At 46.2% G+C, this 123,880-nt stretch overlaps 5 protein-coding genes and 2 non-coding genes across 7 annotated transcripts; 4 read left to right on the top strand and 3 right to left on the bottom strand.

Annotated features, from left to right (window-relative positions):
- Positions 1 to 18,757: 18,757 nt before the first annotated feature.
- LOC121009072 lies at positions 18,758 to 18,887 on the bottom strand. Its single transcript, XR_005780683.1, has one exon. It is a non-coding gene; the product is annotated as a small nucleolar RNA ACA64 (small nucleolar RNA).
- A 3,456-nt stretch (positions 18,888 to 22,343) lies between these two features.
- On the top strand, positions 22,344 to 27,411 carry RPS2 (ribosomal protein S2). The gene is made up of 7 exons (XM_040439726.1): positions 22,344 to 22,503; positions 24,323 to 24,412; positions 24,905 to 25,012; positions 25,096 to 25,269; positions 25,633 to 25,792; positions 27,117 to 27,208; positions 27,288 to 27,411. The coding sequence occupies exons 1-7, from the start codon at positions 22,369 to 22,371 to the stop codon at positions 27,369 to 27,371; spliced, it is 843 nt and encodes a 280-aa protein (XP_040295660.1). The 5' UTR covers positions 22,344 to 22,368; the 3' UTR covers positions 27,372 to 27,411.
- On the top strand, positions 25,408 to 25,543 carry LOC121009094. The gene has a single exon (XR_005780689.1). It is a non-coding gene; the product is annotated as a small nucleolar RNA SNORA64/SNORA10 family (small nucleolar RNA).
- Positions 27,412 to 32,236: 4,825 nt separating the features above from the next.
- NDUFB10 (NADH:ubiquinone oxidoreductase subunit B10) lies at positions 32,237 to 37,628 on the bottom strand. Its single transcript, XM_040441171.1, has 4 exons — positions 37,439 to 37,628; positions 36,578 to 36,716; positions 34,685 to 34,824; positions 32,237 to 32,413 (listed from the first exon to the last, which is right to left on the bottom strand). The coding sequence occupies exons 1-4, from the start codon at positions 37,584 to 37,586 to the stop codon at positions 32,322 to 32,324; spliced, it is 519 nt and encodes a 172-aa protein (XP_040297105.1). The 5' UTR covers positions 37,587 to 37,628; the 3' UTR covers positions 32,237 to 32,321.
- Positions 37,629 to 39,891: 2,263 nt separating this feature from the next.
- On the top strand, positions 39,892 to 46,544 carry RPL3L (ribosomal protein L3 like). The gene is made up of 10 exons (XM_040441252.1): positions 39,892 to 40,034; positions 42,219 to 42,411; positions 43,278 to 43,446; positions 43,513 to 43,648; positions 43,909 to 44,095; positions 44,296 to 44,456; positions 45,117 to 45,218; positions 45,561 to 45,656; positions 46,012 to 46,131; positions 46,413 to 46,544. Exons 1-10 carry the CDS (start codon positions 40,032 to 40,034, stop codon positions 46,467 to 46,469), a joined length of 1,224 nt encoding a protein of 407 aa, XP_040297186.1. The 5' UTR covers positions 39,892 to 40,031; the 3' UTR covers positions 46,470 to 46,544.
- A 436-nt stretch (positions 46,545 to 46,980) lies between these two features.
- LOC121008128 (testis-expressed protein 2-like) lies at positions 46,981 to 64,830 on the bottom strand. Its single transcript, XM_040440484.1, has 12 exons — positions 64,706 to 64,830; positions 63,212 to 64,536; positions 60,903 to 61,103; positions 60,172 to 60,481; positions 59,849 to 60,090; positions 59,557 to 59,703; positions 59,280 to 59,379; positions 57,381 to 57,513; positions 50,409 to 50,549; positions 49,504 to 49,716; positions 48,574 to 48,694; positions 46,981 to 47,795 (listed from the first exon to the last, which is right to left on the bottom strand). The coding sequence occupies exons 2-12, from the start codon at positions 64,511 to 64,513 to the stop codon at positions 47,685 to 47,687; spliced, it is 3,021 nt and encodes a 1,006-aa protein (XP_040296418.1). The 5' UTR covers positions 64,514 to 64,536; positions 64,706 to 64,830; the 3' UTR covers positions 46,981 to 47,684.
- Positions 64,831 to 94,856: 30,026 nt separating this feature from the next.
- On the top strand, positions 94,857 to 107,010 carry MSRB1 (methionine sulfoxide reductase B1). The gene is made up of 4 exons (XM_040440106.1): positions 94,857 to 95,013; positions 100,359 to 100,501; positions 100,714 to 100,828; positions 106,809 to 107,010. The coding sequence occupies exons 1-4, from the start codon at positions 94,959 to 94,961 to the stop codon at positions 106,838 to 106,840; spliced, it is 345 nt and encodes a 114-aa protein (XP_040296040.1). The 5' UTR covers positions 94,857 to 94,958; the 3' UTR covers positions 106,841 to 107,010.
- The last annotated feature ends 16,870 nt before the right edge of the window (positions 107,011 to 123,880 follow it).

The raw sequence follows: 123,880 nt of genomic DNA, 5'->3' as shown, positions 1-123,880 counted from the left end.
TTTGCTATGGTATCCCCGATACCAGACTTCGGTGGTCAGCTTGGATTAAGTCTATCTGGCGCCAGGAGAATGAACTTGTCAGATACAACACAAACACGGGTCTGTTCAAATTCACTCTAATTTTATTGTCCTTCAGTTCAGCCTTTTATAAGGCAGAGAGTATAATTTACATAGTAACATCATTAACCAATCATGTGTGGACACATATAGGGTAATAAACATTAAGCCGGAATGACCTTATAAGGCATGACTGTTTTCACTAGGGATTCAGGAATTTCAGGAAACTGTCCAAGGACAGAGAAAGATTCCTAAATTCCAGTGGGGGAACTTGAAACAGTGCATGAACAAGATGCTATCACAATACATATTGTTAGAACAGACAAAATAGAGTCACATATATCCCTTCAATCCCCTCTTAGAACCTTATAGATTTTATACTAGCCAGTCCCACCACCCTTGGTCCACGTCTTGTTTTATATGTTTAATCATCTCTTCTAGTTGGCCTATTTTATCTTTTATTCCACGGGAGTGATCTGATAAATTAAAACACATCCCTGCGAACGCTGAGCATCCTACACCATGTTGAAGCAATAGATAGTCAATAGTTGCCCTATTCTGCAAGATAGCCTTTTTATATGATTGTATATCCAGCAGTATGTCTTACAGAATTGCACTAGTGACATTTATCTGTTTTACCATGAAACAGGCAAGTTTTGATATTGTCCGGTGGTTATATATGGCCAACCCTGGTACCCCTACCATAGATACCCCTAAACTCATATTCTTCTCTAGAGAGGAGATTCACATTATAGTCACAATTTTCTGGTAGCTGTAGAGAAGTGTCTCTCGTGTGTCGCGTCCGTATTGTATGTACGTGTAACTAGTATTTCCACAGGCCAATACCCATCCTGCTGGTAGAGGTACATTTTTGTCTAGGGATGGTACTGTTTTTGTAATGTTATATTGCACATTCTTTCCTGATACTATCTTTTTACAGCTATTTAGGTTTCTGTTGCAAATATTTGGCTTAGCCTTGTTCTGCAATTTTGCTTGTTTGCAGGGAGGCAATAGTTTCTTATCGCAGGCGAACTTGTAACATATTTCTGCTGCTGTAACGAGACCTGTAATTATTTTTATCATGTAACTTTGCAGAGTCTTATATGTAGAACAGTTCTAACAAGCATAATAAGGATTTACATGTCCATATTTAACATCATCATTTTGTAGATCAGTGTCATTCCATTGGGAACGTAGGAGCCCCGTCCATACAGCTACTGGGGTGAGGACTGCTACCAGACAGGTCTCCAAAATGTTAGATGTGGATAAAGTGGTTCAGAGACAGAAATCAGTTAAGTTCAGAGTTTTGGCCAGGTATAGCCATAAGTTCTCCTTAGTCTTCCACAGATTGTCTTCCCCCCTGCATTCAGTCTTCAGGTGTGTCTGTCTGTTCCACAACTGTGGGAGGGTGAATAGAAGACATAGAATCGCAATCATCAATACCCTGCATCTCAGCAATCTCAAGGAGTTTTCTGACTGCATCATCCTGCTGGGGGTCAAGGCTGTCTGCCTCCGTTAGTACCCCTTCTGTGTCTTCCTCAAGGTCAAGGCTTTCTGCCTCCGTTAGTACCCCTTCTGTGTCTTCTTCAAGGTCAAGGCTTTCTGCCTCCGTTAGTACCCCTTCTGTGTCTTCTTCAAGGTCAAGGCTGTCTGCCTCCGTTAGTACCCCTTCTGTGTCTTCTTCAAGGTCAAGGCTTTCTGCCTCCGTTAGTACCCCTTCTGTGTCTTCTTCAAGGTCAAGGCTTTCTGCCTCCGTTAGTATCCCTTCTGTGTCTTCTTCAAGGTCAAGGCTGTCTGCCTCCGTTAGTACCCCTTCTGTGTCTTCTTCAAGGTCAAGGCTGTCTGCCTCCGTTAGTACCCCATCTGTGTCTTCTTCAAGGTCAAGGCTTTCTGCCTCAGTTAGTACCCCATCTGTGTCTTCAAGGTCAAGGCTGTCTGCCTCCGTTAGTACCTCTCTTTTCTTTACCAGATAAATTCTTTTGGCGTGGATCCACGTGGGTGACTGTTCAGTGAGGACTGCTGTTCTGGTGATCGCGACTACCTCGGTGGGTGGTCTGTAGGTGAAGCTTCCTGGTTCCCTTCCTTTCTTTAAGATCTTGACCATCACCTGATCGCCTACCCGGAATGGGTGGGTTGGTTCCTGTGAAAGAGAAAGAGACTTACAAGCAACTTTTTCTTTAGTTTTACTGAGGACCTTGATTAGATTAGTAACATACTCATCTCTGATCAGGTCCAAGTCCCCTTCCTGCACTACCACCCGTGAAAGTGTGCAATGAAGATAGATGCACTATGCTGAGGTATGCACAGCTTCCCCTCTTTGCAGACCAATCCAGACTGGATTTTTCTGCAAAATTGGATAGCACCAATCCTTTTCCTCTGTTTCAGTTGCATACCTTTGTAGGTCTGTTAGCATGTGTGTCAAATCAGGTGAGGGTGGGTGTAGGACTGCCATTTCCCAATTGTCATGATTCGTTCTGTTTGGGTTTCTCTTGGCTGTGTCTTTTGCTACACTATCTACAAGTGAATTCCCTCTTCTCTGACAAATCATACCATGGTCCCACACTACTCCATGTGCGTACCTACTATCCGTATAGATGGTGACAGGTCTGTCAGCATGTAGAATACATGCTCTAGTGAGTGCAATGAGCTCAGCTGCCTGCTGTGTTAAGTGTGGATGACCTTGAGTAGGCCTACAACATCATGTGTAGTGTGCAAGAAGGTTAAATGTCCCAGGGTGAAAGTGGTTGCCAATTCTACCATCATTGCATAGGCTGTAAGGGAACGCAGACATGCTGGCATCCCCTGAACAGAGGTGGGCATAACCTTTGAGAAAAAGGCAACTTGCCTCCGTGTTCTTGTGTCAGTACCCCCGCCATGGTTTTACAATTGTGGCATGCAAACATGTGGCAGGGCATATTATAGTCAGGGAGGCCCAGCCCTGGACTCGACATGAGTGAACATTTCAGATAATCAAATGCATTGTACATTTCAGAAGACCATTTAAATCAGATCTGGATTTTCTTCGAGTGGCTTGCCTCAAAACATTGTCATAATAGGAGCAATCAGGAATCCATTGTCTACAGTAGTTTATCATACCAAGGAAAGATAACATTTCTTCCTTGGTGTGCGGGGTGACCAGGCCCACAATAGACTGGACTCTGTGCTAATTCTCCTTTCACCTTTTGTGAGGACAAAGCCCAAGTATTCAACCTGCATTTTACACCATTGCATTTTCTTAAGTGCCACTTTGTAACCACATCCTGACAACCATTGTAACAGTGATAAATCATCCTGAATGCTGGCCTCCGCTGACATGCTACACAGTAACAAATCATCGACATATTGCAACAGCACAGAACCTTTGGGGGGAGAGGTACCATGGTTTCTCGCTCATATCATTGGGGGACACAGGACCGTGGGTATAGCTTGCTGCTGCCACTAGGAGGCGACACTAGGCTGAAAGCTGTTAGCTCCTCCCCTGCAGGCTATACCCCCTCCAGCCTGGAGAGAGCATATCAGTTTTTAGCTTAGTGTCGTAGGAGGCAGACCTCCCTGCTTTGCAGGGTGGCGTTTTTATTTTTTCTTCTGATTTTATTATTTTTATCTTTAATTCACAGACTACTGGAAGGGGGCACAGGGTCGCCTGCGTCCCTGTATCCCCGGGAGGCTGGCCGGTGTATCTAAGTCACCGCCTTGCCTCCCCCAAGAAGGCAAAGTGGACCAGGGCAGCCTCGCTCCCCTGCTTACCCCTAGCAAGAGGGCCACCCTCTCTTCAGCCCTTCTCTGCCCGGACCCCTGTCGCATGGTGCCAGCGGTCATAGGGTGGCCCTGCTGGTGTTGCATCATAGGGTGAAGAACACGGATGAAGACAGGTAAGTAATCTGCTTCATCCCCCTAGCTGCAGGAGAACTCCTCCATCTTCCACCCCCCCCCCGCCCGCCCGCCCGTCCGTCAGCCCGATCTCTGGCCTTACTGCTCTCGTCGCACGGCCGCTCTGCAGCATATCGGGTCTATTTATTAGAGGCGGCGGCATAGCACACATTACCTTTTAGCCGCAGCGGTTCCAGTACCGCTGTGGTCAGGGCCGGACATGGGGATCATAGGCGTTCTGACCTGACTTCAGCATAGGCTGCCGTTCCCGGGCTTGAAGGGGGCGTGGCTTGCCGTCCCCGGGCTGGAAGGGGGCGTGGCTTGCCGGTCCCGAGCTGGAAGGGGGCGTGGCTTATTCTCCTGCCCTCATTCAGCTTCCTGATTCTTCCTCTGCACTGCGTGGGTAGGATACAGGACCTGGGACCTCCATACTGGTAGGCAATCGATACCCCCATCCAGCAGGAGATTTGACCATGTCTGACCCCGCCACTGACCCCCACCAGGCACCCTGTAGGACCACTTACTATGCCTGCTCCTTATGTTCGGAGAAATTCCCTCGTGGTCAGTCACTATCACTGTGCTCTGCATGTCAGAAACCTGCACAGAGCCATCCCCCTAGGGCACAACAGCCCACAGAAGCCCTGGAGCGGCCTGTCCAGGGGGAACCAGACTGGGCAAGGTCCCTGTCACGGGCAGTGGAAGACCTCTCAAAAATCTCCCATTCCACCCTTTCATTGCTGGGTCGTTTGGTAGAGAAATCACCACCGGCGCAACCCGCACAGTCGCATAGCGCACAAACCAGAGGTAGACTTCCTAGTAAGCGCCCCAGAGCAGGCACCCATTCCTCCTCTGACGCCTCAGCATCCCCCCCTGCTCCTGGATCCTATTCACAGGCGTCCTCCCTTTTAGGCGACGCACTGTCAGAAGGAGAGCTTGGGGATTCGGATGCAGATATGGATCCGAAACACTCTTCTCAGATTGCATCCATGGTGGATAGCCTGATATCGGCAATAAGGGACACCTTCCAGGTTCAGGAGGACCTTCCCTCCACTAGCCAACAAGGGGTGTCATTTCTGCGTACAAAGCAGAACCCCAAATCGTTCCCATTACACGACGATTTTTCTATCGTTGTCACGAAGGCTTGGGACCAGCCAGGTTTGCGTTTCATTATTCCGAAACGCCTAGACCTACTCTACCCTTTTCCACGCGAGTCCGTGGACAAATGGTCCTCCCCACCGAAGGTGGACCCACCGGTTGCTCGCTTGGCAAAATTCACTACCATCCCGGTGGCAGATGGCTCGTCCCTCCAGGATCCAGTGGACCGCCGCATAGAGTCACTCTCTAAGTCAGACCTGGGCAAACTACGGCCCGCGGGCCGTATACGGCCCGGCGGACCTTTTAATCCGGCCCCCGGGCGGAGCCAGAGGCGTGCCAAGCAACGATACCCCTCCTCCGCGAATGAAGAGGACTTCCGACTCGGCGTGCTGCGTGTGGCATGGCGCGGTGGCAGGGAGGCAGCGTCAGCGGCAGTACTGTCTAGGTAAGACACAGCAGGGGGGGGGTGCCTCGTGCGAGCCGTACCCGGGACCCGGCCGGCCGCAATTATTCCCTTCTCTGTAACAGCGCAGCGCCCGCGGCTCTCATAGTATCGGCTGTGACTGTCTGACACTGACAGTCACAGAGCCGACAAGCATGAAGCTGCGGCCGCCTCCCCCTGTGCTGTGTGTAGTCAGTGTGACTAACACATGGCTGATCATCTCTGAGCATTACGTTTCTAAAGGCAAGGGGGGGGGGGGGGGGGGGGGGGGGTACTATTGTAAGGGGGGGGGGGGTGTTCTGGATTCACAGGGGGACAATGGCTGGATTCACAGGGGGACAATGGCTGGATTCACAGGGGGACAATGGCTGGATTCACAGGGGGACAATGGCTGGATTCACAGGGGGACAATGGCTGGATTCACAGGGGGACAATGGCTGGATTCACAGGGGGACAATGGCTGGATTCACAGGGGGACAATGGCTGCTCTTGGCCGCAGAGTTTTGCAGGCCGCAGTGTAGTGTCTTACCGGAGGGAGTTGGTTTTGTTCTGGGCCAGTGGTTGTTTCCCGCCCCGGGGACTGCTTTAGGACGTCCCACGGTCCTGTGTCCCCCACTGATATGAGCGAGAAAACGAGATTTTTGTGAACTCACCTGTAAAATCTCTTTCTCGCTTTATTCATTGGGGGACACAGCACCCACCCATTTTTTCTTTTATTATGAGGCCAGTGGGTCCGAGTTGCCGTTTGGGGCTGGTGTCCGGTTTGGTTTTTTTGTTGGGCAGTGGTCCTTACTGGTTGTGTTTTTGTTTCGGTACTGTTTCTCCTACTGCTGAAGCACAAACTGATATGCTCTCTCCAGGCTGGAGGGGGTATAGCCTGCAGGGGAGGAGCTAACAGCTTTCAGCCTAGTGTCGCCTCCTAGTGGCAGCAGCAAGCTATACCCACGGTCCTGTGTCCCCCAATGAATAAAGCGAGAAAGAGATTTTACAGGTGAGTTCACAAAAATCTCGTTTTTAACGTGGCTTGGAGGACTATGCTGTACACTACAGGTGTATCAGCATATCCGTGGGGCAGTCTGCACCAGGTTAGTTGACATCCCTCAAAGGAAAAAGCAAAAAGTAGTCTGGTTGCCTTATCAACTGGGATAGAGAAGAAAGCATTCTTCAGATCTATCACACTGAAATAGAAAGTCTGCAGGAATTGCAGAAAGTAGTAAGGTGACAGCTGGGACAATGATATTATTTATTGCCCTTAAATCCTGTACAAAGCGGGAAGTACCATCTGCCTTTGTCACTGGATTCACGGGCGTGCTGTAGGGTGAAATCACCTCTTCCAGGATTCCCTTTTGTAGGAATTCTTCTATCATTGGCCTAAGTCCATCAAGTTTCTCTTTTGACAGCAGGTATTGTTTCTGATATACAGGTGTACTGCCTTTGATGGTTGCTTTGTATGGTGTGCAGTCAATGAATCCTGTGTCATAGGCCCATCCTTATGGGCAAAGGGGGACTATGTCCTCTAATTCTGAGTGATCTTTTAAGTTTGTAAGGATTAAAGGCACGGGGGTTACTATGGGCAGACCACCAGAGTGTACACTGATGCCATTATTTGACGGTGATTTGCAACTCTAACTTAATGAGCAAGTCTCTTCCCAAAAGGCTCACAGGACATTCAGGTATGATGCTAAAAGCATGATCTGTAATGTATTCCCTATCAATGGTTTCTACTGGTAAGGAATCTGTTCTGTATGTTCTTGTCAATACCCCATTTATTCCCATAGAGGGCTCAGACTTTCTTAAAGGTCCTTTGTACATTGAACTGTTTAACACACTAGAAGTTGCACCGCTATCTACCATGAATCCTACTCTCCTTCCTCCCACTCTGTCATCTGAGTCCACCCCTTTCAGTCGGACGCTGTGGTCCTCCTTCTGTCCGTCAGTAGTGTCCCAGCTATCCATAAGAACAGAGCTCTGATGTTAAGCACAACACTTAACATGTAACACGCAACTTCAAACATTGAAACAAACAGATCTGACAATACAGACAAACACACAAAGGGCCCATAAAAACTTTTCATTGACTTAAATTTATAAAAAAAAAGTACAGCTTGATCAACACTGTTCACACAAATAAAAACCAAAAAACTTCCAAGAAAAATAAAATTCTCAATGCACATATTTATATGAAAACAAATATAGTACTCCATACACATTTTCATGTACTCATTTTCACAAACAGCTCATAACCACGCCCTGCATACACAGCTCTGCTAAAAACATCCATCAGTCTTCACACATTTTCGACTCAACTACAACTCAAAGCCACACCCCTTCACATTCCACTTAATCATTTATGTCTTCCAACCCAGCCACACAGTTTTCTTTGTTTCATTCCAAAACTTGCAGCACAGACAAACACAGCTTTCCTGGAAACAGATAGTCTATGTCGCTGTTGTGCTGTGTTTTACAATGTCTTCTGGTCTTCACTCTGATTAATCAACTCTTAGAAGACAATATACTGTATTTTTCACCCCATAAGACGCACTTTCCCCCCAAAAAATGGTGGGGAAATGCCCCTGCGTCTTATGGGGGCAAATGCTGACAGTTTAACATCGCAGGATGCAATGTGCGAGGGACTGGGAGGAGGAGCTAGGGGCCGGCAATAGCGGCAGGGCGGTGCAGTCAATGTACTATAGCCCCGCCACTCCAGTGCTGCACAAATATAAAATGTCTTATTCAATTAAAAGTGAGTACACATGCCCCCCAACTCCTAATAGTACTGAACAGCTTCTGTACAATGCCGGCAGGGCGGGCGGCAGCGTAACTCCCTGATGTCACGTGCCTGTGCCGCCTACTTTATGAATGAAGCAGGCGGCACAGGCAAGTGACGTCAGTGAGTGACGCGCCGGCTGCCTGGTACAGAAGCTATTAGGATGTACGGTACTATTAGGAGTTGGGGGGCATGTGTAATCACTTAATTGAATAAGACATTTTATATTTGTATACTGGGGCGGCGGGGGGGGGGGGGGGGGGATCTGTGGATGGCACTGTTATGGGCTGGGGGGGTCTGTGGACACTGTTACAGGGGGGGGGGGGATCTGTGGATGACGGACACTGTTACGGGGGGGGGGGGGGGGGTCTGTGGATAACTGATCCCCCCCCATAACAGTGTCCTTCACAGATCCCCAGTAATAGTGCCATCCACAGACCACCATTAGTTCCAAACCCACCAAAAGCACACCTTTTGGTTAATTTATTTTTTCTTATTTTCCTCCCCAAAAACCTAGGTGCGTCTTATAGGGTGAAAAATATGGTACATGTTATAATCATACAGTAATTTTGTTAAACCCAAATCTTATATGCCAGGTGGTCTTAGGGTACTTTCACACTAGTGTTTTTCTTTTCCGGCGCTGAGTTCCGTCCTAGGGGCACAAATCCAGAAAAGAACTGATCAGTTGTAATCCTAATGCATTCTGAATGGAGAGTAATCCATTCAGGATGCATCAGGATGTCTTCAGTTCAGTCTTTGACTGATCAGGCTTTTCAGAAAACCGTAGCATGTTGTATTTTTACCTCCGGCCAAAAATCCTGAACACTTGGACTGAACGCCGGATTCGGCCTTTTTCCCATTGACTTGCATTAACGCCGGATCTGGCGCCGTGTGTTCCGTCAAACCGAATCCGGCTTTTGCATGTTAAACCCAAAAAAGGTGAAAAAAAAAAAGTTAGTCCATAAATGTTTGGTAGCCTGATTGTTGTCAGCATTATACAAGTTATGTCTGTATATGTCATTTTTTATGTAAGATCTGTACAACAATGTATTTACACTGTAAACTCAATAAAAAAAGATCTGATAAAAAAAATTCCATAGATGGCAGATCCATTTTTTCCAATGCATTTTTTTTATTTTGATCAAATTCCTGATGAGGATTCAAATGTAATCAGTTTTCACACGTTTTTCCGGATCTGGCGGGCAGTTCCGGTGTTGGAATTGAACGCCGGATTCAAACAATGCTAGTGTGAAAGTAGCCTTAGTTAGTGTTGCATATATAATAATTTGTTAAAAGCTGGATTCTCACATTACACTGCTTGGGAAAGAAAATTATTGAACAATTCTTTGTCTTCTATAATGTTATTTCACATATAACATCACTTACTCTGCATGATTCCCTCCCCCTTTTTTTATTTGCCTGCTTCTCTTATCTCCTTATCTCAGGAATGTTTCTCTGTTAATGCAGGGGAAGTGAATCTCTGGCTCACACTAGGTACAGTACTTATCCATTAACTGACCATCTTTTACTGCTCTAATCTCTAATGCTAGTGCTAGGATCTTCCCCATTTAAACACACATCATTAGGGTAACAAAACTTAACCAGTTCATTTCTGAACATTTAACACAAGCGCCTTTCTGATTGCAGACACTGGGGCACTTTCTTGCTAGTGCCATCAACTAACATCCTGACACTGCTGTTTTCCCACTCATTAGAACCCCCCCTAAACATCACAGGAGTTCTGATGTCCAGTCTGTAAGCTCTAACTTCAGATTCTTACAGATTTTCATCCCTGTTGCCAGCCAGGCGACCTGCTGTCCGGGGCCACACTTTCTCTGATAACATTCTTTTTCACATTTTGACTTTCAATTCTCCATTAATATCACATCCTGCCAAATTGTCTACCCATGGGTTAACTAGGAAGTAATTTGAGACTACACTGTGGAACACAAACTTTACATGTTTCTCCCGTCTCAGGTTTGGGGTAATCTGTTTTTGACCCTTGTCCTCCCATGTTGATATTCTTGGTTCAAAGAATAAGCGAGACAATCACTGTCAGGACTGGCTGTACTGAACCGTAAAGGTTCCGACAAATCCTGTCAACTGATCAGCAGATTCGTATCTTGATGTCTCTATACTCTTCGGACCCCTATCGACTATTGCCGTTTTGGACCGCCACTTGCGTTCACGTTCTCCGGGTCAACGGATTTCTCCTAGCCGAAGTGGGGCATCTAGCGATCCTCCACAGCACAATTTTACACATTAACAGTGGGTAACCCAAAAATACATCAATTTGACAACAGTGGGATGTGACCATACGCTTACCACCCGGTCTTGTAACCTTCTGTTCCCTGAACAGTATATCTTTAAGTGCACTTATATCCATCTGTGGTGATGTGGACTCCCAGAGTCCCTTATAATCACCTTAGGCTCCCTGAGCCTTGTCTCTTGTGTCCCTGACACAGCAACCTCCCGTAATCTTAGATGGTTCAACTTACTTGGGTCGAGACGTGGCCAGTGCCCTTGGATCAGACGGAGGACAAAATCAATGTCTCTCACCGGACCCGAGGATGACCCTCTCGATCCTGGACACGAGCCCCCAGATCTGTAAGGAAATATGACCCTTTGCTATGGTATCCCCGATACCGGACTTCGGTGGTCAGCTTGGATTAAGTCTATCTGGCGCCAGGAGAATTAACTTGTCAGATACAACACAAACACGGGTCTGTTCAAATTCACTCTAATTTTATTGTCCTTCAGTTCAGCCTTTTATAAAAGGCAGAGAGTATAATTTACATAGTAACATCATTAACCAATCATGTGTGGACACATATAGGGTAATAAACATTAAGCCGGAATAACCTTATAAAGGCATGACTGTTTTCACTAGGGATTCAGGAATTTCAGGAAACTGTCCAAGGACAGAGAAAGATTCCTAAATTCCAGTGGGGGAACTTGAAACAGTGCATGAACAAGATGCCATCAATACATATTGTTAGAACAGACAAAATGGAGTCACATATATCCCTTGCGCTCACCTTTTCTTCTCCGGACAAGCCTTTTTCCAGATGCCCCAAACAATCGGAAAGAAGCTTCATTGGAGAATATGACTTTGCCCCAGTCCTCAGCAGTCCATTCACCATACTTTCTGCAGAAGATCTATCCCTGATGTTTTTTTTGGAGAGAAGTGGCTTTTTTGCTGCCCTTCCTGACACCAGGACATCTTCCAAAAGTCTTCGCCTCACTGTGCGTGCAGATGCGCTCACACCTGCCTGCTGCCATTCCTGAGCAAGCTCTGCACTGGTGACACTCCGACCCTGCAGCGGCTGAATACTCTTTAGGAGACTATCCTGGTGCTTGCTGGACTTTCTTGGACGCCCTGAAGCCTTCTTAACAAGAATTGAACCTCTTTCCTTGAAGTTCTTGATGATCCTATAAATTGTTGATTGAGGTGCAATCTTAGTAGCCACAATATCCTTTCCTGTGAAGCCATTTTTATGCAACGCAATAATTGCTGCACGTGTTTCTTTGCAGGTCACCATGGTTAACAATTATTTCAAGCATCACCCTCCCTTTAACATGTCAAGTCTGCCATTTTAACCCAATCAGCCTGACATAATGATCTCCAGCCTTGTGCTCCTCAACATTCTCACCTAAGTTAAGACGATTACTGAAAGGATCTCAGCAGGTCCTTTAATGACAGCAATGAAATGCAGTGGAAAGTTTTTTTGGGATTAAGTTAATTTTCATGGAAAAGAAGGACTATGCAATTCATCTGATCACTCTTAATAACATTCTGGAGTATATGCAAATTGCTATTATAAAAACTGAAGCAGCAAACTTTTCCAATATTTATGTAATTCTCAAAACTTTTGGCCACGACTGTAGATGGGCGATCAGTGCTCATTCTTCAAGGTCATCCTTCACACATATAAAACCGGTCCTGACAAGAGTCCTAAAATAAGAGAAAACAAGGGTTGGTTAAAATGTTCTGAGTAGACTTGACCTCCTTGACACAAGCACCAACACTTAGGCTTCTGAAAAATAGTCGGTGGTTGATCCTTGAAGGACCCACGTTTGGTCTGTGTGTCCGTTTTTGCCCTTCATGGTCATCTGTATTCCTTGGACACTTCTAGAGCACATTCTATCAATGATCCATGAAAACCACAGACCAAATAGATGGCATCCAGGTTGTGCTTGGTTTCACAGACCCAAAAACCATTGCACGTGAAGGACAAAAGTAGAGCAAACTTCTGCCGTGTCACCACAGATCCATGGTCAGCCAATACACATGTCAAAGTCAATGAGTACCGTGCTGTCCATGGAGACCACGTCCGTGATTCACCGACGTATGAAAGAGGCCTTACACATCAAGAAACCCAAAAACGAAATCCTGTAGGGATACACACAAAATATAAAACTTTGAGTAATTACATACAGATAATTACAAAGACATGATAAAAGAGTATTACACTCACCGGTAATCCGGTTTCCTGGAAGTCTCCATGACACCAAGTCCTGAGATTGACTTCCTTCTGATTGGACAGGAAAAACACAGAGAGGTTAAAACCCCCACCCCCTCCTCACATCACCAGTGTATTTTAACGAAGAACCCCAGGATGAAAGGATAATAGCTAATAGCAGAAAAAAAGGGTGGGATATATGTGGTGTCATGGAGACTTCCAGGAAACCGGATTACCGGTGAGTGTAATACTCTTTTCCCCAGTCGTCTCCATGACACCAAGTCCTGAGACAATATCAAAGATACAATTAGGGGGGGACAACTGCCGACAGGACCTTACGTCCAAATCTTAGGTCGTCATTAGCAGCTACATCTAGTCTGTAGTGCTTAGTGAAAGTATGAACTCTTTTCCATGTTGCTGCCCTGCAAATCTGTTGTAAGGAGGCTGAGGCTTTTTCCGCCCAGGAGGCAGCCATGCCTCTCGTAGAATGTGCTTTTAGGGAAGCAGGGACGTCTTTTCCCTGAGCTTTATATGCTTCGGAGATTGCCATCTTAATCCATCTGGAGATGGAACTTTTTGCCGCTTTCTTCCCTTTGTTAGGACCTGAAAATTGGACAAACAGATTTTTGTCTTTTCTCCAAAGGCTGGTAGCTTCCAGGTACTTTAAGACCGCTCTCCGGACATCTAATGTGTGGTAAGTGATTTCTTGATCGTTTTTCGGATCGTCACAGAACGAGGGGAGAACAATGTCCTGAGACCTATGGAAGGTCGAGACTACCTTGGGGAGGAAAGTCGGATCTAATTTGAAAATTAATTTGTCCTCAAATATTGCAAGGAATGGTTCTTGGATGGACAAGGCCTGCAGCTCACAGACCCTTCTGGCTGAGGTTATTGCCACCAGAAAAATCGTTTTAATGGTAAGCCATCTGATGTGGATAGAGTCCAGAGGTTCGAATGGATCGGAGGTTAGACCCCCTAGTACTGTATTAAGGTTCCATGGTGGCACCATGTTTCTAATTGTAGGTCTGATCCTATCTGCCGCCTTAAGGAATCTGGATATCCAGGGATGTTCCGTTAGCTTGGTATTATATAGTGCTCCTAAAGCCGATACCTGGACCCTAAGGGTATTGGGGGATAGACCTAAATCTAGCCCTTCTTGAAGAAAATCCAGGATTAGTGAGATGTTGGCTCTAAACTGGTTGAAGGAGGTCCCAGACCAATCAGCAAATTTCTTCCATATTTTTTGGTACTTGTCGTTGGTACTCTGTTTCCTGCTAAGGAGTAAGGTGTTCACTACTTTTTTTGATAGACCAAAGTTTAATAAGTTGGATTCTTCAGAATCCAGGCTGTTAACTTTAGTATTTTCAGGTCTGGGTGAGAAATAGGTCCCTGACTTAGAAGGTCCGGCCTTTGAGGTAGAAGGAGAGGAGCTTCCACGCTGAGGGCTTTCAAGAGGGAGAACCAACTTCTCTTGGGCCAGAAGGGGGTTATCAGGATTAGTGTACACTTTTCTTTTAGGAACTTCTGTAACACTCTGGGGATAAGCGGAAATGGGGGGAAGGCGTAGACTAAGTTTGTTGTCCAACTCTGGTTGAGGGCGTCTACTGCCCGAGGATGATCCCTGGGGTTGAGGGAGAAGAACTGGTTTAGCTGATGATTTCTCCTGGATGCAAACAGGTCTATCGTCGGCCTGCCCCATTTCTTCGTGATTAAATGGAAGGCTTCTGGGGCTAACATCCATTCCCCTGGGTCTAGTCTGTGCCGGCTTAGGTAATCGGCCTGAATGTTTAAAACTCCCTTCAAATGAACCGCTGAAAGAGATTGAATGTTGCCTTCTGCCCAGGAAAAGATTTTGTTTGCCAGGTTCTGTAGCGGGCGATGCCTTGTGCCTCCCTGGTGTTGGATAAAGGCCACGGCTGTAGCGTTGTCCGAGTAGACTAGGACGTGACGACCCTTTGCCAGCTGACTTGTGTGTTTCAGTGCTTCCCACACTGCCCTCAGCTCCTTGAAATTTGAGGATTGCTGGCTCACGTAATTCCCCCATGTTCCCTGGTAGGAGTTCCCCTGGACGACCGCTCCCCACCCGTGGAGGCTGGCATCTGTTGTGATGACTAGAGGGAGATCTTGTGCCCAGAAAATCCCGTTTTCTAGGTTCGAATTGCTGAGCCACCAAGTTAGTGATTTTTTGGTCTCTGCATCTAAGAATATTTTCCTCTCTAGGGTTAATTGCGATCTGTTCCATTTGTCTAAGATGAATTTCTGGAGTGGTCTTAGATGGAACTGTGCCCAGGCAACTGCTGGAATGCAAGCGGACAGACTCCCTAGTACCTTCATGGCCTGTCTTATTGAACAGAATTTCTCCTTCTTGAACTTCCTCAAAGCTGTCTGAAGTTTTACTATCTTTTGAGGTGGTAGAAAGGATCTTTGGGAGACTGTGTCTAGAGTAATGCCCAGAAAAACTTTCCGTTTGGATGGGATTAAATCCGATTTTTTCCAATTGATGAGCCAACCTAGGCTCTGTAGATGATCCAGGACTAACCCGAGATGGATTCCCATGGTCTCTATGTTGTCCGCCACTACCAGTAGGTCGTCCAGATAGGGGATCACACAAATTGCCTTTTCTCTCAAGGTTGTCAAGGCTTCCGCCATTATTTTGGTAAAAACCCTTGGGGCAGAAGAGATCCCGAAGGGGAGACACCTGAACTGGAAATGCTGAATGTTTCCCTCCAATTCTATTGCGAACCTTAGGAATTCCCTTGATGACCTGTGAATTGGGACGTGATAATAGGCGTCGCTTAAATCTATTGTGGCCATCACTGCATCCTTTTTTAAGAGTTTCACTGCTGACTTCAGGGTCTCCATTTTGAATTTTTGATATCTTACGTATTTGTTTAGATGTTTCAGATTTATAATTACCCTGGATTTCCCGTTTGGTTTCTTTATAATGAAGAGGCGGGAATAGAATCCCAGTCCTGTCTGATTTTTCGGGACGGGCTCTATGGCGTCCAAGGTTAATAGGTTTTTTATGTCGTTTTTTAAGGTCGCAGTTTGAGATGGGGGAAGGGTAGTGATCACATATTTCTGTGGAGGGGAAGAGAGAAGATCTATCAGATAACCCTCTTGTATAATACTTAAGATCCACCGGCTGTTTGTTACATGCTCCCAAGATCTTAGAAAGGAGCCGAGTCTTCCCCCCACTGGTATGGCGTCATTGTTTGTTGTTGGATGAGGAGGCTTCGGCCCGATTTGGGTTGAAGAGGAAGCTTCTCCCCCTGCCTCCCTTCGCATAGCTCCACCTCCCAGTCTTCCCTTTATCTTTTTTATTTTCGGGTTGAAAAAATCGGTCACGAAAGGGCTGCCTTTTTTGTTTATATCTTTCCTCTGGAAACCCTCTTTTTTTATTTGTCGCGTTGTCTAGGATTTTATCTAGATCTTCTCCGAAAACGTACTGACCGTGGAAGGGGAGTGCGATTAATTTATTTTTAGATGTGATATCTCCTGACCACGCTTTAAGCCATAGTGCCCTTCTCGCTGTATTTGAGAGAACAGCTGTACGGGCGGACAGTTTAACTGATTCAGCAGCTGCGTCTGCTAGAAAGGAGGTTGCCATCTTTAATAGAGGCAAGCTCTCTAGAATTTGATCCCGTGGTGTCTTATTGACCAGATGTATCTCTAGCTGGTCTAGCCAAAGGTTCAGTGTTCTGGCCACACATGTGGAGGCAACGCCCGGTTTGAGAAGGGCCGCCGTAGTCTCCCAGGTCTTTCGCAAGAGACTTTCCGCTTTCCTGTCTAGAGGATCTTTCAATTGTGCTGAGTCTTCAAACGGTAGGGCCGTATGTTTTGCTACCTTGGCCACTGGCGCGTCTACTTTGGGAATGGTCTCCCAATCCGTACAGTCCTCTTGGCTAAAGGGGTAGCGCCTCTTAATTCCTCTTGGGATAAAGGATCCTTTATCCGGTTTTTCCCATTCAGACCTAATTAATTTTTGGACACTATCAGGGACTGGAAAAACGGCCTTCTTCCTTTCACCTAGACCCCCAAAAATTTCTTGCTGGGTAGACCTAGGGGTTTTAGGCATCTCCATCTGAATGGTGGCCCTGATGGCCCTGATAAGTTCATCAATATCTTCAGGATTGAACAGGAAGCGCTTATATTCGCCCTCTTCATCTGAAGATGCCGGGTGTTTTTGGACAGATTCGGAGTCTGAGACCGCAAGCCCCTCAGAGTCGGAATCCAGGATAAGTGATTTAACACTACGGGCGTCCTGAGTGGGGGGAACTTTGGGAGGAGTAGGTTCTCTGGTAGTTAAGGCTAGCTGAACCTCTTCTTTTACCACTTTTCTAATGTCTTCAATTAGACTAGAAGACTCAGACTTGATGACACTGGCAGTACATTCTTTACACAGGGGCTTGGATCCAGTGTTAGACAATCTTTTGCAGCAAATACCACATTTTCTAGTTTTTTTGGCTGCAGAAGCCGAATCCTTTTCTCCCTGAAATGGTAAGGGAGGAAAGGATGAGCAGACTGAACCCACCATACAAGGCATGTACCTGAGAACAGGTTACTCACTGTCCCAGGGTTTGATGCAGGCTCGGTTCCAGAGCCCGGCGTGAGGGGGGTGCTCATCTTGACTCCCGACCGCTTCAGAGATGCTTCACCAAAATATGTGAGCCGCGCTATGCAGGGCGCCGTTACACAGGTCCTGAGCGTTTTTATAGTGTCTCCATGTGCTTCTCATGCTGCAGGACCTGTGGCGCATGTTGATGACGTCAGCGCGCTTAGCTCCGCCCCCGGCGTCTGACGTCATCCGCCTGCCGGCCGGAAGGGACACATCACAGTGCCGATCCGCCGTGTTCCTCCTTCCCTCTGCATCAAGCCCTCCGGGACCGCCGCAGAGGGAATCTTCGCAGGGGCACTACCTATGTGCCCGAGCCCAGGCCTAACCAAACGGAGGAGGGAGAGCTGCACTGCAGATCCGACCTCGGCCCAGATGAAAAAAAAAAACTCCAGGTGAGCCCAAACGAGCTCCGTGCACCTCTCCTGCTTCCTATCCTGATGGGACAGGAAAAACACTGGTGATGTGAGGAGGGGGTGGGGGTTTTAACCTCTCTGTGTTTTTCCTGTCCAATCAGAAGGAAGTCAATCTCAGGACTTGGTGTCATGGAGACGACTGGGGAAAAAAAACAATAATCAAAATGTTAACGCAGCAATACAGGCGGTGTTGCAAATGGTAGCTCACAAGCTGACCGGCGTGGTATAAGATCCCAAAATCCAAAGTCAGCTAGGCACAAAGGCTGAGAACAGCAGTGCCAGAAAATGTATGTGTTTATGTACCAGAAATGCCCTGGGACCCCATCTGATGTTCCTGGGTGCCATGTGTAAAGAGCCGTCCACACAAGGCCTCAACAGGCTACCAATAGTGGGCATACAAAACAGCCAACTCAAGGAAAAAAACAGAATATACCTGGGCAATGGAACAGGAGAGGGATCCAACCTCCTGTAAGCTGTGAGCACACCCCGACGTACGTTTCGCCCCTTGAGAAAGCGGAACGTACGTCGGGGTGTGCTCACAGCTGACCGGAGGTTGGATCCCTCTCCTGTTCCATTGCCCAGGTATTTTCTGTTTTTCCTTGAGTTGGCTGTTTTGTATGCCCACTATTGGTAGCCTGTTGAGGCCTTGTGTTGACGGCTCTTTACACATGGCACCCAGGAACATCCGATAGGGTCCCAGGGCATTTCTGGTACATAAACACATACTTTGTCTGGCACTGCTGTTCTCAGCCTTTGTGCCTAGCTGACTTTGGATTTTGGGATCTTATACCACGCCGGTCAGCTTGTGAGCTACCATTTGCAACACCGCCTGTATTGCTGCTTTACCATTTTGATTGTTTTTTATCATGTGTCTTTGTAATTATCTGTATGTAATTACTCAATAAAGTTTCATATTTTGTGTATGTATGTGTATCCCTACAGGATTTCGTTTTTGGGTTTCTATATGATGACATACATCTTACCAACTGGTGGTTGGTTAAATAGGTTGTATTTGTACTTACACATCAAGCAACATGTCGGAACACGGGTCTCATTACACACATACACAGTTAATGGGTAATGAGCTAAATGCTCCTGTTCATGTAGGCACAGAGATCTTACTAAAGGCTACTGAAGAGGCCAAAAGTAATTTTCAGTTTGTGCCAAAGTGGAAGATACCCCAGAGTTGAGACTGGCGCAATTGTGATATATATAACACACACTGGCATGCCCAGGCTATGGTATTATACTATATGGAGAAAAGTCCTGGGCCACACGCCTTACACTCCTGAAGTTTCTTCCCTCCTAGATACTGTACCATCACCTGTACATGATTCTAGGAACCACCACAACACAGTGGAGACCACAGTGACAGAGTGGGGTTGCTTGATTGCCGAGGCATCTAGTGCTTAAAATAACTAACACTCTGCTGACTCCACAGCTGCAGAGTCCAAACCCTGTGCACCAGGAGGTTCATGGCATGGCTGTATGCAAGCCGTCCATCACCAACCACAAGGCCAAGCGTCAGAGTGGTGTAAAGCCACCACAACTGGACTCTGGAACAGTGGACCCATCTTCCAGATAGCCCAGTCTGGGTTTGGTAAATGCCAGGAGAACATTACCTGCATGACAGCAGTGTGCAACCAAGTCTAGTGGAGGAGGATAATGCTATGGGGTGGCGTTTCAGAGATTGACCTCATCCTTTAGTTCCAGTGATGGAAAATTTTAATGCTTCAGCAGACCGAGATCTTTTGTACTCTTGCATGCTTCCAGCATTGTGGGATCAGTCTGGGGAAGGCCATTTTCTGTCCCAATGCACAAAGCAAGGTCCATAAAGGATTGGTTGGGTGTAGCAGAAGTGGACCTCAAGCCCAGGTAATGGAAGAGAGGACCCGGCTCACAATCGCCATCACCAGTGTCTGACTTCACCCACCATCAGGCCTCCAGTATAGAGAGCCGTGGGTAAGGGACACCCACCATCAGGCCTCCAGTATAGAGAGCCGTGGGTAAGGGACACCCACCATCAGGCCTCCAGTATAGAGAGCCGTGGGTAAGGGACACCCACCATCAGGCCTCCAGTATAGAGAGCCGTGGGTAAGGGACACCCACCATCAGGCCTCCAGTATAGAGAGCCGTGGGTAAGGGACACCCACCATCAGGCCTCCAGTATAGAGAGCCGTGGGTAAGGGACACCCACCATCAGGCCTCCAGTATAGAGAGCCGTGGGTAAGGGACACCCACCATCAGGCCTCCAGTATAGAGAGCCGTGGGTAAGGGACACCCACCATCAGGCCTCCAGTATAGAGAGCCGTGGGTAAGGGACACCCACCATCAGGCCTCCAGTATAGAGAGCCGTGGGTAAGGGACACCCACCATCAGGCCTCCAGTATAGAGAGCCGTGGGTAAGGGACACCCACCATCAGGCCTCCAGTATACAGAGCCGTGGGTAATGGACACCCACCATCAGACCTCCAGTATAGAGAACCGTGGGTAATGGACACCCACCATCATGCCTCCAGTATAGAGAACCGTGGGTAATGGACACCCACCATCATGCCTCCAGTATAGAGAACCGTGGGTAAGGGACACCCACCATCATGCCTCCAGTATAGAGAACCGTGGGTAAGGGACACCCACCATCAGACCTCCAGTATAGAGAACCGTGGGTAAGGGACACCCACCATCATGCCTCCAGTATAGAGAACCGTGGGTAAGGGACACCCACCATCAGGCCTCCAGTATAGAGAGCCGTGGGTAAGGGACACCCACCATCAGGCCTCCAGTATAGAGAGCCGTGGGTAAGGGACACCCACCATCAGGCCTCCAGTATACAGAGCCATGGGTAATGGACACCCACCATCAGACCTCCAGTATAGAGAACCGTGGGTAATGGACACCCACCATCATGCCTCCAGTATAGAGAACCGTGGGTAAGGGACACCCACCATCAGACCTCCAGTATAGAGAACCGTGGGTAAGGGACACCCACCATCATGCCTCCAGTATAGAGAACCGTGGGTAAGGGACACCCACCATCAGACCTCCAGTATAGAGAGCCGTGGGTAAGGGACACCCACCATCAGGCCTCCAGTATAGAGAGCCGTGGGTAAGGGACACCCACCATCAGACCTCCAGTATAGAGAGCCGTGGGTAAGGGACACCCACCATCAGACCTCCAGTATAGAGAGCCGTGGGTAAGGGACACCCACCATCAGGCCTCCAGTATAGAGAACCGTGGGTAAGGGACACCCACCATCATGCCTCCAGTATAGAGAACCGTGGGTAAGGGACACCCACCATCAGGCCTCCAGTATAGAGAGCCGTGGGTAAGGGACACCCACCATCAGACCTCCAGTATAGAGAGCCGTGGGTAAGGGACACCCACCATCAGACCTCCAGTATAGAGAACTGCTCAGGTCTTTCAAAAAACAACACCACATAACCCGACTTAAAATGTCTAACACCATAACCCACCAGAGACTCAACACACCCTATTCTAGCAAGAAAGAAAACACCGCTTACTGAGCCTCCCCAGGCTAACAATAACCCCCATCATCCCTCGGCCGACTACTCACCATCATCCATGCAGCGTGGTCAACAAAGAGGCCCTCCCCGACCGAGGCGTCTCCATTTATACCCATCCTTTATAAGGGCACGGCCCTGTGACCAGCATGACGTCATCAGCAGGCGAGAATCAGCTCTTTGCGCACGCTCGTTTCAGCTCTCGCGAGATTTGGTGGGTATAAAAGTATTCTTCCGCCGGCTTCCGGCCTTCTAGTCTATACTAATCACGTAAGTGACGGAGGCCGGCGGGAGAGAGGCCGGGAGGCAATCCGCCGACATCGGGGGCGTCCAGCTCTTGTGCCCGCTACTGACGGGGTTACATGAGCTGGCGGGAGCGGGGGGCTGTTACCATGGTGATATTGGTTTTGGGGGGATATGGAGGATTCGGGTAGATATTGGTGCGGCCTGGTCCGTCCTGTCACCGGGCAGGATGGCGGCTTGTTACCTACTTATCGCTTCTGCAGGGTTAGTCTTCATCCTCCTGGACCCCCTCAGTCCTAGAGCTCGTCCGTAGCCGGGTCCTTTTGTCCGTTGTTTTCAATATTTATTTATTTTTACTTTACATAACAAATGGCATTTCTAATATGCTGTTCGATCCCTCATCAAGATCTCTGCTTGCTGTCAGTAAATGGGAACATTTTAGTTTGCCCCTAGAGGCCGCAAAGGACAAATACCCCTCACAGCTGAGGGTTTGTTACAGTAGTCTTCCCAGTAGACCGTCCTGTGAGCTACATTACCTTAGTAGGTGTCTCCTGTGCTGTTGGTTTGCAACAGTGTGTCAGCGCTGTCTGTAGACAGGGTTTAACTGTCGTAAATGCTCCGCTGAGGGTTTCTAAGGGTTACAGGCACATTCACTGACAGCAAGCAGATCTTAAACTGTGGAAAGAATGTGAAGTGGGGCTCATCAGTATCGGGGCCCCTGTTGTCAGTGCTAGTACTACTTCTTTCAGTCCCTTTTGCCTGTTGGGGGTTATCCTTGCGTCAGGAAGGCACGTTCCCTGCTCCTCTGTGTATAATATGACCGTCCTGTAACTCTTCTCCTCCAAGTATCTAACTGTATTTTTTTCTCCTTACAGCAAATGGCGGACGACGCCGGTGCTAACAGGGGAGGTTTCCGCGGAGGCTTCGGCAGTGGGGGCCGGGGCCGTGGTCGTGGAAGAGGCAGGGGCCGCGGAAGAGGACGCGGGGCCCGCGGAAAAGCTGATGACAAAGAAGTGAGTGAATCCCCAGCCGTAAAGTCATGGCTAATTGCAAGAGCGACATCCCTTTGATTTGTAGTGTCTGACCTCTGGAACCCCAAATCCTGATGAAGTGGCAAACTGTTCCGCCCCCTCCCCACGTCAGTCTACCATATAGAAATGCCCCGTCCTTCCTGTCTGCGGCCAGAAAACTCGCGCAGGCGCAGTACCGCCAGCGGCCTGCGCGATCATCAACCTCCTGAGGGCAACAGCGCTCAGGTCACATCACTGGGCTCGGCGCATGCCCAGTGAGACTTTTGAGGCTGTTGCCCTCAGGAGGTTGATGATCGCGCTGGCGGTACTGCGCCTGCGTGAGTTTTCTGGCCGCAGACAGGAAGAAGGACGGGGCACTTCTATAAGGTAGACTATGACGTGCGGAGGGGGCGGAACTGTTTGCCGGGGCTGTGGGAGGTTATTTGATCAGGAGGCGTTCTTGGGCACTGCAGGGGGGCGTCACTGGGCTCCGGAAAGTGAAAAAAACGCCCCTCTGGGCACCTTGGGCCCTAATTAGCATAACAGAAAAAGCGCTTTTATATCAAAACTACAAAACGAAATAAAGTAAAAAGACGACTGCTGGAAATAAGGTACTTTAGTCAACATAGCGATGGTGACAGCTTAAAATGGTAAAAGCAGGTGACAGAATCCCTTTAACCCTTTCGCTACCAGCGCCGTACAAGCATGACGCCTGCTCGCGCCTGCAGCGGGCAGCATGGCCGGCAAGTCTCTGCTGTTTCAAATAGCAGAGACCTGCGGCTAATTACTGCAACCGCCAATGATGCTGATCGCGGTAATTAAATGCTTTAGATGCCGTGATCAAGGGAGCACGCGCTTCCGGACTTCCTACCTATGCCCCCTGTGTCCAATCTGGGAATAGGTAGTTGCGCTGAATGCTGGTAGCTTTACTGAGAAAGCTAGCAGTTTTCAAACTGCAATTCTTATTTTGGCCACCAGATGGCAGGCCAGTATTAGATGTGAGCAAAATAAGCTAGTAATAAATTCCGGATAAACCAAAAGTTAGAAAATGTAATATGCTCATATTGAGGCACATAATAATCACCAAAAAAAGGTACAAAATATATGTTTAAATCACCCCCCTTTCCGTATAATTAAAAAATAAATACCTAAATAACAATAAATATAAACATCATGGGTATCACCACGACCGAAAATGCCCATACTATTAAAATATATATATAAAAAAATCCAATACGGCTAATGCGCTTAACGGAAAAAGGGTAAAAATGGCCAGTTTTCAATTTTTTCATTGCTTCTCTTACACAAAAAGTTATAAAATGTGATCAAAAAGTCACGTATACTCCAAAATGGTATCAATTAAAAATACAGCTCAGAAGACAGAAGTATAAAGTTATGGGGGTCTGAATATGGTGATATAAAAAAAAATTCTCAAAGTTTAAATTTATTTTTACACTGTTTAGACATAAATAACGTATACATATGGGGTATTGTTGTAATCGTACGGACGCAGAAAATTAAGGGCATGGGTCAGTTTTGCCGTAAACAAAACGCTTTGGGAACAAAACCCATAAAACGGTGGATGGTTTGTGTTTTTTTTCCAATTTCACCCCATTTGGATTTTTTTTTACCGCTTCCCACAACATTTTATGCCATAATTAATGGTGGCATTAGAAAGTACAACTTGTCCCGCAAAGACTAAGCCCTCATACAGCTATGTGACCGGAAAAATAAAAAGTTATGGGAAGAAAAATGAAAACGCAAAAATGAAAAAACCTTTGGTATCCAAAGGGTTAAGTATTAAATTTACACTTTATTGCAGTGGATTCCAGTCACCAAACTTGGCCGCCTGGTCAAAGACATGAAGATCAAGTCCTTGGAGGAAATCTATCTGTTCTCCCTGCCAATCAAAGTAAGTGGTCGACCGTTTTGGGCTAAGGCTACGCCATGTCAGAAGTGCCCAGTTAGGAGATTCTTCTAGTCTTTGTTAAAGGGGTTGTCTCGCCTCAGACATTGATGGCATGTCCCTAGGATATGCCATCAATGTCAGATGGGTGCAGGTCCCACCTCTGCAATCTGCACCTATCTCCAGAACAGGCCCCTAAAGTGAACGAGAGCACGCCGCCCCTGCATTAATTTCTCTGGGAGTTCTGATATTTCAGGCAGTCCCATAGAATTTAATGGAGCAGTGCGCACTCCATGCATTTCTATAGGATTTCTGAAAGTAGTAGTATTTTAGGGACTCGTAGAAGTGAATGGAGAGTACGCTGCACATGCGCAGTGCTCTCGTTCACTTTTGGGGTGTGGGTGGAGCCACCAATGCGTGAGGCGACCCAACCCCTTTAATACCCTTGCTTCCTTGCTGTAGGCGCCTTTCCAAAGTTAACCCTTCATGTCTTTTTAGGAGTCTGAGATCATTGACTTCTTCCTGGGGACTTCTCTGAAGGATGAGGTCCTGAAGATCATGCCTGTACAGAAGCAGACACGTGCCGGTCAGCGCACAAGGTTCAAGGTGGGTTCCCGTTGCCAGCGTCCCGTGCCCTGAACGCTCCCTTCAGACAGGAGTCTCACATCACTGCTCTGATTTATTTCTAGGCTTTTGTGGCTATTGGAGACTTCAATGGCCATGTTGGTCTTGGTGTGAAATGCTCCAAAGAAGTCGCCACTGCTATCCGCGGTGCCATCATCCTGGCCAAGCTGTCCATTGTACCCGTACGTAGAGGCTACTGGGGTAACAAGATCGGCAAACCCCACACAGTGCCCTGCAAGGTGAGACGTCCTGGCTGCCTTAACTATAGAGGGATCCCTACAGGGCTCATGTGGATTAGAAGGGAAGCAGTGGGTCTTTACATCCGCAGTCCTGTAACCTTAAAGGGGATCTTCAGTTTACTACTACAGCCTTGCCCAGTTCTCTCAGCTCTGCTCAATCACATGTGTATGTGGTGTGGTTGGCATTTTTATGAGAGGCATAGCAATGGGCCCCATATGCACGGCGGGCTGACTTCATGCTGGTCTTCCTGTTCCTGTTTGAGGCTCAACATTTTCACGGTCCATGTCCTTTGCTGTAGGATCTTCAGCTTGTGATGGTGGCACGGGGCAGCTTGGCTCATATTACATGGTTGTGTCTTTCAGGTGACCGGACGTTGCGGCTCTGTACTCGTGCGTCTCATCCCTGCACCCAGAGGTACTGGCATTGTGTCTGCTCCGGTCCCTAAGAAGCTGCTGATGATGGCTGGTATTGATGACTGCTACACCTCCGCCAGGGGCTGCACTGCTACCCTGGGTAACTTTGGTAAGTGGACATCTAAGGTCTGGAATGATTGGTTGCTTCCTCTAGAAACGTTGAGTATCAGTCATGGACTATACTGGAAAAGAGCCGACAGATCCATGACTGAACATTAAACTATTTCACATGAGACAATGAATCGAAAAAACTTGCATGCTGGATCTGTCTTATGAAGACTGATGGTGGCAGATGGACCATATTAGCCTATAATGGGTGCATTGGATTTGTCATGGTCTGTCACTTTGAGGAAAAATGGTGCAGGATGCGATACTATTCCCATCAGATGACTATTTCCAACTTGGGGTACTTTCACACTAGCGTTATTCTTTTCCGGCATTGAGTTCCGTCCTAGGGGCTCAATACCGGAAAAGAACTGATCAGTTTTATCCTAATACATACTGAATGGAGAGCGATCCGTTCAGGATGCATCAGGATGTCTTCAGTTCAGTCTTTTTGACTTTTCAGGACGGAGATAATACTGCAACATGCTATGGTTTTATCTGTCCAAAATTCTGGAATGCCGAATCCAGCATTTTTTTCATTGAAATGCATTAATACCGGATACAGCACTGAGTGTTCCGACAAAACTGATCCGGCATTGCAGTCTGCTCATGCTCAGACCGCAAAAAAAGTGAAAAAATAAATGCCGGATCTTTTTTACCAGATGACACCGGAGAGACGGATCCGGCATTTCAATGCAATTGTCATACGGATCAGGATCCTGATCGTCTGACAAATGCCATCAGTTTGCATGCGTTTTGACGGATCCGGCAGGCAGTTTCGGCGATGGAATCCTCTGCCGCAAGTCTGAAAGTACCCTAAGGCTCCTAACGGACGGGACCTTTTAATGAAAATGTGAGCAGAACACATGGAAGACCCAAGTCCACCAGAGCTGCTGCTCATCAGCTCTGTTCCCAAGAGGTCCTGTAAAGGAGGTGAACACCCTCTGGTGTCCATATGCAGTTGTCCAAGATTGCAAAATGTTTTTTTTTTTTTACAAGAGCAGTGCCACTCACAGGTTGTGTATGGTATTGCAGCTTAACGCCATTTATTTCAGTTGTGACTGCACTACCAAACAACCCATTGTGCCAATCTTGAACAATCCCTTTAAAAGCCACCTAGGTCCTATTCTCTCAGCTCTACCCAGTGGCACCTGTTTGTGGTCTGACTGTTGTTACAAGAGAGAAAAAGAAACTGAGCTCCATTTGCACGGCATAGCGGCTTTCATCATGGCCGCTGTGTTCCTGTATGAAGCTCTATAGGTGTTGTCTGTATGATGCTGGAGGCTGCCGTGTGGTGCCTGGACATGACTGGTTTGTGTTCTCTGCAGCTAAGGCCACTTTTGATGCCATCTCCAAGACCTACAGCTACCTGACTCCTGACCTGTGGAAGGAAACCATCTTCACCAAGTCTCCATACCAGGTAACTAACTTTCTATTTGACTACTAGGACTGCACCGCCTGTCTGTATGGACTGACCTATAACTGTTCTCCTCCTGCAGGAGTACACGGACCATCTGGCCAAGACCCACACCCGAGTGTCTGTGCAGAGGACCCAGGCCGCAGCAGTTCCTGCCACCTCCTAAATCTGTTCAATGACCAAAATAAAGTTCATGATTGAGTAAAGCCTCGTTTCCTTTCCCTCACGTGTAACATGGGAATAGAGTATAGCAGACGTATCGCTGAGGCAGAATGCGGTATAAATCCTTGTGTATATTTAGGGGATGGTAGCGCAGGTGGTCTACAATCTGGGATAATAGATCTCAGCAGCAGGGGGGCTGTAATAGCATGTACAGCAGTAGAGCTGAAGTGCAATGCTGGGAGGCGGTGCGACCAATGACCACTGCAGCCAATCAACTCAATGGCGTCGGTGCGACTTGCAAGTTTCCTTGACCCTAGAATTTTGCAGTCGTCCAGCAGTGCTGCTGCATACGAGCAGAGGTGTAGAGCGGACAACTCTGTCCTTGCTGTAACATTAAACAGCTCTGTGCCGTGTGAATAACGCCCTGAGGCAGCATTTTGGAGGAGCGTATTGTCACGTGCCAGTGTTTGGGTGAGTGTCCTGTGTTACCATCCTTGATGCCCAAATTGCTGTTAGACTCGATTTGAGGCTATGATGGACACTAAAACATGGGCCCTGACATGACCGCACAGTGCAGTCGTGTGGAGCTTGAGGCGGCTGTTCTGCATTTCAGTACCACATGGCGGTACAGGACACAGTGGGCTCTGCTGTTCAGCGGGTCTGTGTAGTTAATGGCCACGCAGTATTAAAGGATAACTCTCACATTTAGACCCCAATTTCAATTTTCATATATGTAGTTACTAATAAGATATTCCAGAATCGGTTACTATTAGACTGACTTACCCCATATTTAATAAGATTCAGCCCTTAGCAACCAGTCGGCATAAAACTGCACTTTCACTATTCAGTTAAGATGGCCGCCACTGCCCTCTCCCTGAGGCTAATCCCGCCTGCCCTTACTAGCCAGTAACAATAGCCCCCAAAAGTGTCAGTAACCAGAGCCCCCCCCCTAAAGGGTTAATCTCCTGCAGCACAGAGGGGTCCTCTTACCACATGTTGCTTTCATTTATACACTGAGCAGACGGCAGATCTCCCTTCCCTGCTCTGCATTGTCCAAGTCTGCTGAGTGAGGGAGCGTCTGCCAAGCGCACGGACAGGGAGAAGTGCACACAGCCCAGGCACTGTTATCAGCTGCTGGGGAGGACCTGGCTGTCAGTAATCTGACGTTGGTTGCACGCAGCGGATAGACGGACCATGCCTAGCAACCCTATTCTAAGCACAGGTAAAAGTAGGCAGTAGAGGGAACTAAACTGTTGAATTAAGGGATAAATTGAATACACAGTGAAAAGTTGAAATAGGGCCACCAAGGAGATATTAATCACCACAATCCAATACTCCAAAAAAAATAAATAAAAAATATGACAGTTATACTTTAAAGGTGCTGTGGGCAATAAGCAATACAGATCCACTGAACAGTGCAGCCTTCCATGAGTTTAGATTGGTATGATCATGCCGTGTGGTTGTACCCTTATTCTGACCACTATAATGCAGCAGCGGTTGGCACTGGTGTCTTGGGGGACAATAGCTGCATGGAGTTTGTTCTCCCCATGTTTGTTTCCTCTGGGTACTTGGGTTTTCTCTCATACTCCAAAAATATACAAATAGGCTACCTATGAAATTGACCCTAGTGTGTGTTGAGTGACTATATGGCAGCCACTGAATTCCCAGGCTCTATCCGCCATCTCACTCAAGTAATAGCCAAGCACTGTACGGTGCAGGGGAAGTTGTACCCTGCCAGTGTGCATGCATGTCTGTTACCCCATATTTGTAAACTGGGGGGGGGGGGGGGTTCTAGTAGACAGACCCCCACCAGTCAGGTGACACGTTCTTATGGGAGGACAATGCCTTTAAAGAGGACCTCTCACTAGTTTAAAAACTAACTACACTGCTCAAAAAAATAAAGGGAACACTTAAACAACACAATGTAACTCCAAGTCAATCACACTTCTGTGAAATCAAACTGTCCACTTAGGAAGCAACACTGAGTGACAATCAATTTCACATGCTGTTGTGCAAATGGGATAGACAACAGGTGGAAATTATAGGCAATTAGCAAGACACCCCCAATAAAGGAGTGGTTCTGCAGGTGGTAACCACAGACCACTTCTCAGTTCCTATGCTTCCTGGCTGATGTTTTGGTCACTTTTGAATGCTGGCGGTGCTTTCACTCTAGTGGTAGCATGAGACGGAGTCTACAACCCACACAAGTGGCTCAGGTAGTGCAGCTTATCCAGGATGGCACATCAATGTGAGCTGTGGCAAGAAGGTTTGCTGTGTCTGTCAGCGTAGGTTCCAGAGCATGGAGGCGCTACCAGGAGACAGGCCAGTACATCAGGAGACGTGGAGGAGGCCTTAGGAGGGCAACAAACCAGCAGCAGGACCGCTACCTCCGCCTTTGTGCAAGGAGGAGCACTGCCAGAGCCCTGCAAAATGACCTCCAGCAGGCCACAAATGTGCATGTGTCTGCTCAAACGGTCAGAAACAGACTCCATGAGGGTGATATGAGGGCCCGACATCCACAGGTGGGGGTTGTGCTTACAGCCCAACACCGTGCAGGACGTTTGGCATTTGCCAGAGAACACCAAGATTGGCAAATTCGCCACTGGCGCCCTGTGCTCTTCACAGATGAAAGCAGGTTCACACTGAGCACATGTGACAGACTTGACAGAGTCTGGAGACGCCGTGGAGAACGTTCTGCTGCCTGCAACATCCTCCAGCATGACAGGTTTGGCATTGGGTCAGTAATGGTGTGGGGTGGCATTTCTTTGGAGGGCCGCACAGCCCTCCATGTGCTCGCCAGAGGTAGCCTGACTGCCATTAGGTACCGAGATGAGATCCTCAGACCCCTTGTGAGACCATATGCTGGTGCGGTTGTCCCTGGGTTCCTCCTAATGCAAGACAATGCTAGACCTCATGTGGCTGGAGTGTGTCAGCAGTTCCTGCAAGACTAAGGCATTGATGCTATGGACTGGCCCGCCCGTTCCCCAGACCTGAATCCAATTGAGCACATCTGGGACATCATGTCTCGCTCTATCCACCAACAGACTGTCCAGGAGTTGGCAGATGCTTTAGTCCAGGTCTGGGAGGAGATCCCTCAGGAGACCGTCCGCCACCTCATCAGGAGCATGCACAGGCGTTGTAGGGAGGTCATACAGGCACGTGGAGGCCACACACACTACTGAGCCTCATTTTGACTTGTTTTAAGGACATTACATCAAAGTTGGATCAGCCTGTAGTGTGTTTTTCCCACTTTCATTTTGAGTGTGACTCCAAATCCAGACCTCCATGGGTTGAAAAATTTGATTTCCAATTTTTAATTTGTGGGTGATTTTGTTGTCAGCACATTCAACTATGTAAAGAACAAAGTATTTCAGAAGAATATTTAATTAATTCAGATCTAGGATGTGTTATTTTTGTGTTCCCTTTATTTTTTTTGAGCAGTGTATATCAGTGGGCAGAGCGGCGCCCAGGGGTCCCCCTGCACTTACTAGTATGTCTGGGCGCCGCTCCGTTCGCCAGGTATAGGCTCCGGTGTCTGCAGCTCCCTCTGTTGTACTGGGCAGAGTTTTTGTATTAGGGTTGTCCCTTGCTGCAGCGCTGGCCAATCGTAGCGCACAGCTCATAGCCTGGGACTCCCAGACATACTAGTAAGTGCAGGGGGACCCCTGGGTGCCGCTCTGCCCACTGATATAGTTAGTTTTTAAACTAGTGAAAGGTCCTCTTTAAAGAAGATGCCAAGATGTGGCTGTTCATACGCTGAGCTAAGAACACCTGTAAAAATGGGGCCTGAGTGGTATTTATATTAGGGAGTAAGCTCTACCCCTATGTCGCAGTGATGCCAGACACAACCCATGGGAGTGCTGCTGCTTCAGAAGGCTGACCTTTCTACATTGTAGGGCAGTGGTGGCGAACCTATAGCACAGGTGCCAGAGGCGGCACCCGCACCCTGGTGTACACAATACGCCTTAGGCCCCTTTCACACGGGTGCAATGTGTGACGTGAACGCATACTGCCATGAACATGAAGGGGAGCAGTTCCCAATAAAGGGATATTCATCGGACATGCTGCCTCCATCATCGCTTATTGGACTGTGTATTCAGGAGCCTTTGTGGATCTAGGGCTCCAGGTGGGCTGCTGCATTCCGGACGACCGTAAGATCCGGCGAGTGCTACTCTCCATTGAGGTGTTTTACGAAGGGGAGCCGCACTGCAGTAACCAGTTCTGTCCACTACCCAGTGGATGGCGCTGTGAGGTACCAAAGCTGCAGCGGGGCAATTACTGACATGACCTCTCCACATTAACTGCACCAGGCAGACATGATCACGTTTACAGAAAGTGCAGAGTGTGTAGCAGTTGCAGAGCCTCCAGGTGTAACGGCAACGCCCCCATTGCTCCTAGAGGCTCATTTGCATATACTAAAACCTCATTTTTCTCAGCAATGCGGGCACATATGAACATGGGACCAACACAGATGCCTTCAGCTGCCAAGCGCACATGTAAAAGGTCAGCCAGTGTCATAGGTACAAAACTGCTGACAGATGCCCTTTAAGGCCTGATGCACACAACCATGTCTGTATTGTGGTCCACACTTTTCCTCACTACAAATGACTATTCTTGTCACCATATGGGCAAGAAAAGGACATGTTCTATAATTTGCGGACAGCACACGGATGAGTTTTTTTTTTTGCTGACCCATAGAAATACATGGGTCCATGTGCAATCTGCAAAAAAATGCAGATCAGATACAAAATACAGTCGTGTGTTTGAGGCCTAAACCTGAAACACCCGAGATGCTCAATAAGTCGGCAGGACTCTAGTCTAGTCTCTACTTGTCATGTGGTGTCTGAAAGCACCAGATCTGATCACAGACACCAGAGAACTGATCTCCAGATCTTTATTTTCATTCTTCAGTTTTAATTGTTCCATTGTGAAACACAAAATGTACAGGAGTTATTTATTCCGCCGCTGCCTTCCTCTCCTCCATCATCCTCTCTTTCTGCTTCATCATGCATTTCCTGGCCCCGCCGTAAAATCCAAGGTCTTCATCTGAAAAGGAAGATTAAAATATTAGGGAAGTGGTCCACAGGCATCAGACAACAGCATGTGGTGTCCGCAGAGTACAGTCGCCATTTACAGCAGCCTGTATTGTGGAAGGACAGAGCTGATCGCAAACAGGCTACCATAAACAGCACTAGTATTAATTCAAGGATACATTTGAATAGGAAATGACTGCATTTTTTTTTATTATAGAACCCATGTGTTATCTGAGGCTTTATTCTCATCCAGAGCTGAATTCACAGTTCTGCTGACACCTATACTCAGATCTCTGTACGTTCCATTGTTAGTGTCTAGTAAAATGCAATCTGCAGAACAGGCTTTACATCAGACCTGGTGCAGTAATCTAATCTAGGGAAAACAATTCCCAAATACACAGCGGCAGCAAGCAGAACACCACAGGAGCTCAGCAAAGTACCTAGTAGTCTAGGGCAGTGAACAGATAGTTTATAAAGTCCTTGGTGGTCTAGGATAGCTGGTAAAAGCCCTGTTGGTCAAGAGAAGTGAAGGGATAGTTGGCAAAGTCACTGGTTGCCTAGAGCAGCGAATGAATTATTTGTTAAAGTCCTTGATGGTCCATAACAGGGAAAGCATAACTGGAGAAGGCCCTGGTGGTCTAAGGGAATGAACAGATAACTGGAGAAGGCCCTGGTGGTCTAAGGGAATGAACAGATAACTGGAGAAGGCCCTGGTGGTCTAGGGCAGTGAAGGGGTATACTTGTTACTCAACTTTCCAGGCGCCTATATGTCCTGCTGTAACAAGCGAGTTCAGCCTGTGACTTCTTCCCCTGCACTAATCATACATTGCAGGGAAGGAGACACAGAGGACGATACGACTGTGTTTTGGCAATTGCATGGTTCTCATGACTCCGTGTCAGTAAATTCATCTGCTGACTACTGGACAGGGATAAGCATAAGGAGGGGGGGGGGGGGGGGGGGGGGGGGGGGGGGGATTTTTTTTAAAGATGCAGACAAAGAATTAATTCACCGTCTCGCGCGACTTCGGCGGAAACTAATTTTGCTTCGACGGAGGAGGCCATACATTGTAATGCTGTACGGAGACAGGTACAGAGTTAAAACAAAGTGTTTGAACGAATAGACTTCAGATCTATGATCCGAAGCTCAATTCACGCCAGCCTATTGACCTATGCTCAGGATAGGTCGTCGTTATCAGCTCAGCGGGGGTCTGATTCTGATCAGCTGTTTGAAGAGAAAGAAGCACTAGTAGGAGAGCTGCCTTCTCCTCACTGTTTTACCTGCGCAGCGCAATTACAACTATAGCGTTCCCATTCACTTCTATGGGACGGCTCCGTCTGTTTAAGGGAATGGGGACGGCTTAGGTGTAACTACACTGCTCGCCGCTGCGATGTCCACAGCAAGCAGGTAAACAGAGAAGAGACTGCTGCACTCGTACAAAACTCAATACAAGCAGCTCAATACAGAGCGCAATTCCCAACGAAGCTCCACCCCCTGGCCATTTGCAGGAGTAGAGCCTGGCAGAATAAAAGTTCACATTCACACTAACCCTGATAATAAAAGATAAGCAAAAGGTAGTTTGTACCACCCTACCCAGTGCAGTCAGCAGTTCAGCATGGTGAACGCTGCTGTCAGACTCTCTTTAAAGGGAGTCTGTCACCAACCTGACCGGTTTTAAGCCGATCACATAGTTCAGTGGGACACAAAGACATGACACAGATGTTACCTTGTTTAGTTTTTCAGATCATCCAAATCGCCCAAAAAGTTGTTTTTATGATATGCTAATGAGCCGTCACAAGTGCCCAGGGGCGGAGAGTAAGCTCAGGCCAGCCCTGTGGCTCTGTGACATCATATATCCCTATAGGCCGTTCGCGCATCGCTGCCGGGCCCGGAAATGCGCAGTGTTCTGCCCACAGTGGGAAGAGGCACAGAGATATGTAGTGCGATGCACGAACGGCCTATAGGGAAATATGATGTCAGAGCCACAGGGCTGGCCTGAGCTTACTGAGGGGCGGAGTTAGGCGGGGGAACTTGGGCACTTTCAGCAAACTCTCCGCCCCTGGGCACTTGTGACGGCTCATTAGCATATGATAAAAATTTGAATGATCTGAAAAACGAAACAAAGGTACCATATGTGTCATGTCTTTGTGTCCCACTGAACTATGTGATCGGTTTAAAACCGGTCAGGTTGGTGACAGACTCCCTTTAAAGTGGACATCATAACACACAGTGGTCTGTGTAGACGTGGACATCAGACTAACATCACCGTGGAGAGCAGAGCCTTACATCTGGCTTTATAAGCCTTGCAGACTTCGGCGTACTGTTCGAGCAGCGGCGCGCAGTTCTGGTCGGCGCTCTCTCCTTCTCTTGACCTGCAGGCTGTCACGCGTTCCCGCATGATCTTCACAATCTCCTGATCCACGAGGCTGCAAGACAGAAAGGGAAGAAAGGCAGTAAAAGATTGTGGGAAATTTTATACAATCTGCAGCTCCTTTCATTCTCTCGGACCCCCTGATGATGTCATCTCCTGCCGCGCTCTGATGACCTATCAGAAGACAGTCTGCTGTAGCCGGTTCAGACCTGATGCTGCATCGCCTATGGTTGACTGCAATTTAGGTGGGAGAGGCAGCTAATAGTTACCGTCACTATTAACCCTTGAGTGCCAGAATAGTATGAAGCTTTGATGTCTGCAGGACGAGTTGTACATTTTACAATTTAAAGGGATGATAAATATGAGGTCAGTGGGAGAACAACTCCCAGCATCCCAGCTGATCAACAGCTTGAGGAAGTCATGGCCTCCTTGTAGCTTACCAAGCCTAGCGCCACACATTGTTTGGCGGCTGTGCTTGGTATTACGGCTCAGCCCCTAGGTCACGTGACTGATGAACACGGCATTACATGGCCTAGGAAGAGGCCTAAGTGCTCACAAAGTGTTGCTGCCTCTTCGTACAGCTGGTCTGACTCCCAGGACCCCCACCGAAAACCCCTTTAATTTATTACAAAACATATATATATATATATATATACACACACATATATATATATATATATATATATATATATAATTTTATTAATAATAATAATTTATGGGGTGAAAAAAATATATAAACACATGTGATTGTTTGTACAATACACTGCAATACTTCCGTACTGCAGTGTATGGGGAATTTACTTCCATCCTATTATATCCTTGCAAGGTGGTGAAATTGGAGTCTTAACATGACCCCAGGCTTCTATGACAACTGCTTAAAACCCAGTGACTACGTCTCTGATCCTTCTGTACCACTGCTGGGGGAGAGTCGGGGGTTCCCCATACACATTGGATTGTCAGCTATTGTGGAGTCGAAAATGGCGGAATCGGAGGACAATAGATTAATGCTGGGGTCTGACTCTTGGATTCACCACTGATCAGCTGTTTGAAGTCGGCCATGGCCTCCCGATAGTTTGCACTGCTCAGCGCGCAGGAACGCTGCACACTTACAAGCAATGTCCCACTCCGCAGCGACTAATACTTTAAATGGCCGATCAGCAGAGCGCGCGCTTTTCCTGACATTCCCCGCATGCTGGAACTGGCCCGGGAAGGATGGACCAGCGAGGACCCAGTAAGCATCCCAAACAGGAGCCGCGGGGGATCGGAGAGGGCGAGTACTGCTTCTTTAGGCACGGTGCTAAAAACGTTTTCCCTTCTGGACAAGCCCTTTAATATCAGGCAGGAAAAATAAAAAATAAATTTACAGTAATTCGGAAATGGATCTATTTAAAGGGGTTCTCTGAACTACAGATATTGATGACTTGTCCTCCAGATCGGTGCAGGTCAGGCACCCTACGGATAGGCCGTTTTGTGGCTGCCGTGGCACCGGATACTATACAGTGTACAGAGCGGAAGCAGAAGGCTCCATATACCGTATGGCGGTTGTGCGGGGTTCTGCAGCTCAGTTCCCATGCGGTACACCTGCACAGTGGACGAGCCTTCTGTTTTTTGCATGGTCAGCTTCCGGTGGTGTGACTGTCAGTGGGATCTGACATGGATAGGTCATGGACATCTGTAGTCCGGAGTACCTCCTTAATAACGTATGCAGTTTGCATTGTGAGATCTGCAGAGTGCTCCTCTTTACGTGTCCGTCTGTCTGTGTGCATGCTGGGCCAGTGTGACTACCTTCTGGAAGGACTGGTACTCACTAGTCCCTTTTGAATTGCTTGTTGGCCTCGTAGTGGCAGACGTAGTCGTCCTCCAGGCACTGGGACAGGTCGGGGACTCGTCTGAACTCTCGGTGATAGTAGTGAATCCTTCTCGGCGCTCGCTGACTTTCCACCCAATCTGTAATAGAGATGATAGACAGTACTGAGCGCCCCCTAAAGCAAAGGCTCTGCTATTACAGGGGCTCTGGCTACTAGGGGGTCAACGGGCGGCAATTAGGACAAATCCTGCACCTGTTGTGTCATATGGAACTGGACCCCCCACCAATTCCCAAAATTAAAGGGCTGCCATCATCCCCACCCCTTTGACCAAGCTTCACCCTCTTCGTGCAATTTAAGGGGGCGCCGTCTACCTTTATCAAGCCGTTACACAACTTTCTGATATACTTTGCACACCCTACCTCTGCTTGCTGTGAGAAAGTCAATCTTGCCATCCAGAAACTAAAAACCTGCACAGATGTAATACTGCTGAGGGTTTGCTACAGTTGCATGCAGCGGCAGGAGTCCTCTGTGAGCGACAGTGCTCAGCTTTGCCTGTACCGATACACTGTAACAAACCGGACAAGAAACAGAGTTGTGCAGACGATACATTGAGCTCACACAGGATTGTCTGGACTAGATGCAATGGTAACAAACCCTCAGCTGTGGGAAGTATTAGGTCTGCATGAATTTTCAGCCTCAGGAGGTCAACAATGCTCCTTATTCACTGACAGAAAACAGAGATATTGAAAAGGAAGTTGTAGAACCCCCAAGCCCTTCTAGTGGGAGGCCACATAAACCACTGGTTTGTAGGACTACAGGTCCCAGCATTAGATTGTAGGGTCATTCCCGGACTCTGCTCACCGTGGAAGGCTGTGACCGGCTTATCTATGGCATAGCTGAACAGGCCGGCCAGCAGAGGTACCGGGTCCGGAAGTGTGGACTGTCGGTTCGGTACCGGGGTCTGCCGCGGAGGCTCCGGGTACACATCTCTATCCACGGGCTCCGGCATCTCTCAGGTCACCCCGACCCCTGTCACAAGGACTATGGCGGACGCAGGACCCCACAGCTGCCGGCCACTGCGCTACAAGACAATGTCGGCGTCAATTTAATCTATTTTTATATCTTTTTTTTAAAGTACCTAATGAGGTAATTCTCCCATTTCATTATAATGAAATAATGTGACTGTGACAGAACAGGCGCTGTAGGACAGCTATTTAGGTCACGTGGTACCTTTTAACCAATCGCAGCTTGGTTTGCGTTTCAGGCCTCGATTTCATTTCCCCCCCCCCCCCTCGTGTTTCGTTCTATATGGTTGTGTCATTTATTTACCGGCAGGGGGAGCTTTAGATCTGTAAAATGTACTGCAGCCCATTAGATATTGGGTTAAATTATCTTCTCAAATCCGTACATTAAATTTAGTCCAGCAGAGTTTTGTCACTGCATCGACAAAAAGCCTCATAGCAACCAATCAGAATTCAGCTTTTATTTTACAAATGGCATTTGGAAAATGAAAGCAGCATTCTCATTGGTTGCTATGGGTAACTAGTTCACTACTGTGCACTAGTTTTGCCAAATCCTCCCCAAAATTATTTTGCTGGTTACCCCAGCCTGTCCAATAAACCACAGTGTTAAAAATAACAAATTCTGTACACTCTTGTCTTTTCTGGATAAATTGAGCAGGAAGTGCTGATGGTGGGTGACTACTCTGGTCTTGAACATCCCGTGTAGCCAGCCACTGGCAGCAGCACCTGTTGCTAGGCAACTATTTTGAAAGTGATCCAGCTTTGCCTAGTAAAGGTGGCATTTTTATAATAACCTAATCTTTAGGGTCACATGACGTGCGCAATTTTAACAGTGGTTCTCTCCCCATAGAGGTGAAAATAATTTTTATTTTTCTTGTCTGTCGATGTCAGATGCAATGAGGACTAGCAAAACTACAGCATCACACAAGACAGAAAGGCCCTGTTCACACCTGAATTTTGGTGCTGATTCCGTACCCAAAAGCCCTCGGAGTCCACCGCCCATTGTTCTTAAAGGGATGCTGCTGTTTGCGCGGCCGGTGGTTTAATGCCAAGACTGCGCCATGAAAGGACGTGTCCTTCCATTCAGTGCGGCTAAACCGTGAGCGGGTCCACAGCATTCACGCTGAAAGACTGCGGCAGAAATTGCCGTGGTTTCTGGCCTTGCCCCGTCTTACAGAAAAGGTGTTGCTTTGGGTTACTGTTTGACCCTGTCAGCGTGGCGATACCGCCTAGTCGGATTGTTATGTGACTATTGCGATAACATGGCAGCGCTGCTGTAATATTATAAGGCCTAGCACTAGGCCTAGCTTCTTATGCCATCCTATAAGGATATGTGATTTACCATGTACGATGCCAGCGAGGGATAGATAAGTGTATGTGCACTACTGAGACCATGACGGTGGATGATGTCAATGGGCAGCCTGTGACGGTTTACTGGGAAGATTTATTGTGTAAGTTACAGCTGTGTCCTCCTGATTCTTTCCACCATCCGAGTGGAGCCATGTATACCACTCAGGGCCAAAAAATCCTCTTTTTTTTTTTATCGTAAGAGGTCTGACTACACCTCTCACAACCTACTTGCCTTCCCCAGGGAATAAAAATCCTGGAGCATCTATTCTGATGACTCTATGTTGTGCCATTCCTCTATTATCCCTACTAGAAATGTATAAATGAATTACCGGCAGTTTGCAGTCAAGATCCATCTTGGTTCTACCAGTTAGATGGGGTGTCCGTGCACAGTCTGACATTATCCAATCAATGCCGCAAGTGCACCCCCCCCCCCCCCAACTGGTAACACCCAGCTGGACCTTTATTGCAGACTGCTGGGAATTCAATACTTTTCTTGAAGGGATAATAGAGGAATGGCACAACATAAAGTCATAAGACTAGATGCTCCAGAATTGTTATTTCATGGGGAATCCAAGTGGTTACTAAAACAGACATGTCTGGAGAGGGGACGGGTCCTCTTTAAGAAGTAATTTCACCCCACTCCTCCCCAAACAAGTAGGATGTGGGATGTATGGTGGCATGGATTTTTTCCACACCTTCTGATACACCAGCTTGTTGTCTACGCCACAAGGGACTTTCATATTATTCATGTAGAGAAGAAAGCCAATGCCCTCATTCGCTCATAATAGAGCAGGTGATAGAATGACAGCGGACCTCACAATAACAAGCTCTGTGCAAATGGTGCCACCTTTCTAGGTTAACGTTCCCCTGGGAACTGACTACTCTGACAACCGACCTTCCCTCCCGTAGGACATTCCTGATTAATAGCAAGGGTTCCCAGCATACCCCTTGCCTCTGAAATGAATATAGAAGCTTATGAAGCCTGAAGCTAAATTTGTACCTCCAACTTCTTAAGTATCACGGTTGGATCAGCACTTGGCAAAGGTCTCCTTCCTCCAGCAGCCAGCTCCAGGACAAGTCCTATGGTCTGTATGTCTCTTAACAAAGCTCGGCAATTTAATATTAACCTCCTCATAGATGTAGCAGAGTGAAGTGGGGTTAACCCCTCCAAGTGGGAAAGATTATGTTATGGTCTTGGACCATGGGGTTTGACTGGTAAATAGTCATTTTCTTCTAATTTGTAAGATTTCCCTTCTTCAGTATCCATGAAGGGCCACCTAGCGGGTGATATATGAAAGAGGAGATACCATACACTTATCTACAAAGTGCTCGCTAGGTATTCAGGGGATTGGGTTGCATGACTGTATTTTTAGGAATTGAGGACCTTATATATATATAATCCGCAGTAATGTGAATCATTTGTGCCTCTTTACAATTGAAAGATTGTGTTTCTAGCAGCCATTGTGAAGGACGTCCACCTAGAACCTTCCATTTAAGATTGGTGTTTTTATAAACTTTTTGAAACTTAGCTTTTTTTATTAAGGGGGTGTTAACCAGTTCCACTGAGGCCCCTTTTGGGCAACATTGGGGAGTCTGTTCGTGACTCCTGAGAAGGCAGTAGAGCACCAAAGTGTATATGGAAATGTTTGGAAAAGTTTGGAAAGTCCACCATGTTGTAAGAAATTGACTTCCATTCAATTGACTTGCCTCATACACTCCTGAAATAAACAAGTGATTATCACTTTAGGAATCCTTAAAGGGAATGTATCACGAGAAAAAACATATTACTACAGGGGTAGATTTTCTTGTATATACAGTATGATGTTCTTAAATGCAAAACACATCAAGTGCCCCCTCAGTAGTCAACCATAGGTCATTCCAACTCTTCCAAGTTGTCCTCGCCAGTAACCTTCACTTCCCACCCATAACCAAAGACTTCAGGTATTTTGTATTTGAATGCTAAAAAATACAGGTAGTTGAGGGGTTTCAAGATAAAGTTACGTTTGGGAAAATTCAGTGCCATGGGATGGAAAGAGAAAATGTGATGGGAGGGTGGAGAAAAGAAAGTCAAGAGAGCGAATAATAAGTGAGGAGGGATATGAAGGAAAGAACAGAGGAAATAGAGGCAAGAAGTAAGAAAAGGGGGAAGATGGAGGAGATAAGATATATGAGAGAAGAGGGGATGGGGAGGAAAGAATAGAAGGGAAGAAGAGAATGGGGTAAACGATAGAGAAGTGGAGAGGAAGAGGGATGAGAAGGAAACATGAGAGTTGAGGGAAGGTAGGGAAAAGAAGAGGACTGGGAGAGGAGAGGAGAGGCGTAGAAGATGGGAAGGTGAGATTAGAGGGAAGAGGAGGTGAGGAGTTTAAAGAAGTAGACAGGAAGAAGAGTAGAGTGAAGCTTACAGGAGAGGAGGCTGAATGGGGGGGGGGGGTGAATGATTGGAAGGAAAGAGTAGCGAGTAAAGGAGAGGAGGGAAAAAAGAGGGGAACTTAGAGGAGAAGAGAGTGATGGAAAGGAGATGAGATGAAAAGGGAATGAAGGGGAAGTGGGGTAGAAATGGAGGACAAGGCAGTTAAGAAAGGATGGAAGGGCAGTAGAGGTAAAGGTAAAAAAAAAAGGGAAGGGGGTAGATAGAAGAGAGAAAAAGAAGGGGAGGAATGGGGAGATGCATGACACACAGGGGGAAAATAACGTTGGGGAGCTCTAGGGTTGTTAATGGCCAAGACTCCACCACCTTATAATATATGATATCCCATGTTCTAGTCACAGTTAATGTGAGAATATCTTTCTGGAGTTTACACGCTCTTGCACCGTGTATGTGCAGTCAGTAGATATCATCTGATATATTTACAGAATGTTCACCTCACAGGGACAGATGGATCATTTTACCCCGCTGCACGTCCACATAGCAGCTACGAGTGTTTATAAGGAGGTTCTTCTTGTTCTACAATCAAATAGTCTGTTATAACTTTCCTATAGAATCGATCCCTGAAGCCAAACAGTCTCTTTTTCATTAATCTGAATGTGAAGTTGTTCCCATTGCTGGCGGAAAAGAAATATGAGCCTGTATAATAGAATAACAGTTTCACCAAAAATTCTGGGATTATCTATTTCTGAGGATCCCGATTGCAGCAGAAAGTCTTAATCGGGTTATTTTACTGAAATTGTGCTGTACAATCTAGTATCAGTAGCCTTTACATTTTCTTCAAAAAACGTTATCTGCATTAATAACAAATGGTCTAAGCTCTTTTATAATTCCCGTGCAGTCTCATCGTAAGTTCTCAGCTCCCCGTCATGGACATCTTGGGTTCTTACCCCATAAGCGGAGCAAACGTCACCGGGGTAAAGTGAAGACTTGGCCAAAAGATGACCCTAGCAAACCTGTTCACCTTACAGCCTTCCTCGGCTACAAGGCTGGGATGACCCACACTCTGCGGGAGATCCACCGACCGGGACTTAGTATGTTAACAATACACGTGACACAAAATTATGCTACATCACTCAACATCCTCCTTTGACTATAAGTCCTCTCCTAGAGAAGAGCTTTATCCAAAAGTAGACTTAACGGTATTCTAAAGTAGAATAGGTCTTATCTAAAATAGGACTGAGCTTTATCCAACAGTAGAGAAGATCCTTATCTAAAAGTAGGGAAGAGCCTTGTCCTAAAGTAAGACTAAGCTTGATCCCAGAATCTTATTCAAAAGTAGGACTGAACTTTGTTCTAGAGTAGAAAAGAGCGTTATCCTAAAGCAAGAATGGGCTGTATACCAGAATGTGGAAGAGCTTTATTCTAATGTAGGACTAAGCTTTATCCTAGATTTGAGAAGAGCCTAGTAGAAAAGATCCTTACCTAAAAGTAAGACTGGACTTTATCCTAGAGCAGGGAAGTGACTAATCTAAGTGTAAGACTGAATGTAAACTAAATTAGGGAACAGTCTTGTCTTAATATGACTGAGCTTTATTCCAGGGCCTTATCCTAAAGCAAGACTGAGCTTTATCCTAGAATAGAGAAGAGCCTTATCCAAAAGTAAGACTGAGCTGCATCATAGAGAAGGGAAAAGCCTTATCTTAAAGTAAGACTGAGCTGTATCGTAGAGAAGAGCTTTTTCCTAAGACTGACTATATCGTAGAGAAGGGAAGACCTTATCCTAAAGTAAGACTGAGCTTTATCTCAGAGTAGAAAAGAGCCTCATCCACAACTAGGACTGAGCTTTTTCCTGCAGAAGAAAAGAGAGCATGGCCATTTCTCAACACTAAAGCAAATGATTTCCGATGCTTCAATAAGTAAATACATAATTGAATTACTTCATGTTTTATTAATTTAGAGGTTTCTAAGCGTGAAGAAGTAGAAGCAGTAACGATCATAGAAACCCCTCCACTGATCATGGTGGGGATAGTGGGATATGTGGAGACTCCTCGAGGCTTGAGAGGTTTGAAGACCATATTTGCTGAGCACATCAGCGATGAATGCAAGAGACGCTTCTATAGGAATTGGTAGGTGTGCCAAGGGTGGAAATGTTTGCCAAGCTGGACTCTTTTACGATAATTAATGTTCTTTAGGTATAAGAGCAAGAAGAAGGCCTTTACAAAGTATTGCAAGAAATGGCAGGATGAACAAGGCAAGAAACAGCTTGAAAAAGACTTTGCTGCCATGAAGAAATACTGCAAGGTTATCCGGGTTATAGTGCATACTCAGGTAAGGAAAAGTCATGGGTGAAAAAGAGTAGTCTCTGTCCTAATTCATAACTCCAGTTTTTGGTCAAGCAAGTGGAGTAGTGAGAAGGAGAACCTTTCCAATGGGATCATAGTGAGCACACGGCTAATTGTTAGAGATGAAGATGCTACCTCCTTCTGCTCCACCTACTTGACCAAAACCATGAAGAGTATCCAAGACTCGTGATTCGATTCAATTTTAATATTTTGACCCTTAAAAGTCATTGACCTTCTTTTCTGCAGATGAAACTCCTGCCCTTACGGCAAAAGAAGGCACACGTCATGGAGATCCAGCTTAATGGTGGGACCATCTCTGAAAAGGTAGACTGGGCCCATGAAAAACTGGAAAAGCAAATCCCAGTGAGCACCGTCTTTGGCCAGGATGAGATGATCGATGTAATCGGTGTAACCAAGGGAAAGGGAATGAAAGGTGATGGAACATGGTCTATCGGTCAACTACCCCAAAAAGCATACCCTCTTTCTAGGTCTGGTTATTAAACCACTAAAGGAAGGTTAATGGTCAATTTTTGATACCAAGAGACAGAGGAACATACACATCAAGAACATTTTACTGAGGTAATATAGATGATGAGGATAGCAGAGCAATATTTGCTATTCATTTTGTATTAGGTGTAACTTCACGTTGGCACACCAAGAAGTTACCTCGCAAAACACACAAGGGTTTACGTAAGATAGCCTGCATTGGAGCCTGGCACCCTGCTCGTGTTTCCTACACCATAGGCCGAGCTGGACAGAAGGGCTACCACCATCGTACAGAGATCAACAAGAAGGTACATGAAGTATTTTTGGATGCAAAAACAGATGATTATTGATCTGTATTTTGGAGGATGGATATGTGTAGTAAAAAATACATCTAGTGCATGAGCAGGTCAGAACAGCAAAGCCCATTTAGAGGTGGCCATGCACATATGATTTTGGCAGGACCGGCTGACTATCTAATGTCTTTGGGGGTCTCCAAAAATAGCAAAAGAAATGGGGCATGTAGAATTTCAACAGCTTATTCCCCTTTCCCCATCATAAGCACAAGAATGTTTGGCACAGCATATGGGGAGTCAGAAGGCATATGGTGGAGTGTTTGGCCAACATCTAAAGTGTATGGTCACTCTGAGACTGGATGCCAGGCAGAGGGCAGGAGTTTAAAAAAAGGCTTACTTGGCCAGTTCCAGCACTATATTCCCTTATCCTTGGCTTCTAGTTTCTGCTGGGTCGTAGCAAGTGTTGTGTGCCGTCTAAATGCACCTTATTATCACCTTCAGTGATAGGTGAGTCTTTTTTTTTTAAATGCCTTCACCCTGCCTGCCAATATCACAAGGGGATCTGAGTCACCAGAGTGCCCCTTTCAGCTTAAGAAATATCTTGGTGCCTTTTGAGGATCACACCAAGTACTATGTTTATAGTCTACTGATTAGACTTATTTTTTTTTCTAAAAGATTTATCGGATTGGCAGAGGTATCCACCTTGTGGATGGAAAGGTTGTGAAGAACAATGCAGCAACACAGTACGACATCACAAACAAGTCCATCACACCACTGGTAAGTAAATTAGTAAGAACCTCAAGTCAAGGAGATAACCAATATGAGCACTGTTATAGCTCCAGCAATGTTTCTGGGTTACCACAGAATTTTTTTTTACCTGGTCACTTCAAAAAGTCATGTATAATTTATAGGACTGCTCTGTTGAGTGGCCCCTGAGATACTAGTGAAGAGTCTGGTGTCACATGGTGGTTGTCCCTACCACTTCTCAGACTCATCAAAAGTGCCTAGCAATGGAGGACATCATCCTTGAAAGTGAATGTTCTACGATACAACCATGTTGACAGCGATGATGACCCAGCAGAGTAGTACACTTTAATATTCACAATTTCTGTTCACCAGGGAGGTTTCCCACATTACGGTCAAGTAAACAACGACTATGTCATGGTTAAGGGGTGTGTCGTAGGAAGCAAGAAGCGTGTCCTTACCCTCAGGAAGGTAAGAAAATGTGCTGGTGGTAGAAGAAAATGATGCAAATAAAAACAGTGGCAACAGGTGATTATTACTGGTCAGACCATCTATATTTATTTTATTGGTTGGAACAAGCATTTCCACATTCTGTTTATTTAAGCATCTCTCCTTCTAACTTGACCCATTCTCGTTCGGTCAGTGATTCTAAAGATCAGGCCTATGAAGTCAACCATGGTGTGAGTTCATTAGCCATTAGTCTGGTAGACTCTCCATTAGTCTACTAAAGAGGAAGAATCTTGGCATCATTTCCTCAAAATAAGATGTCACTCTTTCATTGTTTTTTGTCAAATACAGTAACTCACCCAAGATCTTTCTCCCATAGTCTTTGTTGGTCCACACAAGTCGTCGTGCCTTGGAGCCCATTGAACTGAAATTCATCGACACCACATCTAAATTTGGCCATGGATGCTTCCAGACAGACCAGGAGAAGAGGGCTTTCATGGTAGGTCTATAGAGGTTTCCTCACCAAAAAACATTTATGTTTTTTCAAATAGATAATTCTGATTGGTGGGGAGTCTGATGACTGAGGACAGGATTTCTAGACTCCTTTCCTGGAGGTAAAGTATCTGCTGTCTTGTACAGTCCATAGGTGATATGGAACAAAGTTGGGTGCACTCAGACTTTGGAGGGAACCCTTGTGGAATTGCAAATTGCATTGAGTAAATTCAGAATGATGATGTCACTATTTGACAAATGGCTTTTGTCGCCCACTTCCCCCTACAGGGACCACAGAAGAAGCATCTGATAAAAGAAAAATTGGAACCATCAGAGGAGCTGTAGGCATGGTGATGCCATTTTATGTTTAATTGGTCAAGGAATGGTAATAAAAATGGCCTTATGAAGTTGTTTACTGTTCTATTTATCTCCCTCTATTTTTTTTGTACCTGCCCCAAGGGATTATTATGACCCCAGGCCCGATGAAAGTAATGTGGGGAATCAGAGAGATCTCTTTGACCCAATGCTTTTAATGGGAGGTGTCATGAGCGTATCCTGCGTCTAGTGATTGCAGGTGATCATGGGATTTTGGGTGAGCGTGGAGGATTTGGACACCCATCATCTGGAGACCCTTATTATGAAAGGTTCCTCATCTGAAACAATGGACTCAAGGCAGGTGACTCCAAGGGAAGTGGATGGGCTCAACTTATTGAGTGCTGACCCTGAGAAAATAATAACTGGTCCAAGATTTAATGGTGTTTATTCCAAAGTGACCCAAATATCCCGACCAAGATGGACCCATGACGAGATAACACATAACACGGCAAAATATTATTGGACAAAATTATATTTTATTGCTTGAGCTCCCTATTTGTCAATTTCCAAAATCCAACTGGAGAAACTCCAAACTCAGACATTCATAACTCTTATTATGTCAATACCTTGTAGACGTAGCTTCTCATCAGCAACATTGTCCAACATTAGAAGGAACTGATGGAAGATTTCTGGAAATCTGGACAAGAGCCCCAATGAGTTCAGTCTGGGGTGGGGGTTGTCATGCTCTTCTCTACAGAACGCTGCTCTATAGCGATAGACAACCGCTTCCCATATGCCATAACAGGGTCTTTTGAGGTGATACAGGGGAGTCCCCCAATCACACCCCCTTCTGCAAGACTGGAGTCATCCATTGAAACCAGTGAATGCCCATTGATTTAATTGGGAATCATGTCACATGGCGGTTCTCTCAGCAATCAGCTAAACCATGGGGATCCTGCACACAAGAAAGGGGTTGTCTATATCCAGCTTTTGAAATCTGAACACAAAATGGCTGCCACCGCTGTCTAGGTCACACAACGTCCAATCCAGCAATGTATAAAGCAGGGCAAGAAGTCTTCTCTCCACCATATCTGCTGGTCATACATTGGGTAGATGCTTCCTCCGATGAGCTGGGCCAATCGTCTCCCATAATCCTGGCGTGGGGGCCTACAGCAGGTCATGCATCTTAGTTCCGTCCAGTTATTATTTGCTGTAGGTCCATGCAGGTTCTTGTATCCTATGTATTCACAGTGGTCCTGGTATGGACTGGTCGGTTTGTGGCTGCCTGGAGGGATTGAGTCCTGACTGCATGATTGGAAATAATAAGTCATCCATGTTTGGCATCACTAAAATTTTCTGTGAAGAAAAAAAAAATAGCCAAGTTCAGGCATTAGGTTCAATATCTCGCCTGGTTCTTTGTTTTTGTGCATGCACCCTTCGATTTGCACATTGGTGCGCGCGCCGTATGGGTCCCCTTGGGTCTCTGCTGAGACTGTGCAAGTGCCGAAGTTAAAGAGGTATTCCAGTAGGTAAAAGTTATCCCCTATCCACAGGATCAGACCGGTGGGGGTCCTATCTTGAGAACAGGCGCTCTGTACCACCAGCAGGCCCCCTGCTGCTCCCCTGAAATGACCGTAGCACAGCCGCTCCATTTATTTTTATAGGAGTTCCGGACATAGGTGAGCACTCTACTCGGATATCTCCGCAACTCCTGTGGATAGGGGATAACTTTTACCTACCGGAATAAACCTTTAAATCAAACTCCACATGTGCGAGAGTGCAGGGGCCAGGTGTGATGATGTACCTAATGCCTGGCCCAAAGGAAGTGCTGGGTATAGAAAGGATTGGAGATTGAGTGCACCAAGGGCAGTAGTGATGCCCATGGTGCACTTAACCTTTGCATATTGATTAAAAGTAGAATTTCTCTGCCAAAATGTGGCGTTTTAATCAGGTGAGCAAAAATCAGTGGGCTGGGTTGCACAGGCATGTCTCTGCTGACATTATATTGTGCCTGCTTGCTGCCACCACTAGGGGGAGCTAACAAGCTTGTTGCATACTGTGTTAATATTGAGTTCCTAGTGTTCTGTATTATAGTGATATCGTCTTCTTTGGAATCTCGGCTCATTACAAGTACCTGGAACTCATCTTGTAGCTTCTTCTCGATCCACTCCGTCACGTGCATGAATGTCACCTCCCTCTCTCCCAGCTTCGGTCGAATCTTCATCTCCACCTGTGGTGGCGCCCGGAAGCTGTACCTAAAACATGGAGCAGGGCATGACGACACGGTCATCTCTGTGATCCTTTTAAAAGAATTTCTCGTAAGGCTGGGACCACACGGTGACATGAAAATCACAATGCGAGCGGTCAAATCGCGACGTAACGTAGCTGCGATCCGACAGTCGCAAAAAGATCCAAACTCGCTGGCTCTATGGTCACAGGTCACATGAGATTTTGCCAGCATGGACATCAATGTAAGTCAGATGCGATGGCGACTCACGTGCAGCCTGCCATTTAAAAAAAAAACTAGCTGGCATGTGAGTCCGTGACTTATTGACGCATGACCAAAGTCACCATGTGGCCCTAGCCAAAATTTAAAGGGGTTTTCCAGGAACCTAATGAAAAAACAAAATCACACTCCCCTGCTCCCCGCCCCTCCGTTCTTGGGGTTAGGTAAAAACAGCCACAATCCGGGAAAACCCCTTTAATAAAATAAAAAAATAAAATCCCCAGTAAATATAAGTCCCGTCTGTTTTTGGGAAAGCTGGATGAGAACCAATATGGTCGTCTCCTGGCTGGCTATGCGGATACACCCGTATACTATTGATAATCCATAACTAGGTAGATTTGACATTCAGGGACCCAGAAAAGCTGGGTGACAACCTATACTGGAGTTGAAATGGCGACCATTTGGGTTGTCACCCAGCTTTCCTGGGAATGGATATTAGTAAACCGAAGAGGAGACACAGAATAGGACGACTCGAGGACTCATATTTACTGGAGATTCTTTGATTCTTAAGTGGACATGCCCTTTAAGTTACATTATTGACACAGACTGAGCAGTTACCATATGCGGTCGGTGGGTGGCGGGGGGATGTTCACGGCCAGCGTACCCCCCAGCTCCTGCAGCTCCACGGTCAGCAGCAGCGGGGTGTTGGACATCTCTTCTATCTTCCTCTTGATGTACTCGTTCTCGGTGGCTTTCTGGAAACAGCGAGACTTGGCAATTTTGTCGACAAAGCGCAGGATCCGCCGACTGGTGCTGTTCCCTCCTGGAAAACTGCGGAAAAACATTCAGGGATAACAGACCTTCTGGGAAAGCTGGGTGACAGCCAATATAAAATACATGGTAGGGGAAGCTTAAAGGGGTTGTTCCATGAAAAATATTCTACAGTTTTCGAACACAACACCTGGATCTGAATAATTGTGTAATTGGATGTAATGAAATATTTAGTATAGCCGCCGAGTTATTCGATAAAATGTATCTGTGTAGCGCCACCTGCTGTTTGTTCTTTTTCTTATTTCTTTGACCTGCTCACTGAGATGGCCGCACATGCTCAGTTTCATCCTTCAACTGTCTCCTGAGCTGTGATAGGGAGAGAGCTGCAGAAGAAAGACACGCCCACGAGGAAGGACACGCCCCCTGAGCTGCCACCTTAATATAAATATAGCAAAGCAATTGGAGCAATGAATGGTGAGATCTCTGGATCCATGTGAGGTATAAGAGCTGATTCTAGCTTTGTTAGAAAGAGATTATCATGTCCTATATGATGTCTGATTTCCATTTTTTATATTAATCATGGGAAAACCCCTTAAAGTCCCCCAAATGAGTAGTGTGCCCTCTATTCAGGGCAGGACCCCATTCTTGAGATAGGAGCGGGCTCCAAAGGCCCCACATATGGCATATAATATGGATATGCCATAAATGTCCCAGATGGGACAGCCCCTTTAAGGTTACATCTCTGACTGTACCTTTCAGCATTATTGGGGTTGGCTTTGTCTCCCGCGTTTCCTGGTGTCTCCGTGACTGTGATCTCCTCATCTTCTGATGAGCCGGCGCTGGAGGACTCCTCGTCGCTGCCTGTGAAGATACTGGATCTCGGCACCTTTGCCCTGCCATAGACATAAAGGGTAAATGTGATATTTTGTTCAAATTCACTGCCATCTAGAGGCTGCACCAGGTATTACATTATGCAAAAGAATAAAGGAATACAAACAAAATAAAAAAGAAATGATAAAATAAAAAAAATGGCAGTTTATTGTAAAAATTACAGCTATTTGTAACCCCACAGATCTCTGAATAGCGGCTACCACTACCATAAAATGACCTCTGATTATAGATAATCTATAAGGCCCATTGTTCACAATGTACAGAGTGTGCCGAGGCAAAGCAACTTCTCTTCATGATCCAACTAAATCCTTCTTCTTTACTTAGTAATAAGACTGTATAGCTGCATAGGAAGCACTAGAGCTCTGATGTAGCTGAGCTGTGTCTGTCATCTTGTTTTGTGCTGTACTGTAGTATTGGTTATGCTGGGGCGGTATTTTGTGGTGCACTGTGGTATCTGGTTCTGCTGGGGCAGTATTTTGTGCTGCACTGTAGTATTGGTTATGCTGAGGTAGTATTTTGTGCTGCACTGTGGTATCCGGTTCTGCTGGGGCGGTATTTTGTGGTGCACTGTGGTATCTGGTTCTGCTGGGGCAGTATTTTGTGCTGCACTGTGGTATCTGGTTCTGCTGGGGCAGTATTTTGTGCTGCACTGTGGTATTTGTTCTGCTGGGGCAGTATTTTGTGCTGCACTGTGGTATTTGTTCTGCTGGGGCGGTATTTTGTACTGCACTGTGGTTGCTGGCTCTGCTGGGGCAGTATTTTGTGCTGCACTGTGGTATTGGTTCTGCTGGGGCAGTATTTTGTGCTGCACTGTGGTATCTGGTTCTGCTGTGGTGGTATTTTGTGCTGCACTGTGGTATCTGGTTCTGCTGGGGCAGTATTTTGTGCTGCACTGTGGTAGCTGGTTCTGCTGGGGCGGTATTTTGTGCTGCACTGTGGTATTGGTTCTGCTGGGGCAGTATTTTGTGCTGCACTGTGGTATTTGTTCTGCTGGGGCAGTATTTTGTGCTGCACTGTGGTATTTGTTCTGCTGGGGCGGTATTTTGTACTGCACTGTGGTTGCTGGCTCTGCTGGGGCAGTATTTTGTGCTGCCCTGTGGTATCCGGTTCTGCTGGGGCAGTATTTTGTGCTGCACTGTGGTATCTGGTTCTGCTGTGGTGGTATTTTGTGCTGCACTGTGGTATCTGGTTCTGCTGGGGCGGTATTTTGTGCTGCACTGTGGTTTTGGTTCTGCTGGGGCGGTATTTTGTGCTGCACTGTGGTATCTGGTTCTGCTGGGGCAGTATTTTGTGCTGCACTGTAGTATTGGTTATGCTGAGGTGGTATTTTGTGCTGCACTGTGGTATTTGTTCTGCTGGGGCGGTATTTTGTACTGCACTGTGGTATCTGGTTCTGCTGGGGTGGTATTTTGTGCTGCACTGTGGTGTCTGGTTCTGCTGGGGCAGTATTTTGTGCTGCACTGTGGTATCTGGTTCTGCTGGGGCGGTATTTTGTGCTGCACTGCGGTATCTGGTTCTGCTGGGGCGGTATTTTGTGCTGCACTGTGGTATCCGGTTCTGCTGGGGCGGTATTTTGTGCTGCACTGTGGTATCTGGTTCTGCTGGGGCGGTATTTTGTGCTGCACTATGGTCCTGCTGGCCCAGCTGTCTGTCAGTTTGTACCCTCCAACAACATGGTCTGCCCGGAACGAGAACAAGTGTACTGCGCATGCGCATCACTACAGCGCGAGTTGAAATTACATTTCTACTCCTTGGTCCTGTCAATTGATAGGCTGAGGGAGGGGGGAGCTTTGGTGCACTGAGGCCAGTGGACCCGCCCTTGGTGCACTTAATTTTTTATTTGGATATTGATTAAAGGTAGGAATTCTCAGCAAGAGAGGGGAGGACAGAGAAAAGACAACAACCATTTGGCGGTGCGCTGGCTCCTGCTCATGGCTCCTTTTAACAGAGCAACTTCACCTCGAATAAAAGAGTCTCCAGTAAACAGAAGCTCGTGAGACGTTCCCTAACCTCAAATTATTTCAAATTCTCTCCATCCGTTTCCTAACGACTACTGTTTCTAATATTTCACAAGTGACAACAGGAAGTGGCGGCCATGACATCTCCTGCAGGGGTAGTCACCAGTCTCTGGTTATAATTGGAGTTACTTAGCGGATGACCACATGGTGCGGTCGGGTCGCGGTTGCGCTGCGGTTGAGTACTGCGCGGCAGTACAGGCCGCAGCTGGCCCTGGTTAAATGAAGGAGACCGCTCTGTTTAGTCAGTCTGCATTGTTAATGGCTGTGCGGCACCTTAAATACTATTGACAATGCAGAATTACAGCCGCAACCGCCTCAACCGTGCCGTGTGGTCGTACCCGCTACAGATTTCACATGCAGTAGCCTGGGTGACAACCTCCACAGGAACTGTAATGGCCGCCGCTTCCTGTTGTCACCCTAGCCCCTAGCAGCCAATCACAGCGCAGCTTTCATTTTCCCCGGCAGCTTAAGGAATGTAAGCTGAGCTCTGATTGGTTGATATAAGCCAGGGATGGAGGGCCGCAGGCTGAGCATCCCTGCTATAAGCAATGAGGCCAGTTTGGATAAATCACTCCCAAAGTCTACCCTACTATTTAGATTTACTGGGGAGTTTTTGACTTCAGGTGGAAATGCCCTTTAAGACTAAAAGTTATCATAGTGTTAAATGACAAACCCAGCTCTGCTATGTCTGTGCACTGGAGATGTTTTATAAGACGTGTGTTCGCACGTTGCTATATTGGGCGCCCTCATGTGACAGGTGCCCCCCCCTCCCCACCGTCTTTGGAGTTGATGTTCCAGCACTTCTCCTAATTATCGGTTTCCAGCTGGATTGGGCGGTTCCCCTGTGCTGCGCATTGTTCTCGCCCTGACAGAGCCGCACTTTCAGCCTCTTCGTGGTCTCTCTCCTCCTCCTAATTTACACTCTAACAGAAAGCTAAGAGCGCGGGTGACAATACCGCCCCCGCCATAGTCAACAGCTCCCGCCTGCACCAGAGCCTCGAAATCACAGCTGGGATGTCTCCTTTAACTCTTAAAGGGACGGTAGACTGATGGAATTCGTACAATTTTTGTGGCCTTCTTTATTGCAGGGATTCTTGTAAAAAAAAGAAAAAAACTGCATCAAGAAAAACTTTAGAAATAGCCACCAAATGTACCTTCACCTATGTCATAAACTAACGTAAAGGGGTTGTCCACTTGGGGATCATTTTTAGCAAAGGGATTAGAAAAATCTAATATGTGATACTGCGCCTTCACCGATTCCCTGACGACCCCTTTGTGCTGCTTACTGGGTCCCTGCAGGTCTCTGTTTCCTGGTCCCATCTTGGCACACAGAAAATGCCAGGTGATGCCACCACAGCCAGTGACTGATGGCACATTGATTAGATATGCCCAATCAATGAAAGTTGGACTGGGAATTAGTGGGACTGTGGACCCATGCACCAGTGGGACTGGGTATTGCTGGGACTGTGGAGTCATGCACCAGTGGGTCTGTGTACTAGTGGGCCTGTGGACCCATGCACCAGTGGGACTGTGTACTAGTGGGCTTGTGGACCCATGCACCAGTGGGACTGTGTACTAGTGGGCCTGTGGAGCCATGCACCAGTGGGACTGTGTACTGATGAGCCTGTGGAGCCATGCACCAGTGGGTCTGTGTACTAGTGGGCCTGTGGACCCATGCACCAGTGGGACTGTGTACTAGTGGGCTTGTGGACCCATGCACCAGTGGGACTGTGTACTAGTGGGCCTGTGGAGCCATGCACCAGTGGGACTGTGTACTGATGAGCCTGTGGACCCATGCACCAGTGGGACTGTGTACTGGTGGGCTTGTGGACCCATGCACCAGTGGGACTGTGTACTAGTGGGCCTGTGGACCCATGCACCAGTGGGACTGTGTACTGATGAGCCTGTGGAGCCATGCACCAGTGGGACTGTGTACTGGTGGGCCTGTGGACCCATGCACCAGTTGGACTGTGTACTGGTGGGCCTGTGGACCCATGCACCAGTGGGACTGTGTACTGATGAGCCTGTGGAGCCATGCACCAGTTGGACTGGGTATTGCTGGGACTGTGGAGTCATGCACCAGTGGGACTGTGTACTGATGAGCCTGTGGAGCCATGCACCAGTGGGTCTGTGTACTAGTGGGCCTGTGGACCCATGCACCAGTGGGACTGTGTACTAGTGGGCCTGTGGAGCCATGCACCAGTGGGACTGTGTACTGGTGGGCCTGTGGAGCCATGCACCAGTGGGACTGTGTACTAGTGGGCCTGTGGAGCCATGCACCAGTGGGACTGTGTACTAGTGGGCCTGTGGAGCCATGCACCAGTGGGACTGTGTACTAGTGGGCCTGTGGAGCCATGCACCAGTGGGACTGTGTACTGGTGGGCCTGTGGAGCCATGCACCAGTGGGACTGTGTACTGGTGGGCCTGTGGAGCCATGCACCAGTGGGACTGTGTACTGGTGGGCCTGTGGAGCCATGCACCAGTGGGACTGTGTACTAGTGGGCCTGTGGAGCCATGCACCAGTGGGACTGTGTACTGGTGGGCCTGTGGAGCCATGCACCAGTGGGACTGTGTACTAGTGGGCCTGTGGAGCCATGCACCAGTGGGACTGTGTACTGATGAGACTGTGGAGCCATGCACCAGTGGGACTGTGTACTGGTGGGCCTGTGGAGCCATGCACCAGTGGGACTGTGTACTAGTGGGCCTGTGGACCCATGCACCAGTGGGACTGTGTACTGATGAGACTGTGGAGCCATGCACCAGTGGGACTGTGTACTGGTGGGCCTGTGGAGCCATGCACCAGTGGGACTGTGTACTGGTGGGCCTGTGGAGCCATGCACCAGTGGGACTGTGTACTAGTGGGCCTGTGGAGCCATGCACCAGTGGGACTGTGTACTGGTGGGCCTGTGGAGCCATGCACCAGTGGGACTGTGTACTGCTGGGCTTGTGGAGCCATGAACAGGTTAATATATGGCGTTCTGGACTATACTTGTATCTAGGGTCAGCACTATAATATGGATTACACTGCTGCGGTTCTCTATTGCCTTTGTGAGAAAAGCTAGGCGCGCTGCCCGGGTAAATCCGCAGATGCTGCAGCATACCCCCTGTGTGCTCGCTAGATTAAGTGTTTAACTCTTTCTTATCTAGACTTCTCAGTTTAGATGAACATTAGTCACACAGTTGTGCAGGAAACCAATAAAAAAAATCTGCCCCATGAGTGCAGCGACCAGGGTGACCATTCTTTGGACATTGGATCTATGTATTCCGCAAGCCAAGGGTTAACTATAGCAAGAGCTGCACATCTGTGATCGGCTTTTGGCCTAAATAAAATGAGATGGAGCAGAAGGTCTAATTAAGCCGACAAGCACCATCTAATTAATTGCAGAAAATTAAACCTTCTGCAATCCAGTGTTTAACGTGTCTGTGGGGCAAAATCCATAGTGACAGGTCTTATTAACAGTGTGCGGAGAATACGTAACAATATAAGGGGGGGGGGGGGATGGAGTGTCACAGGCAGTAGTATAGTAGTTATATTCTTGTACATAGGAGCAGTATTATAGTAGTTATATTCTTGTACATAGGAGGCAGTATTATAGTAGTTATATTCTTGTACATAGAAGCAGTATTATAGTAGTTATATTCTTGTACATAGGAGCAGTATTATAGTAGTTATATTCTTGTACATAGGAGCAGTATTATAGTAGTTATATTACTGTACATAGGAGCAGTATTATAGTAGTTATATTCTTGTACATAGGAGCAGTATTATAGTAGTTATATTCTTGTACATAGGAGCAGTATTATAGTAGTTATATTCTTGTACATAGGAGCAGTATTATAGTAGTTATATTCTTGTACATAGGAGCAGTATTATAGTAGTTATATTCTTGTACATAGGAGGCAGTATTATAGTAGTTATATTCTTGTACATAGGAGCAGTATTATAGTAGTTATATTCTTGTATATAGGAGGCAGTATTATAGTAGTTATATTCCTGTACATAGGAGCAGTATTATAGTAGTTATATTCTTGTACATAGGAGCAGTATTATAGTAGTTATATTCTTGTATATAGGAGGCAGTATTATAGTAGTTATATTCTTGTACATAGGAGCAGTATTATAGTAGTTATATTCTTGTACATAGGAGGCAGTATTATAGTAGTTATATTCTTGTACATAGGAGCAGTATTATAGTAGTTATATTCTTGTACATAGGAGGCAGTATTATAGTAGTTATATTCTTGTACATAGGAGCAGTATTATAGTAGTTATATTCTTGTACATAGGAGGCAGTATTATAGTAGTTATAGTCTTGTACATAGGAGCAGTATTATAGTAGTTATATTCTTGTACATAGGAGCAGTATTATAGTAGTTATATTCTTGTACATAGGAGCAGTATTATAGTAGTTATATTCTTGTACACAGGGGCAGTATTATAGTAGTTATATTCTTGTACATAGGAGGCAGTATTATAGTGGTTATATTCTTGTACATAGGAGCAGTATTATAGTAGTTATATTCTTGTACATAGGAGCAGTATTATAGTAGTTATATTCTTGTACATAGGAGGCAGTATTATAGTAGTTATATTCTTGTACATAGGGGCAGTATTATAGTAGTTATATTCTTGTACATAGGAGCAGTATTATAGTAGTTATATTCTTGTACATAGGAGCAGTATTATAGTAGTTATATTCTTGTACATAGGAGGCAGTATTATAGTAGTTATATTCTTGTACATAGGGGCAGTATTATAGTAGTTATATTCTTGTACATAGGAGGCAGTATTATAGTAGAAGTTCCAGAACTCACCCAAATCTTCTGTTGTCAAACAATCTGCCCTCATCCACTGTTGCCTCCTTTCCTAGCCTGGACAGATTCATTTTCGTCTCTAATGTTACTTGTAAAGACCCACTGTACGTCACATCCATATCCATCCACAACCCTGAGAAAATAATGTAAAACATGTCCTTTTACAGGTATGCAGATGTGAAGAGCAGAATAAAAAATTTGATTACTCTGCTTCTCTCCCTTCTGGTCATAGTTGGTACTGTAATTATTCCTGCTGATAGTAGAGTTTAAGAAAGTCCAAAAAGTTTTTGTGATGTTTTTAGGATGAATTCACTAACCACTGCCCAAGGGGTTTTGTTATAGGCCCTTTTAATTTGGGGTTACTTGCTAAAGATGGATTTATGTATCTTCCATTGAACTGTTATGCCGTTAGCTCCCCCTAGTGGTGGCAGCAGACAACAAACATTTTATATTTTTTAACAGCTCAGGATATGGACTGAAAGGACTCTGTACTGTAGGCCAAATGTAATTGCAATAGAAAGAACTAACAACTACCGAAATGTTTGCCTCCTGCCTGACACAACTACTATAGTTTCCCATCTCATGTAATCTTGAAGATGATTGGGAGTTAATGGTTGTTCACAGAAGACATGATAATCCTGAGCTTAGTCTTGCGCCTGTACTTTGCAGTGGTCTTAACATGACTTGCTTTCTCATAACGGTGTTTTAATTGCTGCGGTTAATATTGAGCACGTGGCACCGTGCCCTGCCAGCGGCAGCAGCTGCTCCGCACTAATCCCCGAAGTGGCACAACGGGAACAGCTCTGCCATCTGAACGGTAATGTCACTCAACAGATTGGGCTGTTGAGATCACCATAGCCCAGGATATATATATATTTTTTTAATACTGATCATGTGACACTATATGGGAACACGAGGGTGACAGCAACTTGGCAGTGACCGGGCGAGATTAAAAATAACATGCTGACCACCATTATAAAATGAAGACTGCCGTTAGATTCCACTTCTGATGTGCCCACATCACGGTGCACAGTGTCTAACCCTCCAATACTCCACAAACTATACGTGCCGCCATATGGCGCCTCTTAGGATACTGTATTACAGAGACATTCTTCTCTTTTAGGTTAGAACGTCTTTAGAATACAGAATATGATGGGATTTACCATACGTATCTATGTGATGAATCAGAGCCATACATTGCTACAGAAGCACACCATAGAAGTCTGTAGGCGCTGTATTAATGGCTCCACACAACTCAGAATTTGCATGGGGCTGGTGATGAAAGTGACAAAAACAGAATACATTCCTCTTAACATACCTATGCACTGTATATGATACAATACCAATTATTCATCATCCAATAGATGGAAACTTCAAACAAGTTGGCGTGCCCGACGGGATGAGACTATCGGGTGCAAGACCCTGTTTGGTCATCTCTGATCTATACAGTGAAATTTCTCGTCTGACATCTGATAATCAGTAGAGCCTAATAATTCTGCACTCGTTTCCTGTACTTTTTGCAGAGCTTATTCCGAGAGCAGAACTTAACGACGCAGAAAATGTGCATCCTCTTCCACTGTTTTGTAGACGAGGAGTCTAATGAGGATGTAATGTGCTCGCGGAGCAGAGTACATTATAAATAGATGCTCCGATCTGCTTTTTGTGCCTATTAATGGGCATCTTCATGAGACTGGGCCCATATCTACTAAGCAGTAGTAGTGCAGACGGAGAAGGAAGTCGATAGCAAATAGCCAAATGGACCCCATTTTGGTGGTGGATCGCACAACCACATCTGCCTATGCATCATGGTATTCTGACCTGAAACCCCCTCCTTGGGCACTATTGCATAGGGTCTTGTTCTATGGTACAGAACCCACAGGGAATTTGGAAAACACTCACCTCTTTCATTCATGCTTGGGCTGGAGATGGTGAGAATCTGGGGGAGTGATGTTCCCATATCTAAGCCTGTTAGTGTCAGTTCATCCATAAAGTTTGGCAGCTGGGTGAAAAAGTGTACAAAAAATATTTCAGAGTGTGCCACACAACTATTTCATAGCCCATAGTCCAGACTTTGATGGATACTTGAGGACCAAGAGTTCATGTTGAGAAATGTCCTTTATCTTGTCTACCAATAATGGCCACCCTACCTCATATACCTGTCTACTCACAGTCCTACCTTGATTTTGGTCAACTTTTTCTGGATTTTGTTGGCCACCACATCTTCCCAATACTTCTCCTGCAAGAAGTCCCAGAACATGCGTCCAATGAAGGCATTGACCCAGCACACATGTGTGTTAATGGAGAGAGATTGCTCCATAGGGTGCTGGGTAAAGGTAAAGACAATGAATTAGGCTTAGGTCACCTATGCAGAGGCAGATGTAACTAAAACGTATGGGTTGGGGGTTGAGGTGAATTAGTAGTATCTCCAGACATTAATATTACATTATCAATACAGCAGGATACAGTACCTCCTTTTTCGGAGGTGTGGGGCTGCTGGCAACGCTCTGACGAGGGCTCTGGACTGGGCTGGCTGGATCTGTTGAGATGAACCTGGACATGTAGGTGGCATAGTCCAAGAGGATTTTCTGTCTGACGTTTGCCGCCAGGTCTTTTGGTTTACTGATATGGGAAGCGTCCTCCGTGCTTTCCATGCTGCTGTTACTCGTGCCCCCCCAACTGCATGGACTCAAAAGGGGATTTGGTAGTGACCCTAAATAAGTTGAAGTCTGAGTCAGAGGGAATTTATAAAACCCAAGACATTTAAAAGGTTCTTACTAGTCAACCTTCTTACCTGTCTTGCTATCGCCTCTGATGGCATCTTGCTTTCCAGTCATGGACCCTCGAGAGGCCCTCACCAGATGTTGATACCATTCTTCCTTGTCCCTTCCAGTCCGTCCAAACAAATACAATGTCCCTGCCTTACACTCCATAATGGACCTCTCACATCCTTCTGGATCCCTTCTTGGAGACATATCGCTTTTAGTGTCTGTGACTTCGGCATTCTGGTCTTCAGGATCTTCGGGATCACATAATTGGATGCAGATTGGATATTTTTTATTCCAAATTCTCTTGTTTGCCAGTCCGTCAGGATACAGAAATACCTGAAACAATCATCATAAGCTCTAGATGACCTTCAGCCATGATTTATAATGTTGGGATAGAATATACAATACTATGAGGGTCTGTACTTGGGTTAATAAGTTTAGTGTTAGGGTCCATAACATATTTTTGAAGACCATTATTGACTATGTTCATGCCAAGGTGTGGATCATAAGGCCCCCTGTAGCTACTAAGGGGCTTGAAAGAAGAAGCTGGCATCTCAGGTTGAACTCCTTCCCCATCTATTAAAGGGTTGTAAAGGAATAGAAAAACATGGCTGCTTTCCTTTAAGAAACAGCACCACACGTGTCCACAGGTTGGGCTTGATATTGTAGCTCTATTGAGGTGAATGGAGCTGACTACGGTACTACACTCAACCCATGGACAACCCTTTCAATTTCTGATAGACAGTACACCCCTTACCTGGGCATTGGTCAAGTTGTTGGTATCATGACTGAGAAATACTGTCTCTGGTATCTCCTCCCCATAGATAGACCTCCGGGGCAGGTTGCTTTTTGCATAAGAGCGTTTCAAGGTTGTACCTTCTAGTGTCACAAACACAGAATGGGTGAGAGCCGGGTGGTAGAACTCAGGGTCGTAAGAAAACATCTCGTTCATCCAGCCCTGAAAGACATAACGTAGGGATTACCTCAATGATTATATTAGACTTTAGGGTGTTTCTACACCTTCAGGTTTTTTAATGTGGTTTTTGAAGTACATCAACTACTATAGTAGTAGTAGAAGTGGTTCGTTTTGATATCGCCTGATACCAGTGGCTTGCCAAAGGGGTGGCCTACACCACCCAGTGTCAGTGGACGAAACTATTGGCGAATAGAGGAGAACTAGAAGAAAAGAAAATTGATTGGCAGGGGACCAATCCCCCGGACCCCTTGCCGATCAGCTGTTGCGGGGTAGCTCCGGTGCTGGAACTACACAGCTCCATCCATTGTCCATTGTGCAGTGGACGGTGTTGGTTACTGCAGTGCTTCTCATTTAAATGAAGTTGGAATCAGAAATACTGCGGAAGAGCTGATCGGCGAGGGTGCAGAAAGTCAGACCCCCGCCGACCAGATATTAATGGTAAGTCATCAACAGTAAAATCCTGGACAACCCCTTCAATCCCACCCTTTTATATAAGCCACTCCCCATAAAGGTCGCTCCTATTTCCCCCACAATCTGCTGATTGAGTATTACCCTGTGAAGGGCTCTCCAAGACTGACGTCTCAAAAATGAACATGCACCGGTTTCTGTTTCCATCCGCCTCTGCCCCCGACCTTGTCAATGCAGCTTTATTTGTGGGTTTTGTTTAAAATGTACAAAATATCCGCCATAATCTATGAAATCATATAAATCTGTATTGATACGGTGTGCTGCCCCGCTGAGGATGTCAGACATTAAGTGCTATCTTCTGCGCCCGTAATGGCAGCCCCCGCTCCTGCAGCGGCCCCTGATATACTACCGATCTCCACTGCTAAATAACGTTTCTGAGAAAGAGTGCGAAATGATGGAAGGTGTGCAGCCATGCCTAGAATTATCTGGAGTGAGCGCTCTATTAGAAGAAAACAATGGGACGCTATATACAATAAAAGGCCTAAACCGTACTGACACGGTTCCAATATTCTGGCCATGTTCTCATTATTTCTGCCACTGCCCTCATAATGACAGCCACAGTGTACTCATTATATAGGACCAGATAGTTGGGCAGATATATAAAACAGTCTAAAAGAGTCACAACCAATCACATCGCAGTTTCATTTAATCTTAGTTTTTTAGAAAATGAAAACTGTGCTGTGATTGCTAGATATGGGCAACAAAGTCTGCCCCCAAACAAAAAGACAGTCGCAGTTCCTCCATAACACAGCTAGTCACTAGAGCATAGTGATAACCAAGTAGATCTATGTGCCACTGTTTTAGTGTGTATAGCAAGGTATTTTAGTGGTCCTTCTCTTTTAATTCCTTGTAATGTAGTTGGTTAGGTAGGGCTAGTTTGGACCAAAAGACAAAAAAATAACAAAGAGCTCAACTCCATCGAAGACATCATCAGGGGAAGATGTGTCTTGCTACCATCACCTCTCTTTTTTATATGGATGTCAGCCGTGTGCCACGTTGGGAACTGGTCGATGTGGAGCTTGCTCATTTGTTTTTACGGCTTTCAGTGATTGATACTTACTTTACTATCATAGTTTAGTAATCTCTTTATGCACCTACGTTATGGTAAGTCTAGTTTTTCCCGAATGTCAGATCTCACAGTAATACATAGTGACAGCCACAATGCTCCATAACATTGCTAATCACAGTGCCTCTAACACAGGGCCACGCCACAAACATAATAGGCCTGTGCCCCCAAAACAAAGCTTTTCACGCTACCTCCATAACAACGGCGTCCACTGCTACCCTATAATCAAGCCAGCCCAAATTAGTAATAATGACCTTGTCCCATATAACATTGAAAACCACAGTTTCCCCATAACAGTGCCAACCACATGACCACTATAACAAGACCAGCCTCATTGTCCCCACAACATTGCCAACCACATCTCGCCGATTCTGTGAAGCTGATGTGCTGTGAAAAATTGATCGGGAACACAGCTCTAAACGAGAACTGTGGGACCCTCATATTTAGGACTGGTGAGGGTCCAGGAAAGGTGATAATCAGTATGGGTACACTTCCTGTTGTCAATGGCCTAAACCTAAAAATGCCAATATGCCTGTAAGTAGAGGGGACCTCTTACCTGTAGCAGATTCTGTTCCTGGAGGTTATGAATAATTGAAGGAAAAGCTTCACATTCCTGAAGGTAACGCTTGTGTCTCCTGGAACAGGAACGTTTGGGCACCAGCAATAATACCAAGAAAAATCCTAAAATTAGTCCACTAGCAATGCCCATGAAAAGCCCCGAGATGTAGGCAGGAAGTGGCCAGATGAAGAAGTTATATGCTAGGATTGCTATACAGACCAGGACGCTAAAGGGCACGTCATTGTTATGGGATGAAGATGGGCGATCATCCATGGTGGGAGATACGTTTTCATCTTCTACATCCTCACCGGTCAGTTCTACTACTTGGATCATGTCCCCGTAAGAGCAGATCTTATATTTGCAATGGTTCTTTGGTTCTTCCCTGTGGATAGCTTTAGCGGGATCCACAGAGTCCATGATATCTTTTTCGTCTAACCTTCCATAGTTGGTAAACGTGTTCTTTGATTCAAAAATACCTTGACTCGATGGGGATTCCTGGTTGAAGAACAGCGGGGACATAGTTCTGTACTTGGGGTTTGGGCTTGTCTCCTCACCTATCATCTTACTGAGCATGCTCAACGGTTCCTGCATAGCTTCGGACAATTTCCTCTTGGTGTCTTCTAACTTGGCTTCAACGTCTTGCACATTAAAGAACATTCCTTTGCTTTCGGAAGGTGATGTGCTTGGGGAGGATGGAGCGGTTCTAGAGTCTCCATTTTTCCCCCTGGGTTGCGTTATCTGTCTCCAGAGATGAACATTGAGTTTAGAGTCAGATTTGGACTGTGTCACTTCCGGCTCCAGTCTGGAGATCTCAGTGGAAATGGACTTGACCAAGTTAACGAAGGGATGAGGTTTATGAAGAGTGGGGTCTTTGACATCAATTTCTGTAGAGACAGACTTCACAAGGTTGAGCGGTTTGGATGTGGGTGAACTAGACAAGAAGGGGCTATGTTTTTGGGTCTCACCGGACAGCAAAACGTCACCGGCACACTCATAAGCGGCCAGAGCCAGCTCATTAATGATGGTGCCATCTTGCTTTCTTGACCGCCCATACAGCGGAGATGTAGTTCTACTTGCTAAGGTGGAGGCCAGTGCTTCTTCTTCATCTTGGTCCAAAGTGAAAATCAGCTCACTTTCGGCTAAATCCTCCCAGTTGTCTTCACTATGCACTTTAGTTAACTGGATTGTTATTCCTTGTGGGGACTGTTGAGTAACCATTGCTTGCTTCACATCTGGCAAAGAGTGGTTAGGTGTTGGGGAACCAGTCGGCACAGGACTAATTTTGCCAGAGTTCGACATTCTTCACAGCATGGTTAATCTACCTGAAATAGAGAACAAAACATGGGTCAAATAAATGAAAAAACAAAAAAAACTGAAATGTAACTCTACCCAAACTAACGTCCTATTGGGATTCTTTAGGCCAACCAAAGGATATGATCCTGAGGGCTTTCCCTTCATCTATACATATCAAATGATTGGCTCAAAAGTTACCTTCAACTGTGGTTGTCGTCTACTGGACCTTTAGGACCCATTATTGTTTCAGATCCTAGGCACGATGAAGAATCCTCTGGTGGGAAAGTCAACCATATCCCAAACTATTACAAATCTGTTGCTCCCTTTATGTCAGCCTCCTGACATCATCGAGAAGACTGTCAGAGAGTTAAGTAGCTGCCGTTTAATGTTTACTGTTCTGTGGGAATATAAAGGTGATGAAAATAAAGCATTAAATATTGCAATAAAAGGTGGACAAATTAGCATTTAGTGTTAAAAAAACATACTATTTTTGACCTAAAAACTCCTGTGTCAGTCAGAGTTTTTACAGTGCTCAGCAGCTGAATGTTGGTGGGGGTATAGTGTGATTGACAGCTCTGTGCTCACATCCTCTAATATCACAGCTCTGTGCTGTCTATGAAATGTATATTACAATGTGGAGAACCTGATTAAATGGTTTACTTTGTCCATAGGCATGTGAAGTGCTTGCTTCCCCTGACTCCCGGACCACATTCTTTACTAATTTTTTAGCACCACATTGAAAGATCCCTATCAGAACAACACTGCCACATTACTACCGGTGCTTCTACTATGTACAAGAATATACCTACTATAATACTGCTCTTATGTACAATAATATAACTACTATAATACTGCTCCTTTGTACAAGAAGATAACTACTATAATACTGCCTCCTATGTACAAGAATATAACTACTATAATACTGCTCCTATGTACAATAATATAACTACTATAATACTGTTCTTATTTACAAGAATATAACTACTATAATACTGCTCCTATGTACAAGAATTTAACTACTATAATACTGCTCCTATGTACAAGAATATAACTACTATAATACTGTTCCTATGTACAATAATATAACTACTACAATACTGCTCCTATGTACAAGAATATAACTACTATAATACTGCTCCTATGTACAGGAATATAACTGCTATAATACTGCCTCCTATGTACAAGAATATAACTACTATAATACTACTCCTATGTACAAGAATATAACTACTATAATACTGCCTCCTATGTACAAGAATATAACTACTATAATACTGTCTCCTATGTACAAGAATATAACTACTATAATACTGCTCCTATGTACAAGAATATAACTACTATAATACTGCTCCTATGTACAGGAATATAACTACTATAATACTGCTCCTATGTACAAGAATATAACTACTATAATACTGCCTCCTATGTACAAGAATATAACTACTATAATACTGCTTCCTATGTACAGGACCATAACTACTATAATACTGCTCCTATGTACAAGAATATAACTACTATAATACTGTCTCCTATGTACAATAATATAACTACTATAATACTGCCTCCTATGTACAAGAATATAACTACTATAATACTGCCTCCTATGTACAAGAATATAACTACTATAATACTGCTCCTATGTACAAGAATATAACTACTATAATACTGCTCCTATGTACAAGAATATAACTACTATAATACTGCTCCTATGTACAAGAATATAACTACTACAATACTGCTCCTATGTACAAGAATATAACTACTATAATACTGCCTCCTATGTACAAGAATATAAATACTATAATACTGCCCCTATGTACAAGAATATAACTACTATAATACTGCTCCTATGTACAAGAATATAACTACTATAATACTGTCTCCTATGTACAAGAATATAACTACTATAATACTGCTCCTATGTACAAGAATATAACTACTATAATACTGCTCCTATGTACAGGAATATAACTACTATAATACTGCTCCTATGTACAAGAATATAACTACTATAATACTGCCTCCTATGTACAAGAATATAACTACTATAATACTGCTCCTATGTACAGGAATATAACTACTATAATACTGCTCCTATGTACAAGAATATAACTACTATAATACTGTCTCCTATGTACAAGAATATAACTACTATAATAGTGCCTCCTATGTACAAGAATATAACTACTATAATACTGCCTCCTATGTACAAGAATATAACTACTATAATACTGCATCCTATGTACAGGAATATAACTACTATAATACTGCTCCTATGTACAAGAATATAACTACTATAATACTGCTCCTATGTACAGGAATATAACTACTATAATACTGCTCCTATGTACAAGAATATATCTACTATAATACTACTCCTATGTACAAGAATACAACTACTATAATAGTGCCTCCTATGTACAAGAATATAACTACTATAATACTGCCTCCTATGTACAAGAATATAACTACTATAATACTGCTACTATATACAAGAATATAACTACTATAATACTGCCTCCTATGTACAAGAATATAACTACTATAATACTGCTCCTATGTACAGGAATATAACTACTATAATACTGCTCCTATGTACAAGAATATAACTACTATAATACTGCCCCTATGTACAAGAATATAACTACTAATACTGCTCCTATGTACAGGAATATAACTACTATAATACTGTTCCTATGTACAAGAATATAACTACTATAATACTGCTCCTATATACAAGAATATAACTACTATAATACTGCCCCTATGTACAAGAATATAACTACTATAATACTACTCCTATGTACAAGAATATAACTGCTATAATACTGCTCCTATGTACAAGAATATAACTGCTATAATACTGCCCTCTATGTACAAGAATATAACTACTATAATACTGCCTCCTATGTACAAGAATATAACTACTATAATACTGCTCCTATGTACAAGAATATAACTACTATAATACTGCTCCTATGTACAAGAATATAACTACTATAATACTGCTCCTATGTACAAGAATATAACTACTATAATACTGCTCCTATGTACAGGAATATAACTACTATAATACTGCTCCTATGTACAAGAATATAACTACTATAATACTGCTCCTATGTACAAGAATATAACTACTATAATACTGCTCCTATGTACAAGAATATAACTACTATAATACTGCTCCTATGTACAAGAATATAACTACTATAATACTGCTCCTATGTACAAGAATATAACTACTATAATACTGCTCCTATGTACAGGAATATAACTACTATAATACTGCTCCTATGTACAAGAATATAACTACTATAATACTGCTCCTATGTACAAGAATATAACTACTATAATACTGCTCCTATGTACAAGAATATAACTACTATAATACTGCTCCTATGTACAAGAATATAACTACTATAATACTGCCTCCTATTTACAAGAATATAACTACTATAATACTGCCTCCTATGTACAAGAATATAACTACTATAATACTGCTGTGTACAGGAATATAACTACTATAATACTGCTCCTATATACAAGAATATAACTACTATAATACTGCTCCTATGTACAGGAATATAACTACTATAATACTGCCCCTATATACAAGAATATAACTACTATAATACTGCTCCTATGTACAAGAATATAACTACTATAATACTGCTCCTATGTACAAGAATATAACTACTATAATACTGCCTCCTATGTACAAGAATATAACTACTATAATACTGCTCCTATGTACAAGAATATAACTACTATAATACTGTTCCTATGTACAAGAATATAACTACTATAATACTGTTCCTATGTACAAGAATATAACTACTATAATACTGCTCCTATGTACAAGAATATAACTACTATAATACTGCCTCCTATGTACAAGAATATAACTACTATAATACTGCCTCCTATGTACAAGAATATAACTACTATAATACTGTTCCTATGTACAAGAATATAACTACTATAATACTGCCTCCTATGTACAAGAATATAACTACTATAATACTGGCCTGTAGGTGCAGGAATATGAGTGCTCGCTCATTTTGAGTAGAGACAGCCTTCATGAGCTGCAGTACAGCTGTATCTTTAGGGTATTTTATGTCAGTGTAAGAATCAATGACTAGTCAGTAATGATATATATCTGACTGGCGGGTAGAGCAATGTACAGATACAGAGGATTCCTGGCAGTTCTACATATCATGTTCTTCACTGCTCGCTGTCCATACTGTTACATGGATTTGCAGATATATGAATGACCTAATTTATAGTGAAGGGATAGGGGGAGCAGGAAAAATATTTTTTCAGCCAGGAGGTTCAGACACATTAATAAGCCTGGATCAAGGAAAGACAGACATCTGGCAGCTGGGCTCTCACATCTAAGAACGAATATGTGATCCACAAAAACAATTCTATCTTTCTATCCTCAAATACACTGCTCAAAAAAAAATTAAGGGAACACAAAAATAACACATCCTAGATCTGAGTTAATTAAATATTCTTCTGAAATACTTTGTTCTTTACATAGTTGAATGTGCTGACAACAAAATCACACAAAAATAAAAAAATGGAAATCAAATTTTTCAACCCATGGAGGTCTGGATTTGGAGTCACACTCAAAATGAAAGTGGAAAAACACACTACAGGCTGATCCAACTTTGATGTAATGTCCTTAAAACAATTCAAAATGAGGCTCAGTAGTGTGTGTGGCCTCCACGTGCCTGTATGACCTCCCTACAACGCCTGTGCATGCTCCTGATGAGGTGGCGGACGGTCTCCTGAGGGATCTCCTCTCAGACCTGGACTAAAGCATCTGCCAGCTCCTGGACAGTCTGTGGTGCAACGTGACGTTGGTGGATAGAGCGAGACATGATGTCCCATATGTGCTCAATTGGATTCAGGTCTGGGGAACGGGCGGGCCAGTCCAAAGCATCAATGCCTTCGTCTTGCAGGAACTGCTGACACACTCCAGCCACATGAGGTCTAGCATTGTCTTGCATTAGGAGGAACCCAGGGCCAACCACACCAGCATATGGTCTCACAAGGGGTCTGAGGATCTCATCTCGGTACCTAATGGCAGTCAGGCTACCTCTGGCGAGCACATGGAGGGCTGTGCGGCCCTCCAAAGAAATGCCACCCCACACCATTACTGACCCAATGCCAAACCGGTCATGCTGGAGGATGTTGCCGGCAGCAGAACGTTCTCCGCGGCGTCTCAAGACTCTGTCACGTCTGTCACATGTGCTCAGTGTGAACCTGCTTTCATCTGTGAAGAGCACAGGGCACCAGTGGCGAATTTGCCAATCTTGGTGTTCTCTGGCAAATGCCAAACGTCCTGCACAGTGTTGGGCTGTAAGCACAACCCCCACCTGTGGACGTCGGGCCCTCATATCACCCTCATGGAGTCTGTTTCTGACCGTTTGAGCAGACACATGCATATTTTTGGCCTGCTGGAGGTCATTTTGCAGGGCTCTGGCAGTGCTCCTCCTGTTCCTCCTTGCACAAAGGCGGAGGTAGCGGTCCTGCTGCTGGGTTGTTGCCCTCCTACGGCCTCCTCCACGTCTCCTGGTGTACTGGCCTGTCTCCTGGTAGCGCCTCCATGCTCTGGAGACTACGCTGACAGACACAGCAAACCTTCTTGCCACAACTCGCATTGATGTGCCATCCTGGATAAGCTGCACTACCTGAGCCACTTGTGTGGGTTGTAGACTCCGTCTCATGCTACCACTAGAGTGAAAGCACCGCCAGCATTCAAAAGTGACCAAAACATCAGCCAGGAAGCATAGGAACTGAGAAGTGGTCTGTGATCACCACCTGCAGAACCACTCCTTTATTGGGGGTGTCTTGCTAATTGCCTATAATTTCCACCTGTTGTCTATCCCATTTGCACAACAGCATGTGAAATTGATTGTCACTCAGTGTTGCTTCCTAAGTGGACAGTTTGATTTCACAGAAGTGTGATTGACTTGGAGTTACATTGTGTTGTTTAAGTGTTCCCTTTATTTTTTTGAGCAGTGTATATCTCATATCTATCTATCTATCTATCTATCTATCTATCTATCAAATTAAGTAAGCTTTATTGGCAGGACTTAATACATTTTAGCATTGCCAAAGCAAGTGGGAAATAATTGGGTAGGGTTAGGGGGATGGGGACACGTCCAGGGTGGGGGTCTAGGAGTCCATGGTATATCAGGCTTCTCTCAGTCTATGGCAGGCAGTAATATATTGTGCTGCTATGGCCGCTGTCTTCTCCTCTTCCCCCAGCAGTATGGAGAGTCTCTCTTTCTCCTCCATGGAGGTGAAGTCTGGGCAGAGATCAGACAGTCTCCTGAAGTCAGTCTTCCTCACTGCTGAGTATTTGGGGCACCGCAGCAGGAAATGAGCCTCATCCTCCACGGCCTCATGGTCGCACTGCTGGCACAGTCTGCTCTCCCTTGGCTCGTACCTCTGTCGGTGACGCCTGCCTTCAATGAGCAGGCTGTGGGCGCTCAGTCTGTGCCAGCTCAGGATCTGTCAGTCTCTTGGATTGGGGAGTTTCTCCAGATATGGGGCCAGTTTGTACTCCCTCTGCAGGCTCTGGTATACTGTTAGCTTCTGTGATGTTAGTATGTCGTTCCTCCAGACGCTAATATACTCCTCTTTGCTCTTGTTTATCGTCCTCTGGATTTCCCCCTTTGCCAGGCTGTATTGGTTGGTGGCTTGGGCAGGCTGGGTTTGGGTGACTTGTTGCAGGGTGCTTTGTTTTTCTGGGGCTTCTTGGTGTAGCAAGGCTTTGTTATGGTAGGAGCTGAGACTGCTGCTATGCAGATGGGCTCTGAATGATAGCGCCCTCTTCTGGAAAGCAAAGTAAAGTGGGAATCTGCCCAGTTCTGCTCGACAGGTGCTGTTTAAGGTGCTCCTGTGGACCTGGAGAAAGTGTTTGCAGAGTTCTAGGTGGAATAGTTCTGTTGGCCCAGAGTCCCAGTTTGCCTGGTCTGGGTATATGTCTGGGGACCAGACTTCGCTGCCATACAGGAGGATTGGGGCGATGATGGTGTCAAGGATTTTAAGCCAGACGGTCACTGGTGCCTTAAGATGATACAGACGCCTTCTGATGGCATAGAAGGTTTTGCTCGCCTTGTCTTTCAGTGTTTCCATGGCTTTCTTAAAACTCCCTGATTGGCTGATTTCTAGGTCCAGGTAGGTGTAGCTGTCAGTTTCTGAAAGTGGACAGTTGTTTAGCAGGAAGGGAGGACGCCCGGCTGCTTTCCGGTTCCTTTTCTGGAACACCATAATGTTGGTTTTCTTTGGATTGATGGGCAGTGCCCTCGTGTTACTTAACTTCTCCTGGATCTTCAGGTTATATTGGAGACCTTTCTCAGTTGGTGATAGTAACAGAAGATCATTTGCATAAAGAGAATTTTCACCTCAGTGTCATGGAGGGTGAGACCAGGTGCAGAGGAGGACTCCAGGGGCGTCACCAGCTCATTGATGTAGATGTTAAAGGGTTGGACTGAGGCTGCAGCCCTGTCCGACTCCTCGGCTCTGCCGGAAATAAGCCGTTCTCCTCCAATTTACCTTCACGCTGCATCTGTTCTCAGTGTAGGAACTTCTGATGACATCATATGTTTTTCCTCCTATTTCGCTTTCAAGAAGTTTAAGGAATAGGCCTGGGTGCCACACTGAGTCAAAGGCCTTCTTAAAGTCCACAAAGCAGGCATAGATCTTTCCATGCTTTGTATTGTGGACATGGCTCTTGATGAGGCTCTGCAGGGTGTAGATGTGGTCCGTGGTGCGGTGGTTTGGTATGAAGCCTGCTTGGCTTCTGCTGAGGATGTTGTGCTGGATGAGGAAGCTGCGGATCCTCTTATTAAGGATACTGCTGAGGAGTTTTCCCAGGTTGCTGCTGACACATATCCCTCTATAGTTGGCTGGGTCGTACCTGTCTCCACTTTTGTGTATGGGGGTGATGATGCCCCGGTTCCAGCTTTGGGGGAAGTAGCCGGCACTCAGCACAACATTGTAGAGTTTTACTAATGCGGCCTGGATACCTGGCGGGCTGTATTTGATAATTTCTGGAAGGAACCCATCTGGGCCGCTGGCTTTTTTACTCTATCACTGAGATCCTCTCTGTTATCTCCTGCAGTGTGATCGGTGTGTCTAGAGGGTTTTGGAAATCTTTGATTTTATCCTACATATACAGTACAGACCAAAAGTTTGGACACACCTTCTCATTCAAAGAGTTTTCTTTATTTTCATGACTATGAAGGCATCAAAACTCTGAATTAACACATGTGGAATTATATACATAACAAACAAGTGTGAAACAACTGAAAATATGTCATACACCTTTTGCTTTGATTACTGCTTTGCACACTCTTGGCATTCTCTTGATGTGCTTCAAGAGATGTAGTCCCCTGAAATGGTCTTCCAACAGTCTTGAAGGAGTTCCCAGAGATGCTTAGCACTTGTTGGCCCTTTTGCCTTCACTCTGCGGTCCAGCTCACCCCAAACCATCTCGATTGGGTTCAGGTCCGGTGACTGTGGAGGCCAGGTCATCTGGCGCAGCACCCCATCACTCTCCTTTATGGTCAAATAGCCCTTACTTTCAAAGTTTTCCCAATTTTTCGGCTGACTGACTGACTGACCTTCATTTCTTAAAGTAATGATGGCCACTCGTTTTTCTTTACTTAGCTGCTTTTTTCTTGCCATAATACAAATTCTAACAGTCTATTCAGTAGGACTATCAGCTGTGTATCCACGTGCCTTCTCCTCAACGCCATTGATGGTCTCAAAGAAATCCCACTTATTAAACCTGACAGGGCACACCTGTGAAGTGAAAACCATTTCAGGGGACTACCTCTTGAAGCTCATCAAGAGAATGCCAAGAGTGTGCAAAGCAGTAATCAAAGCAAAAGGTGGCTACTTTGAAGAACCTAGAATATGACATATTTTCAGTTGTTTCACACTTGTTTGTTATGTATATAATTCCACATGTGTTAATTCATAGTTTTGATGCCTTCAGTGTGAATCTACAATTTTCATAGTCATGAAAATAAAGAAAACTCTTTGAATGAGAAGGTGTGTCCAAACTTTTGGTCTGTACTGTACTTCAGCTTTTTCGTGATTTATTTTTGTTCTGGGCTTTGGTCCTCCCTCAAGATGTCTTTGAAAAGATCCTTGAAGTACTGGAGCCAGATGTTGCCGTTTTGTATGTGGAGGTTGGTGTTCTTGCTGGTTTTGTACATAGAAACATAGAATATGTCGGCAGATAAGAACCATTTGGCCCATCTAGTCTGCCCAATATACTGAATACTATGGATAGCCCCCGGCCCTATCTTATATGAAGGATGGCCTTATGCCTATCCCATGCATGCTTAAACTCCTTCACTGTATTTGCAGCTACCACTTCTGCAGGAAGGCTATTCCATGCATCCACTACTCTCTCAGTAAAGTAATACTTCCTGATATTACTTTTAAACCTTTGCCCCTCTAATTTAAAACTATGTCCTCTTGTAGCAGTTTTTCTTCTTTTAAATATTCTCTCCTCTTTTACCTTGTTGATTCCCTTTATGTATTTAGCAGTTTCTATGATATCCCCTCTGTCTCGTCTTTCTTCCAAGCTATACATGTTAAGGTCCTCTAATCTTTCCTGGTAAGCTTTATCCTGCAATCCATGTACTAGTTTAGTAGCTCTTCTCTGAACTCTCTCCAAAGTTTCAATATCATTCTGGAGATATGGTCTCCAGTACTGCGCACAATACTCCAGATGAGGTCTCACTAGTGCTCTGTAGAGCGGCATGAGCGCCCCCCCTCTGTCTACTGGTAATGCCTCTCCCTATACACCCAAGCATTCTGCTAGCATCTTCTGCTGCTCTATGACATTGTCTGCCTACCTTTAAGTCTTCTGAAATAATGACCCCTATATCCCTTTCCTCAGATACTGAGGTTAGGACTGTATCACAGATTTTATATTCTGCTCTTGGGTTTTTACGCCCCAGGTGCATTATCTTGCACTTATCAACATTAAATTTTAGTTGCCAGATTTTTGACCATTCCTCTAGTTTTCCTAAATCCTTTTCCATTTGGTGTATCCCTCCAGCAACATCAACCCTGTTACAAATCTTTGTGTCATCAGCAAAAAGACACACCTTACCACCGAGGCCTTCTGCTATTTCGCTGATAAAGATATTAAACAATATGGGTCCCAGAACAGATCCCTGAGGTACCCCACTGGTAACAAGACCATGGTCTGAATATACTCCATTGACTACAACCCTCTGTTGTCTGTCCCTCAGTCACTGCCTAATCCATTCAACAATATGGGAGTCCAAGCCCAAAAACTGTAATTTATTGATAAACCTTCTATGTGGGACAGTATCAAAAGCCCTACTAAAGTGTAGATAAGCGATGTCTAGTGCACCTCCGCCATCTATTATTTTATTCACCCAATCAAAAAAATCTATAAGTATATTTTGACATGATCTCCCTGAAGTAAACCCATGCTGTTTTTCATCTTTTAATCCATGGGATTTTAGATGTTCCACAATCCTCTCCTTAAGTATGGTTTCCATTAATTTCCCCACTATTGATGTCAGGCTTACTGGCCTATAGTTGCCCGATTCCTCCCTACTACCTTTCTTGTGAATGGGCGCAACATTTGCTAATTTCCAATCTTCTGGGACGACTCCTGTTACCAGTGATTGGTTAAGTAAATCTGTTAATGGTTTTGCTAGTTCACCGCTGAGCTCTTTTAATAGCTTTGGGTATATCCCATCAGGCCCCTGTGACTTATTTGTATTAATTTTAGACAGCTGACTTAGAACCTCTTCCTCTGTAAAGACACATGCATAAAAAGATTCATTAGTCTTCCTTCCTAACTGAGGTCCTTTTCCTTCATTTTCCTTTGTAAAAACTGAACAGAAGTATTCATTGAGGCAGTCAGCTAGTTCTTTATCTTCTTCCATATACCTTCCTTCTTTTGATTTTAATTTGGTAATTCCTTGTTTTAGTTTCCTTGTTTCATTTATGTATCTGAAGAATGCCTTATCGCCTTTTTTCACTGACTGAGCTAATTTCTCTTCTGCCTGTGCTTTAGAAGCTCTTATAACTTGTTTGGCCTCTCTCTGCCTAATCTTATAAATTTGCCTGTCATCCTCGTTTTTTTTATCTATCTTTTTGTTTTTAATGATTTTGGCCACTTCTGTTTTCTGTACCACAGTGGTCTCTTCCTTTTTTTGCTTTTACTGACAAACCTAATGCAATTATCTGTTGCCTTCAATAGTGCCACTTTTAAGTAGTCCCATTTCTCCTGGACTCCATTGAAACTGTTCCAATCTGATAGGGACTCGTATACCACTAATCTAATTTTAGAAAAGTCTGTTTTTCTAAAATCTAAAACTTTTGTTTTTCTGTGGTGTGACTCAGTCACTGTACTTATAGTAAACCACACTGACTGGTGATCACTAGATCCCAAGCTTTTCCCTACAGTAATATCATATACCAAATTCCCATTTGTGAATACTAAATCTAAATTGGCCTGCTTCCGGGTTGGCTCCTCAACTACTTGTTGTAGAGATAATCCCAGTAGGGAATTTAGAATATCTGTACTCCTGGCAGAACTAGCTATTTTGGTTTTCCAGTTTACATCAGGAAGATTAAAGTCTCCCATAATTATAACTTCCCCCTTCAATGTCATTTTAGCTATTTCCTCAACTAGTAGATCATCTAATTCTTTGACTTGGCTAGGTGGTCTATATATCACACCTACACAAGTTACCTTATGATTATCAAGCTGCAAGGTAACCCAAACTGACTCTAAATTGGTCTCGCTAACTTGTATTAAATTAGATTTTATGCTATCTTTCACATACAGGGCCACCCCTTCCCCTTTCTTGCCTTCTCTATCTTTCCTATATAGAGAGAACCCTGGTATTGTTATATCCAGTCATTACTCCCATTGAACCATGTCTCAGTAACAGCCACTAAATCTATATTCTCAGATGCCATTATAGCCTCAAGTTCATTGATCTTATTCCCTAAACTGCAAGCATTTGTAGACAAGACTCTGAGCTTGTCATTTCTTAACCTATGTGCTACTGGCATCTTCTGGCATTGTTCAGGGGGACAGTCAGACTGCTGGATTATCTCTCTTTTGCCCCCCTTTCCTAGTTTAAATGTTCCTTAGCAAATACTTTGAACTGTTCACTGAGGACATTCGTTCCCTTGAGAGAAGGATGCAAACCATCTTTCTTGTACAGTTCTTTTCCATTCCAACGAGAGCTAACATGAGACTCAAAGCCAAACCCTTGGTTCAGACACCATTCACCAAGCCATACACTGAATTCCTTAATGCGCATCTTCCTGTCACGCTGAAGGTTATGCACAGGCAAAACTGCAGAGAATGAAACCGTTGATGCAACCTCCCGTATATAATTTCCAAGTGTGTGAAAAGCTTCCTTTACCTTTGAAACCTCATTGCAAGCCAGATCATTTGTCCCAAGATGGACAATAACATCCACCTCCCTTTCCTGCTTTGCTTGCCTAACAATATTAAGGATACTTCGTCTATCCCTGCTAGCGGTAGCACCAGGGAGACATCTCACAAAACCATTTTCCTCAAACTTCACACCTCTTATGATAGAATCGCCCACCAACAGCTGCTTACTATCAGTCCTCACCTTATGTGCTTCCATAGTTCCCAGAAGGAGTTGTCCTGAAGAGTCTTGGAGTCGGAGGAGCTTGGTAGAGATGTTGCCTTGCTTTTTCTTTCTGAGGATATTTTTGTATTGCCTTTGTATGTTGTTGTAGGCCTCCCTCAGACTGGGGTTGTTCGGATCTTGGTGTTTCCTATTTGAGGCCATTCTTAGCGCCTTCCTTATATCTTTACACTCCCGGTCCAACCAATTTTTGGGTTGTTGCTTTTTGTTAAACTTTTGTTGCATCTTTTGAGGTCAGACATTTACGCCATGGTGCAAAGTATATTATTAAAGTCCCTTACCGCGAGATTTACTCCTTCTGGGTTCAGCACATACACTTTACTATGGAAGTTATGGAGCATCTCCTCGATCTCTGCGCTGTTTATGGTCTCCATATACTTTGGGGCTGACATCTTGGACTATTTAAAAGATGGAGGTAGGCTAATGAGGCCGGTCTGCTGTGATGTTTGTGACGGCGGTTTACTTGTGGATTTAATGTATAGGAGCAGTTGGTTGTGGTCTGACAGGTGTGTCTGTGGGGTGACTATGAAACCCCCAACATTTTTGGGTCCATATCTGTGATGGCATAGTCTACCACACTGTTGTCTACATGGGAGTTTAGGGTATGTCTACCAAGAGAGTCTCCCTTGGTTCGGTCATTGAGAATATGAAGTCTGAGGCTTCGACATAAGTTCAGCAATGTTCTGCCACATTTATTTACTGTGCTGTCATAGCTGTTCCTCTCGGTGTGCACTGAGCTGTCAGAGTGTCTGCTCCAAATATATAGACATTTCCGTCAGTTGTCAGGTAGTCTCTCTCCCTCCCTGTCCTTGCATTGAGGTCTCTAGATATCTATCTATCTATCTATCTCATATCTATCTATCTATGTATCTATCTATCCATCTATCTATCTCCTATCTATCTATCTATCTTTTATCTATCTATCTATCTATTATCTATCTATCTATCTATCTATCTATCTATCTATCTATCTCATATCTATCTATTATCTATCTCATATCTATCTATCTATCTATCTATCTATCTATCTATCTATCTATCTATCTATCTATCTATCTATCCATCTATCTATCTATCTATCTATCTATCTATCCATCTATCTATCTATCTATCTATCTATTATCTATCTATCTATCTATCTATCTATCTATCTATCTATCTCATATCTATCTATTATCTATCTCATATCTATCTATCTATCTATCTATCTATCTATCCATCTATCTATCTCCTATCTATCTATCTATCTATGTATCTATCTATCTATCTATCTATCTCCTATCTATCTATCTATCTATCTATCTATCTATCTATCTATCTCATATCTATCTATTATCTATCTATCTATCTATCTATCTCCTATCTATCTATCTATCTATCTATCTATCTATCAATCTATCTATCTATCATCTATCTATCTATCTATCTATCTATCTATCTCCTATCTATCTATCTATCTATCTATCTATCTATCTATCTATCTATCTATCATGCATCAGTTGGAGATCCCCGCATGGTATTGCAGCCTCTGTGTTGTCGGTGACCCGTCATGATCGGTTGGTCAGCCTGCTTCTGGTGCATTCAGGTCGGGGCCCCTGCAGACACCACCTCCTGGTTTGGGCCCTTGATTGGTCTTTATAGAACAACTCCTCTAATATTTCATAGGAGGTCCTATAATTTACAAGGGACATACCTAAGAGGTGGGGTATGCAGAGGTCTGATCCGCATGGCAGGTGGCGGTGGTCGGGTTTTACAATTTTTCCACTGGGGTCCATTAGCTTTAGGCTGTCCCCTGTTATCCGTCCCTTCAGGCGGGGGGTAGTATTTTGCACTTGGATCATGCTCACTACATTGCATATGACAGTTCGGAGAGCCCCTTTACATCAGTCGCTGCGCTTCTACTGACTTTGGGGTTGGTGTCCCTTTAACCTCAGGACGTGGCGTCATTACTCGGTGACGGCTCCAATCAATATCTTTCTCAATCTGTGTCTTAATAATGATTGCCTGACCATCTGGAGACCCCCCCCCCTTCCCCAAGAAACAGATTCTGATAGTCCTAGTGGGATCCCAGCCCTCAGGTTGTGCACCTGCCACCTACACGGCAGCTGCAGTGAAACACCCATGCCAAATAACCTTGCCTACATGTAGCAGAGCTGAATAAGCTATCACTGATGCAGCATCTTCACCTGCAGTTCTGTCAGACCCACATGCCTGGCATGACTGCGACGTATTCCACCAGAGAGGATCCCCAAATGCTACATTATAGGGACGTACCTGCGGGGGGTGCTCCCCGGTCTTGATTTTGGGGAGATTCAAGGCTTTACCCCAAAAGACGGCGGGCTTCTCCCAGGCTCTGGGGTGGTCTCAGGTGAGTGGTCTGGTCAGGAAAGCTCAGCATCTCTGCAGACGGGCAGCACGAGCCAAGCGTACAAGCAATGCAGGCATCGGTGCAGTGACGGGGGCAGCCAGCCCTCCTCTGACACGATGGGGGGTGCTGCTGGAGGACGGACTCAACAAAAACAAAACCTCTCCAACTCCTTCAAGGAGGCGATGTGCTGCTGAGGACGGAGGAGCTGCATGCCATTGGATGCCGAAGGGATAAAAGCCACTAATTGCTCTGCGGATGAACAGTGCATCCCCGGCCTCTATTGGCTGTGGCGTTACAATGTGTCAGCCGTGTATCGCAGCCTCCTGCTGTAGTTTATTCCAAGTTTCCTTCCATCTCCTCCTCCTCCTCCTCCTCTCGGATCAGCACATTGTGAGAGACGCCTGCAGCTAAATCCTCAGCATCCCGGGAGCCTCCGCCAAACGCTGCATCGCACTGAAATGCGTCGGCAGAATGGTACACGAAGATTACAACAGGATCGGCTACAGTGAACGTCCTGTAATCCAGCATGAAATATTCTGCGTTATTCCCCCAAAGACGCCATCTTAGTGTTTATCTCCCTCCTCCGCCACTAGTGTGAGCAGAGTGCACGTGAATTTATACAGCCCCCATTGATTTCAATGGTTGCTATAGGAATCAATAGGCAGTGAGCATCCTCTAGTGGCGGTTGTAAGCAGCAAGGGTATTATCATTTGGAGAGAGGTTTCCCCCCCCCATAAAGCTAAACTATGGCATTAATAAACACCATTAGGGATCTATTCAAAGAAAGATAATAGATCTTCGTAAACCGCCACCTATGTGCACAGTGTTGGGGGCTCATGTTCCCGCTAACCACTTTGATGCACAAGACCATAACAGACTATACTGCTACACTGTGCCAGAACCGCATTGTACAGGGGGCATTGTTTAAGTGTACAATATAGCAGCATTAGTTATGTGCAGTATATGGAGGCTTTAGTTATGTGTACAATATGGCAGCATTACTTATAGGCACTGTATGGAGTATTTAGACAAGTTTACAGGATGGCAGCATTAGTTATACATGTACTGTAGGGAAGCTTTATTTATATCTACAGTTTGGCAGCATTAGTTGTGTCTACTGTATGGAGGTATTAGGGTTAGGGTTATGTTTACAAGATGGCAGCATTAGTTATGTGCACTCTCTGGAGGTTTTAGTTATGTGTACAGTATGACAGCATTAGGTATAGGCACTGTATAGAGGATTTAGACATATTTACAGGATGGCAGCATTAATCATATATACTGTATGGGGCCTTTAGTTATATGTACAGTTAGGCAGTATTAATTATGTCTACTGAATGGAGATATTAGTTATGTTTACAATATGGCAGCATTACCTATGTGTGCAGTACAGCGGCATTAGTTATGTGCACTGTATGTGTACAGTATGGCAGCATTAGTTATATCTAATGTACAGAGGTCATAGTAAAATGTACAGTTTGGCAGCATTACCTTTGTGCGCAGTACAGCGCCATTAGTTCTGTGCACTGTATGGAGCCTTTAGGTAAGTGAACAGTACAGGATGTAGCAGTGTTGTAACACTGTAGATTTCTATGGCATTCCTAGTCTGTGAAAAGCTGGGTGACAACAGGCCGTATACTGGAACAGCCATAGTAATAGTGTCATGTAAGAGGCGTGCAATAAAAGGGACAAGGTCTGTAAATATATTCTGTCATATCCCGGCCGTCATCTCCAGGAACAGCAGCTCTGACCGACCTCCATCTGACAGCACTACGGACAGCGACCGGACCCCAGGGTTTACAGCAGGACTGGGAAAGCGGCATTTCTTTAATACATTTGGGGATATAAACCCCATATACACCTCATAATGTCCACAGAGGACCTGTCCTGGAATATACTGTAGTATCTATCTATCTATCTATCTATCTATCTATCTATCTATCTATCTATTATCTATCTATCTATCTATTATCTATCTATTATCTATCTATCTATATATCTATCTATCTATCTATCTATTATCTATCTATCTATTATCTATCTATCTATCTATCTATCTATCTATTATCTATCTATCTATCTATCTGATATCTATCTATCTCATATCTATCTATTATCTATCTATTATCTATCTATCTATATATCTATCTATCTATCTATCTATTATCTATCTATCTATTATCTATCTATCTATCTATCTATCTCATATCTATCTATTATCTATCTATTATCTATCTATTATCTATCTATCTATTATCTATCCATCTATCTATCTATCTATCTATCTATCTATCTATTATCTTCTATCTATCTATTATCTATCTATCTATCTTATATCTATTATCTATCTATTATCTATCTATCTATTATCTATCTATCTATTATCTATCTATCTATTATCTTCTATCTATCTATTATCTATCTATCTATCTATCTATTATCTATCTATCTATCTATCTATCTATCTATCTATCTTATATCTATTATCTATCTATCTATCTTATATCTATTATCTATCTATTATCTATCTATCTATTATCTATCTATCTATTATCTATCTATCTATTATCTTCTATCTATCTATTATCTATCTATCTATCTATCTATCTATCTATCTATCTATTATCTATCTATCTATCTATCTATCTATCTATCTTATATCTATTATCTATCTATTATCTATCTATCTATTATCTATCTATCTATCTATCTATCTATCTATCTATCTATCTATCTATCTATCATCTATCTATCTATCTATCTATCATCTATTATCTATCTATCTATCTAACATTTAAATCACATTCACAGGATATAGCATAAATCTAATCTATATATACAGTCCTGATCAAAAGTTTAAGACCACTTAAAAAATGGCAAAAAATCCTATTTTACATTGTTGGATCTTAACAAGGTTCCAAGTAGAGCTTCAACATGCAACAAGAAGAAATGGGAGGGAGACAAAACATTTTTTGAGCATTCAATTAACTGAAAGCAACGAATAAACTGAAGCAGGCTGTTTTTCAGCTAATCCATAGTTTAGGACCACACATGCCTTTAAAAGGCCAAATCTGTGCAAAGATGTGGATTCATTGTCATTCTCTGTCAGGTAGTCACACGTTGTGATGGCAAAGGCAAAAAAACTCTCCCTTTTTGAACGTGGTCGGGTTGTTGAACGGCATAAGCAGGGTCTCTCACAGCCGCCATCGCTGCTGAGGTGGGACGCAGGAAGACAGTCATTTGGAATTTCTTAAATGATCCTGAGGGTTATGGAACAAAAAAGTCAAGTGGAAGACCCAAAAAAATGTCACCAGCACGAGCCGGAGGATCCAATTGGCTGTCCGTCAAGACACTGGACGATCCTCGACCCAAATGAAGGCCCTTACTGGTGCTGACTGCAGCCCCATAACCATCAGACGGCATCGGAGACTGAAGGGCTTCAAAAACAAAAAACGTCTTCAAAGACCTCGTCTCCTTGAACGCCACAGAACTGCTCGTTTGGACTTTGCAAGAGAGCACCAAACATGGTACATTCAAAGGTGGAAGAAGGTTTTATTCTCTGATGAGAAAAAATGTAACCTTGATGGTCCTGATGGTTTCCAACGTTACTGGCCTGACAAGCAGATCCCACCTGAGATGTTTTCTATGCTCCACAGTGGAGGGGGAGCCATAATGGTTTGGGGTGCTTTTTCCTTCAGTGGAACAATGGAGCTTCAGGAAGTGCAGGGGCGTCAAACGGCTGCTGGCTATGTCCAGACTGAGGGCCCTCGTCTGTGTGGTAACGACTGGGGTTTCAACAGGACAACGCTACAGTACACAATGCCCGCAGGACAAGGGACTTCTTCCAGGAGAATAACATCACTCTTTTGGCCTATCCTGCGTGTTCCCCTGATCTAAATCCAATTGAGAACCTTTGGGGATGGACGGCAAGGGAAGTTTACAAAAATGGACAACAGTTGCAGACAGTAGATGGCCTTCGTGCGGCCGTCTTCACCACTTGGAGAAATGCTCCCACTCACCTCATGGAAACGCTTGCATCAAGCATGCCGAAACAATAACGGCGGAGCTACTCATTACTGAGCTCATGTTTGGAGGTTGGATTTCTGTTTTGGGGGGGGTTTAGTTTTTTTTTGGAGGTGTGGTCCTAAACTTCTGATCAGCTGAAAAACAGCCTGTTTCAGTTTATTCGTTGTTTTCATTAAATTGAATGCTCAAAAAATGTTTTGTCTCCCTCCCATTTCTTCTTGTTGCATGTCGAAGCTCTACTTGGAGCCTTGTACTTTCACACTTGCGTTTTTCTTTTCCGGCATAGAGTTCCGTCACAGGGGCTCTATACCGGAAAAGAACTGATCAGGTATGTCCCCATGCATTCTGAATGGAGAGTAATCCGTTCAGTTTGCATCAGGACGTCTTCAGTTCAGTCGTTTTGACTGATCAGGCAAAAGAGAAAACCGCAGCATGCTACGGTTTTATCTCCGGCGGAAAAAAACTGAAGACTTGCCTGAATGCCGGATCCGGCATTTTTTCCCATAGGAATGTATTTGTGCCGGATCCGTCCTTCCGGTATGCGCATGCACAGACTGAAAAAAAAGGTAAAAAAATAAATGCCGGATACGTTTTTGCCGGATGACACCGGAAAGACGGATCCGGCATTTCAATGCATTTTTTCGACTTATCAGTCTTACTAATGCCATCAGTTAGCATACATTTTGCCTGATCCGGCAGGCAGTTCCGGCGACGGAATTGCTTGCCGGATCTCTCTGCCGCAAGTGTGAAAGTAGCCTTAAGATCCAGCCATGCTAAAGAGGATTTTTTCAAGTGGTCTTAAACTTTTTATCAGGACTGTATATAAAGAATGACGTATATACTGTATGTATGTATGTATGTATGTTCCGCGATCACTCAAAAACGCAACCATCGATTTCAACGACACTTGGTATACACATCCCTTGCTACCTGGAAATAAATCTTGCGGGGGTCTCAGGTCTCTAGGACGTACCGTTCTTGGGATATTCCCACAAAATGACCTCCATTAGCCAATACAAGCCTGCAAGTCTTTCTCTTCATATCCCAACTGCCATACACACGGTCACATGACCCTTATCAGCCAATAGAAGCTCGCAGGCTCTTGGTCTCCACATACACACAGTTTTACTCCAGGTTTCCATAACAACCCAGCCATTTTTCTTCACTGCTGTAGGTCAGCTTTAGGCTAGGGCTACACGACGACAACAAGTCGCACGACACATAGGGCACAACTACACTGCACCAATGTCGTGTGACAATTTTTATGATGATAGTCTATGGTGTCGCACTGTGACATGTGACATGCTGCGACTGCGATGCGACAGTCACAGAAAAATCCATCTTGGATGTTTTTTTGGACCTGTCGTGTCACAGTCGCAGCATGTCACATGTCACAGTGCGACACCATAGACTATCATCATAAAAATTGTTGAGACAAAATGTTGTGCGACACATGTAGTGTAGCCCTAGCATTAAAGGGGCGGGCACTGTGGAGGTCACTGTTAAAGGGGCGGACACTGTGAATGTCACTGTTAAGGGGGCAGGGGCCACTGTTAAAGGGGCAACTGCTGTGGAGGTCACTGTTAAGGCAGCAGGGTGCTGTGAAACTCACTGTTAAAGGGGCAGGCTGCTGTGAAGGTCAAAGTTAAGGGGATGGGCTGCTGTGGAGGTCCTATTTTAAAGTGGCGGGCACTGTGGGGGGGTCAGTGTTAAGGAGTGCGGGACTGTGGAGTTCACTGTTAAAGGGGCGGGGGTGCTGTAGAGGTCACTGTTATGGGGGATACTGTCGATATCTTTTACCGACACACAGAAACATGACATAAAATAGATGAAATACATCCGAGCGAAGCCGGGACCTTCTGCTAGTGTTATATATATAGAAATGAATTTCTGCTTGTCTGTTCTTTATGCTCAGCCAAATGACTGGACCAATCTGCACCAAATTTGGCATATGGATAAAGCAGGTGCTTAGAAACGCACATTAGGCCAGTATGAAGGAGAAGAGGCACTGTGGATGTCACTATTATGGGGGGCACTGTGGATGTCACTGTTATGGGGGCACTGTGGATGTCACTGTTATGGGGGCGCTGTGGATGTCACTGTTATGGGGGATCTGTGGATGTCACTGTTATGGGGGCACTGTGGATGTCACTGTTATGGGAGCACTGTGGATGTCACTGTTATGGGGGATCTGTGGATGTCACTGTTATGGGGGCACTGTGGATGTCACTGTTATGGGGCGCTGTGGATGTCCCTGTTATGGGGGGGGGGGGACTGTGGATGTCACTGTTATGGGGGCACTGTGGATATCACTGTTATGGGGGCACTGTGGATGTCACTGTTATGGGGGCGCTGTGGATGTCACTGTTATGGGGGATCTGTGGATGTCACTGTTATGGGGGCGCTGTGGATGTCCCTGTTATGTGGGCGCTGTGGATGTCACTGTTATGGGAGCACTGTGGATGTCACTGTTATGGGGGCACTGTGGATGTCACTGTTATGGGGGCACTGTGGATGTAACTGTTATGGGGGCACTGTGGATGTCACTGTTATGGGGGCACTGTGGATGTCACTGTTATGGTGGCACTGTGGATGTCACTGTTATGGGGGCACTGTGGATGTCACTGTTATGGGGGCACTGTGGATGTCACTGTTATTGGGTAACTGTGGATGTCACTGTTATGGGGGCACTGTTGATGTCACTGTTATGGGGGCACTGTGGATGTCACTGTTATGGTGGCACTGTGGCTGTCACTGTTATGGGGGGCACTGTGGATGTCACTGTTATGGGGGCACTGTGGATGTCACTGTTATGGGGGCACTGTGGATGTCACTGTTATGGTGGCACTGTGGATGTCACTGTTATGGGGGCACTGTGGATGTCACTGTTATGGGGGCACTGTGGATGTCACTGTTATGGGGGCGCTGTGGATGTCACTGTTATGGGGGCGCTGTGGATGTCACTGTTATGGGGGCACTGTGGATGTCACTGTTATGGGGGCACTGTGGAGGTCACTGTTATGGAGGCACTGTGGATGTCATTGTTATGGCGGGCACTGTGGAAGTCACTGTTATGGGGGCACTGTGGATGTCACTGTTATGGGGGCACTGTGGATGTCACTGTTATGGGGGCACTGTGGAGGTCACTGTTATGGGGGCGCTGTGAATGTCACTGTTATCGGGGCACTGTGGATGTCACTTTTATTGGGGAACTGTGGATGTCACTGTTATGGGGGCGCTGTGGATGTCACTGTTATGGGGGCACTGTGGATGTCACTGTTATGGGGGCACTGTGGATGTCACTGTTATGGGGGCACTGTGGATGTCACTGTTATGGGGGCACTGTGGATGTCACTGTTATGGGGGCGCTGTGGATGTCACTGTTATGGGGGCGCTGTGGATGTCACTGTTATGGGGGCACTGTGGATGTCACTGTTATGGGGGCACTGTGGAGGTCACTGTTATGGAGGCACTGTGGATGTCATTGTTATGGCGGGCACTGTGGATGTAACTGTTATGGGGGCACTGTGGATGTCACTGTTATGGGGGCACTGTGGATGTCACTGTTATGGTGGCACTGTGGATGTCACTGTTATGGGGGCACTGTGGATGTCACTGTTATGGGGGCACTGTGGATGTCACTGTTATGGTGGCGCTGTGGATGTCACTGTTATGGGGGCACTGTGGATGTCACTGTTATGGGGGCACTGTGGAGGTCACTGTTATGGAGGCACTGTGGATGTCATTGTTATGGCGGGCACTGTGGAAGTCACTGTTATGGGGGCACTGTGGATGTCACTGTTATGGGGGCACTGTGGATGTCACTGTTATGGGGGCACTGTGGATGTCACTGTTATGGGGGCACTGTGGATGTCACTGTTATGGGGGCACTGTGGATGTCACTGTTATGGGGGCGCTGTGGATGTCACTGTTATGGGGGCGCTGTGGATGTCACTGTTATGGGGGCACTGTGGATGTCACTGTTATGGGGGCACTGTGGAGGTCACTGTTATGGAGGCACTGTGGATGTCATTGTTATGGCGGGCACTGTGGAAGTCACTGTTATGGGGGCACTGTGGATGTCACTGTTATGGGGGCACTGTGGATGTCACTGTTATGGGGGCACTGTGGAGGTCACTGTTATGGGGGCGCTGTGAATGTCACTGTTATCGGGGCACTGTGGATGTCACTGTTATGGGGGCGCAGTGGATGTCACTGTTATGGGGGCACTGTGGATGTCACTGTTATGGGGGCGCTGTGGATGTCACTGTTATGGGGGCACTGTGGATGTCACAGTTGTTAAGGAGGCAATGTGGATGTCACTGTTATGGAGGCACTGTGGAAGTCACTGTTATGGGGGCACTGTGGAAGTCACTGTTCTGGGGGCACTGCGGATATCTTTTAACCACACACAAACAACATACGGAACACATGAAATAGACCTGTGCTAGTATCTTATACATTCGGGTTCCATCTTTCACTACAGGAACACTACACCTAATATCTACCTTCAGCGCTGTGCCTGTGAGTCTCTTGCTCCCTGTTATCAGCCGCCTCAGACTGCAGTGTGAGTCCAGAACACCCCCCTTCTGCCCCCAATCACTGCTTTATATCACATATCTCTGGATACATTCACATCCATAAATGTCAGTGACCTCCGCAGCTCACTGTCAGAAGTCGACGTCAGATAAAGTAATAGAAGAATTCGGATTTTGCTCCGCTATGGAGCAGCCTGACCTGAGAATGGGCCCCCAGGGGCCAAAACCTGCAGTGGGGGTGACTGGGATGACAGCAGTAATGTTTTCAGATGTATGTCCTCCTTAAAAAAAAATCCCCCACAAGTTTGTGACTCCTATCTGATCTTAGGAAAGTTGGATGATGATGACATATGTGTTATACAGGTTCCAGGGTAGGTCACAACAACTCCTGCTTGGGAACCCAGCCTTACAGAAGAGGCCCACTAAAGAAGCAGAGCTGCAGTGTAAAGAATAGAGGAGAGTCTGGAATAGAACATATGCCAGTCAAGAGTCTCCTGTCTTAACCTATACAGGTTCCAAGGTGGGCCACAAAATCTCCTGCTTGGTATCCGAGCCTACAGGCAGGATGCGGGAGAGGCCCACTAAAGAAGCAGAGCTGCAGTGTAAAGAATGGGGGAAGAAGAGTCTGGAATAGGAAATGTGCCATTCAGGAGTCTCTTGTCCTAACTGAGACTTATTTGCTATACAGGTTCCAGGGTAGGTCATGACAACCGCTGCTTGGGATCTGATCCTGCAGGCAGGCAGAGGGAGAGACCCACTAAAGAAGCAGAGCTGCAGTGTAAAGAATGGGGGAAGGAGAGTCCTGAACGGCAAAAACACCTGGGAAAGCCGGGTAAAAAGCAATATGGACGTCATAACGGTACCCACAGAAGTTGGCACCCTACCCTGTGTCCTGAATGGCTTTATTTTTTAGTGATACGCCTATAACGTGGCAGATTGGTACTCGAGGACAGCTGAGAATATTTCTACTTTTTGAAAGCAGATATTTTTAGGAAGCGGCTGTAGTAATTCTTTCCGATATCTAGATCCGGGGCGCCAGACACATCAAATATAACCCGCGGCCGCCCTAAGCCTGCTTTACGGACGGCCAGGGGATTGAGCGGCTAAATTCATTAGGGTATCCGTCCATTACTCCATTAACTCCTCTCAGCTGCTGATCAGAGGATTTCAGGGACAAAGTCTAAGTTGTCACCGGGATTACTGACGACCTCCGAGGAGAAGCCGAGAACTCAGCAAAATCTGAGGTTTCTGCTGCAACGTCTTAAAGGGACAGTGACCACGTTACAGTTCCCAGTAGGACTATGAGAAGCAAACAGACTGCACGCAGCTCTAACATGAACCTGCGCCCTGAAGGCTACACGCACAGGGGGATGAATAACTGCAGAAGAGGCTTAGTAAAGAAGAAGATCTGCAGTGTAAAGAATGAGGGAGGAGAGTCTGTCATTACTGCGACGTATTTGCTATACAGGTTCCAGGGTGGGTCAGCAGGAAGGCCCCCCCATTGGTAGGGACCACATAGAGAAGACATTATGGATCAATAGGCTGGATTTTCAACTTTTGTTGTAGCAGTTTAGGGAACTGCATTCTTAGCGATTTTCTAATATCAGGTTATTATTGGAATGACTCCACTTTTGAGCGGGGGAAAAGCCAATAACAGAGCGTCGGCCTGAAAAACAAAATCCCGAGGCTTTCCTGCAGAAGACTGACTTGTTTCCCCTTATTGTATGTGAACCGGTTACCTAATGATCTTCTTCTTCTCATCGGCGGCTGTACATTATAGTCATCCAGTGCTTGCATTAACCGGAATTATCTCTCTCCTTGTAGTGATCTCCGCCTGGTCTTGGATGATACATAAAGGTTCTTCTAAAGAAGCAGACCTGCAGTCTAAAGAATGGAGGAGTCAATAGTCTGTGCTTCTGATGAGACAGAAGCTTTATAGGATCTTGTGCGTACAGCTGAGGGATTACAAAGATGGCGTCTCGCTATTGTCAGCCATAGTAACTGTCATTGGTCTACTTTTCGGTCACTCAGAGGCTCCTCAAATTTTAAGAGAACCAAAGTCTCTGTGGCTGCCACTTAAAGGACTTCCTATGAATTGAAAGTTGTTTTTAACCCACATATCTGGGAGACTTTCTTCCATTTCTATGAATGGGCAGCAGCTCATTAAGCGCCAGTATCTCCGAGGATGCATTACAATCAGCTCTTATTAGCCCCGTCCTCCCCTCCATAGAAAACAGCCCCAGAGATACATACAGTATGTCATGCCCCCTCAGTTTCCTTCTCTACTGTCTAGAAACAGGCATGCCCAACCTGCGGCCCTCCAGCTGTTGCAAAACTACAACTCCCAGCATGCCCAGACACCCTACAGCAGGGATACCCAACCTGCGGCCTTCGAGCGGTGGCAAAACTACAACTTCCAGCATGCCCGGACAGCCTACAGCAGGGATGCTCAACCTGCGGCCATCCAGCTGTTGCGAAACTACAACTCCCAGGATGCCCTAATAGCTGTAGGCTGTCAAGGCATGCTATGAGTGGTAGTTTTGCAACAGCTGGAGGGCCGCAGGTTGGAAATCCCTGGTCTAGAGGGGTATATAGCTGTATACTTCTAATAGACGTAGGGAGATTGGAGCTTCTGTGGCTGGGACTTATGGGACCATTTGTGGCTGGTAGGTTTATGGGGGCATTGCTTTTGTCTGTGGCTGGTACATGGTTATAGGTCGGCTGGCAGTCACATTTCTATGGGATCCTCCCTGGCTGGCATTTACGGGCTCTTCCATTACTGGTAAATTGTTATTACGGTACATTTGTACTGGATGGTCGTGTGTTAACTGCGTGCAATTTGGGACTGGCACTGCTATGGAGTCACCCCTGACTGGGCACTTATGGGTTACACAAAGCGGCACATGGGCGCTATCTGCAACTGGCACATTGCTATGGGCGCTCTGACCGGTATGCACAAGTTCTGCTGAGTTTGGCACACTTATGAGGGGTGTCACGATTCGTGGACTTAGATTCTGGGGGAGCCTGCAGGGTCACGCTGGACCTCCCTCTGTCAGCGCTCCTCTCTGAAACGAATCAATCTTAGCTGCCACCACTCGTCATATCATACTGACGAGACACCTTTGCATGAAATGTCACCTAAGTACACGCTACAACTGCTAGTATTCACAGGGTTAATAACTCCATATAGGTAACGCTTCTTCTAAGGTCATGGAATCGTTAGAACACAAGAAGACGCTTATAAAAAGGACAGTGTGTACAAACAATGGGGTTAGCAGAGAAAACCTAAAATACACCGACATATACATACAGTGCAAAATAACAGTTTGTAAAAATAAAGGCGACGGTTAGGACTGGTCGCCTGGGGAAGCAGAAATATCGGTCAGTCCATCAAACTAGTGATCCCCAAAGAAATGACAGTTTGCTTTGCTTCATGCACATGTAAGGCCTCTTTCACACTTGCGTTGTCCGGATCCGGCGTGTACTCCATTTGCCGGAGGTGCCCGCCGGATCCGTAACACCACAAGTGAACTGAAAGCATTTGAAGACGGAACCGTCTTCCAAATGCTTTGAGTGTTACTATGGCAGCCAGGACGCTATTAAAGTCCTGGTTGCCATAGTAGGAGCGGGGGAGCGGTAAATACTTACAGTCCGTGCGGCTCCCGGGGCGCTCCAGAATGACGTCAGAGCGCCCCATGCGCATGGATGACGTGATCCATGCGATCACATGATCCATGCGCTTGGGGCGCCCTGACGTCACTCTGAAGCGCCCCGGGAGCCGCACGGACGGTAAGTATACTGCTCCCCCGCTCCCCACTACACTTTACCATGGCAACCAGGACTTTAATAGCGTCCTGGCAGCCATGGTAACCATTCAGAAAAAGCTAAACGTCGGATCGGGTAATGCGCCGAAACGACGTTTAGCTTAAGGCCGGATCCGGATTAATGACTTTCAATGGGCATTAATTCCGGATCCGGCCTTGCGGCAAGTGTTCAGGATTTTTGGCCGGAGCAAAAAGCGCAGCATGCTGCAGTATTTTCTCCGGCCAAAAAACGTTCCGTTCCGGAACTGAAGACATCCTGATGCATCCTGAACGGATTTCACTCCATTCAGAATGCATTAGGATAAAACTGATGAGGATTCTTCCGGCATAGAGCCCCGACGACGGAACTCTATGCCAGAAGAAAAGAACGCAGGTGTGAAAGAGCCCTTAAAAAGGATCATTACCCCCCCCCACTTGTGATGTCAGAGGAGGCCGGGGAGTATGGGAATGACCCTTTATAACAGTTTTTACGACCACTTGCTGGAAACCAAGTCTGCCTCAAAATCTTTGTATTGGAATATCTTTTCAGGTATTCACCTTAGGCCTCTTGCACACGACCGTATGTATTTTGCAGTCTGCAAAAAACGGATCCGTAAAAAATACGGAAGATGTCCGTGTGCATTCCGTATTTTGCCTACCAGAACAGTCCTATCCTTGTGCGTAATGCAGACAATAATAGGACATGTTTTTTTTTTTGCAGAACGGTAATACGGACATACGGAAACGGAATGCACACGGAGTAATTTCCGTTTATTTTGCGGACCCATAGAAATGAATGGTTTCCGTATACAGTCCACAAAAAAAAACCAGATCGGACACGGAAAGAAAATACGTTCGTGTGCATGAGCCCTAACAGTACTGTCCTTGTCCGTAATGCGGACAATAATAGGACATTTTCTATTTTTTGGCGGAATGGAAATACGGAAACGGAATGCACACGGAGTAACTTCCGTTTTTTTTTTGCGGACCCATTGAAATGAATGGTTCCGCGTACCGTCCGCAAAAAAACCAGAACGGACACGGAAAGAAAATACGTTTGTGTGCATGAGCCCTTAGCAATTTCATATTACCGCCATCCACTCCATCCGAATGTCCCGCACACGTGCGTAATAAACATGGCGGCGGTAATGGCAGGATAGATGGAGTTATCTAATTGCTCCCTGTTACTTAGCTGAGATCGTTTTGGTTTCAGTACCGTGGATGCTGATATAGTTCTCAGGAGGAAGCACGTGGCTCAAATATGGATTTGTCCACTTATTTCTTCCATGTGTCCTCCTGACCCCCCTAAGGCTCCTTGCAGACGAGCGTGTCCGGATTAGGTTCGGATGCGTTGCGGATGCGTTCAGTGAAAACTGTGCGATTTTGCAAACAAGTACATTCAGTTTTGTCTGCGATTGCGTTCAGTTTTTTCCGCGCGAGTGCAATGCGTTTTAATGCGTTTTTCATGCGCGTGATAAAAAACTGAATGTTTACTTACAACATCTCTTAGCAACCATCCGTGAAAATTGCATCGCATCCGCACTTGCTTGCGGATGAGATGTGTTATTCACGCAGCCCCATTCACTTCAATGGGGCCGGCGTTGCGTGAAAATCGCAGCATATAGAACATGCTGCGATTTTCACGCAACGCAGAACTGATACGTGAAAACCAATGCTCATGTGCACAGACCCATTGAAATGAATGGGCCCGGATTCCGTGCGGGCGCAACGCGTTTGCATCACGCATTGCACCCATTCTGAATACTCGCTCGTCTGAAAGAGGCCTAACGGTTCTGGTCTGTATAACGCTGGTATCTGACATCTTCCCACTTTATGATGGGGGTCTCTGGTTTCTGTGTTGTTCCATCTCGCAGATTTTTATTGCTGCAATCTCCGGCCTGGACGGACATGGAAGAGGTGATGACCCCCTACAGGAATGTAAAGGGAGGGGTTGCCTACTCCTGACAATAATTTTAAAGTGGTTGTCCGGGTTCAGAGCTGAACCCGGACACACCCCCATTTTCACCCAGGCAGCCCCCCTGACAGGAGCATCGGAGCAGTTCATGCTCCAATGCTCTCCTTTGCCCTGCGCGAAAGGCATTTTTTGGAGATCCTGTGACGAACCGGGGCTCTCCATGGGGCTGGCAGGAAACCCGGTGACATCACCAGCACTGATGGGCGGGCTTTAGCGCTGCTCTAGCCAGTAAAACGGCTAGGGCAGCGCCAAAGCCCGCCCATCAGTGCTGGTGATGTCACCGAACACACTGCCGGGCGGAAGCCTCCACCCGGCAGTGTGTTATTGTAAACAAAAGAGCCTTTGCCCTGCGCGATTTAGCGCAGGGCAAAGGAGAGCATCAGAGCATGAACTGGCTCAAGTCAGGGGGGCTGCCTGGGTGAAAATGGAGGGATGTCCGGGTTCAGCTCTGAACTCGGACAACCCCTTTAATATCTGGATCCCTCTATCACAAGGGGCACCCCCAAAAAACAACATATGGGAAATAGACCGAGTTCTGCATATTATATTGTATTTCTTTTAATAGTCGTATGATAGACATACAGCGCACGCATCAGGTCGTATTTACTTAGTGCATTTTAACACTAAACCTCAAGGCTATTGACTACAGGAACTTCTCCTGTCACAATACTAGGAAATAGCTGATGCAACCTCTTGCATAAAAGGATACCAAGCCTTTCACAACTCAGAGAGATGGTTTTCTCCCCCCCAATTAAGGTAATGATTTCAAACAACAAAACTGAAGCCAGTCATCTGTCCCTCCACTGCACTCTGAACACTCTTCCTCAAGTTTCCCTCTCCCCAACCAACATGGCCGCCAAATGCGGATGCGCGCACGGGAGGACGCAGTCACGCCTCTTGATGACGCCACGCCACGCCCCCTCCGAGCGCTTTATACATAATACTGACGGACGGTCTATTCTAGATTAGAAGTAAGAGGTGTGGTGGCCGTGGAGGGTCAATATTAGACGATTCCGCAAAACAACGACATGTCGTTCTGCTCGTTCTTTGGAGGGGAGATTTACAAAGATCACTTCAAGAATGGTAATGGAGACTTCACTTCGGAGCAGGGATAAGGGGGGATTCGGGGTAGAGGAGCTGCCTGTCAGTCCCAGTCTGGGGAAAGTTACTGGGAGTGCTGGTGCGTGGTGTTACCTAACATCAGGGGACCCTTGTGCACGGCTGCTATCCCTTTGGGGACATTTGCTCTGGTTGCCATGGCATTTAGAAGTGATAATCTATAGTGAGTGTTGCCATTTGTTGTAAAAACTAAAAGTCCCAGCATGCTTTAACAGGTGCAGACTGACATAGCATGCTGGGAGTTGTAGTAGTTTTAAGGTAGCCTCAAAATTGCTGCTTGCCCCCAGAGGAGTTACAACCAGCCGTGCAACTTTGTCACCCTGCTATGCGAGAAGACCGCAGTGGCGTTTGGTCGCCCCTGGATTGCGGTAAAATTGCAGCATGACGCGGCTCTAGCGATAAAAAAAATTCAGAATACGTATGTCTGGTGAAAAGTAGTGGCGGCAGCATGCAACATAGAGAAAACCGGAGCGGACGCGCCATGGCTGTCACTGGAAAAACGTTGCTTCGCCAATTCACCGTCCTCTATGTCACTTTGGTCCGTGACTCCGGCCTCGCTGCATTGTCTGTCTCCTTCAGTTTAAAGGGTTAACTCATGCACACCAGCGTTGGATGTCTTGCGATCCGCAAAACACAAAATCCCGGCTGTGTGCATTCCGTATTTTGCGGAACGGAACAGCTGACCCCAAATAGAACAGTCCTGTGTATCCTCGTCGGTTATGCCGACAATAATAGGACCTGTTCTATTTTATTTTTAATTTTTTTGCAGAACGGCCCGGCCATACGGAATACACACTGAGTCATTTACATATTTTTTTTTTTTTTGGCGGCCCCGTTGAAGTGAATGGTTCTGCTTACGGGGCGCCAAAAAAACGGAACAGACACGGAAACTATTACGTTTGTGTGCATGAGCCCTTAAGAAAACTTTTCAGGTGTCATAGGGACATGGCAAAAGTTCTGATGGGTGGGGGTCCGAGCTCTGAGACCCCCCCTCCCCCCGCGATTGCTAGAACGAGGAGAGAGAAGTGCTGGCATATCGCGCTTCTACGGGCTCAGTAGACGTCTATGGGCTTGCTTCTATTCCGTCTCCTGCTGCAATGATGCGCGGAGCACTTCTCTCTTTCCTCGCTCTAGCGATCGCTGGGGGTTTTGGCGCTCAGATCCCCCACCGACCTGAACTTTTTCTCCGTCCCTTTAAACTGAAGGAGGGAACCGTGTGGAGAAGACCTGACAATCCTATTTTCCCTCAGAGATTTAGTGAGAAGTGGAGCTGCAGTGTAAAGCATAGAAAAATGGTCAGTGCAATGGTTGAGAGGTGGACCGGTTTTGGCACTCAGACCCCCACCCATCAAAACGTTTCATAGATCTCTGTGATATGGAAAACTCTGTGACCCTTGGGTGTTTTCAATGAGCTGCAGGTCGAAGTGACGCTGATAAGATAAGGTGGCAGCAGTTATATCGGGTTTCCGTGTAGCGGTTGCTAAGCTGTAGCATGGCGCGAGCGGCTGCGATCTCTAGACGAGTTCAGCTGTGTTTGTCGCACTCTACCGCGGCGCTGCTGAAGCCCCAGCCTCAGGGTGCTCCGTCCTATGGTGCATATGCTAATATATATATTATTTATTTATATGCGGAGTCCCTCCATATATAGGAAGACGCCACGAGACCAGTGCCCTTTTGGTTGCAGCGTTCCTTAAAAGGAATGTCCGAAATAATTAGAAATTCCAGCAATGCCCGAAATGCTAAAATAAAATAAAAAATCTCCTGGTTCTCTGCGCCGCTGTGGCGGTCTTTCTCCTGCTGTAGCGGTGACATGCGCATTTGCAGCACAAGACCGCTGAGGATAGTGATTGGCTGCGTGCCATATACCTGCGTGTCGCCGCCGCAGCCTGCTGACGGACCGGTGCTGCAGACGCCATGAACGAGGGAGCACGGAATAATTTTTCTTTATTTTAAGGGGTTTTCCAGAAGTTCAGCACTGATGGCCCATCCTCAGGGTAGATCATCGGTATCTGATCGGTGGGAGCCCGATTCCTGGCATCCTCAGCCAATCGGCCGCTTCCTTTAACAAGGCCATTGACGTCTCGTTCATCGGTCACATGGTCTATGCCAGTTTAGCCCAACCTACGGCCCGCGGGCCACATCCCGCAAAGCTGTATCATGCGGCCCGTGCAGTGACCGAAGGGGGAGCTTGCGCACAGCTGCAGAAGAGACGCGCCTGCGCCGCCATTCCTAATCATACTGTGGGGCAGTACTATTATTAGTTTTGCAGCGACTGAAGACCCCATCTCCCCACACCCACCCGTACAGACCCCCTCTGGACTCTCAGCCAGGCATCAGAGCACGTCGAGGGAGAAGGACGAGTCAGATGGGAGCAGGAAGTCTACGGGGTGGGCGCAAGGCCCAGGTATGTGCCCCCTTTCACGGGGGGGGGGGGGGGTAAGGCCCAGGTATGTGCCCCCTTAACAGTGTTTGCATTTCTTTCTGGCAAAGCTACATGGTTCTGGCCCGCGAAATTTATACAATGTCCAGTGCGGCCCTCAGACGAAAAATGGTTAGGCACCACTGGTCTATGCAAGTGAATGAAACGGAGCTGCAATACCATGCACAACCACTAATGGCGCTGTGCCCGGTAAGCTGGGAGGAGGCTGCGGAGTCCCAGGTATCGGCTCATTGCTGATCAGATATTGATGATCTATCGTGACCCTAGGAGTCCCGGATAGCATTCAGGGGGTGCTGCTCAACCACTTAAAAATTTGGGCTCCATGACAACGTGTAGTCACGCGCCGTAAGATCACAACTAGTGAATGTGCTCAAGCGAGTTACCACGCCTGTGAGGTGTGATTTGGCAGAAATCCCAACCTGCAGGATTTCACTGTCATTAGTTGTGATTTTGTATCATGCGGCTGAACCGAGGTTGCGCTCTGCTGCGCAGACTGTGAATGTGCTGAGGATGATCCCTAGTTACCCATTACCCGTAGTAATGTGCAGTGCACGGAGGTTATTTTCCAGGAATTCACTCGCTGTCGCAGCAAATCTTCTACAAGATAAACGGAAGTGGGGGATTGTGAAGGTTCCCCGGTGCTTCATACTGAGGAATTACTAGTTATGCAATTTCCTTCCCTGCTTTCTGCGCTGATCCAGTGACACAACAGGGTGCAGTATTCAGCCCTATGAGCAGAATACAGGGTGCTGTTTATGGCGGCCTGTATTCAGATCCCCGGCAGCCATATGAGCAGAATACAGGGTGCTGTTTATGGCGGCCTGTATTCAGTTCCCCGGCAGCCCTATGAGCAGAATACAGAGTGCTGTTTATGGCGGCCTGTATTCAGTTCCCCGGCAGCCCTATGAGCAGAATACAGGGTGCTGTTTATGGCGGCCTGTATTCAGATCCCTGGCAGCCCTATGAGCAGAATACAGGGGGCTGTTTATGGCGGCCTGTAGTCAGATCCCCGGCAGCCCTATGAGCAGAATACAGGGTGCTGTTTATGGCGGCCTGTATTCAGATCCCTGGCAGCCCTATGAGCAGAATACAGGGGGCCGTTTATAGCGGCCTGTATTCAGATCCCCGGCAGCCCTATGAGCAGAATACAGAGTGCTGTTTATGGCGGCCTGTATTCAGATCCCCGGCAGCCCTATGAGCAGAATACAGGGTGCTGTTTATGGCGGCCTGTATTCAGATCCCCGGCAGCCCTATGAGCAGAATACAGGGTGCTGTTTATGGCGGCCTGTATTCAGATCCCCGGCAGCCATATGAGCAGAATACAGGGTGCTGTTTATGGCGGCCTGTATTCAGATCCCCGGCAGCCCTATGAGCAGAATACAGGGTGCTGTTTATGGCGGCCTGTATTCAGATCCCCGGCAGCCCTATGAGCAGAATACAGGGTGCTGTTTATGGCGGCCTGTATTCAGATCCCCGGCAGCCATATGAGCAGAATACAGGGTGCTGTTTATGGCGGCCTGTATTCAGATCCCCGGCAGCCCTATGAGCAGAATACAGGGTGCTGTTTATGGCGGCCTGTATTCAGATCCCCGGCAGCCCTATGAGCAGAATACAGGGTGCCGTTTATGGCGGCCTGTATTCAGATCTCCGGCAGCCCTATGAGCAGAATACAGGGTGCCGTTTATGGCGGCCTGTATTTAGATCCCCGGCAGCCCTATGAGCAGAATACAGGGTGCTGTTTATGGCGGCCTGTATTCAGATCCCTGGCAGCCCTATGAGCAGAATACAGGGTGCCGTTTATAGCAGCCTGTATTCAGATCCCTGGCAGCCCTATGAGCAGAATACAGGGTGCTGTTTATGGCGGCCTGTATTCAGATCCCTGGCAGCCCTATGAGCAGAATACAGAGTGCTGTTTATGGCGGCCTGTATTCAGATCCCCGGCAGCCCTATGAGCAGAATACAGGGTGCTGTTTATAGCGGCCTGTATTCAGATCCCCGGCAGCCCTATGAGCAGAATACAGGGTGCTGGCGGCCTGTATTCAGATCCCCGGCAGCCCTATGAGCAGAATACAGGGTGCTGTTTATGGCGGCCTGTATTCAGATCCCCGGCAGCCCTATGAGCAGAATACAGGGTGCTGTTTATGGCGGCCTGTATTCAGATCCCCGGCAGCCCTATGAGCAGAATACAGGGTGCTGTTTATGGCGGCCTGTATTCAGATCCCCGGCAGCCCTATGAGCAGAATACAGGGTGCTGTTTATGGCGGCCTGTATTCAGATCCCCGGCAGCCCTATGAGCAGAATACAGGGTGCTGTTTATGGCGGCCTGTAGTCAGGCCTTGAGAAGCGGACTCAGACTTTTGTAATGGGTATAAATCTTTATGTATTAATGTTTTGCTAATCTACCTTTATGTGTCAATTCTTTGCTGTTTTTCAAGATCTCCGATAGCTGTCATTGAATGGGAACACTTTTTTATTTATATCCAGTGACTGAAAACCCTGCACAGATCTAAGATGATGAGAGTTTGTTACCATTGTATCCAGACAATCCTCTGTGAGCGGCGCAGCCTGGACTCCTCGATGATACTTGTTAAACCGCACTGATACATTGTAACAAACTAACAGGACAGCAGAGAAATGTTGGCGCTGATGTGTCCAGTCTGGACAAGCCTAAACACAATTGTAACAAACCCTCAGCTGTGAGAAGTATTAGGTCAGGACAGGTTTTCAGCCTCTGGGATGTTTACAGTTAGAAACAGCAAGCGGAGATCTTGAAAATGGTAAAGAGTTGCAAGGCACTGTCTATTAGAAGTTTGCAGAATTTGTAATTCCACCGTGATGAGTAATGATTTGCTTTTCGCTCCGTCTTTAGGGATGTACGTGTGCGCCAAGTGCGGGTACGAGCTGTTCTCCAGCCGCACCAAGTTTGAGCATTCCTCGCCCTGGCCCGCCTTCACAGAGACCATCCACGAGGACAGCGTCTCCAAGTATGTAGAGCGGCCCAACGCTCTCAAGGTAAGAGTGCACAAGGGGCAGCGGTCTGCAGCCTGCGGTGGAACTACAACTCCCAGCATGCTGCGGGTGGCCATTTCACCGCAGCTGGAGCCCCACAGGATGCAGACTACTACCTTATGTTGTCTAGTCATTGCCAAGATGATGCACCAGTCAGGGGGGGGCATTATGCAGAGCCCTGATGTGATGTCACGCACGTTTTTTCTTCCCCGCAGGTCTCGTGTGGGAAGTGCGGCAATGGACTCGGCCATGAGTTCTTAAACGACGGCCCCAAGAAAGGACAGTCCCGCTTCTGAATATTCAGCAGCTCGATTAAGTTCGTCCCTAAAGGTAACGGCTGCACCGCTATATGCAGTCCTTATAGAGAAGGATTTGGGTGTCCTTGTAGATGGTAGATTAAATAACAGCACAATGTCAATCAGCTGCTTCTAAGGCACCAGGATATTGTCATGCATTAAACGAGGCATGGACTCGCGGGGCAGGGATGTAATATTACCACTTTACAAAGCGTTGGTGCGGCCTCATCTGGAATACGCAGTCCAGTTCTGGGCACCAGTCCATAGAAAGGACGCTCTGCAGCTGGAAAAAGTACAGAGGAGAGCGACTAAACTGATAAGGGGAATGGAGGGTCTTAGTTATGAAGAAAGATGAAAAGAATAGAATTGATTTAGTCTTGAGAAGAGACGTCTAAGGGGGACATGATTAACCTATACAAATATATAAATGGTCCATACAAAAAATACAGTGAAAAGCTGTTCCATGTAAAATGCCCTCAAAACAGAAGGGGGCGCTGCCTCCGACTGGAGAGGAAAAAGTTCAGTCTCCGGAAGCGTCAAAGCTACTGTGAGAACTGTGAATCTGCGGAGTAGAAACATAGAAACATAGAAACATAGAATGTGTCGGCAGATAAGAACCATTTGGCCCATCTAGTCTGCCCAATATACTGAATACTATGGATAGCCCCTGGCCCTATCTTATATGAAGGATGGCCTTATGCCTATCCCATGCATGCTTAAACTTCTCCACTGTATTTGCAGCTACCACTTCTGCAGGAAGGCTATTCCATGCATCCACTACTCTCTCAGTAAAGTAATACTTCCTTATATTACTTTTAAACCTTTGCCCCTCTAATTTAAAACTGTGTCCTCTTGTGGTAGTTTTTCTTCTTTTAAATATGCTCTCTTCCTTTACCGAGTTGATTCCCTTTATGTATTTAAAAGTTTCTCTCATATCCCCTCTGTCTCTTCTTTCTTCCAAGCTATACATATTAAGGTCCTTTAACCTTTCCTGGTAAGTTTTATCCTGCAATCCATGTACTAGTTTAGTAGCTCTTCTCTGAACTCTCTCTAGAGTATCTATATCCTTCTGGAGATATGGCCTCCAGTACTGCGCACAATACTCCAAGTGAGGTCTCACCAGTGTTCTGTACAGCGGCATAAGCACTTCACTCTTTCTACTGCTTATACCTCTCCCTATACATCCAAGCATTCTGCTGGCATTTCGTGCTGCTCTATTACATTGTCTTCCCACCTTTAAGTCTTCTGAAATAATTACTCCTAAATCCCTTTCCTCAGATACTGAGGTCAGGACTGTGTCAAATATTCTATATTCTGCCCTTGGGTTTTTACGCCCCAGGTGCATTATCTTGCACTTATCCACATTAAATTTCAGTTTCCAGAGTTCTGACCATTCTTCTAGTTTTCCTAAATCCTTTTCCATTTGGCGTTTCCCTCCAGGAACATCAACCCTGTTACATATCTTTGTGTCATCAGCAAAAAGACAAACCTTACCAGCGAGGCCTTTTGCAATATCACTTATGAAGATATTAAACAAAATCGGTCCCAGTACAGATCCCTGTGGAACCCCACTGGTAACATTACCTTGTTTTGAATGTTCTCCATTGACTACAACCCTCTGTTGTCTGTCACTCAGCCACTGCCTAATCCACTCAACAATATGGGAGTCCAAGCACAATGACTGCAGTTTATTGATAAGTCTTCTATGTGGGACAGTGTCAAAAGCCTTACTAAAATCTAGATATGCGATGTCTACTGCACCTCCACCGTCTATTATTTTATTCACCCAGTCAAAAAAATCTATAAGATTTGTTTGACATGATCTCCCTGAAGTAAACCCATGTTGTTTTTCATCTTGCAATCCATGGGATTTTAGATGTTCCACAATCCTATCCTTTAATAGGGTTTCCATAAATTTGCCTACTATTGATGTCAGACTCACTGGTCTATAGTTGCTCGATTCCTCCCTACTACCTTTCTTGTGAATGGGCACGACATTTGCCAATTTCCAATCTTCCGGGACGACTCCTGTTACTAATGATTGGTTAAATAAATCTGTTAACGGTTTTGCCAGCTCACTACTAAGCTCTTTTAATAATTTTGGGTGTATCTCATCAGGCCCCTGTGACTTATCTGTCTTCACCTTAGACAGCAAACTTAGAACATCTTCCTCTGTAAAGATACATGCATCAAACGATTTAATAGTCATTCTTTCTAGTGGAGGTCCTTCTCCTTTTCCTCAGGACGTGGTCACAGCAGGAACGGGGGGCGGTATTAAACAGGGTTTAGATGAATTCTTAAAAGTAAACAACATTAATGCTTATGAAAACGTGTAGAAATCTGAGTCTCGCTCCATTCTGGGATTCGCGTCCCCACCGATCCCTTGGTTGAACTTGATGGACGTTTGTCTTTTTTCAACCGTATTCACTATGTAACTATATACCTCAATACCACTGCTTGCTGTCAGCAGCAGAGTCTTGTAAGACTGTGGTTTACTCACAAACCTCCTGACTAGGGATGAGCAAATCGACTTTGGATGAAACAACCGAAGTCGATTCGCATAAAACTTAGTTCTAATACTGTACGGAGCAGAATGTATTGGCTCCGATGAGCCGAAGTTATTACTTCGCAAAGACTTCGCACCATAACTTCATAAATCAATTTCTATTGTAAAAAAACATTTCTCGAGCTCGGGTTCGGTTCCAAGGTACCTGCTCCGTACAGTATTAGAATGACGTTTTATGCGATTCGCTCATCCCTACTCCTGACCACTGGCCGTTCAGGCTTGTCATGGGGGCGCTGCAGGGATCCCGACTGGATGTCCTAGTGGCAGCTATCTGTGGCCAGTAATATGGACGGTAACTGGGACAGATCAAGTGACAGGAAGTGTTACCATAGGGACACAAAAGCAGTTGCTGTATAGAATCATCTGTAGTTTCATGGACTAATAAAAAGTTAGATATTAAAAGGGTTTTCCAAGATTTTTATACTCTGGATAGGTCATCAGTATCTGATCGGATGTCGGACCCCCGCCGACCAGCTGTTTGGGAAGGCAGCAGTGCTCGCAGTAGCCCCACAGCCTTCTCAGCGCTCTCCAAGCACAGCGCCCTACATTGTATAGTGGCTGTACTTGGTATTGCATATTGCAGCTCAGCCTCATTCACTTCTATGAGGCTGAGCTGCACCTAGGCCATGTGAGCACTGGTGCCTTCTCAAACGGCTGATCAGCAGGGGCAGGGCCGGCGCCACCAGTAAGGCGACTTAGGCAGTCGCCTAGGGCGCCATTTAGCAGGGGGCGCCCGTTGCAGTGTAAAAAAAAAAAAAAAAGTTGGTTATCTAAGTTCGGCCGGCCGGCGGCGCCTCCTGAGCGGCTGAGCGCTTGCCGCTCTAAAGAATCTCCGGCCGCCGGCTCAATGCTGCGCAGCCAGCCTGCGCCTGCTGTCATTCTGTGTCTGCTCTGTGCTGTGTCCGTGGCCGAGCTCTGTTTGGTCCGCGGTACAGGAGCTTTTGTTTCCTGTACCCGGCCGGACTGACAGGAAGTGCTCACTTAGTGTGCACTTCCTTTCAGTCCGGCCGGGTACAGGAAACAAATGCTCCTGTACCTTGGACCGAACAGAGCTCGGCCATGCTACACTAGAGGTGACGGGGGGGGGGGGGGGGGATGGAAATGAGTGACAAGGAAGAGGGGGGCTGCAATGAGAGTGACAAGGAAGAGGGGGGCTGCAATGAGAGTGACAAGGAAGAGGGGGGCTGCAATGAGAGTGACAAGGAAGAGGGGGGCTGCAATGAGAGTGACAAGGAAGAGGGGGGCTGCAATGAGAGTGACAAGGAAGGGGGGGGGGGGGGCTGGAATGAGAGTGACAAGGAAGGGGGGGGCTGGAATGAGAGTGACGAGGGGGGGGGCTGGAATGAGAGTGACGAGGGGGGGGGGCTGGAATGAGAGTGACGAGGGGGGGGGCTGGAATGAGAGTGACGAGGGGGGGGGCTGGAATGAGAGACGAGGGGGGGGGCTGGAATGAGTGACGAGGGGGGGGGGGCTGGAATGAGAGTGACGAGGGGGGGGGGGTGGAATGAGAGTGACGAGGGGGGGGTAAAATGAGTGACAAGGGAGGGGGGCTGGAATGAGAGTGACAAGGGGGGGGGCTGGAATGAGAGTGACGAGGGGGGGGTAAAATGAGTGACAAGGGAGGGGGGCTGGAATGAGAGTGACAAGGGAGGGGGGGGGTAAAATGAGTGACGAGGGGGGGGGCTGGAATGAGAGTGACGAGGGGGGGGGCTGGAATGAGAGTGACGAGGGGGGGGGGCTGGAATGAGAGTGACGAGGGGGGGGGCTGGAATGAGAGTGACGAGGGGGGGGGCTGGAATGAGAGTGACGAGGGGGGGGGCTGGAATGAGAGTGAGGGGGGGGCTGGAATGAGTGACGAGGGGGGGGGGGCTGGAATGAGAGTGACGAGGGGGGGGGGGCTGGAATGAGAGTGACGAGGGGGGGGGGCTGGAATGAGAGTGACGAGGGGGGGGGTAAAATGAGTGACAAGGGAGGGGGGCTGGAATGAGAGTGACAAGGGGGGGGGCTGGAATGAGAGTGACGAGGGGGGGGTAAAATGAGTGACAAGGGAGGGGGGCTGGAATGAGAGTGACAAGGGAGGGGGGGGTAAAATGAGTGAAGGGGGGGGGGGGCTGGAATGAGAGTGACGAGGGGGGGGGGGGGCTGGAATGAGAGTGACGAGGGGGGGGGGCTGGAATGAGAGTGACAAGGGAGGGGGGGGGGAGAGAAGAGAGTGACAAGGGAGTCCCCAGAGCCAGACCAAGAGCCAGAGACCAGATCATCTTATTGTCCAGGTGGTAAGTAGACAATGCAATATGTTTATTATGTAATTGTTTAGTTATTAATACTACATTGGAGACTAATTTACCTCACATTTAGGGTCCAGTCACACATCCGTGTGTGTTTTGCGGATCCAAAAAACACGGACAGCAGCAATGTGCGTTCCGCATTTTGCGGGCACTAAGAGAATATGCCTATTCTTGTCCGCTATTGCGGACAAGAATAGGACATGTTCTATTTTTTTCAGGATCGGAATTGCGGATCCCATAGAAATGTATGGGTCCGCAATTCCGTTCCGCAAAAAGAGACAGCTACAAGAAGCTGGATTAACCCTAAGGGAAACATAGCAGTTCTTTTAATTTAGGCGGCAATTTTTATCTTGCCTAGGGCGGCAAAAATCCTTGCACCGGCCCTGAGCAGGGGTCAGACCCCGGCAATGATCTATCCAGGACTTGGAAAACCCCTTTAAGGGTCTCGCTCTTTTTCCTTTCCCTTCTTCTTTTTTTTTCTTTCTTTATTTCTTATCCATCCTTCCTTCCTTCATCCGGAAGAAAGTGGCCATGTTTTTTCAATGGGTTGTCTGAGACTTTGATATTGATGGCCTATATTCAGATTGGCGCGTCTGACCCTCGGCACCCTTGCCTATCAGCTGCGGTTTCTTCCTAGGCCAATGATGACGCCTTCACCGGTCACATTCAAGTGAATGGGGCTGATTACAGTACCAAGCACAACCACCATGCAATGTACGGCGCTGCGCTTGGTAAGCTGCGAGGAGATCGCGGCGCTCACCAGAATGCAACGGCCTCTTTAAACGGGCCCCCACCGATCAGATGATGATGACCTGTCCAGAGAACAGGGCTTGTCCATACACGGCCACCACAAAGGAGCGATCTGTGGGGGCCCCTGTTCTGGTCCATAGGAGCCATATACAACTGTATGCAGATTGCCCTCTAGTGGCGGCAAGAGGCCAGTTGCCCATAGCAGCCATTCGGAGTCCCGCTTTAATTTTTGCCACAGCAGGTTTTAAAAGGAAAGCAGGGATCTGATTGGTTGCTATGGGCAACACTGACCATTTTTTGGAGGCAGGCGGTATACACCTATATTATATATCAGATGGAAATGCCCTTTAACTACCATGTGGTGTTTCACCCTCACTATTTGTCTTTTTTTTTTTTTTCTCTTTCTTCAGACAAAGTCGACGGGGGAGCGAATCGAGCTTAAAGCCCCAACAAACCGCACCATCAGCGGGACGCCCCCAACCTTCCCCCACGCCCCATCAACAAATGAATCGGATGAGGTAAAGCCTCCACCGGACGTCTCGTCTGATGAAAACGTTACGTGATGGCGTCGGATGTGGTTCGGAGCGTCTTTCTGGAGCTGATCACATTGCATCCGCAGCGTGTCAGCCGCACACGCACATTCCCTCCCCCACCCCTCCACCCAGCGCGCAGCCGGCGGGGTCTCTTACCGGTTATTTTACATGGATGATAGTGGCTGGAATGGCAGCAAAGGGTTAACCGTGGCTGGTTATCACTGCGCCAGTATTTTAACAGTAGATGATGGTAAATTTGGGCCTTGTGTAATCAACCTAATTGAAGTGATTGGTGTACGGGCACACGCTGGCAGGCCACGCCCACCCGCAGCCGCTAATGGCCGGGCAGGTTGGTGGTTTAATCGTGCAGCCAGGGGTGAGCATGCCTGTGCCGCATCATGCCTTCCTGGTAGGTTGGTGGATGTCCTCCATGTTTAAAAGGGTTTTCTGGGATTTTGATATTTGCAATCCTCAGGATAGGTTATTAGTGTCTGATTATGGGGGTCCGACTCCCACTGATCGACTGTTTGAAGAGGCCACAGCGCTCAGGTAAGTGCTACGGCCTCCTCACAGCTCACCAAGCGCAGCGCCATCCATTGTATAGTGGTTGTGCTTGGTATTGCATCCCAGGCCCATTCCTTTGAATGCGCCTAGGCCACGTGACCAATGAACGTGAGGGAGCACTGGAGCACCTTGGCCAGCTGATCGGTGGGGGTGCTGGGAGTCTGAGCTCACCAATTGGATATTGGTGACCTGTCCTAAGGCCATCAATATCTAAATCACTGAAAACCCCTTTAAAGTTTTTTTTTTTATATATGAACTGCGCCACTCTTGTCCAGTGGCCGGATCTAGTATTGCAGCTCAATCCAGCTCAAATGAATATTGCAATACCAGACACGGCCCATCCAGCTAAAGTGGTGCTTAAACAGTCACTGTACTCACACAGCTTTACATTAAAGGGATTCTGTCACCTCGTTTTAGGTTATAGACCTGCGGACATGCACAGCTAGATCGCCGCTAGCTTGTCCGCAATATACCTGTCCTATAGGGCTGTGTCCTTTTTATTTTGTTTAAAAAATGATTTTAGAGATATGTAAATGAGCCTTGTAAGGTGCCCAAGGGGCTGTACGAACCTTCTTGGTGCCCAGCCACGCCCCCTGTAAAGGAGCCCAGCGCCGCCTGTGTCCTCCGAATCTCCTCCTTGCTTCACAGTTAGATTGCCGTAATCTCGCGATGCGCATGCGCAGTTCCTTCCCTGAGGCTGATGCCAGCACAGGTAAGGACCACTATACAGGCCCTGCGCATGCGCGAGCTCGCGCATCACGAGACTACGGCAATCTAACTGAAGAAAGGAGGAGATTCGGAGGACGCAGGCGGCGCTGGGCTCCTTTTATAGGGGGCGTGGCTGGGCACCAAGAAGGTTAGCACAGCCCCTTGGGCACCTTACAAGGCTCATTTACATATCTCTAAAATCATTTTTTAAACAAAATAAAAGGACACAGCCCTATAGGACAGGTATATTGCGGACATGCTAGCGGCGATCTAGCCATGCATGTCCGCAGGTCTAGAACCTAAAATGAGGTGACAGAATCCCTTTAATCAATAGTATAAGTGACCACAAGAAACTTTGTAATCTATTTCATCAGTGAGAAATATCTAGTCCTCTTATCAACTGTTTACCACACAAACCCCCCCCCCCCCTCCTTTGAAGATGGAGCAGCTCCGTAGGAGTATCACAAATATTACACATTAATACAAGTCTATGGAGAGGGGGGGGGGGGGGGGGTGTGAGCAGCAGCATGATTGAGAGAACACTAAAGAGACTGCACAGCTACCTAGGAGATTTGTATCTCGGCACAAGTGCTAAATTCACGACCAGTACAGGTCAGTACCTCTCTGTATGGTCCTTCAGGATCCTGGGGCATACTTCTGAGCAAAAGAAGGTTAGGAAGGAGCTTCTCCTCTACTTTCTGTGTTCAGTGGATGGCAGCTAGTCTCCACTCACCATGTCTGAGAGATCTGCAAATCAGAATACTGCTGAACAGTGCCAGATACAAGTTATACAGTGTTGTTCCTCATGTACACGCACTGTCCTATTGATTAATGCAAAGTCTGTTGGAAGGTTAGGAATGGTTTTAATATGGAGCAGAAAGGGGGCGTGGCCTCACACCTCAGTAAGGCGGGTTTTATATAGCGCTAGAACGGTGGCTTTGCTGCTACAGTATTTTATCACAGTGGTCACATGGCGCCTTAAGATTTTCCCATTGGGTCACAGAAATAAGAAGTGTCATTTTGTTCTTGTCGCAGCGGTTTCAGATGTCACGTAAAAATGCAAAACGAATCACTGGAAAATGCTGCGAGGTGTAGATTTCTTTATGTCAATGACTTTCACCAATGAATTAAAAATCTTCTAGTTTCTTGAGAAAACTGAAAGACTGGACTCCATTTTTACGGGGACCTCTGGGGGGAGGGGCGGGGGGGTTATCTCGTTGTCCATAGCAATCGAGCACCGTGCAGCTTCTATTTCTTCAGAGCAGCTTAAAGGGCTTGTCCAGGGTCAGAAACATGGTTGCTTTCTTCCAATGTGACTGAGCACCGAGGCTTCTTCGTGCAGCTGATCTCATATTGATGACCTGTCCGGAAGATGGGCCATCAATATGTAAATTTTGGAGAACCCCTTTAAAGGAGTTCTCTGCTTTGGACCGTCCCGAACATTATATTATGTGGCTACTCTGCCCCCATCACCACCGTTTTTAAAGGGGATGTCCAGCTGGGAAAGATTATTGGAGCGGAAGTGGCTGGGGATTGGTAAGTTTGTTTGTTTTTCCCCCCGTAACTCGCTGTAACCAGTTTCCCAATAATTTTTCTCCCCTCTAGACAACCCCTTTAACTAATACAATGCTCCACTTTTCCTGATGCTTGAATAAAGAGAAAGGGGTGTTGATAGGGACTGTAGTAACCCGAAATGTCCACTAGATGGTAGACTTGCATTGCAAATCCTTTGTTGCATGGTACAGGGATCAGCAACCTCTCCAGCTGTAGTGAGACTACGACTCTCAGCATGCTCCATTCACTTCTATGGGAGTTCTGGGGAGTTGTAGTTTCACAACAGCTGGCGTGCCGGAGGTTGCTGACCTCTGGTATAGCATATGCACCGCCATACTGTGCTTTCCACAAATGATGGAAATGACCTGTTTAGTTCACAGAGGACTGCTTAGACCAGAGGTCAGCTGCGAAACTACAACTCCCATCATGCACACTTTTTCCACTGTTCTCGGAACTCCTATAAAAGGGAATGGAGCATGCTGGGAGTTGTAGTTTCACAACGGCTTGTGCTGACCTCTGGTCTAAGCTGTATATTTTGGATCACATTCCCTCCTCCTTCCTACCCCAGATCTGTACTGGGTTTCAAACTGTTCTCATTCACTGCCAGCAAGCAGGGATCTTAACAGTGACGAGGAATTGAAGAGCGACGTATATTAGAAAGCTGCAGAGCCTCCTCTCCTGGTTCTGATCTCTTCTCTTGGTGTCACAGGTGGATGAGCTGCAAAAATGTGACCCGTATAACATGTCAAAGGCTTGAAGGAAGGGGGGATGGGAATAATTTGAAAACTTAATTGCTGACAGGTTCAGGCACAAATAATTGGGGATTGAGGTAAACGGCTGCAGATTTGTGGCTCTGGTATCCTGACCTTCTGGGACGTAAGAAAATTGGGGAAGAACAAAGGGTGTCGCTGCAATACCAGACACAACCTGTGGCCAAGTGTGGCGCTGTTTCTGGAAGAAAGCAGCCATTTTTTCCCCAACCCTTTAATTATATCTTCTGTGACTCTCGTGTAAAATCCAGCTTATACGATTTGCTGTTGAAACCAGTATATCCCAGTGCAATCATTTGCAATACAGTGGTTTGAAAAGGCCGGCGATGAGATTCCCATCACCACCCTACACCGTATCAATCCATCAGCTCCATTTTTGTGCCGCGTTTCCTCCCAGAATTCACTCTGAATGGTCCTTATCTGCCATTCCTATCATGTAATGATATAGCGGTGGATCGGGTGTACGGCCGCACAATGGACCTGATTGAATGACCCCCTTTTACCGTTCAGCCGCAGCGCTGACAGGGCAGCCTGGTCATTGAGCCGCAGGCTGGATGTTTATAATGGAAAGCAGATGGGATGCTCATCGTCTGCACCGCCATACCCATCATTGCCTTCATACAAGCAGGAGAATACAATGGGAAGTGCCTCGGGTATTGTCATGAAGCTCCTCAGGGGTCACCTGAGTATCCCCGACCCAACAGCGGCATAGTTCTGGTCTAATGCTGCTCACAGCTGAGGGTTTGTTACAGTTGTACCCAGTCTATGCTAGCCTGATATATTGTAGCAAAACTACCATGAATGTATCAGTGCAGGATTGTCTAAACTGGATACCATCATAGTAACGACTCACCAGTATTAAGGATACGTGAATGTTTAGATATTTTCATTCACTGGCAGCAAGCAAAGATGTTGAAACAGGGGAAGAATTGCAACACAAATTTACATTAGAAGTTGATAGAGCCTTTACCAAGTCATATAGATCCCACCTTCTAGGCGGAGTATTTTCTTAATCTATCCCAAAACCGATAGGGGTTGTAGTTTCCTGCCTAGGAATAAAATGACAGAACTCCGACTGCCTGTGGCCACCACTAGAGGGAGCTGATTGCACACATTGATGAAAAGTAATAAAACTGTATGCTATGAGCTCCCTCTAGTGGTAGCTGCAAGTAATAGAAAGAATTATCACTTTATCCTTATGGTTACACAGGCGATTTCTTGCTTTGCATCTGAAAAAAATGGAGCTCAGGCCAGTATGAGAGTTCGGAAAGGAATTCTCTCAGAATGGTGTCAAAATATGGCCTACACTTAAGACAAGAGTGGACAATGCCGAAGAGGCAGGATTAAAAATCTGCACACCATGGGTTGATCTGTTCCTCGAAGGGAGCGTCCAGTTTTGAGAACCCCCTTCCCAGGTAATAGGTCCCCCGAAAATCAGGTGATGGATGGAGCACATAGTATACATTAGGTCAGCAGCTTCCAGCTGTTGTAGTAAAACTACAACTCCTAGCATGCACTCTTGCTTGACTGTTCTCAATCCTCCCGCAGTAGTGAATGGAGCTTGCTGAGAGTTGTAGTTTCACAACAGCTACATTACTAAAGGTTGCCGACCCCTGATTGATGCGGTTCCCATTGAAATCAATGTATAATGTCATTGGGAGCGGCTCTTCTTCCCCAGCTATTAGAGGGTATGTACCTAGACCACGTCCTCTGTTTCAGTGGTCTGCAACCTGCGATTCTCCAGCACCTCTCCTGTGGCTGTCAGGGCATGCTGGGAGTTGTAGTTATGCATGTGCTGTAGATCTAGGGATTGGAGATGACTTTTTTCCCCAGTGCTTTCCGGAGACGGAGTCTGTTTCCACGTAAATCTCACATCAAAGCCCCTGTGCGCAGAATTTTGGGGCGAAAACCGCCCTGGAAGTAAAGCGCAGAAAGAGCGGTTATAACATTGCATGGTTTGCAGTAAAACCACCTGTCAGCGCGGCGCTGAGCCGGACGCGGGGGCGCTGTGTGCCTCTCTACCCTAAAGCCCTGCAGAAAATAGAAGGAGCCTAATGAAGGTGAAGCAGTCGACTCATTAGCGAGTCATTACCGCGCCAGCTGCCAGCGAGGAATCACGTAACGTCTGGATGAAATTAAAGACTTAGCGGCCGTCTTCATCTTCGGTGGAAAAAACAATTTATCTTAATTCTTTGATGGTTCTTCCCCCGGGGAATTCTGGGTTAGTGGCTTCAAGTACCCAAAAAATAATGATGATGATGGGCACTGATGGTACATGGGTAGAACATGGCTGTTACAATACTGGTAGCTGATGGCACATGGGTAGAACATGGGCATTACTGTACTGGTAGCTGATGGCACATGGGTATTACTGTACTGGTAGCTGATGGCACATGGGTAGAACATGGGCATTACTGTACTGGTAGCTGATGGCACATGGGTAGAACATGGGCACAGCTGCCACATGGGTAGAACATGGCTGTTACTATACTGGTAGCTGATGGCATATGGGTAGAACATGGCTGTTACTATACTGGTAGCTGATGGCATATGGATAGAACATGGGCATTACTGTACTGGTAGCTGATGGCACATGGGTAGAACATGGGCATTACTGTACTGGTAGCTGATGGCACATGGGTAGAACATGGGCATTACTATACTGGTAGCTGATGGCATATGGATAGAACATGGGCATTACTGTACTGGTAGCTGATGGCACATGGGTAGAACATGGGCATTACTATACTGGTAGCTGATGGCATATGGATAGAACATGGGCATTACTGTACTGGTAGCTGATGGCACATGGGTAGAACATGGGCATTACTGTACTGGTAGCTGATGGCACATGGGTAGAACATGGCTGTTACTGTACTGGTAGCTGATGGCACATGGGTAGAACATGGGCATAGCTGATGGCACATGGGTAGAACATGGGCATTACTGGTAGCTGATGGCTCATGGGTGGAACATGGTCGTTAATGTACTGGTAGCTGTTGGGATGGATGATACGAGGCGGACTGCCACCAGTGAGATCTATGAAAGGTGGGCATGACTGGCGTAGGCACTTGATAGTTCCTTATGGTGAAAAAAAAAATGATGAGAGCTGGCACAGGCAGAGGAGGCTGCAGTCACCCGGGACCACTGGCGGGGGTTGCTATGGCTGGCCGGGTTTGGGGGGTCACTGTGAATGCCACTGTCATCGGCGGTACTTCTATGGAAGAGGACAGTGACATCACAGAATAAAATTACTGCAACACCCTCAGGGCATGGTACTGGATAATGTTAACCCCCAGCTGCTGCAGAACATCTTTTCTATTAGACCCTGACAGACATGAAGCAGCCCCTGTGTCCCTAACAAGGAGGTTTCGCCACAGCTGCCATGTGAATAAGACTCTGTTCACATCTGCCTTGCGGTTTGCATCATAAACAGAAGCCTCTGTGGCACGCGGTCACCGGCTGACGGACCGATATTGGGGTCTGGCCAGGTGATCGTTGTCCTGATGGTAAATATAGCATGCAGAATCTGCAGTGGGGGCTGACGCAGATGTGAACACAGCCTTATATGAAATGATGCATCCTCCGCTACAGGTTATACAGAAGATAAGACGTCGCCATGGAGTTCTGTACTCTTCTATAGTTATGGAACTGATATTATAATGTTATTGTTATGCTACATTGTATACTGCTACTGTCCTATAATTACCTGCAGTCCCAGCTGCTGCCACCAGAGGGCGATGTGCTCAGCTGCCAGCTCTCTCTATAGATGCCAATCACATCCTGAACTTTTAACCAGTGACCTTTACCTTATAGACCCAGACTGGATGCGCCCGGGGCGAGAGGAACACAAATTAATGTCAAATCCCAAAAAATACCAGGTCCTTTGTTCGGGAGACTTATTTCTCCATTATTAGTTTAGAGAAACATGGGAAGAATTAACATCCTAATTCCATTACATTAACTGCTCTGATGTTCCCCAAATGAAATTTCAGCAAGAAATTCCTGTCCCCGTCATTGTAAACTGTACCTCATGGAGGGGGGGGGGGATCACTGGGAACCCCCGCAGGCTGTGTGCACCCCGATACCATATAGCCATCCTACAGCTATGAGGAACATTGTGCAGGAGAAGAAGAGCAAGGAGGCTTTCTTCCAAAAACAGCGCCACACCTGTTCACAGGCTGTGTGTGGTATTGCAACCTCGCCCTGTCCGCTCCAGTGGAGCTGAGCTGCAATACGGAACACAACCCACGGACTGGTGTGGCGCCGGTCCTGGAAAAAGGCATGTGTTACTCGTTTAAAGGGGTTGTCTCATGAATGATATTATACATTTTTCAAACCAGCACCTGGATCTGAAGGCTTTTTTAATCGCATGTCATTAAAAATGTATTATCGCTACTGAGTTATTCAATGAAATCTATCTGTATAGCGCCACCTGCCGTTTGCTCTTTTTCTTAATTTCTCTGTCCTGAGATGGACGCACATGCTCAGTTTCATCCTTCAACTGGAAACAGGACTGTGGTAAGAGAGAACTGCTTCAGAGAGGAAATGTTCCCTGAGCTGTGATAGGGAGAGAGCCTGTGCAGAGAGGACACACCCCCCTGAGCTGTTATAGGGAGAGAGCTGCTACCAAAAGAACACACCCCAGAGAAAGGACACACCCACTGAGCTGTTATAGGGAGAGAGCTGCTACCAAAAGAACACACCCCAGAGAAAGGACACACCCACTGAGTTGTTATAGGGAGAGAGCTGCTACCAAAAGAACACACCCCAGAGAAAGAACACACCCACTGAGCTGTTATAGGGAGAGAGCTGCTACCAAAAGAACACACCCCAAAGAAAGAACACACCCACTGAGCTGTTATAGGGAGAGAGCTGCTACCAAAAGAACACACCCAAGAGAAAGGACATCCCCCCGCGCTGTTATAGGGAGAGAGCTTCTACCAAAAGAACACACCCCAGAGAAAGGACACACCCACTGAGCTGTTATAGGGAGAGAGCTGCTACCAAAAGAACACACCCAAGAGAAAGGACATCCCCCCGCGCTGTTATAGGGAGAGAGCTTCTACCAAAAGAACACACCCCAGAGAAAGGACACACCCACTGAGCTGTTATAGAGAGAGAGCTGCTACCAAAAGAACACACCCAAGAGAAAGGACATCCCCCCCGAGCTGTTATAGGGAGAGAGCTGCTACCAAAAGAACACACCCAAGAGAAAGGACATCCCCCCCCGAGCTGTTATAGGGAGAGAGCTTCTACCAAAAGAACACACCCCAGAGAAAGGACACACCCACTGAGCTGTTATAGAGAGCTGCTACCAAAAGAACACACCCCAGAGAAAGGACACACTCACTGAGCTGTTATAGGGAGAGAGCTGCTACCAAAAGGACACACCCCAGAGAAAGGATACACCCCTCTGAGCTGTTATAGGGAGAGAGCTGCTACCAAAAGAACACACCCCAGAGAAAGGACACACCCACTGAGCTGTTATAGAGAGCTGCTACCAAAAGAGCACACCCCAGAGAAAGGACACACTCACTGAGCTGTTATAGGGAGAGAGCTGCTACCAAAGGGACACACCCCAGAGAAAGGATACACCCCTCTGAGCTGTTATAGGGAGAGAGCTGCTACCAAAAGAACACACCCCAGAGAAAGGACACACCCACTTAGCTGTTATAGGGAGAGAGCTTCTACCAAAAGAACACACCCCAGAGAAAGGACACACCCACTGAGCTGTGGTAAAGGAGAACTGATTCAGAGAGAAAATATTCCCTGAGCTGTGATAGGGAGAGAGCTGCTACCAAAAGAACACACCCTAGAGAAAGGACGCGCCCCCTGAGCTGCCAGCTTGAAATAAATCTAGCTGAACAGTTGGAGCAATGAATGGGGAGATCTCTGGATCCATGTGAGGTACAGGGCTGGTTCTAGCTTTCTTAGAAAGAGATCGTCATGTTCTATGGGATGTCTGATCAATCATGGGATAACCCCTTTAAGTTTACTGTCCCTTTAAGAACTCTAGACTCTTGGGAGGAGGAGATTTAATGGGAAAAGGTCAGAAAAATAAGATTTGTTTTCTAATAATCTGGAAGAATCCTTTAAATAGGTCCCATACGGCTCTACAGGGAGCGGAGCGGTAATATATCGAGTTCATATCCGGATAATCTGCCCTTTGTTGGCCCAGCGCAGACATAATCGGACGCTCCTGAATCTGCCTCGTGCAGCTGCAGACAGCATCAGCCGCCATCAGAATGAGCCCCATAATAGTGGCGTACCGATCCTGGTGCTTCGCTTTTGAAGCCACCCGTCTTCACTTTCCTCTATGTACGTAGAGGTTATGTCTCTTTATATTAATCTCTGCCTTTAGTCTGAAAATATTAATTCTGCCATCTTTATTTTTTTGCACATTCATACATTTCTTCCCCTTATTTTTGCTGTATTGTAAAACGGAGTCTCCTTTTATAACTTAGAAACTGTCAACAAGCTGCCATTGATGGATCTCGTGCACTGTGAGAGCTGATTGGCTGATTAGGAATGTAATAACCTTGATTATTAACGATCTAATATAAGTATTATTGAGCCTGACGTCCTGGATATTCGAATAGGGGCAGGCCATGGAGCAGTTTGGGTCAGGAGGGTCCTAATGGGGGGGGGTTGGGGTCCTTTTCTTACTGGGTGCTGAAAATCTACATAGGGGCTACAATAAGGCAGAAATCAATCCAATGAACATGGCTGGGGGGGCGTGCAACCACTCCTGTAGTCATTGACAAGATGGTGGTGACATAAACTCATGTCAATGGGAGGGGGGCATTTTAAACTTTACTTTGTGACCCTCCCACTCCTCTGTGTACATCCATATTCACAATCCACGCTTAGAATAAAAGGAATATCGGCATGGTAGATCTGTCAACAGCAGCTAGCCTGCTTGTTGATGGTTTCCAGATAGCAAAACTAGGTTGCACAGAATAAAAGAGATGGATAGAAGTCCCACGGTACTTTATAAGGGTCCATAGATGGAGAATACAGCTGTATACCCGTGCAGATGAAGCGCTGCGGGATAACTGGAGTAGAGGGTTGTCTCCGGACCGCCCGGATTATTGTGCCGTAATTTCTCAGCACAAACTCTTGGGATTCATTGGCGCTTTTTAATGAAACCTGTACATCAGAGGGCGACGTGTTCCCCGCCTAAGACCTAGACTGGCCAGGTAGCAGATACTCCGTCATGTACTGTCACCTACTGGAGACGATGCCCCCTTCACCCCCCACCCCGCTGAGCTATGGGGCTGCTGGGATTCAAGGCAGACCCTAAATACTTCCATTTCACCAGCCAATATCTATGTTTTACATATCTGCAATTTTCGGACCTTAACTTGTCAAAAATTCCGCGATTTCTTAGTTATGTCAGCTTGGTCCGGGGGGGGGGGGGGGGGGGTAGCTGTCACATCCAGGCCCTGGATCCTGAGGGGCCCAAGGAGGCACCCGTCAGACGAGGCCTCTGTTACTTAGCTTGAAGTTACACCCCTGCCGCCATGTGCCAGTCACCCAGCTTTTTTAGGCCTCAGTCACATGACTGTATTTTCGGTCTGCATCTCACCCTGCATTTTTTACGGATCGAATGCGGACCCGTTCATTTCCATGGGGCCGCAAAAAAATGCAGATGTCATCCGAGAGCTGTCCGCATCTGTACGTCCATACCTCAAATTACAGAACGTGTCATATTCTTGTCCGGAGAGGCATTTCTACAAGGGATGTACAAGGACCGCATCCGTATTTTGCATGCCTGCGATTTGTAAACGGTCGTGTGCAGGAGGCTTTAAAGTCATGACTGGCCAATAAATCTGGTCTGCAACAGGGTACAAGCTGCAACTAAGCGGAGTGGCCCTTTGGTGCCCCCCGAGGCACGGAAATCTACCCAACAAGCTACACTCCTTTATGCTGGCATACTGTCACATACGGATATGAGGGAGACGCGTGTACTGGACAGCGTTATATACAGTGGTCTGCAAATGTTTGTGCACCCCTGGTCACAATTACTGTTCCTGTGAAAAGTTAAGCAAGTTGAAGATGAAATGATCTCCAAAAGGCATAAAGTTAAAGAGGACACATTCCCGTTGTATTTTAAGCAAAACATTTTTTATTTATTTCATCTTTTACATTTTCAAAATAACAAAAAAGGAAAAGGACTCAAAACAAAAGTTTGGGCACACTGCGTGGTTAGTACCTAGTACCTAGTATCACAGCTTGTAATCGCTTTTTGTTACAGCGAAGAGTCTTTCAATTCTTGTTTGAGGGATTTTCATCCATTCTTCCTAGCAGACATTTTCCGGTTCTGTGAAATTCCTGGGCCGTCTTGCTTGCACAGCTCTTTTGAGGTCTATCCACAGATTTTTTATGATTTTCAGATCAGGGGACTGTTAGGCCATGAAAAAACCTTCAGCTTGTGCCTTCTGAGGTAGTTTCAGGTTGCCATTTCCACAGTTTGAAATGTAATTAAGAAAAGGCAGCTAACAGGAACAGTGGAGATCAAGAGAAGTTCTGGAAGACCAAGACAGCTCCTCGTGGGTTTGCTAGAAAGGCAAATCAGAAACCCCGCTTGACTGCAAAATACCTTCAGGACAAAATCTGGAGTTGTGGTACACTGTTCTACTGTTCAGCGACACCTGCACAAATATGGCCTTCATGGAAGAGTCATCAGAAGAACACCACTCCTGTGTCCTCACCACAAAATTCAGCATCAGAGGTTTGCAAAAAGAACATCTCAACATGTCGTGTGGACTGATGAGGTTAAGATAGAACTCTTTGGCCACAATCCGCAAAAAGTTTAGAGAAAAACTGCACAGAGTTTCATGAAAAGAGCACCTCTCCAGCCATTAAGCATGGGGTGGATCAATCATGCTTTGGGGTTGTGTTGCACCCAATGGTACAGGAAACATTTCACGGGTGGAGGGAAGAACGGATTTAATGACATTCCAGCAAATTTTGGAAGCAAACATAACACCAAATGTAAAAAAGCTGAAGTTGAAAAGAAGATGGCTCATACAAATGGATAATGATCCTAAACACATCTCAAAATACACAATAGACGACCTCAAAAAGGCGCAAACTAAAGGTTTTACCATGGCCCTCACAGTCCCCTGATCTGCTGAAGGTTTCACCATGGCCCTCACAGTCCCCTGATCTGCTGAAGGTTTCACCATGGCCCTCACAGTCCCCTGATCTGCTGATGGTTTTACCATGGCCCTCACAGTCCCCTGATCTGCTGAAGGTTTCACCATGGCCCTCACAGTCCCCTGATCTGCTGATGGTTTTACCATGGCCCTCACAGTCCCCTGATCTGCTGAAGGTTTCACCATGGCTCTCACAGTCCCCTGATCTGCTGAAGGTTTCACCATGGCCGTCACAGTCCCCTGATCTGCTGAAGGTTTCACCATGGCCGTCACAGTCCCCTGATCTGCTGATGGTTTTACCATGGCCCTCACAGTCCCCTAATCTGCTGAAGGTTTTACCATGGCCCTCACAGTCCCCTAATCTGCTGAAGGTTTTACCATGGCCCTCACAGTCCCCTGATCTGCTGAAGGTTTCACCATGGCCCTCACAGTCCCCTAATCTGCTGAAGGTTTTACCATGGCCCTCACAGTCCCCTAATCTGCTGAAGGTTTCACAATGGCCCTCACAGTCCCCTGATCCGCTGAAGGTTTTACCATGGCCCTCACAGTCCCCTGATCTGCTGAAGGTTTTACCATGGCCCTCACAGTCCCCTGATCTGCTGAAGGTTTTACCATGGCCCTCACAGTCCCCTAATCTGAACATCATTGAAAATCTGTGGATAGACCTCAAAAGAGCAGAGCATGCAAGACGGCCCAGGAATCTCACAGAACTGGAAGACGTCTACAAGGAACAATGGATGAAAATACCTCAAATAAAAATTGAAAGACTTTTGGTTGGCTACAAAAAGTGATTCAAAACAAATAGGGTGCTACTAGGTAATAACCATGCAGGGTGCCCAAAGTTCTGCTTCAGTCCCTTATTCTTTTTTGTTATTCTGAAAATGTAAAAGATGGGAAAAAAAAAAGAAGTGTTTTTGCTTAAAATACAAAGGGAATGTGTCCCCTTTAACTTTATGCCTTTTGGAGATCGTTTCATCTTCAACTTGCTCAGCTGTTCACAGTAATTTTCATCAGGGGTGCCCAAGTTTTTGCATACCGCTGTACGGCTCCCATTGTAGTCACATACTTTAAAGGGCCAGTGCTGCCCAAAGACCGGTTCACAGCAGCGTTGACTCGTCTCCCTCATTGTCTGGAGCCGGATCATCCTTACCTCTGGAGGGGACAGGTGTCCGGGCTTTAATCACAGGGCTGGGAAGAGGAGCAGAAGGTCAGAGTAAGGCGGACAGCTGCCTGATCACCCATGAGACGGCATTATCTGGGTGTGAGGAGGGAGAAGACTTAGGCCTGACGCCCCCCCATCCCTATTATTGTCTGTACACTGCCGCCACCAAATATATATATATATATTGTATTCTGCCCTTGAAAAATGAAAGCTGGGCTGGGATTGGTTGCTATGGGCAATAAAGGAAATTTCTCTTTCCGTTTTCATAAATTGTCTCAGTCTCTCACAACTTTCAACACATCTGCATCGTCGGAAAAAACTCTCTCCTCTTGTGTTTACTACAAAGTACCAGTGCTTGCTGTCAGTGACTGGAATTTTTATTTATTTATGCCCTGGCTTTGTGCTGGCCACACAGCTGAGGTGGTGTTACAGTGTATCAGTCTAAGCAATCCTCTGTGAGCTAAACAAAGCAGTGGCATCCTTTCCTCTTCCATCTTGGGCTCCAGGTTGTGATTTGCGTTCCCCCCCAGCTTTATCTACGCTGATACATTGTAACAGACCACAGCTTTATCTACGCTGATACATTGTAACAGACCGCAGCTTTATCTACGCTGATACATTGTAACAGACTGCAGCTTTACCTACGCTGATACATTGTAACAGACTGCAGCTTTATCTACACTGATACATTTTAACAGACTGCAGCTTTATCTACGCCCGTACATTGTAACAGACCGCAGCTTTATCTACACTGATACATTGTAACAGACCGCAGCTTTATCTACACTGATACATTGTAACAGACCGCAGCTTTACCTACGCTGATACATTGTAACAGACCGCAGCTTTATCTACGATGATACATTGTAACAGACCGCAGCTTTATCTACACTGATACATTGTAACAGACTGCAGCTTTATCTACGCCGATACATTGTAACAGACCGCAGCTTTATCTACGCTGATACATTGTAACAGACCACAGCTTTATCTACACTGATACATTGTAACAGACTGCAGCTTTACCTACGCTGATACATTGTAACAGACTGCAGCTTTATCTACGATGATACATTGTAACAGACCGCAGCTTTACCTACGCTGATACATTGTAACAGACCACAGCTTTATCTACACTGATACATTGTAACAGACTGCAGCTTTATCTACACTGATACATTGTAACAGACTGCAGCTTTACCTACGCTGATACATTGTAACAGACCACAGCTTTATCTACACTGATACATTGTAACAGACCGCAGCTTTATCTACGCTGACACATTGTAACAGACCGCAGCTTTATCTACGATGATACATTGTAACAGACCGCAGCTTTATCTACGCTGATACATTGTAACAGACCACAGCTTTATCTACGCTGACACATTGTAACAGATTGCAGCTTGATCTACGCCCGTACATTGTAACAGACCGCAGCTTTATCTACACTGATACATTGTAACAGACTTTCAGCTGTGAGCAGGAAGACGCCCATGTGTCCAGTCTGAAGGGTGTGCTGGGCTGTGAGGACTGATGGCCTCCAGGGTGACAGTCCTGAGCCATTTGTATCTGGTCCCTGATACTCACGGAGCGCAGCTGCCCCGATGCCCCCCCGGGCGGGTGTGATACATGGGGGTCACATGAAGTTTACGCATTGGGGGGGGTCTGCAGAGGTAAATGCTCCTCTCTTATTACAACAGCAAATCATGTTCTGCAGGGGGCGAAGGCAACAGGCGCTGACTGTGCGGCGTCCCCTCCTGATGAGACCCCTCATTAGTCTCCAGAGGGGCAGATGAGCCCGGCCCAGAACAATAGACCCAGGACATGGGGGGCGGCCGGGGAGACCCTCAGATGGTCAGGGGCGAGATGGACGCCGCTGCAGAACATCCTGGGAGAAGAAACCTTCATTACATTCCCATTATATGATGACAATGGAGCAGGGTGCGGTTTCCTGAGACAGTATCACACAGACGTGGCTTAGATACACACAGACAGTATCACACAGACGTGGCTTAGATACACAGAGACAGTATCACACAGACGTGGCTTAGATACACAGAGACAGTATCACACAGACGTGGCTTAGATACACAGAGACAGTATCACACAGACGTGGCTTAGATACACAGAGACAGTATCACACAGACGTGGCTTAGATACACAGAGACAGTATCACACAGACGTGGCTTAGATACACAGAGACAGTATCACACAGACGTGGCTTAGATACACAGAGACAGTATCACACAGACGTGGCTTAGATACACAGAGACAGTATCACATATGTAGGCTTAGATACACTGTGGCCACCCAAGATAGGCTAAGATGCACCGAAACTGTATCACACATGATAGGCTTGGATATATGAAGACAACGTCAGATGTGAAAGAATTAGATACATAGTATCACACAAAAATCTCTCGTGCGAAAGGCTTAGATACACTGATACAGTAAGGACACAGTATCACACATGCTAGGCTTAGATATGCTGAGACCGAATTACATGCTACAGGATGAGGTCACATATGATAAACATAGAATCATCATAGGCTTAGATACACTTAGATACACGATCACACATGATACGCAGAGATCGTATTACACATGCTAGGCTTAGATACACTGAGACTGTATTACACACTATAGGATTAGGTCACATAAGATAAACTTAGATACACTAATACAATCATCATAGGCTTAGATACATTGAGACAGTATCACACATGATGGGCACTCACCGTATCACACATGCTAGGCCTAGATACAGTTACATACAAGGTCACACATGATACGCAGAGACAGTAGTACACCTGATTGACTTAGATACACAGACAGTATCACACATGCTAGGCTTAGATACACTGAGTCAGTATTGGGCACAGGATAAGGTCACACTTGATAAACTTAGATACACAAATAGAATCCTTATAGGCTTAGATACACTTAGATACAAGATCACACATGATATGCAGAGATAGCATTACACAAGATAGACTTAGATACACTGACACAGTATCACACATG

The sequence above is a fragment of the Bufo bufo genome, chromosome 7 (assembly GCF_905171765.1).
Source record: "Bufo bufo chromosome 7, aBufBuf1.1, whole genome shotgun sequence".
NCBI classification, from domain to species: domain Eukaryota; kingdom Metazoa; phylum Chordata; class Amphibia; order Anura; family Bufonidae; genus Bufo; species Bufo bufo.
The sequence above is the reverse complement of the archived record's forward strand: the minus strand, read 5'-3'. Positions and strand labels throughout refer to the sequence as shown.

Excerpts from the sequence above, each read along its gene's own strand:
- RPS2 (XM_040439726.1), top strand. The coding sequence starts at position 22,369 with ATGGCGGACGACGCCGGTGCTAACAGGGGAGGTTTCCGCGGAGGCTTC. Across the intron at positions 25,013-25,095 it reads GTCAGCGCACAAGGTTCAAG|GCTTTTGTGGCTATTGGAGA; the intron begins GTGGGTTCCCGT and ends ATTTATTTCTAG. Across the intron at positions 27,209-27,287 it reads TCACCAAGTCTCCATACCAG|GAGTACACGGACCATCTGGC; the intron begins GTAACTAACTTT and ends CTCCTCCTGCAG.
- NDUFB10 (XM_040441171.1), bottom strand. The coding sequence starts at position 37,586 with ATGCCGGAGCCCGTGGATAGAGATGTGTACCCGGAGCCTCCGCGGCAG. Across the intron at positions 34,825-36,577 it reads AAGCAATTCAAAAGGGACTA|CCTCGTGGATCAGGAGATTG; the intron begins GTGAGTACCAGT and ends TCTGTCTTGCAG. Across the intron at positions 32,414-34,684 it reads CAAGGCTTATAAAGCCAGAT|ATGAAGACCTTGGATTTTAC; the intron begins GTAAGGCTCTGC and ends CTTCCTTTTCAG.
- RPL3L (XM_040441252.1), top strand. Across the intron at positions 43,649-43,908 it reads GGGTTATAGTGCATACTCAG|ATGAAACTCCTGCCCTTACG; the intron begins GTAAGGAAAAGT and ends TCTTTTCTGCAG. Across the intron at positions 46,132-46,412 it reads AGGAGAAGAGGGCTTTCATG|GGACCACAGAAGAAGCATCT; the intron begins GTAGGTCTATAG and ends TTCCCCCTACAG.
- LOC121008128 (XM_040440484.1), bottom strand. The coding sequence starts at position 64,513 with ATGTCGAACTCTGGCAAAATTAGTCCTGTGCCGACTGGTTCCCCAACA. Across the intron at positions 60,091-60,171 it reads CAGAGGCGATAGCAAGACAG|GGTCACTACCAAATCCCCTT; the intron begins GTAAGAAGGTTG and ends CAACTTATTTAG. Across the intron at positions 50,550-57,380 it reads TTTGACAACAGAAGATTTGG|GGCAAAGGTGCCGAGATCCA; the intron begins GTGAGTTCTGGA and ends TGTCTATGGCAG.